The sequence below is a fragment of the Limanda limanda genome, chromosome 18, assembly GCF_963576545.1.
Source record: "Limanda limanda chromosome 18, fLimLim1.1, whole genome shotgun sequence".
NCBI classification, from domain to species: Eukaryota; Metazoa; Chordata; class Actinopteri; order Pleuronectiformes; family Pleuronectidae; genus Limanda; species Limanda limanda.
Window position 1 is genome coordinate 5,604,036 of NC_083653.1, and position 101,508 is coordinate 5,705,543.

The 101,508-nt window shown below is 43.2% G+C and overlaps 1 protein-coding gene across 1 annotated transcript; it reads left to right on the forward strand.

Annotated features, from left to right (window-relative positions):
- Positions 1 to 1,904: 1,904 nt before the first annotated feature.
- Positions 1,905 to 95,789, forward strand: ptprk (protein tyrosine phosphatase receptor type K). Its single transcript, XM_061092108.1, has 36 exons — positions 1,905 to 2,229; positions 42,791 to 42,913; positions 50,947 to 51,107; positions 51,877 to 51,928; positions 52,017 to 52,075; positions 55,580 to 55,661; positions 57,254 to 57,369; positions 57,856 to 58,030; positions 63,649 to 63,761; positions 64,939 to 65,119; positions 72,222 to 72,404; positions 72,862 to 72,981; positions 73,243 to 73,352; positions 73,448 to 73,649; positions 73,739 to 73,844; positions 74,153 to 74,225; positions 74,468 to 74,590; positions 74,855 to 74,929; positions 75,035 to 75,071; positions 78,739 to 78,874; positions 84,021 to 84,181; positions 86,791 to 86,978; positions 87,343 to 87,430; positions 87,557 to 87,633; positions 89,598 to 89,634; positions 89,734 to 89,831; positions 89,969 to 90,085; positions 90,179 to 90,333; positions 90,443 to 90,578; positions 91,418 to 91,567; positions 92,354 to 92,527; positions 93,919 to 94,050; positions 94,414 to 94,539; positions 94,704 to 94,867; positions 94,955 to 95,090; positions 95,381 to 95,789. Exons 1-36 carry the CDS (start codon positions 2,136 to 2,138, stop codon positions 95,432 to 95,434), a joined length of 4,314 nt encoding a protein of 1,437 aa, XP_060948091.1. The 5' UTR covers positions 1,905 to 2,135; the 3' UTR covers positions 95,435 to 95,789.
- The last annotated feature ends 5,719 nt before the right edge of the window (positions 95,790 to 101,508 follow it).

The window sequence follows — 101,508 nt, forward strand, 5'->3', positions numbered from 1 at the left end:
TGAGTGAAAATGGAAAATCGGTGTTTATAGCTGCTTTCAGGCCTTGAGCTTCGGAGATCATCAGGACATTCTCCTCAGAGGCTGTATGTGTGAATGCAAATATCCTAGTGAGAGCCTCCATACCTTCTCTGTCTGCCCCCCCGAGTATAAAGACTGCAGAAACTCCGGAGGAGCCCATGTGAGAACACAGCAGGATCCTCCACAGGAGTCACCACGAGCTAGAGGGGGTGTTGATGACCCTTCTAATACGTAACAGATGTAAAAAACAGAAAGAAACCAAATATCTCTGGATGACAAAGCGGAGCCTTGTATGTGGAGGCCACCAACGGAAATGTCAACAGAGCGCCGGTGTCCATGTGTTGTAAACAAAACCCAACGTTACACGGAAGGAAAAGCTACATGTAGAACTTTTAAAGGTTCGGTGTGTAGAATTTAATGACATCTAGTGGTGAGGCTTCATGTTGCAGCTGAATACCCCTCACCTCACCCTTAAGGCTCCATTATGCTACTACGAATCCGTTACGGACGGACGAACGGACAGAATCGGACGGACACTTTTCATTTGTACTTCTCCGTGTTGAAAACAATTCACCGCCGGAACAGTAGGTGGCGCAACGGAAGACAAGCTTGGAGAAGCCTACCTCACGAGTAATCAGAAGAAGTCCACGGTGTTTATTTACTTACTCCCCACTTACACAGTGTAGGCTACGATGGTAACTAAATAAAATAAAGTGACACCCAGCAGGTCAAAATGCTGATGTAATCGTTTCTTACCGCAGCGGTTCCCCGGTCTTGTTTCCGAACTGTGTTGCTAATTCCACAGCTAGCTCCCCTCCCAGCTAGCTTCAACCCCAGCTTCCACACACAGTCAGCAGGACTCCTGACACTATTTACTACCCATTGTTTGCTTCTAACCTGGCGGTATTATAGAAACAGTGTCATGATAGAAGTGGAATTAAAGTCGTGACGGCGGGTTTTTGCACTGTTACCACCGCCGTTTTGAAAGCTTGTTATAACCGTATGTGACCGTGCACACATGCCGTCAGTGCTCTAACAAGCCACCGGTAGCCGGACAACTCCGCTGGCTTAACACACACGTCACATTAATCGTAGAATCGTAGTTGTGTTTATTGTGAAGCAGTAAGTTTGAGGTCCGGAAATGTGAAATCCGGAAATTACGTTGAGGGGAAATTATGTCGTTCGCGGACCAATCACAGCCAAGGGCTGTCCGTGGGGTCTCCGAAATAAACACTGACAGTTAGAAAAATCAGAGGTGCAGGAAAAGCTGTCCGAGGCGCTCGGAGAGGGCGTTCCACGGCGGATAGGGCGGTCTTATCTGTCCGTATCCGAAAAAACGGACAAGTATAAAGGAGCCTTTACTCTTCCAAACAAGAAATAGAACCTGTGGTAGCCTTAAGTTGTTATAGAAACTCAAAAGGTGTTTACTTTGTCCAGTTTGGACTTGTTCTATGGTAAAGAGAAAAAACAATCATAGAGTTAAAATGAAACAGACTATTGTTTTATTATTTTAGATCCCACCCCTCAATCGGCAAAGCGATGAGGAGATGATGAGTGAAATTATATTTTTGGGTGAACTATCCCCTTATAAGTCTTAAGAGAAGAGAGAACTTTCATTTTTTGGGTGAACTATTCCTTTGATTCGTTGATTTCTACTGTTCTTTATTACTTTGATGTGAAATAAAGTGACTTTGAAGAAGTAAATTTATATCACCAGAAAAACGCACAAACCGGTCAAAACAACGAATCCTCGCCTCGAGACCCGTTGTTCCTTTTAATCTGGTTTCTGAAGCGGACTCCTGCCTCGTGACGTCACACACACACCTCCCTCTCTCTCCCCGTCTCTCTCTCTCTCTCGTTCTCGTGCCCGCGCTCCCTCACTCGGGTCCGCGGGAGCCCGCAAGGAAGCGAGAGAAAAAAAAACAGAAGCGTTCGAGAAAGGAGAGAATGGAGCGTCCGACTCCACGGGAGGAATAACAAGAAGAAGAGGAAGAGCGAGAGAGAAAAAGACCCGTGAAGGAGGAAGAGGAGTGAAGAGCAAACTTTTTTTTTTTACTTGTTCGATTCCCCGGACAGGGGGGGGGGGACTGTCACGGACTCGGGCCACGTTTGAAAACATGGATACACTTTCCCGTGAACGTCTGGGACTTCTTCTTCACCTTCATCTTCTTCTTCTTCACCTCTCCTCGGTGTCCACGCAGATCCCGACAGGTACGACAACACGCAGAGTCCCGCAATGTTTCACACGCACGGGGTTTGAAGTTGTGCTTCCTCTCTGCTCACGCATTCCTCACAGGTGTGTTGAGGTGCGGGAGGAAATCCAGGAAAAAGTAGCAATCGTACAATTGTAGCCTTTTGCGCACTTTCTCTGCGTGGTAGATTCGATTCTGTTACTTTGTTGCAATTACAAAAAGGAGAATGTGTCTCTCTCCTTTCCGAGCCTGTGTTCGGTGCTCGGCACTCGACCCGGTGACTGACACGGGGCTGGTGGAGCAGACTGCCAACTTTGTTATATTCATAAAGGTTTAAAACTTTCTCATCGCAAGACTCTGTGTCAAATCGTTAAAAAAAACAGCTGATCTGAGTTTAAAAATCCCTCAAAACAACCCGAACGATCCGAGGTGCATTCACTTGCAGCCGCGATCACACACAACACTCGTCTCATCTCTTGTATATCGTCATGCTATAATAACATTTATTATAAGAAGACACAAGAGGAGTGTTAACATCGTCCACTTCTGATCCGTGCAGTGCGTGGATGGAGAAAAAAGTTGCCTGTGTGCACGACCGCTGCGTAAAATCCACAAAACACATGTACACGTCCCATGGATGATCTGAATCAATCGTGTTTATTCTAACGATCCTGCACTTTGAGGTGTTTTCCTCTCCGCGATCCTCTCATGTTGCTGAGTCAGAGAAGAGTTCATTCCGACCTTTATTCTCCTTTTAAATGCACATGCAGCCACTCGTCATTTATATACTTAATTATATATAATGATTGTGGTGTAGTGAGAGGTGACTGGAGGAGTGTTGCTCTGGTGTGTGAGCTCCTCGCTCTCTGCGAACCGAACGATCCGTGCTCCAACTTTTATCTGCGCTTTTACGCACTAAAACCTAATGGTTGGGAACATAGCGTGCACGCAGGATCGCCTGTTGGAGGAAAAGCGAGAGCGGTCAGTTTATTCCCAAAGTGTAAATCGAGGGAATCTGCGGAGATCCGGGGTGCTGGGTCTTCAGAATGCGTGAAATGACCGCTGCGTGAACGCTGCAGAACTCGGGAGGTTTTTAAAAAAATCCTTGCGTCCAGTCTGCAGAAACACGCACGGTGCACGCAGAAAAAACCCTGCAGCGGGGCGTGCGTGTGCCCCTGTGCTGTGCCGGGGACCGTGCGTGTGCAAAGGTCCGATAAAGGAAATTTGCAGAGGAAGTTACCACGTAGAGGAAAAGACAACACAAGACGTGTCTCCCTGCAAGTCACGCAAACTCTTTCTATACCTGTGTGTCTGCGTGGCTGCGGTTTTATTTCCGTATTCAGCTGTTGTTTGAACTCCACACACGCACACGCACACGCACACACGGCTGTTTTCCAAGTTGACCTCCAAAAGCTCGCACCCAGTCCACGTCGGGATGTAATAAAGGACACATCACGCTCCATTTAAGTGCTGGAAATCACCAGAAACTGTGTAACCATGCGTTTTCTGCTCCACTGTTCTCCAGCTCCGGCCTGTCAATGATTTGCATAGAAATTACACATTAATTACCAATTCATCTGCCTCTACATACCCCATGTGTAACTACCCCACCTACCCCCCTCCTCCCTTGCAGCCATTTGGTCCTGTGGGTAACAAATGTGTGGAATTCCTTCTTGGAGGCCTCTCTGGGAATTAGAGTGCTGTTCATTTGCAAGTAAATGCTAGTGGCTTGATGCTGCATTAACATAGAGTGGGAGGAGGGTGGTCATTAGTGTGGGGACGGGGGTAAAAAGAGTTGTTTTTCCTCTTGCAGAATAAAACAAATATAAATATATCAAATTTGTTTCAAGAAGCAAGCAGCAGTGAAGCAATTTAGGGGGAAATGTTTTGTTTAATTGCAATGAAAGGAAGCAGTTTATAGGAATAAATGGCCTCGTGCTGTGAATCCAAGAAGATCTTGGTGCAGAGCAGGGGGGGGGTGATTTCTGTGGATCGGTCATTTCTTTTATCCAATCATTTCACCACGATGTGTGTAAGTGATGAGGCTGACGGGGTTAATGGGCTGAGATCAATAACGCAGCCAACGTGACCCCTTGCTGAGAAAAAAATGGCAATTATTAAGTTGCCGATGAGAGGAAATCACTGGGGAATCAAACGTGTGTCTTCACGCCTCACCAGCTCCTGTTTCACCGACAGGATCATGCGTGAGCAGCAGGAATGTGAAAGTCTGCGTTAACACGTCGTCTCTGGATCTGCCTCATTTCTGTCGTTCTCCTCTAATTCCCCATTTACAAAGGGAAACTGTAAATTATGGCATTTATGTAAATATGTCTGTCTCACTCTCATCTCTTGTTACTGTGCCGTTTCTGAGGCTGTTGGGTTTCGGCTTTATCGCTGAGGAAGTAATGAATGTGAACTTGTCTCTTGCGAAGTCGACGACTGACTTGGTGATAATTTGACAACTTTCTAAATGTGCCTCCTCTCTGATCGAGTTGTGACACAGATTCCCGGCGTCTGTAATCTAAATGAAGTGAAATAATTGTTTTCCATTAGCGTCTCCAGACGAATTAGAAGGAGGCCGCTGCCGCCGCTACTGAGCCGGTTTAATTATAATCGTGAATTATTTTAGTATTTTCGAGCATTAGAACCAAGTTGGTTTAATTATAATTACTTTCCTGCTCCATTTGGAAGCTGACAAAAAAAAAAAATTGTCTGTTTTCCCAGAGAAAGGCGAGAGGAAGAGAGTGATGGTGTGAAAGAGGAGAAGAAGAGGAGAGGGAGAAACATAACAAGAAGTGCAACCATTGGTTTTTGGCCGTGGGCATCTCCTCCACTCAAGAGACTGTGAAAACGGCAGGAGGGAGTGTCAGTGTGTGTCAGTGTGTGTTTCTCTGTCATGCCTCTTGTGTGTGTGTGTGTGTGTGTGAGAATGTGTGTTGCTGTCATTTAAAGAGGAAGAGGGAGGCCGATGCTTTGAAGCCCCGCGGAGTACAGTGGTAACACAGACGAGCATGTGAAATGTTCGCCTCTCATTTGGACTTTTTAGAAAGATGCCTCACTCTACTCATGCCATGTTAAAATGGCGCCAAATCAAAGGCCTGTTTTTATTTATTTGCTCGTTAAAAGTAATTCCTCTCGCAGCCATCCCTCAGATCCATCTTAATGTCTTCTTCTTCAAATAAAACGCCACTTTGCCCAGAGCCAATCTGTTTCTACGGATTTTCAATTTAGTGATAGATTTAAAAAAGAAAATTGGGGAGAGGAAAAAAAAACACAAACCCATCTCTTTGAAAAGTACTGGCTCATTTCTTCTGCCGTTTGGGGATGAAGTCTGAGCGCACACAAGCAATGTAATTAATCTGTTGAGAGAATTCATTAGCTAATCCCCCATTAGCATGTGTGTGTGTGTGTGTGTGTGTGTGTAGTTGGAGGGGGTTGAGAAGTGCATTAGCGACACACAGCGACTTAGGTTAAGTTGTCAGAGAGTTTCGAAGACGGTGCATGATTGACACCCGGACCTGTCAGGAGAACATCTCCACCACACAGCAGGGGGTCATGCTAGCCACTGGATATGTTTTCTTTTTAAACACGCGGTTTTTTTTGCGAATCTTTGGAGTTCTGGCGTGAACCAGCGCCTCGTTATTCAAGAGAACGCGAAAAGATCCCACAATTAACCGAACACCAGCGATGCTCGTAAATCACCGAGTTTCCTTGTCGACTTTTTCTGCTTCGCAACATTGCTTCGCTTCTGCTTTGCTGCATCTGGTGAAGAACATTTTGAGTTGTGTAAAAAAAACTCCTCTTTTTCCCCCCGATTCAGTAAAGTTTAAAAGAAGTCATTAATTGTGCTGTGAGTCTCTGGGTTATTTGGGCTCAGCACATGGTAAAAGAAAAATGTCCCTTTGTTTTGCACGCTGATGTAACGGCTGCTTCCTAAATGCGATGACTGTTAATTAATTTATCTTGTCTATGCTGAGATACAAGTACCCTGTGGTGTTGTATATCAGCAATTATGGCAAAAGAGTAGGAGAAACAAGAGTCTCGGCCTGGACTTCAACCAGAGATGTTTTATTCTTTAATATTTTGGGGCTTTCTGGTGGAGAAGAGACTTAATTGGCTGCTTCTAGACGTGCGCTGAACTCTTAATCTCCCGAAATTATCCAGATGGACCGAATGTGGGAACGAGAAAGTACGAGTCAGTTGCTCCAAACATTTCCCAGAACTTTTCCTTCCCTTTTATTGCCTTCTCTCCGTCGTATATGACAACTGTACCCCCTCAGTTAAGCCAATATGCAACATTTCCACTTGCACAAATGACATAAAAAGAGATAAAATGTGAACATCCTGACTGTTGTGGCCAGGATTAACCTTTATACACTGGTAGATGATGGATGTAAATCATCAGTCATCCAGCAGGAAGTGAAGCAAGAAGGTGGCAGAGTCCCAGTGGAAATGAAGGAGGCAGCACATCCCAAACAAATCCAGAATCCCTGAAATATCACATCCCTGATGAATGATGGTATTAGTCCAATATCATCAATCTCCGCTCTGCCCTGTTTGGCTCTGGTCACAGCTGTCGGTACAAGGAGGGGGCTCGAAACACACTGCTACCACACACACACACACACACACACACACACACACACACACACACACACACACACACACACACACACACTCTCTCTCACTCTCGCTTACACACACTTACACACACGGCTGGCTAATGACAGATTAAGTAATCAACACTCTCAGCTGATTAATTACATTACAGTGCGCACACACACTCATTGACTCACACTCACACAGATGTGAGCGGCCTCAGCACCAGTTGTGTAGTTTTGTGTGTGCTGATAATAGTATATATAATGGAGGCATGGCTTGTGTGTGTGTGTGTGTGTGAGAGAGATTAACAGATGCAGGCAGGTGACGACAGTCTTGGGAAAACCATTATTTTTTTTGTCCACCACAGGGGTCAGGTGAAAGGTTGAGGTCGGACATGTGTGGGTCAAAGGTTAAAGTTACAGTTGTCCACACAAACAACTTTTTTTAAATACTTAATTTGTGCTAAACGAGAGGTTGTACATTTACTGTGAGGTGTTTACTTTTATTGCAGATTATTTCTGGGGCCCCTGGTCCCGTTTCTCCCTCTTAAACTGCATGTACATTAAAACTTGGCAATTTCTGCAAGGATATTTACAGCTTTTATTTTTTACAAGATCCCCCTTTTTCTTTTAAGGAGAAGCCAGACTTCTCACATGTTGCAGTAAAGACGATAGGACAGTAAAACCCTTTCCAAGAGGGTTGAATGCCTTTTTATACGCACTGTGTTTTATGACAACATGGCTTCCTACTAAAGCAGTGAGTTTTTTTCCCACTGCGTGTGTGTTGTTGCTAATGACCTGCCGAAAACTTTAAAAACACTCTTTGTACTTCAGCCTTCTGACAGTTTCTCCGTAAACTTTATTGTTAATCATGGTTTGGAAAATCTGGCTGCTTGATTTATTTACACGGCATGTGCCTGTAATCATGGAAAACCTTGTGCTTGGACAGCAGATTGCGTCCAGGACTTTTCTCTAATGTGCATGTGTTGACCTGTGCATGCCTTCCAATCTAATTCTGTCTTCTTATTCTCTGCTTTGCTTCTACCGGACGCAGCTCACATGGGGCGTGCTGAGAAGGGTGAGTTATGACCGGCCGGCCACGAGCTGAGCTTCACCTGTCATCTTCATCGTCATAGTCATAGTCATCGTCATACGTGTTGTCATACGTAACCCTGAGTCTATGCCTTAACATCCCTTCATTTCAATGTGTAGAAAGTGTTCCCTAATCCCTAATTGTTAGTTTTGTCAACCGTACTCCTGCCATGTTTTAGCTGTTGTGTCTTCACTAACCATTGCATTTTTGGACTTAAAGCTCATTTACATGTATAGTGGTTTCTGTGCGTCTCTTAGAAGCCGTTATTTACTCTGCAGTCACATGCTCCTCAGAATGTCCAACTCCGGTGTGTTCATGTGCTTTGAAGACGAATGTTGGGAAAGAACCTGGACGCTGTAAAACACAATGTGTTTGTGTTTATGTGTCGGGAGGGATTAAACAACTCATCACAATATTTATATATTAACAAAGGAACTAAGGGAACATCTGACAACTTCACAATACTAACTACTATTCCGAGCTGTGGAGCAATTTGGCAACTTACGAGTCGTTCGGAATTTTCAGAGTCTGTAACTAATTTGTCAGATTATTTCAACACAAACACAAAAACGCACAACTCAGCCTTGTACACAGAGATATTTTAACAAACACATCGCAGCCGATTCGATGTTGAGACAGTTTTTGGTTCTTTCAGGTCACGCCTGCAGCTTCTTCCGTTCCTTGGAAATAATTTCTACAAAGTCCAACTTGCATTGAATCAATGAAAACATTTGAAGCGTCGAGGCTGTGTGTCGTCGCCGCTCTGCCAGCTCGGCTGTCAGTTAATCCATTTGCCATTCGTCTGCGTGTTTCCCTTCCTGTCGCTGTCTGTCTGTGTGAAGTCCGACAGCTGTTGGGAGTCTTGAAGTTTTCAGGTGCTGTTTGTTTTTAGCTGAGGCTGGTCTTTAATAAAAAAGAGCTCCGACTAACTTCAGTAGCCGAATACACCTCTTTTCATCTTTTCTCTTCTCTTCTGTCATCTTCTCTTCTGTCTTCTTCTCTTCTCTTCTCTGTCTCCCTCTCTTTCACACAAACACACTCATGGCGGTGGGTTGTTAATGAGGGACTGTTTTTTTTTTTTTCTCGGGAAAGTGACAGGTTAGTAAAATACACCACAGACTCCTCACACAGCAGGGACAGACAGAGAGATCGCTGTGTCACTGCGGAGTTTGGTGGATGTGGCATCCAACAAGGCTTTGCTGTGCCAAAAAAACTGAGCAATTATAAACTTTATGTACAAAATTCAAGGAAATAAAAAGCCAAATTCATTTTTACACTGTCAAACTTTGCACAAGGTATTATTCTGCTTAGTCCAGAGAGAGAGAGAAGCTCAGTGTGTGCGTAGGGAAGTGCTCCGCTTGAAAACACAAATTATTTAATACAGAAATAATGGCGAGCTAATGGTCGGCCGTTGAGGCAGAAATCCTGTCGGTTCCCATTAAGCAGGACAGGTTCTTGAAAATGGATTTGACAGCTTCTGCATCTGCGCCCATTGATCTCAGGAGATTTCCCTTAACTCCCCCTCTGAGACGAAATGTGTTTGATGCTCTTCTGGTTCAGAGGTGATAGTTTGCAGAGACTAACACAGGTGTAGTATTCAAAAGGTTAAGGTCAGATTTATCAAGTTTACAGTCGAGAGTCTAACTTGAACTGAAACCTCTCTGCAGGCCAAATCTGTAATTATCTTGTTTTGCTGTGAATCATTCATGACTCAATAAAAAGGGTGGAGATCCCCCAACTTGTTTTGATGGTTTGTGAACAGACTCCACATCAAACCCTCGTATCCATCAAGTTTTCATTTTCCACCCGGGAGTTAAGACCCACGAAGCTTCACCCAGAAACACTCAACATGTGTAAATCTCCAACCTGGCTTCCTTCCTTCATTTACACTATCATACATTACAGCTCTATATCATTTTTGTTCCACTTATCAGACTTTTAATGAATTCTGCTGACTCAGTTGCTGATGTGAAACCAAAAATCAAAACCAAAAACAGATCTGTTCCCAGACACGTCTCTTGTTTTTTCCTCCACCCTTCATCCTCGTCTTCCTCTCCTTTCAACTTCCAAACAAAGGCGAAATGCCTAAAATAATCTATAAAGAAGAATTTCAATGAGGAGATGATCCAAAGTTTGACTTTTCGGAGGCTCGTGCTGTTGCTGTTTTTGTCCTCCCGAGTCACGAAAAGTGTATTTACAGTGACAGGTAATATCAGGATTCAGAAACTTTACATAACAGATGCTCTGTGTTTTATTTACTTTAGACAATGGTTTTATCTACATTGAGTTAATGTGACGGTCGATCTCTCTCTCTCTCTCTCTCTCTGTGTGTGTGTGTGTGTGTTTGTTTTCAGCCTCTTTGTATTTGCCTTCAGGTGGACTGGATCTACAGTGTACATGTCCAACAAGCTCTTGTGTGTGTCTGTGTGTGTGTAGCTCTGGGCAGTGGCTGAAGTGGTTTACATTAGTACAGTTAAGAAGACATCTGTCATGAACACACACACACACACACACACACACACACACACACACACACACACACACACACACACACACAGACGCACATCAGGAACAAGACTTTCTCTGGTTTACTGATCCTGGATTGCTCATGGCTACGTGTGTGTGTGTGTGTGTGTGTGTGTGTGTGTGTGTGTGTGTGTGTGTGTGTGTGTGTGTGTGTGTGTGTGTGTGTGTGTGTGTGTGTGTGTGTGTGTGTGTGTGTGTGTGTGTGTGTGTGTGTGTGTGTGTGTGTGTGTGTGTGTGTGTGTGTGTGCTCGTGATAAACTCCCAGAGGACATTGTGCTGCCGTCACTTTCAGCCTCGTACAGTATGTGTACACGGATATCAAAAAGACAGGGACACTATTTTTACTCTTCTTACATTCCTTGCTGATAACTCTCCGCTGCTCCGCTCTTTAAGCTGATTTCACGTCAAGAGCGGTATAAAGCTTTCCAGATATATAAACCCTCGGTTGTATGTGTGTGTGTGTGAACCAGGAGCTTACAGACAGATGACCGGTCCATTAAGATTATCATCTCCATCCCTGACTATGTATCTTCACATCACCACAGCGCTGGTCCTCGGTCTGTCTGTGTGAGCCGAGATTTAAATCTTGCGGCAGATATTTTCCTGAGCTGTCTTTTCCCTCTAAATGGTGTTTCGCCGAGTTCTTTTATCTGTCTGTCTGACGTCCTAATCTGTGTCTGTCTGTCTGCCAGCCACTCGTCCTGTGTGTGTGTGTGTGTCCCTCCTGTCTGTAGGTGAATAGATGACTGCAGACACATGGTCAGTCTGACAGCGATGGCGTGTGTGGGAGTCGGGAGACGGACATTTAAATGTTGAACATCTGTCCGTCCCTCAGACTCCTGGCTGGTTCGTCTCGGCCGTGGAAGTTCAATCCAGTCGCATGTTTTACATTACTTCCCGTGGGAGAGCTTTCAGAATATATAAATATCGTGTCGTATCTAATGTCTTCATTATTAATTCCAAAACAAGCTTCATTTGTATGAATATGTAAGGAGCTGGATTCTTAAGCTTTGATGTGTGTAATCATAATTCAGTAGCGCCCCCCCCCCCCTAAAAAAAAATCGTCCCTTTAACATTGATTCATTAACGTATTGAAGGATTTAATTAATTACTTCAAATTTGGTGATCTAGAATGACTAAGTATCTATGGTCGTCTTGCTCTGGGAAATGGTGATGGACATTTTTCACAGTTTCTCACTGACAGTTAATAGACTGATAACTGTTATTGTAAAAATATTAATTATAGGTTCACTTATTTTCAGGCCTGTCTTAAAGCAACACAATGTTGTTTTTTAACGTAAAAGTAACATCTTTAAAATCATATTGAGATCTTGAAATAGCCACAGAACTCCCAGAACGCCTGGTTTGCTTTACGGGAAACATCGTACACCAATACGCAGGGGCGGAGTCAGCAGCTAGCTATAAGAAAAAGCTACCTGGGGATTCTCAGTATGGATATCAGTCCCTGTTTTTGTGCTAAAAGTCTAAAAAAGTTATTCGGACCAAACAATCTTTTACAAAGTTAAAGTCCTTTTTATTATAAAATGCCTGTTTTGTGGTATTACACTTCACCCTGGCTGAGCCAAGAATACGTGTTTATTGAAAATAAAGGGACTTCATACCCACTCCATTTGTCTAACTCACACTGCGGCAGCACACGTTGCTTTACCTTCGGCTCTCAAATGCATTTTCTGCCCAGAACAAGGACTGTAGATCTAGTATCTTATCTCTTCCACTGGGAATGGATCTTCACGGCCAGTACGAAGAGGAGTTATGGTTTCAACAACCAAAAAGTCTTTAGTGCATAAACTTTTTTTAAAACGATCGTGAAAAATGTTCTGTGAATGTTTTTCTTGTAGAATTGAAGATTATTTCCGAGATGGAAAAAACACATATATCTATACGATCTTACTTCTTCGTGTCGTGAAGGTCGTCTCTTTTGAACTATGGGCTACACTGCCCCCCGATGATTCCCGGTGGTACTGCTCCGTCTCCTCTGTATCCGTTAGCATTCAGAAGACGTGCGCACATACGGACAAAATGAGCTGAGAGTATGGATAGAAGGCTCCGACAGTTTCCGCGTCTAACGGTTGAGCGTAAATGAGCCTTGACTGGCCTACATTAAAATTAAAATATGCAGCACCACCAACAGCTTCAACTGAGGTTGTTAAAGCTCTGGGCTGCCTGCTGATCTGTGACCTTACACCTCCAAACACTCTCTCCTTTCACTTCTACCTCTACGCATTCATGCAACCAAACAATAGTTTTTCCACGCTTTCCAGAGATGGTAGCTCTACAGCACCTACTGGGACCATAACTCCCAGAGGCACTCGTGCTTTTAAGTGGGCGCCGCGCTGAGCAAATGCTCGTGGGAAACCCTGACCGTGAGTTCTGCTGCTCCGATTAGTGAACTGCAGAGTTGTTTGAACGGTGCAAACAGTGTTTCCTTTCCCCTGGAAGTGATAAGAAAACAGTGCAGTGAAAAAATTCCCCAACGGACTCGGGTCTGCGGAGCAACATGTGAACCAAGAAAAACACCAAAATAGGACATGTGATGCTTTCGTTGGGAGGTAGCCCTGGGATTCTTAATGTGGAGGTGTATTTTATAAAGCTGATACTCGCTACACACACACACTCACACACACTCACACACACACACTCACACACACACACTCACACACACACACACACACACACACACACACACACACACACACACACACACACACACACACACACACACACACACACACACACACACACACACACACACACACACTCTCACTCACTCCCCTGGGATGTTGATATTACGCAGACGGCACCGTGTCTGGTGGAGTGAAGCAAAATCCGTCAGTTTAGTCAAACAAACTCTCCTCTCCTCTTTTCCTCCTCTCCTCTCCTCTCCAAATATGACTTCACTCACTCCTTTTCTGCTGTCCCAGCTTCTCCTAACGGTTATTTTATCCCACTCCCCTGCCCCCCCCCCTTCCCATTCCTTCCTACCCTTGGAATTTATGGCCCACTAACCTAAACAAAGCAACACGGCGTTTATCGAACCCTCCCCCCCCTTCTCATGTACTCGCCATTCCCTCTCTGACCCCCTCGTTCTCCCCTCTTGTCCTTCTCCCTCCCTGCATATACACTACCTCTTCCCCCCCCTCTCCTCCCTCCCTCCCTCCCTCCCACCTCCTCTCCGCTCTGTTTCTCCAGTTTCCATGTTTCTCCCCACAACAAGAGCAAGGGTTCATGTTTCCAGACAGTTTAAGGTGGAAATAATTGTAAAGAGAGGTTTTATGCAGAACAACAGATGGTCATACAAGTAGTTTGACTCAATAACTGATATAGAAGTTTGGATTTTTGCATTACATTTACTCAGATCACAGTTTTTTTTTAAATGTCTAAGAACTGACAGTTCAATTTATCAATCATTCAACTTCTGAGTGTCTAATACTTATTTTAAACTTGGTTTACTGGCTTAATAAATGGGATCGACACCTTTCCCATTGCCATCAGAGGAGTCTTTCCAATGCAGCATCTTGCAAAGAAGAACTTGCTGTTGCACAATGTTCCCAAGATGTAAAACAAACAATAAGAACACAATTGTTCTAGGCTATTTACATAGCAATGCCCGGAGGTTCAATGTGCATCACCGTGCCACAACATGTGCGGCAGGAGACTGCCAAAATACAAAAAAGAAATTAGCACGTTCCTCCGGGTGTCATATTTCCATAACTGCCAAACGCAGCCGAGACAAACCTGTGTCCACCGCAGAGTCATTTGACTCGGGAGGGAAAGTCGATTGTATCTGTTCCCATTGTAGATAAAAGCCAGATGTTACTGGGTGTTAGTGGGGGATAGGAAAGAGCGAGGATAGAAATACATGAACTCATCTTTAGAAAGTCTTTCATTCTGCAAATAATGTCTCTTTCCATCATTGATTTATTTTTAAAAAGGCTGAAAAGCTCCGAAACCCCAAAGCAGCATCTCCAGATGGTTTGTTTCAACCTGAAAGGAAAAATGTTGGGTTTATTATGATAAAAGTGAGAATGTTACCGGCCAAAAGTTAGGAAATACTTTTAGGTCAAATGATCAGTGTCACACCGGGACAGACACTCTCCCCCCCCCCTCCTGACGTCAAGGTCTGGCTCTGTCTCTCTCTCTCTCTGTCCTTGGTTTCCACTGTGTCACTACCTCTCTCACCCACTTTCTGGAATGCTTTTGTTGGTGTTTTCGCTCTTCTCTGTTTTCAATTCAGCCAGATTTACTCTGACTCACACACACACACACACACACACACACACACACACACCGCTGCCCCCCTGATATAAGTCTTTGTAGAAGAAACTGTCTCTTTGTATTAAGTGGCTAGGTTAACTGTCACTATGTCTATATCGGGCCAAAGGTAAATGAAGTGTCTGTGTGCATCTCGTTTGTGTGTGTGTGTGTGTCTTTGTGTCTTGGTGTGTGTGTGTTTGTGTGTGAGCCAAGCGAGCTGTCTTGTCGAAGTAGCGGTTAGCAGATACAGCGCTACCTCCCCATGACACAAACTGTCTCTTGCACTCAACCTCACGCACACACACACACTTACACACACTCGCACACAGAACTACCTTAACACACAGCGTCGTTCTGTCTTGACGGGTTAGTCCCTCATTACAACGTGAGCGATATGAAGTTAAGTGCAGGTTTGGAACTGAACTTCTGTCGTCTTTGTTCCCGTTTGTTCTCTCACTCAGAGCTAGAGAAAGAAATAATAAAAAAATGTGAAAGGCCACGGTCATATCTACACTGGGGATTAATATTACTGCTGAACGAGGGACATTTACTGTCCTGGGTGCAGAGGCGCTCCATCCTCGATGGTTCTTGGCAATCGCATCCTCGTTAAAAATTTATTTAGGAATTACAGCAATATTTATATCAGCTCCAGCACATGATTAAAAACATGAAACCCAGGTACTTGACAAGCAAATTTAGTTTTTAATTTCACACATTTACCCACTGAAGCGTCTCAATCCACCCCTTAGACGTGAGGGAACCTTTTTACCAGTCTGAAAAACACATGTCTGTAGAGGACACAGATGATGATATGCAATTGGAAAGTCGAGATCCGAGAGCTTGTTGCCAGACTCTAGTTTTGAAGTGCCGTAAACAAAAACATGTGATTTCCTCTCGGTGGAATTTCCACGTCATGTTACGCCTCCTGTATCTCTACCCAGGCGAACCTTCCGAGCCTGAATGATCCAGAGTTATTCCTGTTACACGGACAATCTCCAATGTCTGTACCCAATTTTCCGGATATTTTCTGGAGTTCACGTCTGAAAAACGGCTATGTATTTATCACAAGGAAACCTCTTAGATTATAGAGTCAAACTAGAGGGGATGTAAAAAAGTAGAGATTGATGCAAACATTGAAAACGTGTGTGTTCTGTGTCCTATTTAACACATAAAGTTGCTCCACTAAGTACTATTTTTAGTATTAACAACTCTAACCTTGAGCAAAGCACCTAACTGGACTTGACTGATCTGGCGGCGGCACTGCGGCGGCCACCAGCAGAAGACGCTGGTTACAGTAGAGCAGCTCCCGTGTGGACACACAGCGACACGGCAGCTTGTCTGCTCAACACGGCCGTTCCCCGGATAAATAAAGGTTAAAGTCAAGCCATGAGCTCACTCGGCTTCTCCCTCCGCCGCTTGCCCCATATCACACCTCCCCCTCGCACACACACACACACACACACACACTCACAGACGCACACATCAACACACACTCCAGAGGCTCACACATACCTCAGGATCGAGAGCGAGCGAGTCAGCCACATGTGGTTTCGGTTAGCCACACTTTCCCCTCACACTGGCCCCAAACAAACCACTTCTACTTTACCATGGTCAAGTACATGTGTACAGTATATCTTCCATTCAGTGTGTGCCGCAGTGTATTTTCTTGTAAATGTGTCTGTCTGTACATGTCTGTGCGAGTGTGTGTGAGTCCCACTGTGTCCGTGTGTTTGTTTCCCAGTGTGTGTGTGTGTGTGTGAGTGTGTGTGCATGCATGTGCCAGCCCGAGGCAGAACGGAGGAGAACAGTGAATCAAGGTTAGTGGTCCAAAGAGAGCAGGAGAGATTGAAAGAGTGGGAGAGAGGAGACTTTAATCGAGGCAGCAGCAGTGACGGAGGGAGTGAGAGAGGAGACAAGTGAGAGTGACTTCACTTCAGGTTTTAGTGAATTCGATTCCAACTGAACTGTGGGTGCCAGCGGAACACATAATTATATTAATCCAACGGGTGCTAATGTTGACGTGAAAGCCCGTGAACGTGGATAAAAACAGGTCACGGTGGAGTGTTTATTTCTTGAAAGCTTAGAGCAGAAATAATCTGCTGTTAGTGGGTTTATCCATCTGTAGTGTTGCTAATAATAGGATATTGTCTATTCTACACTTTTCACCCCATTGGACTGTCCTCTCAGGAAGTAGATCCGAGTGGTTCCTCCTGTTCTCGCGGTATAAGACACATCTATAAGTGGTGATGTTAATGATAGATGCTTGGTAAAAATAAACCACATGTTCCTAAACAAAGTTGACATCACACTTGTCAGGACAACAATAAGAATTTGCCGTTAGCAGTGTTTTCAATAGCCTCATTTTCAATTTCGAAATTCCATGGGGCGTTATCTGGACACAGTCGGACAGACGTTTGATTAAAAAACGCTGTGTGGGCAGAATGTATTCTGTCAAGTTTATTTAAAGGAGACCTATTCTGTTCATATTCAGGTTTATCATTTTGATTTGTGTTATTACTTGAACAGGTTTACTTGTTCCAATGTTGAGAAAACCTGACAAAAAACATCCCTCAGACTGTCCATTGCTGCAGCTCCTCTTTTCAGCCTCTGTCTGAAACACTTGGTTGTAGCTCCTGTCTCTTTAAGGCCATAAAGACACTCGGTATAAGCAGGACTACTGAGAAAACTTCAATGGCGCTCCTCTCTCGGTCATCGTATCACACCCTATTGTAGATATGTGGTTGAGACAGACAGACATTCATTTACTGTTTATCCCCAAACTGTCTCAACATGGATAAACGAAAATGTCTGAACGAATGATAACACACGAGCACCCTGATTGGACCGGTGTCTGTTATTTGGAAATACTTGTGCGTTTATGCCCAAAGCTTTGTCAAGGGCACAGATAAGACTGAATATTCCTCTTCCTATTTATCAGCAGCTCGGCTGACACAGAAAGCAGACACTTATCTTTGTTCTTTGGTTTGTTATTTCACTTCACTTCACTCACTCAAAGATGCCAGATTTCATTAGTCCCACTGAGTGCCTGTTTTTAAGTTCAAACAGACAAACCTAATCATATTTTTGTCTTGACTTTCTGCACTAAAATGCTTTGAAGAGCTTTTGGTGACTGTACGGATAAAAACAAAACACATACAAAGATGTAGAACATTTAGTTGTCTTAAGTTTATTGAATATTAAAGTGGAAATCACAAAAGTTTCAAAGATAACAAAATGTCAGGCGTAAAATGGGGAAATCCATGAGATACATAAAAGTATTCAGAAGACATGTAGAATATTTCTCTTTGACACACTAGTTGGTATCAGGACGACAGTTACTGTTTAACTGGATCCTCTACTTTGTCAACTTATAATAAATTGTTAATGTGCTCAACATGTAGCTCTGTCTCCTGGGATTCCCAAATAAATCTTTTATTAAAACCAGAGAAGAATCAACAGCCTTCTAACACATCCCAGAAAACTGTTAAAACCTTCACCTACCACTGAGAACAATGAAGGAAACCGAACTCTCTCCAAATGAACAAAGAGTGGGTTTGGCAGAAGACAGGTTTTTTTTTTTTTAGTATTATTATAAGCAGAGTCTGTGATTTCTCAAGTGAATTGTAAATCACTGTTTTTCTTGGCTGCTGTGATATCAATTTGTTGTATTATTACAATGTAATGAAGTATAGTCCAACAGAGTCCAGTGTAATTTATCTTGGGACCACGACTGCATTTCTTTCTTGAGGCTTTTTCAATATGATAAATTAGAAAGTTGATTTTTTTTTACATGGGGGTAATTTGTAGGCTGGAAAAATGACCTCATGATGTTTGTTTTAAACAACAGTGAACACCGAGCACAGTGTGTGGACAGGGGTGAAATGAATTCATCTCTATATTGGAGTGTGGCAGTTAAATTCCTGTTGCCGTGTATTAAACCCGTGAGCCCTGTGCATGGGAATTGAATCCTGTGATGAGGTGTCTGTTGAACCCGGCTGCTAACAACCAGGACTGTACTGGTACCAGTCTCTTTTCATGGATGTTAGCTCCGCAAAAGTTGCAATTTCTGACCGTTTTTTCCATCTCGTTTGAAAGCCGGCACGGCAGCAGATGTACAGAGATACGCTGGAAGGGATCAAAACAAGTTCTGCTCCGTTATTGTCGTCGTTATGTTGTGTAACTTACTTTCAGCCGAAGTGGATATGAAAGCAGTTTGTTTTGTAAAAATTGTCGATCGGGCTCACAAGCGCGATAAGCAGCTATTTAGATGTGTTGCGTTACAGGGCTCCGAATCTGAGTGACACAGACTTTGCTCCATAATCCTTTTTCACGAAACGGACGGGGGAGAATGAAATGGGATGAGAACGAAATGATACGGGATAGAAGTGGGACGAGAAAAGTGTGTGGGAGCGAGAGCTGTTTCAAGTGTGATAAGGAACTACGCAGGAACAGCTCAGACCGGAGCGGACTGACACAACAAACACTTGCAGCTGCACTCTTTCATTCCTTACCTCCTCCGTATCTGCTGATAACAACAGAGGAGCGAGACAGAGGGAGGGAGTGAAAGTTATGCCGGCTTGATAGGATGCAGGGCTCGGATTTTTCTTTGTCAGATCTCGCTCTGTAAGGCAAGGGTTTTCATTCTTCTTTCCCTCCTCATAAATCTGCGCCCGGTTCGAGTTTTAATGCTCGAACACACTCAGTGGAAAAAGCGACTATTTGCTTTTCCCCCTTTGCAGCTAAACTTGCGCTCAACTTTGACCTCACCCAGGAGGAAAGGAACTACAAGTTGTTAACCTGCGCTCAACCACATGGAGACTTTGTCCTTTGTTCCCGTGCGTGTTTACTTTGTTAACTGGCTGGATTCCCGTGCAGAGATTCGTCGGTTCATGCTCCGAAATCAGTCTGTTTGTCTTTCGGGGGGTGGGGGGGCTGGTTCTGTTTCACATTCTTCAGCTTTTGGCTGGAGCCGTTGAAGATTTAACCAGGAAGATGGAGTGAGGGATTAAAATGGTATCAGTCATTTTGATCAGTCGAGGTTTAGTTTTTCAACCTTTTAAACCCGACACAAATCGTACAAATCCAAATGCAAGGTTTGTTCCAGTTGTGAGGAGTTGTCAGAGCCTGAGGGAATCCTCAAAAGTTCAATATTGGCCTCATCCATTCAATGTCGGCCTTTAGTGATCATATTTTTAACTTTAGATGCTTTACTTTCTAGATTTTCATCATCACTCTCCCTGACTTATTATTTATGAGTTGTCCCGTCACAAATCACATATCCAGAAACATGAAACCTCACGTGTAGAGACTCAGGCGGCCTATACATGTGTAATCAAACGTTATGCTAAAGAATTTAATACATGATCCTCCTCTTCTTTCCTGCACATCTCATCTTCCTCTTTCTTCTACTCCTGTCTGCCCCCCCCCATCCTGTATGTACTGCTGCTCATTACGCCGATCACTCAACTTCCACTGACACGCACGAGTTACACCTCATTACTGACCCTACGCACACACACACACACACACACACACACACACACACACACACACACACACACACGCACACACACATGAATACACACACACAGCTTTCAGTCAGTGAACCCACATTACTGTTTAATGTGCTGTGGACGGATGTGGACGCTCGCTCGTTTCACCGTGAAAGAGAGAGAGAGCCACTGGCCGAAACACGGTTTTAATGTTGTTTAGCTAACTGGACGACATGTATTAGCAGTCCATCATCATCAAAGGCAATTTTATAGATTTAATCATCCTCAGCGGTGGTGCAGAAACTGAGTGCATCAAGTAGGCGTACTGTGTTCGAGTGCAAATTTCAGGTACTTGTAGTTTACTCGAGGTTTTAAGTACACACTCCACTGCATTTCTGAAGTATTTTATTGTAAATGAGGATTTTACTTTTAGCTATTTATACTTTATGATGTTTTTTCATAATAACTGCTAATGCAGGGATTATTTTCAACTATGAATTTATGTCATATTTATATAATATCATATAGGCCAAAAAAAGAAAAGCACATTTCACAAAATTATTCAAAGTTTATCGATTATTAAAGTTAAACCTGGTTATTTTTCTTTCATTTCTCTTAATATACGTATATATTATTTTTTCAAAACAACACTCAAACCTCAGTAAATGAACTGAAGTGGTCTCACTTTAGAATGTTGTGCATAGCAAACACTTTACACAACTTCAAGCACATTTCTGATTAAATATCTGATGAGCAAGGAAACGGAAATGAATCCAATAAAATGAGTAAGTCTCCATAAGGGTTCAAGTGTGTGTGTGTAAGTGTGTGTGTGTGTGTGTGTGTGTGTGTGTGTGTGTGTGTGTGTGTGTGTGTGTGTGTGTGTGTGTGTGTGTGTGTGTGTGTGTGTGTGTGTGTGTGTGTGTGTGTGTGTGTGTGTGTGTGTGTGTGTGTGTGTGTGTGTGTGTGTGTGTGTGACTAATGGCTGGGGAGTCGTGTTGAGTAATGCACTGAGTATGCTGATGTGATACCTACTGGCAGTTACAGTAACTTGCAGCGTGTGTGTGTGTGTGTGTGCGTTTATTATAGAAACTTAATGACATGAGTGTGTTTGTCCATGTGTAGACGCTTCCACACGTGCACGGTGACCACAGGCCTGACAGGCAGGTCTTAATTAGTTGCCACGGTTACCAGTGATGTGTCCTGACAGTAACTGTGGCGATGACAGAATCTCCTGCCTCGGAGCAGAGAGGCACGCTGGGATGGACACAGGGTCCACTCCGTCACCATGCTGTGTGTGTGTCTGTCTGTGTGTGTGTGTGTGTGCCTGTGTGTGACTAAATGATTGACTGACTAACAAAGAACTAAGTGGCAAACTGTCTCATTTCTTCAGTCTAAACTTTTACTCTCACACACACACACGTACTTTATGTGTGGTGAGCACAGGGAATCCAGGAAATTGCCTGGTGATTTCCAGTCCGTAGGTGTGAAGAATAAATGACTTCGGTCATCACTTTATTATTCCCTCTCCTCTCCCCCCCCCCCCCTTCCCTCTATCTGCAACTCTATTTTCCTTTATTCATCCTTGGAGGCCGCAGGACGCCAGCGAACATTATGAAATGTTTGGACGACGTGTCACAGCAGATCCACGGAGAGACGGCCGCCTGCACAGAAAAGTGATTCATGCAGGAATTACAAAACACGCCGTTCGCCTCTCGCTGAAATCACTTAGCAAAACTGGAATTTTAAAAAACCAAAAGCGCCGAGATGAGGGAGCTTGTTGTGATCCCCCGGTGTAGTGCCATGATTACTGCATTCATTATGCATTCAGAGGTTTGAATTGGCCTAAACGACAGGGGAGAGACCAACAGGAGAGGAAAGACAATTGCTGCACTCTGACAGAGCCGCCGCACTCGTGCGATTCCGTGCGAGTGCGTGGGAGGTTTTCACCGTTTGCTGGTAGTGAACTCAGAGATGAATCTTAATGACCATCGTTTAACCTCTCACCTCACACACTCGCACACACACACACACGCAGCTAGTTTACCAGATGAGGGATGGAGGGGTGAGTCAAACGCTGAGGATATTAAGTGGAATGTGTGTTTGTGTGTGTGTGTGTGTTTGTATGTTTGGGAGTTTCTGTGTTGAGAGTGAGATGCTGATCGGGGTCAATAGACACAATTTGCCCGTGAGAGCTTTGCAGGATTCGCTCTTCACATAAAGTGGATGATGTACAAAGTCTGAATTTAGGTATTCATTAGTAACAAGTTGACAACAACCAGTAGAGAATCGGTATCATCAAGCTATTGGGAAGATAAAAGATGGATCTCAACATCTCTAATAACCAGTGGAGCTACATATTTGCTGGTTTTCTTCATCTTCTAAGATAGTAAATTAAATATTTTAGGGGTTTGGTTCTTTGTTTTGCTCGACGATCAATTTGAGCACCTCATCAGGGGCTGTAGGATATTGCAGTTGGCATTTTTTAATACTTCCTGCTAATTGAGGCCCTGCTGCAGTAAATCTCTCAAAGTAATCATACTCCATCACCGCAGCCCCTTCTTAAAATCCAAAATGAAATTAACATGCAATAAAACGGCGCTGCATCAATCTGCATGGGATGAGGACATTAGTGCGAGTCGCTCTTCTGGCCACGTCCCAGCCTGCGTTGTTACAGTCGGTGTTTCCCCGTCTGCGATCAAAGGCAGAACACCTGTTATCGATGTACAGGTGCACCGCAACATAATGTCTGTGAAGATTAAAACCAGTGAAGTGGGCGTCTCGCCAGGCGGGAGGTGGCAGGTTTCCTCCCAGCGCTCCCCATCACAGACAATGGGTTTGTGCACAAGCTCCACGAGGAAGCAACGGCGCTCGACTCCCGTGTTCTTAAGAGAAGTGTAAAAAGGAAATGCTTCAGTTCACCACGAAACTGTGGCGGGACAAATGAGAAGCGGCAGCCCGCCAGAGTCTTGGTAATTAATGGGAAACACTGCTCACGAGAACAGTTTGGCCCCATTTAATTCAAAGAGCAAGAGCAGGGAAAAAGAGACGAGATTTAACTTTGTTGTGTTTTTACAGAATTGGACGGAATAATCCTCTCGTTTCGGTTTCTCGTGCCAAACCCTCGTCGGCTGGTATATGCGAGTGAGAACAGAAAGTGAGAAGCGTGTGTGTGTGTGGAGGAGCGTGCACGCAGGAGAGCCGCTGAGTTGTGGCTACATGATGCCATTTGGTGGAATCTGTAATTTGTGTTTGTGAGTCTGTGTATGTCCATCTGGTATGACCCCCTGTTCAACTCCTCCAGCACTAATGCCCATATGGACCGTCCACACACACACACACACAGACACACACACGTACACAAGGGAACAGCTGAGGGAAACTGCCCATCCTCCGACCTCCTCCATTTCTCCCCTCCTCCCCGCGGAGCCTCAGGACTCATCCAGGTGTCCACACTCCTCCTCCGGCTCCTTTTCCTCCTCATTCTCTTCTTTTCTGTCCTTTTGTTTTGTCTCCGTCCTGTTGTAAAACATTGGATCGGTGACAGGTCGCTCACAGGTGATACCTAGTCAGGGCAGAGTTAATTTTATGCTGCTTTCCTACATTGTACTGATTTCTGGATTTTTCTCCTGAAATGGCCTGGATGAGAGAAGCTGAACATTCAAGTCGGTTCCTGCGGACGTTCTCTGGAAATTCTTCCTGCCAGCCCCCGATTTTAAAAGTCAGAGTCAGCCCATGTGAGGAAACAGCAGTGAAATGTGGAAGACATTCTTCATATGCAGAAGTAGTGATGTCTTTTCTGACCACTTCATAAAAGAGTCATAAAAGCCGGAGAAAAGCATCTGAGAAGCTGCAATCAGTGGATTTTCAGCATTCCTTCATTTGAAACGTGACTGAAACAAATTGTTGATAATTATAAGTAATTAAGGCCAGATCAATTTAGCAATTAACTGATTCACCCCCATTTGTGTTAAATGTAGACATGTAGCTCCATAGGGAGCCTGTAGATACTGGTTAGTTCATTAAGTCCCTTACTCCTCTGGTTAATAGCTTCAGCTCCACTGATGGTCACCGACTGATTCACTGGTCTAAATCTTCTTCCTCAATTCATCAACTCACATCGGGTCCCTCAGGTTCTTCTAAAGAATGAAAGAGCGAGAGGAAGTGAGGGTCAAGCAAAGAAATGAATTGGGGCAGTAAGGAGAGATATTAATAAAAAACAGCACAGCATTTCGAATTGAATAAAATGAGGGGGAAAGGGAAAAGGGAAACAAAGGAAAGAAGAAGGTGGAAGAGAGGGAATGATAGAAAGAAATAAAGAAAGGACTGAAGGAAGGAAAGAGGCTCCGGCTTTGTGCAGGAGTGCAGTTTCAGCTTCTATAAACCCAGGAGCTCTGAATACAGCTTATTAAGCAGGGGCCGTGTGTGTGTCTGTGTGTGTGTGTGTGTGTGTGTGTGTGACAGGGTGATATATTGAAACACACCTCTGTGGAACAGCTGCAATGATGAGACAGAGAGTAGGGAGTAAGAGGTGTCGTCTACCTTCCACACACACACGCACACAACACACACACAGACACACACTTTCATGCATACAGACGCACAGAGCTGAGCCAAGTCCTTTATTGTATTACTGAGGCCAGCTTGTATCGGAGGGAGCGAGGGAAAGAAAGAAAGGAGAGAGAGAGAGAGAGAGAGAGAGATGAATTTGTTGTGACTGCTCTGGTGGACTCAGCTTTTTAACGCAGCACTTCTTTTTTTTCAGTTTTCCCCCTGGTACCTCTCTTCTTTCTCATCTCCTCTTTCTTCTCTTCTCTTCTCTTCTCTTCTCTTCTCTTCTCTTCTCTTCTCTTCTCTTCTCTTCTCTTCTCTTCTCTTCTCTTCTCTTCTCTTCTCTCCTCTCCTCTCCTCTCCTCTCCGTGTGCGTACTTATTACATTACACAGACGAGACCGATACAGGGAATGACAGAAATTGAGAAAGACAGACAAGACTAAGGAAAAGCAAAAGCGAAGGCTCGAGAAAGAAAAAGGGGGGAGGAGAGAAAGCTGGAATTGGGGAGTGGAAATAAAAACACACAGAGGGGGAAGAAAGGGGGAGAAATGGAATGGGACCGACAGATAGAAGGAAAGAGAGATTGAATAGATGAACCTGATTTATCTATAATGAAATCAGCCTCCGTGTGTATAGAGGAATATACGCCATTCAGCTTTTTCTGCTGTTACAGAAAGATTCACCCGTTTAATATTCCACAGATCAGTGAGAGGAGATACACAGAGCTGCTGCTAACTGGGCCTGAGACACTTTGAATGCAAAGTTAACACTTATTGTTTAAAACGCTATCACGGTAACAAGCCACAAAATTACACAAAGCACCTTCAACTTTATTCTTCTCCAAACTCGTCCAGAGAACAGTTTAGTGCAAACGATTTATCCTCACAACCTCAAATTTCGTTTTTCTGTTTTTCATCTTTACTTATTGAACACACACTAGAAATAGTATGTTTAAATAAACAGCTGCTTTTGCCCCAATTTATTTGAACAATTGAAATGATGATGAAGAAAAAACCTCAAAATAGATCCATTTGTTGTTTAAAAAATCTCCCACAAAAACCCTGATAGAAGTCCAGAGGGATGAAATATGAATAATCCTCCATCGTCAGCTGGAACATACTGAAGAACTCGGCTTCACTCTTCACAGCGATGATGAGTGTTTGTGCGTCTGTGTCCTCTCGACTGAAAAGAGATGGTGGCTGTTTGTTCACGCATTCATACATGAGTCCTATGTCAAAAGGCTTTCTCCTGTTTGTAGTATGTGTGTGTGTGTGTGTGTGTGTGTGTGTGTGTGTGTGTGTGTGTGTGTGTGTGTGTGTGTGTGTGTGTGTGTGTGTGTGTGTGTGTGTGTGTGTGTGTGTGTGTGTGTGTGTGTGTGTGTGTGTGTGTGTGTGTGTGTGTGTGTGTGTGTGTGTGTGTGTGGGCATGCTCTCTCTTTCTACCTTTCATGTCCATCCAGGCATGAAGCTATCCACTCCTCACTCACTCGCGCTGCCTCAGGCCACACACACACACACACACACACACCCACACACCCACGTATACTTCGCCACATTTCCCAGGGCTACATATTCAGTCCAAGGAAGCTGCTTTAATACACTTCAAGTTGTTTGTTTGAGTGGATTCTACACAACGCCCTCGGCACAACACTCACACACACACCCATGCATTCAAAGAGACATGTGGGAACACACACGCACGTTTTTTCGGCCTGATTGTACGGACTTCTGCTCCGCTGGGCATGGCACACACACACACACACACACACACACACACACACACACACACACACAGACTCGTATACATCTTTGTGGCTGCATCTTTTTCCTATTGAAGCGGAAGCCACGATTAGAGACGCCGTCCAAAAAGCAGGCGCCAGATTGGAGCAGCTCACCTGCCAGGAACGCTGCGCCGGCCAATTACTCTGTAAATGTGCGTGTTTTCTCAAATTGCATCTCCTGTTGCGGCACAACCTTTAAGAGCGGCTTCCGCCCGTGTCTCTGATGGACGTGGATCCGCGGTGAATCAAAGGATGGAGCCGAGTCCGTGTGCTGTAGCTGGTGCTTTTAGTGGTAATACCGTGCCGTGATTTGGGGAAATTACAGTCCATCTCCGGAGTCTCACAGAGAGCCGGGTACGGCAGATGACTCGTCCGGGGGGATCTGTTTATTCTGAAAGGAAACGAAAAATGCAGCGATCCCAGTTATGGGACAGAATGGGCTGCTAATGTCAGGAAAGTGGGAAACTGGTTTGGATCTCGTCTTTCATCACGTCCGTCCGTCCTCTCTCTCCTCCGCCCGTGTCACTATCAGTTCCCCCCCGACTCCTCTCCCACGTCCCCGTCTCTCCCTTCCCCCCCGCCTGCAGGACAGGAGGCAGAGAGGACCGGACAGTTAGAGGAGATGATCCCCCTCTCTCTCTCTCTCTCTCTCTCTCTCCCCCTCTCTCCCCCTTGTCCACTTTGATTACTTACATTAACATGAGCAAGAAAAAGACTGTGCTCTGGATTCGCCTGTGTGTGCGCGCTTCAGAGAAAGTGTGTGTGTCTGTGTGTGTGTGTTCGGCCCAGACACAAGTCAACAACCAAACAGAGCAGTGATTGTTGTGTCGTTGCGCAACAACCAATGGTTTCCTTGTACGACAAACCAGAGAGGAACCAGCATTTTCTGCCTGGCCGGCGTGAACGATGGCACTGACATGGAGGGAGGAGGTGGAGGAGGAAAGCGATGGAGTGAGTGTGTGTGTGTGTGTGTTTAGTGGGAGGGATGAGTGATCAAGAGGAGGTGGATGGGAGGATGGATGGATGGATGGATGGAAAGATGGAAAGATGGACATGAGATGGGATAAATGAAAAATCCGGGCCGGTCTGTACTTGTTTTCCATTATCAAGATTCCAAACTGTTCACAGAACAAACACAAACAGCGTTAATTACTTGGCACACACTGCGGCGTACGTGCCACAATGGGACTGAAAGCTCGTGATTGTGTGCGCATGTATACAACACAAGAGGATGACAGCTCGTATGTGACGGAGACGAGGGGAGAAAGGAAAAACGCTGTGGGAAAGTTTAGAAGCTGTGGGACAATCCTCCTGAGGGGGGGGGGGGGGGGGGGGGGGGTCATCGGCAGCTCCTGAACTCTGCTCCAGTGGTCTTCAATCGCTTGTTCTCACCTCGTAAGAGAAGAACCGTGTTCATGGTCTGGACAAACGCTCCCATGTAAAGTCAACTGGCTCAAGTGATGATTGCTTTTCAAGTCACCGGGATTTGATTAGTTTCACAGGCTCTCCACTCAGCCAATGGGGAAATAACTTCTCCAGGTGAATTAGATACGTGTGACCCAACCTCTCACATAAAACACAATGTTCTTTATCATTCGCAGGCAACAAACCAGACTAGATTTCAATAAAAGCAATGTTTTATTTGGAGGTTTGTGCAGTTTTGTACCGATCAAAACCCTTCACACCAGCCCAGGCCTTTTATGGTCCTACATTTTACGCCTGCTGCCTGCTCCAGAATCTGCGAGAACCTAAATAAGAGAAGTTATTGTCTGAAAACTCCATACTCCATTGCATGGACGAGCGAAAACTGAGACGTTAAGAGCGGACGACAAGGTCCTGATTGGTTCTAATCCATCACCAGTTCACTACCAGCAGTGAGACTGGCACCATTACAGCATTAGAATAGATTAAAGAATTGTTAAGTAATTAAATGGCATCAATTTGCAGTAAGTGACCCACTTCTTACGAATCAATATGATGCTGAATCTAGAGAAAGACTTTTATTTTTTAAAGTGTCTGCTTCTTGTTGGTGATCGTCACGACTCCCTGAGGGCTTCCACTCTGGCAGCACGTCATCCTTAATATCATTTTTCCTGCACACAAACACTTTGAGCCTGAATAACAAGATTATATTTGTTTCTTGGAGACAAATGGATATTTTGGGGTTGGGTCGTGTTCCTCTGCAATCCTCAGTAACATGTAGCACTGCTGACATGTCTCAGAAACAATAATTCTTCACCGGCTCCAGGCAGCGTGTTCAGCATCATATCCTGACCTCTGCTCCTCCCCCCCGACGGGCGCACGCAAAAATAAATGTACCCATAAGGGTCAACAAAGTAAAAATATTACTCCCCTGACTATTTGTTTTTTAGTTATAGAACAAATTTGCAGGAGAAAATGTCCCTGTCGCACCTCTTTTAATTTCAGCTGGGCCAGAACAGGACACGCATGCAGCTCTGAGCTGGCAGTGGGACCGTGTGTGAGGGAACTGAAGGGGTTTTTGTGCTGCGTACATGAAATGTTATGGAAGTAATCAGTGCTGGTATGAGGAGAACACAGTGAGCTGACTTGCAGTACTCGCTTTGTGCAGCCTCTGCTGTGTTCGTGTCCAGGTCCCGGGTCACGGGTGCGGCCCGTGTATACATTAGTGTTGCCCTCCTCGGCATCTCTTCCCATGACGTTGACGTTAAAGGGTCCAGCGCAGTATGGGTCGCATGCTTGAGAAAACAGGGTCTGATGCCCTGGAGCAATAGGCCACAGCCCCTCAAAACGTGGCCACACACTCTACCCTGGAAACGGACATTTCAGGGTCAGCGACATGGCTGCAGTCCTCGGAGGAAGGGTTTACTTTATCTAGGAATTTATTCAAACTGTATTTTGTTTCAAGTGTGTTGGGACAATTAAAGCTACAGTCATCATAATATGGGAACCATTAATACAGTTTTGCATTGATACACTTTACAAACTTCGCAGTACACACGAGTCGAGGCAGAATCCTTGCATCGCAGAAGGTTACCGACTTGTAAAAAACTAAAAGCCATTGTGTTTTTGACATTTCCAACAAGCACTTCCAGAAAGCTGCTCATTCGTGCATCGCTGTCCCCAAATCAACATTCAGACTTTCTGTCAAGGTCAGGAAACATTCTGTGCTTACAGGAGACCGTGTTTGCTGTCAGCCGGAGTAAAAGTCACCGTATCTGTTTCGGTGCTGACGAGACACAAGTGCATCCGCTACACTTTCCTGTGAGTCGCAGCTTGACAATTGGTTTCACATGACGGGGACGTTGTTTCCACAATATTTCATGGGAATTGTTTCAGTAGGTTTTTCATAATTCTACCAACAGAGAGACAAACAAACAAATGCCGATGAAAACATCGCCTCCTTGACGGAGGTGAGTAATGGCAAATTAATCAATAATTTAAACCATCTACAACTGCAGCTCTATTTGCAAGAGCATTAAAATCAATGGTGTTGTGCAGGAAGATATATAAATACAGGTAGTAGAAGTATTTATTTAAATAATTTAATAATTCTTGCAGTCACAGGAACATTTTCACCAAAATGGCTCTGTTGATACATTTCATTTTTTGGGGATAGACAAACCCTTTTATAGTCGATGTTGACTTCATCCACAGTGACGACTTTCGGTCTCTACAACTATCTGTAATAAGCGTAATGCCGACTGTGACTTTGCTTCAGATCCTGAGCTCTGAGGAAGGAGACTGTGCTCGAGCTGTGTTTCTCTGACAGCCGCAGAGAGAAGACACGGCTCCGCTCTGACATCCGAGGCCTCCTGAGTTCCTCCTCCAGAAAGACTGACACGGTCCCAGTGACCCCGGGTCCCCGCTGCTCACTCAACACCACTCACAAGAGACGGCCACTCATTACTGCCTGGCGCTGGGTGTTTGTGTGTTGGGATTTCAACCAGCAACCCTCCAGTCATGTCTCTGACCGTTAAAGGCAGCCCAGACCAGACCAGCCCCAATCCACTTCTCTATTGACCTCAATATGAGCAGACTGGAGATAAAGAATCCAGAGAATGGACAAGTTCAACAATGGTGTCTGGTGTCTCGTGTGTTTGTGTGTGTGAGCCCGAGGCAAAGCTCTGTAACCTGAATGTGAGTCAGAAACTGGTTCCACTCATTTCCTGCTTCCAGCTTTGTCACTTAACAATGGACTAGAACACACACACACACACACACACACACACACACACACACACACACACACACACACACACACACACACACACACACACACACACACACACACAACAGTATTTCTATTAAGAGACCACTCCTACTCCCCTGTAGGTAAGCGGCCTCTCCCTCCCATGAGCCACTCCTTAGCTCCAAGACACACATTTTAACACACACACACACACACACACACACACTGAAACATGATCGCTGCTGTAACTAGACATGAGTGTATTGAATCAAGGTGAATTAATATCAGTTGCCAAATTGCCTCCTTTTCCAAACGAGTCCCATCGAAAACATCTTTAATTTTCCATATCATTAAACTCACACAAGGACACAAGAACATGACCACAGCGTTTCTCCATTTCTTTCTTTGACGCTCACACACTCTCTGTCACACACACATACACCCTCATATGAAGTATTTCCCTGTTGTAAAGTGTAATAACAGCTGTCCTCGGGCCAGTTACAGCCATCGTAAAGAGACGTCAACTCCCCGAACTCATTTACCACACACACACACACACACACACACACCGTGTCGTGGACCTGGAGGGAGAAAAGAGTGGAGGTCCCGGTCGCATTTATTTTGCCCTTTCCTTTCTCTGTCCCCCTCTCTCTCTCTCTCTCTCGCTCTCTTTCCGCCTCGCATCGTTCTCTTTTTCGGCCCCATAAGTGACGTTTGACCACACTTTACAGCTGAAGGTGACAACGTACACACAGATATTCATGCACACGCCGCAGCAGGCGCTCCCTCCAGTCTCCAGGCCGTTGTGTGACTGATGGTGTGTGTTTGTGAAGGAGAGAGGAGAACAGAGACGGAGGAGAAAGTCAAAGTGTCTTTGCATTCCTGTAGTTTCCCTTTTCTGCTACGCTTCGAGGAATGGCCGTTAAAATTTAAACGTTTAAAGCAACATGCGTAAAAATTCTGGTTTATCAGGTCTGGGAATTTGCTTTGACTGTTTTTGGTGATTATTTCTGTCTATAGTGACTTAAACAGGGGAACTTATTTCCAGTACTTAGATACAGACGTTTCTCTCAGGAACTTAAACGACATCTGTGATTTGTTTTTTGTGACTATTCAGTTAAAGCATAGACTTTATATTAAGGTGGACGATGCATGAAACACAAAACCTCAGCCAGTTATTATTCCAAAAGGCCTAGTTGCATTAAATGTAAAATTCAGATCCGTCTGTAGACTGGTGACTGTTTTGCAGCAATGAGTTCGGTTCACATCTTCAGTGTTTGTTCTCTCTTACAAATAAGTTGATCTAACCTGTAGTTTTTGTATAAACATCTGCACGATCGTGTGTCTCACCACTGTCAGATTTATCCCGTCTGTCCAGATGTTAGCAATAAACCTGATGAGATGAAAACACAACATGCAGGTTGTATAAAACATTAACCTTTTTAATAAACACCTGTCGTCTCAGGTGTAAACAGACTAACTCCAGTATTAGCGTAGCTGTAAATATTTGTTTTAAGTTGTTTCTACACACGCGGTCTTTGCTCCGGTGACGTACAGTTTTGGGTCTTTTATTTAAACACTTGTCGTCATTGCAGATATACAAGTCTTTATCCTCCGCTCACAGAAACATGTAATCTATGTTCCTGTGCAGACAGCCTCAGACCGACTGGGAGCTCTGGTAGCTGTCTGGCCTGCTCGCATGTTATTCCCACTTGAATGCTGTTCCCTTTGTTTGGGTGTCTATGATTTCCACTGCTGTGTAATATTGCCTCTTTCTGTGAAAAGTATATTTCCTCCAGGACAGTAAATGCTATCATTAGGTATCTTTTGTTGTTCGACAGAACTGTGTTACAACCACAGATAAAAGAGCTTCTTTGACACATTATTCTTCTCTACCCTCAGATATATATATTTGATTTTTTTATTGGTTTCAGAAGTCCCAGAAACATTTTCCAGTTGTTATTTTCGGCACCTTCTCTCCTTTTGAAGTTAGATATTTTAGAGGCGCTTTTCCTTTTTTCTGTGTGTTTATTTGTTTCCCTCTCTCCTCTCTCCCTCTCTCTCTCTCTCTGTCTCTGTCGGTCTCTCCAGTATTAGTGCTGTTTCAGGTTGTTTCTTTGTGTGTCGGCGTGGAGAAGCGCTTTTTTTTTTTGTCCGACAGGCCGAACAACTGAAGTGCTTCTGCTGCACAAACACAGACTAAATCCAACCCGCCAGTCGCTCAGTCATTAAATCAGTCCGCCAGCCTTTGAACCGGCGTGCTGGACAATCGGACGAGTCAGTCAGGCAGTTCAGTGAGCCACCAGCCCCTGTGCTGACTTGCTAAGCTAGCTGCTTCAGATTTAACCTGCTTATGGCTCTCGGACGGGATTTCTTTCTGAACTCACACTTGGGTTTCCTCCTCTTCTCCCTTTGCCACTTTCCTTTATCCTCCCTTTTTTAAAGTCACTCTACTTTGCCTTTTGTTTTGCCTCAATGTTCCTCTTCTCTTCTCCATCTGGCCTTACTTACCTTGTGTGTCTGTTGGAGTGTGTGTGTGTGTGTGTGTGTCTGTGGGGGTTGCTGTTGAATGTGTGTTTGTTCTGCTCTTATCTCGTCCACACCAGACCTGCCTTTGAGTCCAAAAACCTCAGCTGTGCCCCAATTGGCTCAGAAACAAACTTGCCTCCTGTCTACCCTGTGATTGGCCCGTTTAAATCCTTCAGTCCTCCCATTTGATTGTATTATTCCTGTTGTGTGTGTGGTTTTTTAAACAATGACTCAGCAATCAGAGAACACGATGTGTATGGTTAAGGGTCGGTCTGTGTTACCGGTGTGACACGTTGTTCTGGCTCATTCCACACCGCCTCTTTGATTTTCTATAAACATAGAAACCAGTTTGGTTCATTTTTGTGCGTCAGTGGTAACGCCCATGTCACCAGTTATCAATACATGCAGCCCACCGACCACCAGCGATCACTTTGACCCCACCCGTCCCGTATCGACCCTTTTACAGTCCGGCATCTCTTGGAATCAGTCAGTGGGTCAGACATCGAGCCGTACAGTGAAACCCAGCAGGGTTATTGCTTACATCTTATGAATTACACATCACTCGCATCATCTTTAGATGCTTGGCGAGGAGATCGTCAATTAAATATTAACGACCTCCCCGGTTTTCCCCCTCTTTGAGTCATATCTCGGTTAAAGTTTACACAGCCTGAGTGTCTGCAGTTAGTCAGCCAGTCAGCATTTCTGAGGTCAAGTGAGCGGTGAAGGATGGAGCGAGAGGAAGCCAGTCGAGACTTGTTGTTCGGGGATTGTACTTGAAAGAGAAATACCAGCTGTGCTCTGAGTTCTGAGCCGAGTGCCGTCCCGGGGCTCAGTAATTACTCCCCTCTGACTCATTGAGAAGAGACACACTGTCATGGGTTCAGATGGTTTATGGGTTAGGATTTCAGTGACGTTACAGGACACCAATGCCCGGAGTCCCATTAAGACCCAATCGCAGCCGGGAAACTTTTTTATTTTCCTGTCGGTTTCGGCTCTCGTTCCAGTGGAAGAGGAAAGGAGAAGTTGTCATGTTTTGCCACAAAGATGAAGTGTGTGAGTGATTGCGAAAGCTCTGTGTTTAATTGTGAAATTGTTAAATAGACGCCTACAGTACCAAACTTTATCCCACAGGGACAGAAAGAGAGGGAGACGGTAAACAGAGGAGTGGGTGTGGGGAAAAGGTAAATGGGTGAACAAACACACACAATAAAAAAAAGGAGGGGACGGTTCAGCTTCCCTGAGAACGAGTGAAATCCGACTCCCTCCGGGGGCTTATGAGCTGGTTCACAGACAGGGAGGCGTGAAGGAGGGGGAGGGAGGTAAGAGGAGGTGAGGAGGATTTTCCCAATTTTCTCTGTGAACGACAAGCGCTCCTCTCCGACTCTCTATCGTCCCCTCACCTCCTTCCCCTGTCCCCCTGTCCCCCGTTCCCCCGGCCTTATCTGCGAGCCAGTCGTCAGTCAGTCGGCATGTGAAGTTGCTTTAAATGTCAGCATTTGAATAGCAATAGAGATTAATGATGGAGAGATAGACAGGGGGAGCGAGAGAAGCGGCACAGAAGAGAGGTGAATGTCATAAAGATAGAGCCGCTGGAAGGCTGCGACCCCTGGTAACAGCTGGACACACACAAACACACACAGACACACAAACACACACTGACAAATAGAAAAAATAAAGAGAAGATAATGGAGAAAGCAGACGCTGCTTCGGAGGAGGTGTGGTGCATTTAGGGTTGAGGTGCCATGTTGACTGTCTGCAGCTCATTCATGTAGTTTAATTGTCACCAGCATGAGGAATTGGAGCCTTAATGGGAAACTTCACATGCGAGTGAAGAGGAAATTGGTCTTTGACTTTGGAAATTGGTCATTAGTTTTCAGCAAAAACCCTACAAGCATTTTCTTGTTTCGTTTGTATGGTTTAATTGATAAATGCGATGATAGATAAATCATTTCTGTCAAGCGAATGAAGAAAATTATGAAAATTAAATTTATGAAAGTAAAATTAATAATAATAATAATTTAAATTAGTGTTACATATTTTCTGCATTGTTTCTTCTGTTCCTGCAAACATAAACTCTGATACTAATATATCTGTAAGAGGCTCGTGTGGGCCAGAGTTTTATCAGCCAATTAATAAATCTCAATTCATCTAATTTGTCAATAAAAAATGCCAAATATTCATTTATATATATATATAAACATTGTTTTATTTATTGTTGATTCTGACAAAACCTTCAGTTTGGAGGTGCTTTGTTTTGCCTACGGTGACGTCAATAATTCAGCCTCGCACCAGCACACACTCTCAGAGCTGACGTCTATTTATCACAGTGAATATGCAGCAGCAACATCACATTTCCTTCACATCCCCGTGACTTTCCCCTTTCAGATGGAACCTTTTAATGATAAGGTTGCCACGTGAAAGAGAAGAGTTTGCTCAAAAGGTGCCGTGGCATCAATAGATGGCTCCTCACAGCTCGGTTCCCCACCTATTGTGCTCGGGGACAGTGATACGGTGATGGCAGGTCATTAGGAAGGCGTTCATGCCTCATTGTGCGCTGATGGTGCTTTCTGTTTGCGCCTGTCCAAGCAGAGATCACAACAGCAAGCGTCCATGCAAAGGTCAGAGCAACACACAGTTTCTTCGATCTTTCTCAAAGTCAAGTTTGAAGAAATCGCAACCGTTGGCTTCGTAAAATGAAGGTTTTTCATCAAAAACTCCATCGGGACTCGCCGGTCGGTGAAATGCCGGCGTGCAGAGATGGAGGTCATGGCCGGCTCCGACAAGCCGCCGCTACAAAAATCATCGGTTTGTGGAGAACAGCGCGGCACTTGAAAAGCGCTTGAGGTTGAGTTTGAATTGAAAAGCTGCATTAACCGCAAGAGAGGAGTGGGGTGAGATTGTCAGGGATGGAAGGACAAAAAGGCTCCTCACATAGGGAAAACACACATTCTGTTTTACTGATACTGTCAATGGAAACTCCTGAATCAGCTGAACACACACACACACACACACATGCACGCGCACACACACACACACACACACACACAATCACACACACGCCTCAGATTCAATTACAACATCGTGAGATGAAGGAGAAATTCTTCAGCCTTCAGCACTTCCAATTAAACTACCGCTCTGAGTGTGTGTTTGTGTGTCTGTGAGTGTCTGTGTGTGCATGCATTGGGTGTCGGTGTGTGTTTGTGCGTTGCTGTGCAAGTCGTGTGTATTTGGGTGTGTGATTGCGCTTGCCAGTGTGTATGCTTAACAGGCGCGGTGTGTGTATATGGGTCTTGGCTTTGATGGCGTCGCGCTGCGCTGCAAGGGCCACTGAGGCGTGACGAGTGTGTGTGTGTCTGTGTGTGTGTGTGTCTGTGTGTGTGTGTGTGTGTGTGTGTGTGTGTGTGTGTGTGTGTGTGTGCGTGTTTGTCAGCCTCTCTGATGTCACCTTGTATCATTTCAGGCTAATTTCACCTATTCTCAGAGAGCAAGAGAGAGAACCACAGGCAGGGAGGGAACAAAAAAGGGCGACAGAGAAAGTAAATGATAAGGTACAACTTTATTAGTGTCCTTGAGGCGGTCGACATCGGGGCCACTCCGTGCTACACATGCACTTGGAATACAAACAACAAACAGGAAGTAGCCCTAGGAGAGCAAAGTGTAATACACCTCTACTCGGAGAAAGATCAGACGGGCGATAGTGAAGTTAGTATAATTGTTATTGCACACCATTGTCCTTTTCATTAATTCCTTCCTCTCATTTCCGTCTCTTCTCCTTTTAAACCTCCTTCGTTTGTCTGAGCCCAAAACTTGTATTGATGCTCGGGTGAGAAAACGTAACACAAAACCACAAAGACACATTCCATCACAAATCCGGGGTCGAGCGAACACTATTCTTAACTGGACTCCGCTAAATTGGAATGATTGAGAGGGAAACAGGATTACTGGTGGTCGGAATTGGATGTTAATGATGTAAATGTAATTATTGTCCTTGAAATGATATTTCCGTTCGCAAATTGGAGCGTCTCGTCTTTCCCTCCCCCCCCCCCTTCTCGTTATTAATGCAGCAAATAATAAAGGGACATGAATGGAAAGACTAAAGGCGACTGAAGACAGATCTTTTTCATGTATTCGTGTTTACTGTATCATGTCTTTAATCAACAGGCTTATTATGATCTCCCCAAAATTACTTTGCCCGTTTTCTCTTTCTGCCAATCTCAGTTTCTTTCCCCCCCCCGCCTCCTCTCTCTTTCCGTTCTGTTTCATCCTCTCTCGCTCATCCCGTCTTATCTCCTCTCTGGTGATAATATCTCTGCCTGCAGACTGAGCTCGGCTGAGAAATACTAGACAGATAGGGGCGAGCGAGACAGAGAAGCACAGAACTGTGTGAGGTTTTGGGGGGGTGTAAGTTATGTTGCTTATGTCGAGTTTTCACGCCACAGGATTTTTAGCCACATTTTTAGAAGTCGCTGACAAGAGATCGGAGCAAAATCGGCGTTCGATCGGGAGCGTGAAACTTGTCAAAGATTCAAGAGGCTATATATGTCCTTGGTATTTATTTTTCATACGTCTTTTATACCGAAATTCACAGGTATACGCAGGTTTAGAGGAGTTTTACTCTCCGAAAGTTCTGCACCAAATGCCCTTAAGTTACCGGTGCAGCATCAGCGTCTCAACTGTCAAAATAGAGAAGAAGAAATTAGTTTGTTCAGTGAGAAAGTCTTGTGAAAGTTTCCTTCTGCAGACTTGTACGTCGCTGACATTACTTTACTTTATATCTTTTACATCTGACATTACCTGAATCTCCTGCCTGCAGAGCTCCGTGTATTTGCTCCCGAACCTTATTGCCGTATCATAATTTCACAGTTCACAGAGCCGCCGCCCTCAGCCGTTATCCGTACATTAACTCGTCTTCTCGTGAATGAAATGCAAGTTTTGAGTATTTGTGGAGGCAAGTTCTGTCTGAGGGCTCGGCAGCATCTACTGTCGAATCCCCATCAAACCTTTATGTGATTTAACAGCAGGATTCAGTGGAACAAAAATGCGACTTAAAACATTAATGGTAGAAAATAAGACAGGAGGCCGACAATGTACAAGCATTGTTTTAATTTATTCTATTGAATTGAGGCAATGCACAGCGATTTGTTTTAAGCGATTTTGCAACGTCAAGGCCGCGCTGCTGCTGTGAGCGAGTTCATTTCCCAAGAAAACAACATTAGACAGTCTCACTGGAGGAATGTTTCACACAAGGGCACCAGTATTGATTTAACTTTCTCAGATTTGATAATCTGCTTCTTTGTCATAATAGATTTTCTGGAATTGTCTAGAGAAAGAAGAAGAAGAAGAAGATGGAAAAAAAGCCCACCTCAGACCTTCATTTGATTTAAACGCGTCCCTGGAACGTCTCTGTGAGCCGACTCCGGCTGTTAGATCAGATTTAATTCTGCCTGTGCTGCAGATCGCTGAGATCACATCGGAGCGAGGGAAAGTTAATCAAACTGGCTTTTGTTACACGTCCTCCTCGTGTTGCCGGCTAATAATCTTGATGTAAGCTAATAACTGACGAATGGACATCGTCCTCGCCGCCCGCCCCCCCCCCACCCGAGGCCCCTGTGCACCCGGGTTTTTTCGGTTACAGTTTCAGTGAGACCACTTTTGTTCCACTCACCTCCCAGGGGTGGGGGGGTGGGGTGGGGGGGGTCAATGCACCAAATGATTTTGAGTGGCGGTGGCAGATGTTGTGTCTGATGCCATTCAACAATCTCTCCCAAAAGACTGCGGCTGTCCTGTGTCACCGTCTGTGTGTGTGTGTGTGTGTGTGTGTGTGTGTGTGTGTGTGTGTGTGTGTGTGTGTGTGTGTGTGTGTGTGTGTGTGTGTGTGTGTGTGTGTGTGTGTGTGTGTGTGTGTGTGTGTGTGTGTGTGTGTGTGTGTGTGTGTGTGTGTGTGTGTGTGTGTGTGTGTGTGTGTGTGTGTGTGGTTTCCTCTCTGTGCCCTTGAGCCTTTATCAAGTCTCTCTAATTATTTTATTATGTAAATGAGTCGCCATTATTTCATTAGCGAGGCAGCCAATCACAGAAGCTGATTAGGAAGTGATTAGCATGCAGTCGGGTTCTCTGTGTGTCCTTGTGAGCGGAGGGGACGGCGGACAGTAATGACCCATCTGGACACACACATTCGTGCGTTTGGTTTGAAAACAATTGTAGGGATTTGTTAAATCGTATTACACAGTTCACACACATGCGGCCACACAGCACAAATACACACATACAGTACATGTGCAACATTTAAAGCGACAATAATCAGCACTTTTCAACCAAGCTGTCCCATTTCCAAGGCTCCCTCACGGACTGGTTGGATGCTGGTTGGTCCAACCTCTCCCAGCATTCATTGCTTGGAACATAGTGCAACACAATTCTTTAGGGGCAGACACACAACTCCACAATTGAATACTACGTACAATTAAGAACTTTTGATTCATGACGTGTAGGTTTAAACATCCGAAACAGATATACGATCCAGAAATAGACTGATGTGAATTCCATACAACATTTGGGGAGTCTTTTCTCAGCAGAGGTAAAATAAGTGTTTGTGGTCTGTTCTTTTCAGTATTGGCAACAAGGATTTACAGTCAGATACATGTTTCTGTTGATGTGTGTGCGTGTGTGTGTGTGAGTGGGGGGGGGGGGGGGTTTAAGTTGGCAGGACATTGAGGAAAGTGTTAACTGAGAACTTGAGCGAGTTAGCATGTGGTTTTTGTGTGTTTGTGCGTCTGTGCAGATAGTTTCACTCTTATTTCAGTTTCCGTAAGCCCCCCCTTTCCAGCACACGTACACACACAGGAGCACACATTGGTTTTGCTTCAGCCGCTGAGAGTGAAGGTCTGTCAGAGGTGTTTAGATGAAAGGAGAGGAATGCTCTCCAATTGAGAAAAGGTTCTTTTAAAACCAGTCGGTAAAGCGGAATTTAAAACAAGGACATGTTTTTCTTCACCGCTAAGCCAAGGCGAAATACCTCCTCTACTGCGAGCTGAGTGAAACACTGTGTGTGTGTGTGTGTGTGCACTGTTAAACGCCTGCAGCATATATTTTAAACATTGTGGGTTTCAATCCAATTTTGCCGTTCACTGTATCCTGCTTTCAGGGGCAGAAATTGCATTTAAAAAGCTTGGAAACTAAATAGAGCTTCTGTATGTTCTCTGAACCGTCGGCAAGGTGAAGCAAGGCCAAACAAATGTTTTGGTAGGTAAACTAAGGATAAGTGGTTCTGCAATTCACAGCTTCTGATTTTTACCTCGAAAACATTCAAAGCCAGGTTTTATACTCAGGATTTATACCAAACTTTTCCACCATAGACCTAAAACACACACTTAAACTGAATTAAATGTGAATTTGCATTTAAAACAACCTGTTTTTATGTCAGTGCAACTTCTAGGTGATATTTAATACTTATATAGTGATATATAATAGTTTGTTTTCTGTTTTAAAACATATATCAGGTTTGTAGATGCAGCACATTTCTATTCACATGAACACACACTGGAACTAACTCTTGGGGAACCACGCAGAGAGAGAGCAACCTGACGGCAAGATGGAAACTGACACACACACTGTTGGAGACAGGAAGTCATGGAGTTTTTACACAGACACACACACACACACAGACACACACACGCACACACACACACACACACAGACACAGACACACACACACACAAACACACACAGGACCATTTGTTAGACAGCAGTGGAATTAGATTGTGTGCGTCCAAGTTTGGTTTACAATATAATAGTGTAAAAACTCAGGTTGTGCTCCTCCTCGTGCCCCCCCCCCCACACACAGTTTCTGCGTTACGACTTGAGGTAAACCTGCTGTGACGGAGAGACTTAATTGAATTGAATGGGGGAGCGAAGTGAAATGCACGAGGAGAGAGAGGCTGGTTTGATGCCACGAGGAACGTGATCCGGTGCGTCTCGGAGGCGGTGAGTCACAGCCAGCCGTGCAGCCGGCAGCCCAAGACAGTCACTTAGTTTGATGTTAACTTGTTTCTCCTCCGGTGGTGGCTGTCACCTCTTGGTATCCCTCTGTAGCAGGAGCTCAGATCAGTGGGGTATCTGAGGGCCTGTCGTTCTGTTCTCCATCACAGCCGCCGCAGCAGCTCCGGGACAAACGGAGCAGAGCTGGAGCACTCACTGAACGCTGGGAGATTTATGTTGCTGCAGAGCCGGGGCGCTGTTAGTGTTTCCATTGGGTGGTTTCCTTCTTGTATATCTTCTTTTTTTTTGTGTGTGTTTTTTTTTGTCAGTGACTCTTCAGAAAAGTAGAGTAGCTACAAAGAACAAAGAAATAAAACTTCTGGTCTATAGTTGTCAGTTTTGTGTAGTTTTTAATCCTTGTGGTCAAAACATTGAGTATATAATGTTTATTTGACATAAGGAGTTAGATAATCTATCTGTTCCTTTGCCAATTTAATTAGTCTAACAACTTCAGCACTTAAACAAATATATATATTTTCTTTTTTTCATTGTTGAGGATGAATTGGATTTAATTAGAACGGCTCTTTTGTTGACTGCTCAACAGTTTTCAGTCATTTTTTAAAGCAAAACCATCAAAAGAATCACTGAACTTCACCAGTTTTCTCATCCCTCTGATATAATAAATATAATATCTTTGTTTTCAAATACTGGATTTTTTTTTTACCATTTTATTAACCGTATAATTAATTAATCAAGGAAATAACTGACAGATCAAAGGACAGTGAAGGTAATTGATATTTGAAATAAATATTCCTGAACAGGGGATTTACCTGTTTGGTTTTCATATTTACATGAAATGATATGACATGAAAAGTGTTTCCTCAAGCACCGACAGCCATCCAAACGTTTTTAAGAGAGTTTTTCTATGTATTCGTGTGCAGTACAAGTGTCATGATATATATCACTATCATACTATTGTACATAGAAGATGTTATCTCAGTCACCCCCCCTACAGAAGGGCACAGAGGACACAATGACCACTAACTCCCAGTGACTTGAATCAGATGCCACTCTGGCTTTTCTTCGCCGTATCGCTCCTTTTAGCCATTTTACTAACACAGCTACACACGACACTACAGGGTCAATGAATCAGCCGGCTAACATGCTATTCCTATAAGCAATATCGCCGGCACCAGCCACATATCATTGCGAGTTGATTGGTTTAGCTCGCCGCCGGGGACAAGTGGCGTCTCTCTGTATTAGTGCGACTTCCTGTTTGGGCGGATCCACGGGCGGCCAGCTCACACATGCCTGTCCCGGGGGGGGGGGGAGGCGATGGGCTCAGATGATCAGCTGAAGGGCCCTGGTGGTTGAGTCAGAGGTGATCCTGACTGGCCCTGAGTGATGACTGTCGGAGCTCAGACTCCTGGTGCTTCATTAATGAGCCGAGACAAACGCACGCTCACGCACACAACTGACAGCAGAAGTTTCACCGGATCAGACCAGAGAGGAAGTTGTGTGGCATTGAAAATATACATAAAAATCATTGTTTTTATGAGGTGAACTAAATCTTTTGTTGTTTCTCTTTGCAGGAAGTTGCACATTTGATGAGGGCTTCACTCAGTGTGATTACCAGCAAGATCCCTATGATGACTTCGACTGGACCCACATCAACACCCAGGAGGTTCCGTACGTCTCACCGGACCTGCCACACGGTAAAGATTCATCCTTTCCTCTTCATCCTCTAACCAACCAAACCTTCCAAACATTTCCTCTCTTAAAATCCTTAAAACTTAGAATCCAAACAAGTATTTAAGACCAAAGGTTTCACAAGATTATAGAAATAGTACATTTTTGTGATTTGACTTTGTGTTTTTTCTTCTTTTGTACGCCCTTAATCATCTGCGCCCCTCCAAATTAATGTCATGACACTTTGGAGGTGACCACTGGATTTAAAATATAAAATAATGACACAATCAATTCATGATTATATGGTAAAGTTAAAACAACCTCTACTTTAGCCAACGCAGCAATAAAATGCTTCATCCAAGTTGTTTTCTCTGTATTAACAATGTAAGTATGTAACATGTTATACATCGGTCAAAGAACAGTACATATATATATATATATATGTTGGTGTAAATGTTCTTTACCTCCTCCTCCTCTCGTCTTCTCTTCCTCTCCTCTTTAATCAGTTGTTTTTTCCCTCCTCCGTGATGATGATGAAGGGGAAATTAAATCTTTCTGCCTGAGGGCTGGGGTCTAATTAACAGAATATGAGGTCGTTAATCAATGGCAGTGAACAGGGGAAGGTTGCCTACTTTACAGTGTTAAAAGCAAACTGTTATAAGAACCAGCAGCTCTGCGGTGTTGGGATCGTTCAGCCTGTTCTTACAAAAACCTAAATACCACAGGGTAGAAATGTCCACTGCTGTCCGAGCAATGACGCTGACCATTAAAAAGTCTTTCAGGAGTTTCTTCTCCACCTCTCTCGTGTCCTCTCCTCCCTTCTTTTTCTGTCATCTCCTCCGCCCCCCTTCCATCCCTCCGCTTCTCTCATCCTTTCATTTTGTCTCCTCTTGCCTTCTCCTCTCCTTTAATTCCCCCTTTCCCCCTTTTTTGTCTCCTCTTCCTCTCCTCTCTCCTCATTTCCGTTTCTTTCCCGTCCTTTTGTCTCCTCTCCTCCTCGTCTGTTGTGGAAGATTATGTCTTTGTTACCATGACAATGTAATGCCGTTATTTATCTCTCACGCTTATCATCATGACAACCCAGGCTCGCTGACATTTAGAGAAAGGTTCGGTTCAACACCAGCCTCTTTACGGTTTTCACACACACACACATATTTCCTAACAAAATGTGTGCAGCTCTCTTGCACATGTGGTCCCGCATATATTTGAGCGATGACACAAGCGTCGGGTGCCTTGCCCAGTGGTACAAGGCCAAACTCTTGCATTTGCTGCTATTAATACCAAGAGGTGACGCTTTGCAGAGAGGGCAGAGTTGGCAGCTTGAACAGGTTAAATACCTTGCCCAAGAGCGCCTGGCATTAGCACAGCAGCGGCGCCGGCCTGCAGAAGCTTTCGTGGGATGAGTGGGGGCACGAGGTTGGCACAGCAGGTTAATGATTTGGAGACGTCCCTTGCTGTGGGGGGGTGGGGGGTTCAGAGCCTTTTGCCTAAAGGTGTGGGAGCGTGAACTGACATTTGATGTGTTAATAGAGCCGGCAGGGAGAGCCTAGCACTGGATGGAAAACAACATGGCTGCAGGGGATTGCAGATACAACACTTGGCTAGATTTTGTATTTGGACGCACTTATAGGAAATGGGTTGGGGCTGAGTTGCTAGCTGATATGCCTTGCCCAGGGACACGGGGGTAACGGCCATTATTAGTATTGTTATTTTCTCTGGCAATCATAGCCACCAGTAATTTAGAAGTACTCTGGCCTGGCTGGCTGCTGAGTCCCTGAGGGCCTGACATGATTTAGAGGAGATAGTAGCACTAAACCTTTTTAGCTTTTGACCCCTGAAAACAAAGAGATACCGACGCCCTTTATTAAGGGGGGTTGTTAAGAGCGTTTGGCTTCTGAAAGACCTGAGGGAGGGAGTTTATTTTGCTGATTAGTAGTTCACAGGGTCATATATTGTCAAAGGTATTGGCAGAAGTAGAGGAGTCATCTCGTGGCTTCACGCCCAATCATCGGGTAGTAGAGCCAACAATTATACTTTTGTTCCTTATAACCTCCATCGATTCGTCCCAGTTGCTAATCGCCATTTGTGCTTGAGGCAGTATCGAGTGTGCAGGGATGGTTTGGCAGTTTTTTGTTATGGAGATAAAACTCTTCTGTGTAATTTCTCTGAGGGTTGATGCTGGCACTCGGCGCCGTGGCATTGTGCGTCGTGCCAGTCGAACATTCATGGGCTGTGGTGCAGTGGCTCAGGGGACTAAAGCAGATACACTTGACTCATAATGTTGTCAGCCAGTACCACTCTAAACCTATTTGGCATGCCTTGCTCCCCGCGCCTCCCTCTGTCCTCTTGTTTGTCACTGTGTTCGCTCTGGTGAAGAAAGAGAATAAAGGCATTTAAACTGCTGCAGAGCTGCTTCCTTGTACACTGGGTGTTTTAGTAATGATCAAATAATGATGGACACAGCAGCTCAAACAGTGTCAAATTCAAATCTCTTTGACACAAGTCTCTGCAAGACCTGGACATTAAGCTCCCGGTTGCATTGGGTTGTATTATATCCACTCTGTTATTTCAGTTAAATCAAAATAAGACTTAAAAAGTTGAATTTATTTGTGTAGCAATGTGATAGAAAATAATTGTTATTTTCATTTTCAAGTCCAAATACCAAGAATTCTCTGATTGCACCTTCTCAAATGCTTTTTGTTTGTCTTGCATAATAATTGGATGATTGGTTGGCAAAAATAAGAGTTTTCATCACTTTTCTTTTGACACTGGGAGGTCGTGGTTTTAATTATCTCGTAATTTTCATTCATTATAGAGCAACTGTTGGCTTTTCTAAATCATTAAAATCAGAAATGAATCATGCCATCATAATAACATTCATCCAAATAAATCCTAAAAGGAACAAGGGGATGAAAGGGTGGAAGTTTGAAGGTCAAATTATTCCAACACTCGAAAAAAAATACTTGATCATCGTAGAACTTTGACGTGGACACATGGGACGAAAAGCAGTGATTGGTCCGTAAATCTGAGAGGTCTCTGCAGTAAATCTGGCTCAAGCATGATGCATAAAAGACAAATCGTCTCATGCATGCTTCCTTCTTGGTGTCGGCAGGGAAAGTGCATTTCTGCATTTTGAAGGAGCTGCTTTTGGCTGTTATTAGTGTTCTGTGGTGGAAATTGACTCCTCGAGGTCGTTAGCTTAATTGCATCACCAAAAATTGGTCGGCGTCCTAAAAGACTGAAGGTATAGCTCTGATGTTAGCAAGCTCTTGCAGCAGAACCGTGTCCTCTTCCTGCCACACTGCTGTTGTTCTGTATGTGACAAACTGTATCTGGGTCTTAAGGCTGTCAACAGCGTTTTTTTATTTATTTAGCGTCGTCGTTATCTTGTGTTGCCGTTCGAGTGGTGGCCATTTTAGACGTTGGCAGTTCAGAGACATCAGCCATTTTAGAAACTGGCAGACTTCGGGTGTCAGATGTTCTTGGCATCACCAGGTCTGCTTCTATCAGTTTCATGTACTGTCAATCTTAATTAGTCATATTTCCCAGCGTTGTATTTTCGTCTCAGAAGAGGTGTTATTAATGTTCAGTTCCCTCGCTGATACTGAAGCATTTTGATGATTTGTAGATTTGACAGCCCTCTACTCTTCCCAAATATCATCCACCTATTTCCACCTATTGCTAATCCACTTGTTGTTGTGATTTTGCAGCTTGCAGTGTTAAGATTATCTGAAGTGCTAAAGGTTATATTTTTGCCATGTTGTTGTGTCTTAATATGACATATCTAGGGCCCACAGCCTGTTGGGAGTATTTTTAGCTGGCACACCATCTTGGCAGCCATCTTCAAGACACTTTTCTCATGTCACCATCTTGGCATCAGTGCCTGACATAAAGGAATAGGAGTGACATCCATCGTGTGTTCATTTCAGATGGATGTAGATTGAGGGAGAGAGAGAGAGAGAGAGAGAGTGGTGATAGCCTCGTCTTGTTTCTGGCCTGTTTGGCTGAAGTCCCGTTTGGACAGAGGCTTGTTAGTGACATTCAGAACCAGGAAGTAGGATTATTATAATACTTCAATGGTCGGGGGTAGAAATGTGTGTTGCTGTGGAGGTGGGGGTTGGGTGGTGGAAACGACAGGAGGAGGAGAGAGGAGAAGTGCCAAACCAATAACTGGGATACATGTTTGATACTGAAAGGCTGTGTGTGTGTGTGTGCACCAGTTGAAAACCTGTTATGTTCTGCTCTATGCTGCAGAGAACAGTGTTTTTTCACAGTAGATTAGCTAAACAATAACTGATAATCACCATTGTTCTGCAGCCTATTGTGAAGCGCATATTGTTTATGTTATAATTTGAAAATAGAATTACCCAGAAGTGCTGCGTTTCTTGTATTGGCGCACAGACATCATGTTTTATTATATTGTCAGTGTTTTATTTTCAATTAATTCTATTCAATTGTATTTAATTTGGTCCTGCTCAGTTCTTCTTTGTTCGACTTCATTATGTTCCGTTTATTTATTATTTTTGTGATTGTGCACTGTTCTCTTCTGTTTGTCTTCTAACAACGTATTATTTTTGATTATTTCACTTTTCAAGCCAAAACATTGAAACAATGGGGTAGAAAAGTCTGATCCCTCCCTCTTAATTGAGACCATTTCATGCTTTTCTTTGTCATATTGCAAATTCAAATTTTTTAATTTTTCTGGACTTTTGGCCAAATGAAACATTCATAAAACATTTAGCAACAAAGTTTAGTTCTTTTTTTATTTTATGAACTAAACAATCTATTAATCGAAAAAACTAAATCAGCAGATTTGTGGATAATGGAAAATAGTCACTAGTTGCATCCTCTGTTAGTTTTTATTTATTTGTATCAGTTCTATTTTGTTCAGTTTAGGGTTTTTACTACTAAGTCAATGGAGTAAATTCTCTGATCTGAGAAGCTGGAGACATCTTCTGTTTTGCTTGAGGAATGATTAATCACTTGTCAAATACTGTCAATCCATCAATGTATGATAGTGGCTCTATTTATCCACCTCAATTGTTCAAACAGAAAAAATCACTACAGAGTTTTCCATTAATTATCTTGACAGTGGCAGCCAGACATCGTCTAATTCGTCTCACCACGGTTTTACATAACACACCTTTGCATAACAACATGTAAAGTCTCTAATTTAAAGTATTGAACTGTTGCGTTATTGTAGAGCTCTGTTTCTCTCTATGACCCCCATGTCATAGTCCGACTACGTAGGTGGGCCTTCAAAGCATCCATAAAGTTTTTACTGTCCTCAGCAGGCAGGGAGAACTTGTATTAACACAGTTTAAACCCGTCCTGTCCCTGGGACAGGCGTGTAGTTGTCTGCAGTCAGACCTCAACACAACACTAGCCTGCCTCTGTGTACCTGTCATTCAGCATAATGCAATCAACCCTCATCATTCACAGCTACTACCACAGTCAACAATCTAATTTGAGGGATTAGCCGACACTACCGTGGCTACTCTCTTTCAGGCCACATCACTTTTGTCAGTTCACACGTGTGATAGTTTAAACAGATTATTTCTGAAAATGTGAACGATCTCCATCCAGTGTCAGCGTGGACGTTCTCCTAGTTTGTGAGTTAATGCGAGATTAAACATCAGGTAGGAAAAATATCACATTTCATCCTATTTTCCCCCTGAGCGACATCTGGTTGAGCATTACGTTGAGCTTCATTTTCTGCTCTTATACTGTAGGTTCAAGGTATAGCACTGGAAAAAGAAGGAACCCTGTTAGCATAACAAAGCTAACTGATTTATATCTGAGTTCAGCAGAGAAGGTAGGAACATAATGCGAACAAAATAAGCAAAGCAGAAAAGCACAGCCTCGGGGCCCCTCTGTGAAAATGCAACTAATAATGTTTCACTGCTGGCTACTCGCAGGTAGTAATATGTTGCAGACTGTGGAAAACGAGTGCAGTTAACGGGCCTGGGCAAATTGCGTGGACTGGTTTCAACATGCCTTTTTGGCTGCAAGCTGATCATTATACATGATTCTGATGAAGCTTCACTGATATTCATTTTGTTGATCTGCTTCTCTCACACATTTACATTTACCTCGAGACCGCACCATTTTTTTTACAGAAATGAACGGATAGACGACAAAAAGAAAAAAGCAAAATGTTTTCATAAGAACATGAAAAGAGGATTTTTCTCTTCTCTGTTTATTTGTTTTCTACGAGTGAAGAAACAGCCCCACAATCATAAAGGAGAAACAAACGACACAGTCATAGGAACGACGGTTTGTTTTATGTGTCGGTGGGGGGGGAGGGGGACGATTCTTCGAAAAAAGCCCAAAAGGAATGAAAGCAGAGAGACAACGTGCAAACATGAAAAGGGTGGAATCAAAGCTTTTTTGCTTCCATTACATTAAAACTCACGGTTAGAAAACGTTAGCTAAGGAGTGAAGGCCAAACCGGTGGGAAGGTACAGCAGAGAACAGGGATTCCACAGAAATCTGGTGGCAAAGGTTAAATTCCCAGGACTCACAATGTTTTAACCATAGTGTGTGTCAATGGACGACTTGACGATTGATTTGTGGTCTAAGGGGGATTGAACAGGGTTATTGAGGTCTAGCTGTATTCAACCAATCAGGAGATAGTTCTCAGCTGTCAATCCCAACGTTTCACTCAATTTAATATTATCAAATAACGAATTAAAAGCAAACTTAGCAGAAATATGAACAGCCTTAAATGTCTGGGTTTCTTTGCTGAGTTAACAAGGGGACAGAGGGAAGTATCCGATGCAGTGGGGGGGGGGGGGGGGAGGTGGCGATGGAGTTGAATTTGAAGAATGCCACCCCCGTCTGTGACATGACACGACAACGTTCCGAGGTCTCACTCTGCTGGATTTATTGGAGCTGCAGAGACACTTGTCAGTGTAGCGTGATGTTACAGAGTGGTGGTTCTCCTCTCACAAACAATCTTTGACAAGCACTGACAGGCGTGTGCAGAGAGCAGACACACCGACAGCAGACAAGTGGAATTTTAAAACTATTATCAAGGTAATTACCAGCAGCTTATTCGACCACAAGCCGGCAGGAGCACGTTCGATATTTTAATATTCGGCACCAGATAAAAATGAGAAATGTTTTTTAATTGTTATTAGCATCTGACCGTAGTAAACCTGTCCACTGGGCCATCCATCCATCCTATATACCATCCATTTGACAGATTCCACTTCTAATTCAGATTCAAGGATTTTTATTTGTCAGCAAGTGCAGTGAATTGAGAAGTGACAAGCATCGCACAAATGTGGAAGAGACACCAAAACCCACTAAAGGAATAATCTCAACAAAAACACAACACACAACTTTTAAGTTTAAAAAAAGTTCTCTGTAACCTTAAAGTTAATTCACTGACCCGACAAGTGGTCCCAACATATGAAGATATAGGAAAAAGGAAAAACAAGAGAGAAAGTAGATCCAAAACTTAAGTGTATAACTTTTTAAAACACATTTATTCCCTCACTTCATACACACAGAAGCACATTTAGTACTACACACTGTGTCTGTTCACTAACGTCTCAAAACAGATTGAGGTAATTCCGGAGACTCAGAAAACTGCATGGACTATGAAAATATAGTAATCAGTACAGTCTGTACGCTCGTCAGTAATCATTTCATTTCAGGAGCACAGTTTGAAAAAATGTTTTCTTGAAACTTAAAAAAATTAGAAAGTGGTGCCTCTGATACTTTGGGTTTCATAAAATGTTTTTCTATATGATGATTTTGACTAACTCACTTTTCACCAACAAGCATCAGAAAGATCCCAAACAGCTTTTAAAGGATTGAAGGGATTAATTTGTAATTGTTGACTCTGAATTACAGGATTATTCAACACACAACAACTGCGCACTAAACAAACTCCATTTAAAACAAGAGGGTGTCTAGACGATGACAGGAGTTTTTGACATTACTAAATCAGCTGATGGAAATATCACAATTTTATGCAACAAAAAATGATCTTCAGATTGTGTGGGTGTCTCTTTCAATCTTTTGACCGTGTCTTTGTCTCCGTGTGCAGGTTCCTTCATGTACGTGGACGTCTCTCAGTACGACGTCGGTGAAAAGGCTCGATTCCAGCTGCCGGTCATGAAGGAGAACGACACCCACTGCATCGACTTCAACTATCTGCTCACCAGCCCTGACGGCTCCAGCCCTGGCACCCTGAACGTCCTGGTGAAGGTACGAAACACACACAGAACAGAACAGAGTAAAGAGATAGTGGTTTGTTTGTTTTAATGTGAGGCTCGTTCGATTTCATGATACACACTGAAGTTCAAATGCAGAGTCAAAGCTTTTACTGTTGGTCAAAGTCTTCAGTTAAAACTAAAGAAAACTGTGGTCTGGATTTTAATAAATGTTACTGATTGTTTTGACTTAACCAAGACTAATTTATGACTTTTAAAAACAGCATACATCTTCTTTTACATCTTTGACCATGTTTAAATCACAATGTTTAGATGAAATGTTTGGATTGACGACAAGATTATTTTAAAATAAGGAAAAATTTATCAGATTCGACAAATCATCGTCTGTCATCTCCTCCTCCTGGAAATTTGTGGAAGTTGTTTAAAAAAAGCAAATTTTCTTGTAAAGGTTAACAGGAGATTGCAGTTTTTTATTGGTTTTACCATTTATTGGCTCTGGCTGCCTATAAATATGATAAATATGCAGATTATTTTCTGCAAACATGTTCTCTGCTGAAGTGTCCTTGAGAGAGATAATGTGTGGTTTACTCAGAAGATCCGCTCTGACCTCTGACCTTCTTGTTTGGGGACAAGGGACAAGCAAGAAACAGACTTATAGAGTTTTCACATATCATATATTAAATTATGAACACATTTTATTGGAAAAAACATACATTGGTTGGACTTTAGTTAGAAACATTTAAATAATTGTGTGAAATATTTCATCTTTGTCTTGTGTGTCTCTCGTGTGTCTCTCTCTCTAGGTGAACAAGGGTCCTTTGGCCAACCCCATATGGAATGTGACGTCCTACACTGGTAAAGAACATCTCACATTCCACCTCATTCATTCATATTCTGACACGATTCTGATTTTGATTCACTTGACTCTGGCGTTGTCGTCCAGGTAAAGACTGGCTGAGGGCTGAACTGGCTGTTTCCACCTTTTGGCCAAATGAATATCAGGTAACTCCCTCAAATTACAACAAACGGTGGTGTCATGTTGTGTTAACGCATGATTCCTTTGTCATGCATGTACTGCTTTATTTCCAGTTGTGTTCATGTGACTACACTCACTCGATATACACACAAACACGCAAACTCATTCACTTGCTGTGAGGCAGGCAGCTGATTTATTTGTGTTGACTGCGGCTCAGGAGGTGACGACGAGGCTAGAAAAGGCACTGAGGGAAAACTGGGTGTGTGTATTTTTGTGCGTGTGTGTCAGTGTAGTTTTACGTGTTTTTAATAATAATAAACACAAAAAATATAAGCTTCACAGAGGTAACACGAATCGCAGGACAGTTGCAATTAATTTGATTATTGTCTGTTTCTTCTTCATACTTAATTAATGTCAGTCAACTTGATCTCTCTCTCTTTGTGTGTGCATGTGTGTGTGTGTGCACTTTGTCGGGTGGCTTGTTCTCGCAGGCATACACACACACACTGATTATGTTTACACACACAGCCTGGGGACCATATAATATTACTTTAAGGCAAAGTGAGAAAGTATCCTCCAAATGGCCCATCTGGTGCCCCCCCCAACCCCCCCCTGGTGACTACGGGAGCAGATCACCGTCCTGAAACTCGTGTGTCAACATGTTTTAATTGAACATAATCATCCGGGTTTGCTGAGGCTTATGTAGGTTTTTCAGGCTATGAAACAGGTTATTAGATTTGTGGTTATGAAGCTATTTCCTATCACGTTGGAACATGTTTCTGTGTTAGCACTTTGGCTTGAGTTGTAATGAGACTGGTTCCACCGCAGGGAAGACTCGGCACATGCAGACATGTGTAGACGCGTGTGCTTGACACACACACACAAGCATACACACACACACGCACACACACACAGCTCTGTTTAAGTAGACCTTGTTATTACCCTTTATCTCTTTGATTTGATCACATGAGGTGAATGAGGATTCCTCAACAATCACGAGTTAACCAAACCCAGATTAAAATTCCTACTGTATCAAGAGCTGCTGTGTTTATTCTGTTAATCGATAAGTCAGTAATTTATTAGTTATAGAATATACTAAAATTTGCTGGTTGAAAAATAGGAAGCGGCGAAGAAGAAGTTATTTACGGTTAAAGAAATTAGTCGCTTTAAAAACGTGGTGTCAGATACCTACGATACTTATTTGCCGATACCCGACTGCTTTTGGACTTTATATAACTACTACTCGACTGGTTTTAAGGTTTTTTGACATTTCATACTTTTATTTCCAGTGAATTTCTGGCAAGGTTGTCTTTCATTTACATCTCTGTTCCAAAATCCAACTGCTGTTTTTCATCCCCCCCGGTTTAACATATATTTCCTCAAGTAAATACAAGTCCGTGTTTGGAGACAGGTGGCGCCTCGCCCCAGCTGCCATATCTGAGGATTCAGGCTCTAACAGGCCCCTCCCTGCAGGTTTAAGCATTTTTGATTCAGCGCCCATACTTGCATACATCAAAAATGATATATGTGATTGTTTGATAAGAGGATGCTTGCCGTTACCCAGCCCGACTTCTGGAGTGATGATGTGTCAGAGCTCAGCCTTCAGCGTTTCACAGCCGCGTTGCCCACGTGAGAAGTTGCCAACACAAGCTCTCAGTAACCATCGTCTCAGTTCAAATGAATTTTAATTGTACCGCACCAGTTATTAACATGTAACCATTATCTCTCAGACACGTTCCTGAGGTTCGAAACCGCACAGTGGTGACATGAGACTTGACCTAATCACGCCCCTGCTTATTTACACTGAAGTAGATTTAGAAAGAAGAGAAAGTTTTAACGTGTGTAGGCGAAGGAGACGTTAGATTTTTCGTGGCGGCTTCCAAAACAAACGTGCGCATAATGACAAGCGATGATCGGCACAGTGAGGAGAGGGAGAGACGGGCGGGCGAGCGAGCCGGTCGTCACACAGACAGAGACGGAGGTATTAAAAGTCAACTGATGACTTTCTGCCGAGCTCCGCGCTGAGCGATGAGTGAAAGATGATGGGAGCGAGAGACAAGACAGATTGGTGGAGGAGGGAGGCATAGAGGGGGTGGGGTGGGTGGGTGGGTTGGGGGGAGTGTGTGACAAGCAGGGGGGTGATAAGCTATGGGTAAACAGTTCACGGCAGATTTCCTTTTACAGGTGATGAATGACAACAACGGCTCACCCCCTCGCTCTCTCTCTTTCTCTCTCTCTCTCTCTCTCTCTCTCTCTCTCCCTCTGTCTCTCTTCTGAGAGCGACTCCCGCTCCCTCCTCCTTCTCCTCCTCCTCCTCCTCCTCCTCCTCCTCCTCCTCCTCCTCCTCCTCCTCCTCCTCCTCCTCCTCCTCCTGCTCCTCTGTTCATTACAGTGCTCCTTTCTGAGTAAACACTCTTGGAAAACAGAGGAGATGGAAAAAGAGAGAAATTAGGGGCTGAGAAATGTTTATAAAAGGGGAGGACGACGAGCAGAGGGAGTAGGAGGGCGAACACATGGGCGAGGAGGAGTGAGAGGGGGGGGGTGAGTTGGTTGAGATGGATGAGGATGAGGAGAATCTTCTTTATTCAGACCAGGAGTTGATGAACTGAGATGGTGGCGAGCTGAAGCACCTGTTGAATGCAGAATTTACACAGGATTTAGAGAAGCAGGTTAGCAAAGGAATCTTAGTGATGGTGTTGATAGATGGAGATCGTGAAGTTTTACATCTCGGCTCCGACAGAATCCCTCAATAGCGAGGGAGAGCGTTCCACACTCCGGTTCAGAAGATTAGAAATCCATTAAATCTTTGTGTATTTGCTCTCCCACGTTTTTAAACAATCGGTCAAAGTTGAAAAATCCTCCAGTGTGCAGCAGCCCTTAGAGAACAAAGTACGATATGGGGATCATTGTAGTTGTGGAGATATTTCAAACAACTATTTTGACAAATGAAAGTAAAGAAATTAATGTATATGTGTTATTTTTGCCAGTGAAGAAGCAGATTTAGCAAAACAAGTCGCGTACAGATAAAACAAAGCTGAAAAGGACAGAATGGGAGGATAATGAAAAACAAATAGAAGGGCTCTCACATTTTATTCTCCACCTCACCACATCGGCTTTCACTACTTATTATCATTTCTTTGGCAGCCATGTTGTGTGTACCAAAGGAGATTACTGTGATCCAGCAGAAAGTACCTCATTTATCCTTTTCCTGATTTGTTGGCCAGATTTTGTAAATCCAGCTGCAGTCAGGACGGCAGCTTTGTATTTATCCAGTTTTATGCACAACGCTGGTGTTCTGTGGTGATTCCGAGTGGATCCATCACCCATGCTTCTCAAACTGCGGTTCAGAGGCACAGTTTATGATTTGGTTTGTGATTTGCAAGCAGAGCATTTGTTGTATTTTGTTGTTTTTCGTACACTTTGAATGTTCCCACTGCTCTGACGGGTGATTTCCTTCTTTTAGTTATGTGCTCTTTGCAAAGATGTGTTGTGTAAATACAAATAAATACAGATACCCTCTCTTTCCACAGGTCATATTTGAAGCCGAGGTGTCGGACAGCAAAGCCGGCTTCATCGCCATCGACGACATTCAGGTGCTCAGCTACCCGTGCGGTGAGTCATTAGCATGCCAGCAATTAGTCCTAGCTCGCTGAGTAGCCGCTGATAGCTTTGGCCACTAATTAGACTGTACCTGGGATGGTTTCTGTTGCAGCTGAATGGGCAGATAAGTGGGAAGGTGACACCGGGAGAGGAGGGATGTGCGAAGGCAAGTCGTGGAGAGAAATGAGAGGAATAGAATAAAAAGAAAGAGGAGAGCAAGAGATTGTGAGAGGGAGAGAAAGAGGGAACAGGAGAGAGTGAAGCGGGAAATGAGACAGTATTAGGGCAATCATGGAGAGAGAAGATTTTGACCACTCAGCACTTTCTCTCTCTCTCTCTCTCTCAAACACACACACACACACACACACACACACACACACACACACACACACACACACACACACACACACACACACACACACACACACACACACACAGAGAGCGAACAGTAGCTGTCTTGTCTGACGCTGACAGGAAAGAGATGAGGGCTGCGATCCATTTTAAATTCTCACTCTGTGTCGAGTCTTCTTCTTCTCTCCTTTGCTTGAGTGTTTCCTTGCGGCTCGAGGCCCCCCCCCCCAATCAAGGAACAGACTTGTGACGATGAACTATATCTGTTAACAGACACGTGTGTTAATTCAAAGCCAGGGGCCGGTTCCTGGAGGGTCCCTATGTTTTTTTGAAAGGAAGCAATTACAACTCCTTTTGGTCATCTGTCTCGTGGCGGCACCGAAATCTGTGACGACAATTTTGTTTCTTAATAGATTCTATTGATTATAAGTCAGAGAGATAAACTGTCTCAGTGCAGTTTCTGATGTCCCGGTATCACTGCTGCACTCGTCTCTGTCAGACCTCGTCGATATTTCCTCTGAAAGAAATATCTGCACATTAATTTTGCCTCTGAAGCAAAGCGAGATCTGAGTAATTATAAAAAAGAAGCGCCTCAGTCTTTTCAGGTCAGAGGAGCAGCACTCCTAATAGGAAGGAGCTCGTATTTGAAAAGGAATTAGTACTTAGTCTCCACAGTGGAAGCATTCATTCTCACAGCTGCATTTCTGGACACACAGGTTTGTGTGTGCATGAATGCATGTGTGCAAGCTTGTGTGTGTGTGTGTGTGTGTGTGTGGATGGGTGTGTGTGTTTTTCATTCACCAGGGGAGCTGCTATGTATGATTGCAATCACCTCCCCGGAATAAAAATGTCATAGCCGAACTGCGTCTTCGGGGTTTAAAGCCTCATCTCATATTTTAGCGTAGTGTTTAAGAACTGGAGGCTATGTGAATTACACACACTGGATGTGACATTGATGTTTCCTCCCAGTGGCAACGCAGCGCCGTGTTTGGGTTTCATCTGACTCTCCGGTAAAATCTAATCGCAGTAATAATGAACACACTCCTCAGGGATATAAAAAGGCCCGTAAATGTGTACGTGTGTCCGTGATAAGCCAACCTGTTTGTATCTATAGCTCCCTGTGGCGCCGTCGCCTCATTTCCATTTAGCCGACTCAATGAAATGAAACTGAAAAACATTTTGAAACACAGCATAATGCAACCTTTGCTGTGAACTTATTCTAATAACCCTGCTTGACCATTTTTTCCCTGCAGATAAATCCCCTCATTTTCTGCGTCTCGGGGACGTGGAGGTGAACGCCGGACAGAACGCCACTTTCCAGTGTATCGCCACGGGACGAGAAACGTCCAACAACAAACTCTGGCTGCAGGTAAAGCTACACACACAAGTGCACACCTTGTTTACCAATAAGGGAGTGTGTGTGGAAAGAGGTTGTACAGTTCAGTTCCCATGAAGGTTTGGTTTTGTTTGAGATTCGAGTGTTTTAGATATCTGCTATTCTCACAGTGTTCATCTCACACACACACACACACACACACACACACATATACACACACACTCACACTCATATACACACACACACACACACACACGGCTCCAGGCCATACATCCTAGCAGCTAACATGATTAAGACTTTAATAGCTCCTGATTTCATTATGGCTCTATTGTAGTCATGACCTTCAAACCTGCTGTCAGTTAGGCAGAAGGGGGGGAGTGTGAGTGAGTGAGTGTGTGTGTGTGTATGTGAGTGTGTGGTCCAGTGCTGCCTTGTGACCTTGAGCAAGGCAGTTAACCGTTCACGACCCCTGCGGCACCTGATCTATCTGTCTGTGTCTTTGTCCCGTCTGTATTTCAGAGGAGAAACGGAGAAGATATTCCCGTGGCTCTGACCAAGAACATCAACCACAGACGCTTTGCCGCCTCCTTCCACCTCAAGGAAGTCACCGGTCAGGATCAGGACTTGTACCGCTGCGTCACCCAATCGGAGCGCGGCTCGGGGGTGTCCAACTTCGCAGGCCTCATCGTCAGAGGTGAGCATTTTATTTGCGATACTTTGTTTCTTGACGTTGTGTTTGTTTTTCCGGGAGCTAAAATGTGACACCACATGTTTTTTTTGTGAGAAACCTCGACTGTGGCTCAGCCAAACATTGGACAGTTGCTATTTGTTGGAGGGTTTATTTAAATCATGACCCTGTTTGTTGACCACATTTGTGTGTTGTTGTTTTTTTTTGTACATATTTTGTGCCATGACAAACTTTGCACTGCAACTTTTAGAATGTCAAACATCTTTCCAATCAGATGCACATTCACTGTGTCTGGCTAATGAGGAGAGCTGGTGTGTGTGTGTGTGTGTAGATGCCTTGCATTTTGTACTGTGTGTGTGTCTGTGTTTGCCTGCTGCAGTTGTGAAAATGTGCACATGTTGTGTGTGAATGGAAACTGTGTGTGTGTGTGTGTGTGTGTGTGTGTGTGTGTGTGTGTGTGTGTGTGTGTGTGTGTGTGTGTGTGTGTGTGTGTGTGTGTGTGTGTGTGTGTGTGTGTGTGTGTGTGTGCGAATGTGTGTGTGTGTGTGTGTGTGTGCGAATGTGTGTGCTCCAGCTGTCATATGCAGCTGACATGTGGTTAATAAGGTGTCACCAGTGTGTGTTTGAGACGGGATGCTTTATTCATTCACATCCAATAGCTTACATATTCGATTCATCTCCCAGAGAGAGGGGGAGGGGGAGGGCAAAGAGAGAGAGAGAGAGGGTAAAGGCAAAAAGAGATTCAGAAAGAATGATACCGGAGTGACAGAACGGAGGGAGGGAGGGAGGGAGGAGGGGGGGTGGGGATGCAAACAGAGGAAGTGGAGATGGTGAGAAAAAGTTAAATGTAAATAGTCAGCTCATTATCCCCGAGAATATCCATATCAGAATCAGGAATCTGTCTGAATATGTGAACAGCTGAGTGGAGACGTGTTTATTATTCTGCATAAGAGATGGCAGAGGAGAATGAAATGAGAAATCAAAGCAGGAGCGAGCGCCATGAATATGAATATTATCCGGTGTGACTCAGATTAAGGCGCTCGCACGCTGTCCGGTGGTGGAGGCGTGGTGAGGTCCGAGCAGGACGCCAACACGGCCGGGGCGGGCGTTCAAATCCACACCGGGAAGGAAAAGGTTAAGATCTGGAGGAGTTCTACAGATTCACTCTCTCTGCAGGACCTTGCTGATTTAGTAAGAATACATAAGTGGCTAATGTTTATTTATTGTGAGGCTCTTTCTTCGAAATATGAGAAGGCGAAGATGATAGAGATGAGGAATCTGCACAGCGGGAGATATGTGTATAAACATGAATAGGACCAATCTACATATATGAAAATAGATTCAGGTTCAATAAGATGCATGGAGTGAGCAGGGCAGCGCTTCATGGCCGGGGCGATGAAAAGCTGCAACTTTTCGCAATCTGTGAAAAGATGCTTTTGGAGCTCTGAGGGATATTGGTGATTATGAATATTGATCCGGAGTCTGGTTGTTAGAGAGATATCACAATAAAGGGGAGAACGAGTCCTGCATGTATAACTGCGGAAGGAGAGGAGCCTCATGTTTATTTATTAGCAATATCAGATGGGAGATGAGAGCCGGAGAGAAATCAAAGAAAACAGGGAATGTGTTTATTTCGCTTCTTGAAAAGTGTGCTAGTCGGAGATTCGCAGCTTCCTGCAGGACATTGACGACCGCGGATGTGGACGGAGTTAAACTGCATTGCTAATGTTTTTTTACTCTGAATATTTAAATATTTATCTATAACATGAGGGGGGGGTGAAAGATCAGGCTGCTGGGAAGTTACTGTAGGATTCTGGAGAACAAGAAAAAGAGGGAGAAGGAATCGACTGCCAGAATACGACTTTTGTACATTTGAGATGTTTGGCAGCAACCAGGGTTTCATCTTCAAAGCTGGAAAGTGGTCCGCTGGGGGGGGGGGGGCAGATTGCCTCGGTGCAGGTACACACAGGCCCGGTCGCTCTATTGATATTTATAACATGCAGATGACAGAGATGGTGCGAATAGCTTCTCCCTCCGTGTCCGGGAGCTGTCGAGATCACAGAGGAGAAGCACATCTTTCTAGACAGAGGTGCATCATGGGAGCAGGAGCGGGGGGGGACATGGGAATCCCAGATCACACTTGGAGATATTGTTTCCCCCCCAGGAAGCAAAGATGTGTCAAAAAATACACTTATCAGTAGAATGTCAATCTATTGGTATGAATGTGTATGTAAATGTGTGTATGTGTATTTGTATGTGTGTCTACTGTATGTATATATGTATGTATGTAAATATGTGTATATGTAAGACTACGTTTGTGAACACAACTGCATTTGAATGTGTGTGTCTGTATATGCATGCGTGTTTATGGATATGTCAGCTTGAGTGTGTTTGTGCGTGTATGTGTGTGTGTGTGTGTGTGTGTTTGTGTTTGTGTGTGTCATCAGTGATTTGGTCAGAGCCGAGCTCTAATAAAGCCGTGCCCTCTGGTTCCTACGGTGACACAGCGCATCATCACGCCAGCTCGTATCTCGCACAGGCACAAACACACACAGGCACAAACACACACACACACACACACACACCGATACCCAATACATCACCATGCCAGCTTGCATTACACACAACTCATGGCCTAAAAAGCTCGGCAGCATTTCTGTCACACACATGCATGCACACAAACACACACGTATTAACTTAAGCGGACAAACAACTGACTTGAATTTAGACAACTGTCTTAAACCTGTAATGGTCGACTTCTAAAATGTCATTTTCTTCCTTTTAACCTATCACACACACAAACGCACACACACGCAAACGCACACACACTTCCTCTCACTCTAAGCGATGGTGACAGGTGGAGCTCGAGGCGTTACAGAACTACAGGAAACCTGCGAACCACTGGTGGCTGTCGATCCGACTGAAACACACACACACACACACACACACACACACACACACACACACACACACACACACACACACACACACACTTACTCATCCACGGCCTCCTCTGGTCCTGGAGGTCAGACGTCCTCCAGTGAGAACCCCAGTGATGTCAGCAGCACTCTGTGAAAGCTAAACTTTATTGACAAGGTTGCTGACGATGGACAACAAAAAGAGAACATGCCTAGTGGGCAGCGATGAAATATATTTCTCCTCTTTCTCTCTTTTTTCTTGTTTATTCACTTCATCTTAAATCATCCACCAAGGCCTCAGGAGATCTCTTTTTATTAATGTTAATACCATTGAAGAAAGTGAAAACAAATGAATCAAGGAGACGAGTGCGGTCAGAAACAATAAGCACACTTTTTGACGTTTTCCCGATGTTGATTTGTTTTGTTATTATCATTTAAGATTTGGCCTAAAAAGTGACAAATGATGAGAGGGTTCACACGTGATTAATAATAAAAAAGATGCTGACAACAAACCCATCTCAAAAACAACACCATTGATGATTTGTTATGTTTTTAGTTTTTTAGGTCAACCGTTCAAATGACAAGTGATGAGAATAATAAAAGACAAATGAAAAGCACGAGCCCGTTCCAGCTCAATCTCTGGAGTCACATAATGACCCACTTAAATTCTTTACTGTTTCATTCTTATGTCTATTATTCATCTTTTAGATATTCAATAGATTTTTTAAAAGTAGAACACAAACATGTATTCAGGTTAACACACATGCTGCGAGCGGGCGAACCCACTGTTTTGTTGGTTTGAATAAATCTTAGTGAGTTTTATTTCTTTATTTGTTTATTAATCATCAAGTTGTTTACTTTGTGTATTTGATGGCGTCGGGAGCTGACATAGTGTTGACGTTGTTGGTTTTCTGAAGTCACTTCAGCATTCATTATGAGAATTTGACTGTGTGTGTGTCTGTGTGTGTGCTTGCGTTGTGTTGCATGTGCTGTCAACCTTGTGTTTCATCTTTTGCTATAAAAACACTTCCCTGTCTGCACCTCTCTGACAGCCACACACACACACACACACACACACACACACACACACACACACACACACACACACACACACACACACACACACACACACACACACACACACACACACACACACACACACACACACACACACACACACACACACACACACACACACACAAGTATACACAAACACTCGCATCCAGAGAAAAAAGAGACAACAGCAATGCAAAATATAACTGTTATGGAACCAATTGCACGGTAACACGCACACACACACACACACACACAATTTGGTTAACGCTCACTTTGATATGATTTGATAGATGCTGGTTTGCAAAAATAATTCACACACATTTCCCTCTATCTTCTTGCCGATTGCACAGCAGTGTGTTTGTGCCTGAAAGATCAAATCTGGATAATTTACTGTATGTGAGACAATTCACAGTGTGTGTGTTTGTGTGTGTGTGTGAGATTAATGCCTGTGTTGATCTGTGTGTGTAAAGTATGTGAACCTTTGATGCAACGTGTCTTAAGGTTGTGTGTGTGTGTCACTTGTTGGACTTGTCAATCACAGACGTGTGACAGTTTGCTCTGATAAACTCAAGTACAAACACACACAGTATTATGTTTTCACAACACATGTTCGGGTTGGGTACGGAGGTAAAGTGGAAAGCACTCACAGCAAAGTGGTGCCGGTTCAACTCCCAGGTGATTTCTGTCTCTGCGTGGGTTTTCTACACGAGTCGGAGAGAAAACAATTGGTGAAATTGGTTTTACATTGGAAGAGGTAGAGAACGTGGACGTCCGCGGTCAGAAGCTGCAGCAGAAGAGCGCAGGAAGAATCCAGACGTATTTATATTGCCGTTATCGAGCAATTACTCTTCACAGCCCCTCTCAGACAGGCACCTCATTACTGAAGTGCAATGTTAATCTCATGTCTGAATGAGCACACCAGTCACTTTAACATAAAAGTCACGACGGCCGTCTGCCTGGGTCGGACCACACTGACATTTTCACGTCTCTCTCTCTCAACACGAGAGTCTGAATTGAATGCCACGAGATACACGATAAGGTTGCAGCAGGTAGAGGATGATAAGGAAATCCAAAAAAAAAAGCATTGTGAAGATCCAATTTTAGGTTTGTGCGTAGAGGGGGTGCGAGAGGTTAACTCAGCGTTTGTCATCCTCTCCGCCTGTGCACCGACGGACTTCATTATCAGGATCCTGTGTGTAATAACAATAAATGAGGAAACCTATGAGAGGATTTATTGGACGAGGACGAGCAGGAGCAGGCGAGCATCTCCTGCTCCTGGTCATTAATTATGGTTTCAACAGAAACAGTTTTAGAATCCATCACTCCTGAGCCTGTAATCACTCTTCTTCTCCTTCTTCTTTCAAACCATTAATTCTTAAACTCATCACGGCTCCTCATCGGTGCCACCTCTTCCTCATCAACCACCAAATAATCCAAATCAATCATTCAGTGTCGATGCCATTATTTATGTGTTTGCTTCAGATATTTGTTTGAGTTCTGACGTTTCCCATCCGTGACACCGATGAGGCTTCTTGCTTCTTCTTGTCGCCTCATCCCTCCTCTGTTATAGTGTGACCTCCTTTCAGTGTCTTTCATTCATCTCTGTGAAACCACCATTCACGACCCCGTTCATTTGTTTTCTCTCCCCAGAGCCTCCGCACCCCATCGCCCCCCCTCAGCTGCTGGGCGTCGGCCCGACCTACCTCCTGATTCAACTCAACGCCAACTCCATATTTGGAGACGGACCTATTATCCTGAAAGAGGTTTGTTTCTCTAAGAGATAATACAACAGTTTTTTAAACAATAACCTGTATGTAACAACACCCGTTTAATCCTGCAAAGAAAATACAATATAAATCCACAAGGATGTGACCTTACCACAGTTCACTTGATTCTCTCACTGAGTCGTGTGGTTTGTAGGGAGCAGGGAAATAAAACATAAAACAAATAAAACATCATCCAAAGTGACTGCACATACAGATTAAAAACAAAATCCAACATTGTTATCGTGATATTTTGCGCCCGCGATTATATCGATACTGTAGCACAAAGTATTGCAATATTTAAATTTTTTTTTTTTTTTTTTTTTAAATATTTATTTACAATTATATATGTAACAGCCCCTGGCTGGCAAAGCATGAGGAGGAGAGTTTCAGAGTTTAAAGGATACCTAGTGTGTATGCGGAAAGGATGTTCTCCACTGCAGGAGATATAGTAACGGCCCAGAGGAGCACTTTAACATCTGAGCATGTTGACCAACTCCTTTTTCTGAACAAAAATCCCAATATTCCCAAATGAATTTAACATTTTGGGTCATGACCTTGCAGGTCTCAATTTGATTGAAGCTCTAGGTTACTCTTATTTATATGATTGAGCTCAGTGTTCATGTGAGAGGTCTCCTATTCAGAAAATAATCACAAAGGTCCTGTGTCCTGAATGTTCAAGGACAAAGTTTTTGCACTACCCTTTCTTAGTTTATGCACTTCAGTTAATGTGTAGAAGACAATGTTGTTCACAGAATTAAATGTGACATTTGAAGTGAGTGGGGGACATGAATCGCAATATATCGCAGAATCGAATCGCAATACTTGCAGTATCGCAATATATCGCAGAATCGCAATACTATTGAATCGTGGCCCAAATATCGTAATACTATTGAATCTTCACATTTTTGCAAATTCCCACCCCTAATTGTTATATGACTTCATAACTTATAGGTAATGGTTCCACCTCATCAGTCCAAGAAGCGAAATCCTCTCTTTCTGACATGTAGCAAAATGGCAAGTTAGGACTGAGATAGTTTAATTTTATAACAAAAATAACAGATTAGTGCCGCTCTTTTCGTTTTAGTTTCCTCAAGAAACCCAACATCAACACTCAAGTTCTGATTAATACTGAGCAGCCATAACAAGAAATACTTGATCTCTGCTCCCCCTTCAGGTCGAGTACCGTATGACATCCGGCAGCTGGATCGAGACTCACGCCGTCAACTCTCCCAACTACAAGCTGTGGCATCTGGACCCGGACACGGAGTACGAGATCCGAGTGTTGCTGACCAGACCCGGAGAGGGAGGGACGGGCAAATCGGGACCACCGCTCATCACCAGGACCAAATGTGCAGGTAGGCCCGACATGACACATTGTGGAGGAACATGGAGAAATGCATCAGTTGTGCACTGAGCTAAACAGATGAATAAATCAAGTGAAGCGAAGATGAATAAAATCGATATCAGCTGTAGATATAATATGGGATTTAAACACTATTTGCTATGATATATTTTGTAAAAGTGGGTTTTAAAAATCGATGTCCACCCAAATCACGATAAACTGGATTCTGTTGGAAACTTAGAGGGAGTTATGTCTTCTTGTGCACACAGCTTCTTTCTTCTGTGTGAGTCTATCAGTCTGTTCTTCTTTATTTGTGTATCTATATTTTAGTTGGGGGAGTGATATTTGTGCTGTGAGCAGGCAGTGAGAGGAGAGGAGGGATGTGTTGAGGGATACAAGTGGAGAAGGAAGGAGGGGAGAGTCGGGCCCTGATCTGAGAGAGCGAGTGATTAAAATACTGGCTGCTCTCTCCACCTCCCTCATTTTTTATCCTGCTCTTTTTATTATTTCTTCTCCTCTCACCTCGTTCCCCTTCTTTTCTCTCATTTCTCCCATTCCTCCCCTCTGCATGTCTCTGCTTTCTACTTCGTTCCCTGTCGCTGCCTTTCCCCTCTTTCTCTCCCTCCCTCTCTCTGTGGATCAATAGACGGAGGGCAGAAACACTGTCTGACATTTGTAGAAATAAACGACTGAAATATAAACACAGCTAGCCTGAGGGAGAGAGACAGGGCGAGGGAGCGAGGGAGCGAGGGAGGGCGGGTTGATGCCAGAAAGAAAGAGACAGAAAGAGAAACAATGAGCTTGAATGAGAAACAGAAAAGGGGAGCGATGGAGAGATGATGAAAAACAATAAGGCTGGAAAAGAAAGAGCGCTGGAGAAAGATGAAACTGAAGAAAAACTCATAACCACAGGGCCTGACTGATGTCTGCCAACATGTGTGTGTGTGTGTGTGTGTGTGTGTGTGTGTGTGTGTGTGTGTGTGTGTGTGTGTGTGTGTGTGTGTGTGTGTGTGTGTGTGTGTGTGTGTGTCTGTGTGTGTGTGTTTATTGAGGAAGTCATAGTCTTGTTCAGGCGACTCGTGTATTGAACAGTTTCCTGTTTGACAGGAAGAGGAAATTAATCGTGTCCTCCCTCACGCAGGAGCACGTTTGTGTTAAAGCCGTTAACGTCATTGTAATAATCTGCTGATTATCAGACCAAAGCAGTTGAATGGGAGGTTTTTTGAGTTGAGAGAATCAAATCATCCGGTGCATCTGAATAGTTTCTGTCTACTGACGAGAAAATAATCAAGTTTACGAGACATGATCAGAAACATTTCATCGTGTTCAGAGCGATTTCTGCTCTGATGCGTTTACTGACACTGAAGCAAATGTCCTCGTGCTGACATCAACTAGCTTCCTGTTCAGTTTATGAAAGGATCTTTTTAAAATGACACTTGTGAGTGAAACTATTCCACAGTTTAGGATAGTTTCTCAAAACAAGGCTGAACTTTATAGGAAATACCCTCAATCTCTTATCTGCAGTGTTTATCCTGTAAAATACAAGTTTTCATATCGACACACTGATGCAAGGTTCATATCAGATATGTGGAATCGAGCTCTCGTCATTTCTTGGGGGGGTTGTGAGGCCCCGTGGTTTCCAGTGTGATAGTGCCTGGACAAATCTGGGTCAGTGTGCATCACAGTGCCGTCCACTCCAAACCCCCCCCCCCCACATCCCAGCTCCATGCCCAGTGGCTTAGGTTAGTGGCAGAGACAATAGCCAACCAAGAAATAGCACATAACCTCCCGCTGCTCCCCTCAGATAAATCCCCAATGTGAAGTTTCAACACTTCCACACAGATTAAACAAACAGGATATAATGTGCACATGGTTCTACAATAAAGCAAAAGCACAAAACACTATAAAAAAATAACAAATTAGGATATGGCAGTCTGCCCCAGTCTGGGTAATTCATGGGAAACTCTGGTGTTAGCTGGTGAGCTTTGAAGCTGGTGGATTCCATTTCAGTTTTTTCCCAGGATATGAGAGTAGTATTGATCAAGAGGTCAATAATAAATATTAAAGTGTATTTATATTACGCTTTTTCAGTCTTATCCAGTACCAGTGGAATATTCACCCATCCATTCATATATTACTTCTATATGCAGAACTTTTTCTATTACAAACCACTTTCGGCCCAAGGGTAAATGTGGGGTTCAGTATTTTTCCTATGGACTGGAGGAGCCGGGCATCGAACCACCAACCCTCTGACTAATGAACAACCCCCTCTACCTTTGAACCACACAGCTAGATATTATTACTTTCTGTATAAATTCATTTGATATACAGTTTTCATATCCACATCAAGATAACTAAATAGTTCAGTCTTACACACACATACCCGGAGTTCAGTGTTTTGAGCGACAGGCACACGCAGGTTAGAAATGTTATTTAAATGCTAATGATTCCTTTGCTCCTCCTGTGTGGTTTGCTCTGTCTGATCCCACCACCTGTAGTTTTACTGAATATTTAGTCCAAAACAATGTAATGAAGACGTGCGCGCTCAGCAACGCGATGAAACACGCACACAGACACCAGACGTGGACCCGATCTATCACCACGCTAAACACTGCTTAATTAAAAACCAATAAAGTTTGATCAAATGCAGGAATCGCACACAGCAGAGCAGTTAGCGTGACGCCAGGCAGCGTTTCATCTCCTCACTTCTCTTCTACACTCGTCTTTTTTGATTTCTTTTCTATCTCTGCTTCTTTCTCGTGCTCCCCTCGACTCTCCCACTCCTCTCGATTTTCCTTCGGTGGTGATTTATTGCTCTTGTCTAAAGGGTGAAAAATAATCAACTTGAAGTGAAGAGTTCGTGAGAGTGTGCACATACTGAGTGTGTGTGTGTGTGTGTGTTTGAATGTGTGTGTGTGTGACACAGAGGAAGGTGATGAAGTAGCTTTTAATCCAAATCCTGAATTTTCTGCTGAAAACCTCTTGGTCATGGCAGGTTAGACACACACACACACACACACACACACACACACACACACACACACACACACACACACACACACACACACAGACACACACTAAAGCCATATTTACACGGGCATGGGCACTCACAGAAGAGAGATGCACTAAGAAGTATAGAAGTGCACAGACACACACAGACACACACACACAGTTCAGAGGAGTCACAGTATTTCTCCTGTGTTGCACGAACTCAGCATCACTTGGATTAATGGAAGAATGGAATCACAAAACGCACATTTTCAGACCCACAAGCACAGAGGTTGTCGGAATCACACACAATATATCAAGTGTTCCTCTTCATACATGTGAAAACTCACACGTACGACGTCAGCAGGACGATGCTTTAAGGGTCGGGCCCTTCATTTCACGGAAATTGTGTTTTGGCGTAACAGTAATAACAAAGAAATTATGATGAAAACATGACCTCATTGACGAAGGTAATGAAGTAACACACATTAATATAGAATGTTGTTGCCTTTGGTTGTGTGCATCATTTATAGTTCAGCTTCCTCCTTAGAATAGAGTTTAATTTCTCCTCTTTACCTCTCTTTGTTAATATAGATGTCTTGAAAGGTCATTTTTATTCACTAGCATTTCTCTTTCATCATCAATCACCAGTTAGAATTGGTTTTCTCGCTCCGAACGTCCTCATTTCAAACAATTCCCCGGCCTGCACGGAATCGGCTTTTTTTCTCATAATTAACCTCGTCGTCGACCGATCAGCGTCCACGAGGCTTGAAAGTGCAAATTGAAAAACATGGTCCAGCTGAAATGTGCATCTTTTTCATGTTTTAAATCTGGTCCGGGGAGACGGAGACAATGAGAACGAATGAGCGGAGTTTCATTTGTCTTCCTCATGACAGTGGAAGGATTACCAGGAACTAATTGGACAGATTAACTTGGATTTGGCTGCGTCTCCTGTCACCCCGTTCTCCTCCTCACCCGCTCCCTCCCTCTGTTCTCCAGGCTCCTCTCTCTTTCCTCCTCTTTTCTTTACTCTATATTTCTTGGCTCTTCCCAATGGTTCATCATGCAGGAGACTTATTTTTTTGTTTGTTGTGGCCCCTCAGCGTAGTTCTATTTAATTTAGTTTTATTTCCTCTCTCCTTTTGTTGTGCGCTCTTTAATTCCAACCTCTGGATTGTGCTGATATGAAGCTTGCCGTGCTCGGTGTTATTGTTGGTGTTTACTGGTATTGTTATTGTTTTCAAAGCTCCATCTGTGGAGAACAAAGCCTTTTAGTTCCAACATGAATCCAGCCGTTTGTCTGTCGACCGGAGGAGGAGAGGACAAGGAAGCCTCTGTGGTTTACCGTTGGACCGGGTCCCGCTTCGCCCTGGCCGCGTTCCAAACTAGTTATCGTCTTTTCCCATTCCCCCTCTCTCTCTCTCTCTCGGTCTCTCTCTCGTTCCCTCTTTCCCTCTGTCATCTTCTCCTCCCTTTATCTGTCCCTCACTCCCTCCAGACCCACTTTCATTTTTACATGCACGGCTTTGTTTTTACTCTCTCTCTCTTTCTTTCTTTCTTATTTGTCTTTCTTTCTTTCTTTCTTTCTTTTTTTCTTTCTTTCTTTCTTTCTTTCTTTCTTTCTTTCTTTCTTTCTTTCTTTCTTTCTTTCTTTCTTTCTTTCTTTCTGTGTTTGCGTGTTTGTCGGGAAGGCAGTGAGTCATATATTTTGTTTTAATTCCACGTTGAGGACCATCAGTGTGAAGCACTGTTAGCATCAAGAGACCATGAAATCAATACAATTTATTAGACTGCCCTGCACTCCCACAGTCTCGCTCAAGTGCGTGTGTGTGTGTGTGTGCGTGTGTGTGTGTGTGTCTGTGTGTGTGCTTGTGTGTGCGTGTGATAGCCAGGTTTATGATGAGGATCACAAGTATTGATTTGAGCATGGAGAGAAAGCGAGAGAGAGAGAAAGAGAGGGAGGGATGGATGGAGGAAGAGAGAGAGAGGAGACGGTGGTGGAGAGACAGGCAGAGAATACAGCAGGTCTCCCTCTCACTCTATTTAAATGTCAACCATCTAATAACAGGTTGAGACTAAAATGAAATGCTCCGACCCCTCAGCTATTAACACACGCACACACACACACACACACACCGCTGAGCAATAATATTTGTGCAGCAGCTCGGCAGACAATTACCTGTCCGTCCGAGTATCTCCACGACCTCCATCCCTCTCTCTGTGTTCCTTCTCTTTCGGTTTTCTCTCACTTGTCTATATGTCTCTTTATTAGTGAGCGATTAACATCTAAATGACTTAGCAAACCTCAAATCTGTATTCCGCCCCCAGCTCTGTGAGTGAGTGCACGTTTGACCTTGACAATGCATTCTTATTGACAGAAGTTGTATTAAGACCTGCACACACACACACACACACACACACACACACACACACACACAGGCTCATACGCGCACACACACACATGCACACGCACATAAATAAACCTTTACATGCTCGGCTCAGATTTAATCTTGATTCGGTCACAACCCGAAGCCTCTCTGTGTGTTTGGCCGTGCATGTGAGTTTCTGTGCATTTGTGTGTGTGTGTGTGTGTTTGTGTGTGTGTGAGTGACAGGCAGATAATGGGCTGTCAGAACAAGCGACAAGTTTGTGTCCTTGTGTTGTCTCCCCCGAGAGAGGAAGACCCAGGGAAAATCAGAAAATGAGAGGAGACGGGGGTTGTGGACAGACTTGCATCTGTATTTAAAATGAGATTTTCATATATGGGAAGGACGACGGGAGCAGGAGGGCGACAGCGAGGCAGAGATAGAACATCACCAGGTGATCAAAATGATTATCACCGTGAATTAAATCTTGTCAGTTCATTACAAGGATCAGTAAACACAACTTTTAATTAAATTTGTTTTGGTCGCCCATGGTTGTCCAGAGCCAATCTCAAAGATCAGTATCAGAGTTAATCAAGGCATATTTATAATTGGCTCTTATTGATCAAAAATACATTGTCTGTTATTTCTGGGTTTTTTTGCGACAATAACCTAATGCCCCAATTAACAAAACAAAAAAAAAAAATCTAAAAATGTCTTAAAACATAGATAAATCTCTGGATATTATCCTGAGGTTTTCTGGAGGGGCTGCATGTGAGAACAAACATATCAGAGGCACTTGCTCAGGACGTTCTCCCGATTTTTCCTGCCCAATATTAAACCAACACCAGTTTCGATGTGTTGTAAACACAAACAGAAAACCACACTTTTCAAGCCCCAAAGTTTGGCTCCACTTAATTGAATACATGTCAGACGTCACACACTCGCACACAGATGTGTACGCTGCACTTTAACTCTTGTGGATCAAGTGGTAACCGCTGTGTGATTAGTAGAAGGAGCAGTTTGTCCTGTGGAGTAATGGCAGCCTCTTTGATTGAGAGATATCTTTTTCCAGCCGGAGAAGTGGTTCCCTCCACTCGAGAAATCGCTCTTCTGCAACGATTGATGGCTGCTGAAGATAATGGCTTTCCTACCGAGAAGGGCAGGTCCTCCATGCAGATGGGGAGCCTCAGAAGTAGCTCCTCTGCGTGAGGGGGTCCACGCTCACTGTTGAATAGCTGAGGAAACCACCAGTGGTGCGAGGATGTACGGCCATTTACATCTCAATGCCAGGCTGTGTGGCCTGGAGTCGCTCGGCTGGTGGGATGTGGACGGGAGGGGGGGGGGGGGGTTATTGATCCAGTTAAATGAGCCAGTTAAGGTAATTAAAGCCCCAGGCCGGCGGGAGAGGAGATTATATTGACTATAACAGTCCTGATTACACATAAAAGATGGAAATCAGAGACGTGCCTCGTAGAAGTTATTGCATTTGAGGAGCAGTTGAATGGCAGCGAGGAGCCGGAAGAGATGTTAGTAAAACCCTGGTTTTATAGAGGGAAACAGTTGACTCAGCGCGCTTGGGCTTTTTTGTTGGCAAGACCAAGTACATTTGCAAGTACCGTGCACATTAATTACAAACCTTCTACAGTTTATTGAAGTCTCTTTGCGTGTGGATTCATCAAAAAAATGGTTGAATGTTTCCCGTAAGGCCGCTGCTCCTCGGCATGGTGGCTGACCTTCCCTCTGTGTTCCCTCTTCCTGCAGAACCCATGAGAACCCCCAAGAGGCTGAAGATCGCCGAGACCAGGTCCCGTATGATCGCCGTGGACTGGGAGTCGCTGGGCTACAACATCACCCGCTGTCACACCTTCAACGTCACCATCTGTTACCATTACATGACGTCCAGCAACCGCAGCAAGGCCGACTGCCTGGACATGGACCCGAAAGGTACGACCCAACATCTTAATGCAGTTTTACTCATTGCTATTTTATGTTATACAACAAAACCTGGGAGGATTTTTAAGTAAATATATTTTTCATTCATTAATTATTGATTGAATGCCAATTTAAAGTCTGATTAATAAGAAAACACCTTATTTATGGATTGTTGATTCTCAGTGGGAATCATTGATTCTATGTTAATTTCAGATTTATTTTCTTTTTTACATTTTTCAAAAGCACAATTTCATGGATATTCAGTCCTTGAAAACTAGTTACCGAAATATTGTTGGAAATGTTATCCATCTATGCTAAGAACAACCTTTATCAGCAAGAGCAGTATTGATGTAGTTTGTGCTAAAACAATTCATTGATGATTAATTATAACTTTATATTGTTCTAAATGGAATATCTTTGGTCAAGTCAATAATAAATAATCGTTAAACATGTTTTTTTTCCTTCTCAGCACCACGCCACCTGGTGGGAAACCTGCCGCCCTACACCAACGTCAGCCTGAAGATGATCCTCACCAATCCAGAGGGACGGAAAGAGAGCGACGAGACCGTCATTCAAACTGATGAAGATGGTAAATGCCTGTTTTATCCGTAGAGCATGTTTACAGGTATTTTCACAGGTTAGGTAACAGATGCTGTGGAATAAAGTACAAAAAAGAGTTGTAAATTACCACAGCATCATATGGCTGATTAAATAGGAAAGTTATAACTTTAAAGAACACGTTTTAAGATTCACTGTTGTGTGTATTCCTGTCGTTGGTGGATCTCTTTCATTTTGGGGACAGTAGCCCATTTCCATAATTGAATAATTGTCTCTGTGTGTACGTCAACAGTTCCAGGTGCAGTTCCCAGTCAGTCGCTGAGAGCAACTCCGTATGAAGACAGAATTCTTCTCTACTGGAAGGAACCGACTGAACCCAATGGAATCATCATACAATACGAGGTACTGACGGTCGCGGCAGTAGAAGGAGCTGGTGAAAGAGCCACATGTTTGGAAAAATATTAAAAACTTGTTTCTGTCTTTCTGCACCGCCTCAGATCAGCTACATCAGCATTCGTTCCTTCGACCCCTCGGTGCCTCTGCAGCGGCCGGGACTCACGGCGTCTCTTCCCTCGAACGCCACCAACCACCTGTTCCCCCAGCTCCACCCGGGCGTCACCTATCATCTCTCTATACGAGCGTCCACCTCCAAAGGATTCGGTCCCGCAACCACGCTCAACGTGACAACCAACATCTCAGGTAGATAATGAGATTTGATGCCTGATGTTTTATTATCACGTTTAGATAGAAAGCAAAGTGACGTGAACGCTCTGGTGCTTGTTTTTCAGCCCCGACAATCGACGAGTACGACGGGTCAGAGGCTTTTCTGAATGAAACTGCAACAACCATCACGGTCCTGCTAAAACCTGCACAGGCCAAGGGAGCTCCTATAAGGTATGTGTGTAGTTAGAATTCATATTTTCTATCTTTGGCATTAGGTTGGGTTGCATATTGTCCAGTGGGGGGGATAATCCTTAATGGAAAGCAACAATTAAAGCATAAAGGAAAACAAAAACAAATACGCTGCACTTGTTATTTTCTAGGATTAGCATGGGATCAGATTACCACATAAACATGTAACTACTGAGCTTGTTTTTGAAATTAGAGTTGAGTGATATCTCATTTTTCATTCTATTGTCTTGTGTATATGAGTGTTTTGAAATAATTAAAATAATGAAAACATTGTCTACCTGTGTCTACAGTGCGTACCAGATTGTGGTGGAGGAGGTGAATCCTCAGCGGACTCGACGCCAAGCTTCCTCCGACTGTTACGAGGTGATTATTAATCTGTTTCTACAGTAGATGTAAGAAGCCAGGCCATCGCAGCTTTTCTATGTAAAGCTTTTCTTTGTGTTTATTGGCAAATATACTTCTCCACTGCTAAAAAAATTTGATTTTAGAGTAGAGTTACTTTTATTTTCAGGAAAAACTTGTCTGTTGAGCTATAATTTCATTGATGTCGTTTTATTTACGTCAGATTTATTAACATGTTGTTGTTGATAAATCATCTTTCCCAGGTCCCAGTTTCCTACCACAGTGCGTCCAGTGGTGGATCTCCGTATTATTATGCCGCCCAGCTTTCCCCCAGCAGCCTGCCTGAGCCGCTCCCCTTCACTGTGGGCGACAACAAGACCTATCAGGCAAGCTAGAAGCAATAAATCATAGTTAAATCATGAGATATGATACAGAGGGAAGCACTGTGCAGCAAACTCACAATAAAGAAGGAAACAAACCCGTAACCATGGATTTTCTGCAGTTTACATGAACATGACAAAAATATGCACATCAAACGAAAGGGACAGAAAGTGTTTTCTCTGTAGAAGACTCATTAATTAACAGGTGAAATCAGTGCCTGTGTTTTACTTTATATAAAGTCGATAATCCCTTTATGTTTTTATCTCCAGGGTTTCTTGAATCCTCCGCTGGCTCCAAGGAAGAACTACAACATCTACTTTCAGGCTGTTAGCAGCACAGAGCGGGTAAATAAACACGTGACTACTCTTATCATATAAGTCACATTCTCTTCTCATGCTTCACTGTGTTTGTTTGTGGACTTATTGGTCTTAATGTGTCTTTTTCTTCAGGAAACTAAAACCCAGTGTCTGAGGCTGGCGACTAAAGGTGAGAGCACAAATCTCTTTCAAGATCAAATGCTTAAAAAATGTCCAGAGTTTTAAATATTTTCATGTCTCTGGTTTGGTCGATGTTTATTTGGTTGGATTCCTCAGTGACAGATTGTTTGATGCAGTGAGTGTTCATAATCTTATCAGTCCCTTACTTCTGAATGGAGTGGTGTTTGGCAGAGATGAGTCTGTATTAAGAGTATTAGAGATGATAACATCATATTTGTGCTATCTAGAGAGTAAAAACATGTTAGCATCATGTATGTCTATCTGCACTTTTAACCTGACTTGGAGTTTAACATTTGATGCTTCTCCGAGTAGCCATATGTTTATAGATTATCAGACTGGCTTTAAATGGTGCGGAGTTAATCCCTGGGGCCAACCTCGCACAACTACACACATGCACAGAACACACACACATGTGCACAAACAATGTTTTCAGGAAAGATGTTTAGAAATGTGGCTGACGGATCAGAGTTTAGCCGCGCGGAGTAAAGACGAGGATAAACAGGAAAACACATTAACATGTTTTCATTGGAATTGATGTGTACAGATGTGTGGTTGTGAAGTGGAGAGCTTTTAACAGTGGGGACAATTTAATGTTGACGTGGCTCGTAATGACGAACAAAAACGGTAACGTCTGTCTGTCTGTCTGTCAAACAACAATCAACTTAGGCTGCGAATTTTGATTATTTTCAAGATCAATTTAACCGCCAATCTTTTGATAGTTGCTATTGAAAATGGTTTTATCAACACAAAAATAAATATATAATTAATTATATATATATATAATATTATTTGAAAATGAGAAATCCCCATGTTTTATGAGATGGACCTTTTTGGCATTTTGGCTAGAAAATTATAATAAATTATAAATGAGACAATTCATTTTATCAGCCAAGGAATTGATTAATCAAGAAAATAAAAGTTATTTCGGGTAAAACCAGCAGAGAGTAGCAGCGTCATCATCATCACTACCATCTGACATCAGGGGCCTGACCATAGAGAAGCAGTTACTGGTGCATGTGTAGTAGTTACTGGAACAGGTGGTTTCTTCACCATAAATCTGCGAGAGAGAGAGGCTGCTATGGTCTCTGGTCTCTGTGGCCTGAGGGCGTCTGAGTGAAGCTCAAAGACTTTAGAGAGGATTCTAGATTTTTTTTTAATAACTGGGAGAAAGACGCTCTAATGGACAGAGAGGTCGGACGACTGTCCCTTCTTTTTTCTCTGTCCCTGTGTGTGTGTGTATATGTGTGTGTGTGAGTGTGTGCGCTCAACCGTGCGTCCGGGATGGAGGATTAAGTGATGATGGTCCTATTAGGTCATCTGGAGTATTGTGTATTGTCATTGCTGCCTCAGGGTGTTTTGTTTCGGTGTGTGTCGGTGTGTGTGTGTGTGTCGGTGTGTTACTTGTTGTTATGATTGTTAGTGTGCTGACCTGGATAATTTCTGCAGACATTAAGAGCTACCGCCGACATTATGAGGTCAGACTCAGAACCCTGTGAAGTTAGTTTTTCCTTTTTTTGTTATGTTTTGTCTCGTCCCTTTTACTCATGAAATTACCAAAGGTTTCTTGGTCAGTTATAAATATGTTTAAAACAGCAAATTTGCTCCATTAAGCAAACCAGATTATTGTAACTTTGTTTAATGTACAACTATTATTTATTGGTGACTAAATATTCAAGATAAATTTACCAAGATATTATATTTTTCAGGCCAATACTGTTGCTGATATTTAAAAATATTTTTTTATTATATTTGTTCACAAACTCATACATAGAAATTAATAAGTATATTTTGAGTTTGTTTATTTTGTATTGTGACCATGAAATAAACAAACAAAGGAGGAATTTAATGAAAAATTCATTTTGTGAATATAAACTAAAAGAATACATAATAATGATCTAATAAAAGCAATTTTTTTTCGCCAGACATTATTGCTCATACTTCATCCATCAATCTCTAGCCTACACTAAAAAGTGTGCCGGGTTAATATTGTTGCATAATAACTTTGGAGCAAGGACGAGACTTTAGTGCCAGAAAAACATTATAACTCCACAATATGTTAAGGTCACAAATATTGAGAGATATAAAGAGACAGAGGCAGATTATTTTTTATCTTGTTGCTATTCAGCTTTTTAGAAGTGGATTATTATTTGATAGACGTATTGCATTATGTTGAGTTTTCTGCACGTCTTTGTGTTGGATTATCATAATGCATGATAATGTTCTTACGTCGCAGTATGAACTGCTCTGGCGTTATGAGATCAGATCACTAAGTAGAGCTCAGAAGCATGAAAACAGATGCTCTCTCGCTCTCTCTCGCTCTCGCTCTATGATCAACAGGCTTTAACCTCAGTCTGCCTAAAAAAAAATTTTTTCCAAACAGAAAAAATGTAGAGAGTTGAATCAGGAACCGAAATGAGTTTGAGTTCATGTCCTACACAGAGACATTTGCGCTGTTGGACATCTACGGTTAAATCACATTTTCAAATGAGTGCATAACGCTAAGGATAATCTGAAATACACTGAAAATATGAAGTTCCAGACACACAATCAAATAACAGCATTTATTTATGTTTACAAACATTGTCTGTTGTTATTTGTTTGTGTGTCTGCAGCTGGGAGGAGGAGGACGAGTAGGTGTTCAGAGTTCACTGCTTAGTACAACAGCTACATTTACTGTTAATGTCAATATTTCCATCTAGGAGTCAAACAAGCCGCTCAAACAAACCCTCTCACTTTATTTGCATCGTGACGTTTTCCGTGACATTTGTCTGACTTTGCTTTACACTGAATATCTAGAGTCTTGATATTTACCTGATCTCCAGCACAGGCCGGATTAAACCTCCCAGATTAAATGGCTCATCAGGACTGGCTCCACATCACGCTCACTACTTTCCCGATGTGAGGGCATTTAGTTAAAGACGTCTTCGGGAGAGATCGTCCCTGAGGCCTGTCTGAGGCAGTGTTTGCCAGGTGCCAGCTGGAGGTGACGCCGGGTTGTGTAAATACTTCAGAATAGAGCCAAGATCTGACATTATTTGTGTTATTGGCTCACAGACTGTGCCATGTGAGGGAAAATTCAGAAATGCGGAGACAGTTTACTGAGCTAAAGCTTCAGGGCTCCTGGAAAGTTTATTTTACTGGTGGGTTTGGTTTTTATTTGAACTGAGACAGAAGGTTTGTGTGATTAGAAACATTTTTCACTTTTTCTTCTTATATCACAAACTCACTCAGCTACAGGAAAACTGAGATGCTGAAGCCTGTGAAACTGATTTAAAATGTTTGATTTTTCAGATTTTTCTTTCAGTTCATTAAAATCATTAGTTTTTAGATTATTAATCATGAATTCAGTTGTGGACAAGGTTACTTTTTCAACCCTGTCCATTTGTTGGATTGTTTGTGAGCAAGAACGGTGAAACTGTGAAATTTGGTGAATATTCGATTGAATGTAAGGGAACAGTTTGGCCTTTGTGGAGGTATGGGCTTTACTGAATGCCATTCAAGTTCATGGATGTTTTTCTTTTTAAATCTAGGATGATGATGTGCAATGACGAGCAGATAAAATAATTAAAATCATAAAAAAATTATGTTTTTAGTTCAGTTTGCTGATGACACATTAGAAGCTCAGGCTTGATGTTTTCCTTACTGTCCCTCCCTAGGTGCTACAGAGGAGCCAGAAGTCATCCCCGACCCGGCTAAGCAGACGGACCGGGTGGTAAAGATCGCTGGGATCAGTGCGGGGGTTCTCGTCTTTGTTCTGCTGGTGTTGGTAGCCATCCTATTGGTCAAGAAGAGGTGAGTGATATGACATCACCGCGACCTTATGAGGAGTTTGACAAAGTTCCCGTGAACAGTGCTCCACGTGCACACCAACACGCATGCAGACGCAAGAACACGTGGACGCCGGCGTGCACCTGAATCCATTTCTCTTGTTGTGTGTTGGTCCAGTATTTGATGTAGTAACGCCATCTTCCATCCATCCACCATTAACGTTGATCTCCCCTCAGAACCGGTTTCATCACTCACATGTCCCAAAGGCTGAAGGTTTATTTTCCACCAGATCCACACAGAAATATATTATCTAAAATCAGGAACTGCTGCTTCGCTGTTGTGTGATTTAGATCTGAGGTTTATTCTTTTTATTTATTTATTGTACACTACAGCTTATGAAACAAACGAGACTAAACAACCGGTCAGAGCAGCTGGTGAAATCAATCCTCAAGCAGAAGATGTCCAGTCACTTCACCAGAGTAATGGATTATGGAAACAAGACATAAAAACGTCCGATAGAAAACTAGAAGTAATTATTTGCAGCCCGTAGAGCACACAGCAGTTCTTTCTCATTCAGTGTAATAAAGTGCAGGTATAATTAAGCCTTGTTCAGAGAAAAAGAAAAGACAGAAATAAGTGAACATTAATGCTGAAAGAATATTTAGAAACCTCAGTGTCTCCTCGTTCTTCATCACCGAAGCATCTCGAGGTGTCGGAGTCGGTTCTGGTTTCTGTTGTGTTCATTTGGTTCAGAGCTCCCCCATGTGGTGGACGGACAGAATCACAGCATAAGCACCACACACAAGCTGAATCACACAGGTCCTTTTTTCAGCAAAGCACAAGATGAGCGTGAAAACAACCTGCTGTTATCTCTGTGTTTTATCAGAATGTTTCTCAGAAAGTAGTAAGAAGGTGATGATTAGAATTATTATCCTATTTCTACAATAAAACAGTTTCACTACTGATTGTTCACGAAGCACCAGCAGTTGTTTGGTGTCATCAGAAGCTGTTTACATGAGAGCAGCTCCAAATGTTTTGCAGAACTTTAGCTGCTAACCAATAAGATGTCAGAGTGAGCCCATGTTAGAATCTTATATAGTCTATGGTTAGAATACAGTAGGAAAATATCTGCAAAATTCAAATGTCCACACCCCAATTTTCTGGATTATTGGCTCTAGGATGAAAACAGAGAGTTTTCAGTGTCAACCTGAGTGACTGAGGTCAGATGAGGTTGAATTTGTGCACAAACACATTTAATACTGAAGTGTGTTTGTTTGCAGTAATTAACTCTCCCTTAACATGGTCGCTCTTCTCGTGACCGTTAAACTAAAAGCTGTTGTCAAGGGAAACTAAGTGCCTCATTAAAATGAGAGTAATTAGCAATTTAATTCAACAGATACATTCATGTCAAGTCTTTTTTATTTCATATTATTACGAAAAGTTATTGTAGAGATTAAAGTTAAATAAAAATAACTTAATTGGACATTATAAAAACGTCAATATTAATCATGATCAATTTAGGAAGACGTCTCTTTCAGGAAACTCTGGATCACAGGATTTGGTTTGAATAGTGAAGTATCACATAGAACAACCAGGAAAACTCTCTCTCAACCACCAGTCCCAATCTCACTCAGCAAAACCTAAAAACAATTAGACGATAAATTACAGTCAGAACTGAACTCTGGTCACTGCACTTATCTGCTCCTGCAGCTCCTGACGCGCGTATTTTCATTCTAATGCTCGTAATGAATTCATGTGATCCGGCTCACGCAGCTCAGGTGTCAAAGTGTAATTGTCAGCGTTAAAGTGAGGCCCTGAGCTTAAAGTGTAGCTTATAAATACTGTATTTATTGAGGAAGCCGTCCAGTATTTGAAGTACGAGACATATTATCGCTTGTGTTTGATCCTCAGTTTGCGCTCAGTGGCCTAATAACCTGTTTGACTGAACACTATCCGTCCCTGGAGGATTTAAGGCCTTTTGATAGTAGTAAGTTGGTCCAAATTTAGAGATAATGCATTTTCAGGATGTAACTGTTTAATGCAACGCCTGAAGGAACCGAGTTCAGTGTCTGTTGTTGTTCTCAACCAAAGTGAAATAAGCTTGTTATATAATAGACAAGTTGATTTTTGACAGGTTGATCTATCTACTCACTTAAAAAGGAATATTACTGTTGGAAATATAATTATTTTGTGTAATTTACGAGGATATATTCGATTGTGCTGCGGCAAACATTCATCAACATATAACAGATGTTTCCAGATGAAATAACAGATGAAAGTTAATGAGACAGAAACTGACCTTTGAGTAACTTAAAACCAGTTCTTGAAACGTTCTGGTCACATTTTGAGTTTGTTTTCAGCCGCATTAGGTACATTCAGACATTTCTATATTGATTTATGACAAAATTGTGAAGCACTCATAAAATGTAATGAAAGCATTTGTGATTCTCACGTCACCCTCATGAGCACAAAGTGAAGCTGTTCAGTCGTTCTCTCTTTTCCACGAAGGTTTCTGGGGAGATCAATCGTCATCGTCATTGAACCTTTACAACTTTGAACAATACTGCATCTTTAAAATAGTGGGACATGATGACATCACTATGACATCATGCTTGCTTTACAGGAAGCGAGCTGCTCGCTGTTACAGCTCCGACAGCTCAGTTTTCAGCTTTGACCAAATGTTAGGGTTCAGTGAGAGTGATTTGGGCTAAATCTGTAATTAGGTTTGATGAAGCAGATTTGAAAATATTGCATGAATACTTTAAATACAACACCCGAAAAGGAGAGGAAGCATGCTGAGAGGTTAACCCTAATAGTTTGTTGTTATTGTAGTGATACTTTTAGCTTGTTTTATAGTATTTATTCAGCATTAAATTTGAGTTTTCATTATCCCCTAAAGAAATAGGGCCCGTAGTTATTACAACAACCCCTTGCATGACCTTCAAGTTGTAGCAATCGAAAGGTGTTTTCTTCTGTTTCTGTTGTTGCTGGTTGGGACAGGACAAGTATTGTCCTTATTTGCCTATTCATGACCCTTGTGTCTCATTCTTTGCTTTCTGATTGGCTCACAACCCCCAGGAGGACCTACTATTCATACTCTTATTACCTGTAAGTAAACAAACAATCAGCTCACCCAGCCGCTGGTACCTTATTGGGCGAACTCTTAGTGGCTAGTTGTTGTTATTCTTTTAAAGATGCAGTATACTTTTTTCAAGACAAAACACATTTTCAGCTCTGACCAACCAACCAGCCAAAGCCATCCTCATTGATGCCTCGCCAGGGTGGGGGTCAATTCACTCTCATGTCAGTCAGTTCAACACTTTAATATAAACACATTTTAGACTACACCCTTAAAGTATCCAGAATGTTTTTGGAATGCGAATGATGATGTTTTACCGTCATAAAAATCCCATGAAACAAACTAATATGGACTCATCAGCTGATGAAATGTCGTCTTTCACCAAAGGGACTGAACTGACAGTGAATTGGCCTCAGGCCCGGTGTCCTCTACATGCTCCAAAGTTGCTCTGAAGCAGGCTCATGAAGGCCAAAGTGGGCCACAAACCAGACCCAAGCAGGCCAGAGTGGGACGACACGGGCCTTTTGCGTGTTATTTGAAAAAAGAATGCTGCACTTGTGACTTGTAGCTCTTTGTGTGCATGTAGTCATGTGATCATCCATCCGCCCATCAAGTCACAGGTATCGTGGTAAAACTCTGCTGCACGTGCACAGTGCGTCTCTTCACTGTCGGTGGAAACCAGGCGGCTCCTCCACGTCGGGACTCACGGTGTCTGGTGTTGTGTCGGTAGCTCTGAGGCTCTTCTTGTGTTTTGGGGACATCCTGCTCTTCTCTGTCTCTCTGTGACCAAAATAGATCCACAAAACCTGCACTGACTTTAAAAAGAGGTGGAGAAATGTTCCATAATTAATGAAGCAAAAGAAGCACAGCCACACATATAAAGTAATTATTATTGATTCATCTGGTCCGTTTTTATATCTTGTAGTTAGTTTGAAACCCCCGTAAGTTAATGTCAGATACTATTACTGGTAGTTTAATCATTAATAATGAATTATTAATGAAACCCCCGCCCCCGAACTAGTTCTGGTCACATCCATTTCTTTATATCTCTTTCTTTGTCTCCGTCCTCTACAGTTTGTACAGTTGACAGTAAACGGTGGTGCATAATTCAAACTCTCCTTCTCGCTGCTTTTCATGTTTTCTGTGAGACGACCAATAACACAAACAGCTACACGTGGCCAGTGGTTAAATCTATGTTTTCTGCTGAGTGTCTGTGTCTGTGTGTGTGTGTGAGTGCGGTCTTGGAGGTGGAGTTGGTGTATTATGGGGTCAAGAGGTAAAAAAAATACACAACAAACCCACACAGCATGCATCCTGTGTGGGAAGAAGTCAGAGCCGTATATTGTATCAGCTTGGCAACGACCAAAATCTTTTTTTTATCCATCCTCTGCTTACGTTCATTAGCTGCAGCCATTTTGTTTCCCAGCTGTCGAGATTTTCTTTCAAAATTTGCGTTTGGACTCAAATTGCACTTCAAGTGAGACACTAGCTTTTTTCGAGCACAACACGTGCTCCTGGAACCAAACCAAATTTTATTTTCCCATTTTTGTGCCTTTCTTATATTTTATATTTGCTTTGTTATGAAGTTTGGAATCAGATACACCTTGTGAAATTTTTCTAAATGAGGATTTTCGGACGACTAGAAATAGATTTCATAATGAAATTTGTGTAAATATGGAATTCCTCTGACAGCTTGTCTCTAGCACCGAGGTTGATAACAGGTTTTCCCTTTGCTTCTTGACCGTAGGTTTTAAGTCATTTCCCTAGATGCTGTTTTCCCTTTGTTCCTATAGCCTGTTTAATGCTGCCATTTATAAACAAGCCTCTCCTCTACTTTCCTTGCTTGATCTCTTCCTCTCTTCTACTCTTCTCCTTCCCTTCTTCTTCTCTAATCTCTGCATCTTGAATCAGAAGCCTGCAGCCCCCAGCTAAGCTAGTGTTACCAAAAATAAAAAACATAACGATGTCAATATCACACAATACATGAAGATCTGCACATTTACACCCAGTTAGGCTGTGTTCTGCAGGCTGGCTGATGTTTGTGTTTCTGTCTGTGAGATGCCTGACTGTGTCTATCCCCCCCCCCGACAGGAAACTGGCCAAAAAACGTAAGGACGCCATCGGAACCACGCGGCAGGAAATGACACACATGGTGAACGCCATGGATCGCAGCTACGCCGACCAGAGCACTCTGCACGGAGAAGACCCGATGGCCGTCACGTTCATGGACTCGCACAACTACAACAACAGATGTAGGTTCATAAGCAACGCTGCTATTAACCTTTGAACTTATAAAGTGGCAACTGTGGCATCTGAATTTGTAGAAAGTGTAAATATTCTGGTCTGATATGTGAGAGAGAGAAGAGTGCATCATCTGCAAAGAAATTAAATGATTGCTTAAGAATTCATGGCTTTACCGGACCACACAGAGCCAAGATTGTGGATTGGTTTTGCTAATAAAGGTATAAGATGTTGTATTGGAGAATATCTAGTGCAACAGGCACCGTACATTACTCCCTTGGTTCTTTGGGAAGCATCTAAATCGCCCCCCCCCCCCCCACCTTTCTGGTCCTCCTCTGTGTTTGAGTTCTGCTGAAATTGAAAGCGTCTCCTCACCATGTTTCCTTCTACAGTGCCCAACGACCCCCTGGTTCCTACTGCTGTGTTAGGTGAGAGCTCTAGCATGGTTGGACAAATCCCATTCATCACCAGAAACGCCCTGTAGCGATCACCCATCAGTGCCATGAAGCCCCCCCCCCGTGCTTGTAGCCCCTGTCCTGTGTGTCCCTCTGCGTCATTCCATAAGTCCCACTGTGGCTGTCGGACCTGGTCTGATCCTCCATTACATCCTGTCGTGACTCGTGCTTCGACATTCATGCTTGTGCAGGTGGACAGTTTGGCTCGTTTGAAGTATCTGTACGTTGCATTTAATCTACAATTTAAAGTGTTTAAGTAAATTCACTGCAGTATTACCACAAATTAAGAGGACACACAGCAAGTTTCTAAGATTTGTCTCAAAGGAAATAAGTCCAATGGATTTGGATATCTAAGGGGAAGCTAAACTGTGTGTTCGTCTTTTATCTAGTTTATTTCTGCCTCCCACTGCCAACTTGTCTGTGTAAAACATGGCCAGTACAAAACCTCCAGCAGCCAAGCACTTCATCTGTCGTCCTGTGGTTTGCCGGGGTTCAATCACTCCGAGCTCCATCCATGGATTCTGTCTCCTACCGAGCGTTATTGATATTCACAGTAATCACCCCCGTTCTCCCTTAGCGACCTCATTATCTCCACAGCGCCGCGTTGTTTTAAGGCACGCCATCATCTCCTGTCCCAAATAGCGACAGAAACTGACGCTTGAAAGGCGCAGGGCAAATTTTCACGTTGGCGCCACCGATTAAAATCTGTGACATCAAGTGACGGCGAACAACTTTGTGCCTGCAGCTCTGCGTCTTTGTTTTTTTTTAAATTTCCAATGCGATGGATCGAGACGTCTGCCTGAGCCTGAGCCATCTGTGTCAGTCCCCAGGCTGGTTTTGTTGCCCCAGTCTGAATATCTGAACCGTGAAACCTGTCGTTTTTTGCCAAGTTGGGATACTTCTCCGGCTCGACTGCAATGTGTTTATCTGTCGTTCGCTCTGGCGTCGATGTGGAGTTCCAACGTGTCCTCGAGGCATCTGCAATCCACCATGCCACCAAACCGTGTTAATTAACTGTTTCATAGCTTCTAATACAAAATGAAGGCTGCAGTTACAATCTGTCCCGGCCAATCACGTCACATCGGGGGTGGGGGGGTACTAGCAGGAAGTAGCGAATTAACAGGCGGTGTCGGGTCAAGTTTACCGTTAATTGGCCTGATGAGGGCTTAACAAACCTTTAACAATCCGTAATGAGCTGCCGTGTCCTTGGAGCGGAGGGAAGCCTCAGCTGGATTAAATAAACAGTGTCAGTTAATGAACTGTGGTGTTGATGGAATCAGTCGGTTGTGCTGCACCCCCCCGAGCTGCTCCATTATACAACCTGTCAGTCTTTACATTGCCACTGTCACCTCGCGTTACCTCCCGCAGGCAGCACGGAGACGGTGGAAGTCCCACAAGAAATTTGACCCTTGAATGACCTCTAACTCTCAAACTGTTTTTCTCATTTCTCTGAGTTCATTATGTCAAAACTCTGAACTCAGAATTAAATTTGTAACTTTCTGTACAATATAAGAAATAGTTTTATTATCTGTGGTTTGAATTCAACCAAACCTCCATGATTACGAAGCTTTTGGCAGAAATTTAGCGACGTGGCGAGATGGTTTCTGACCATGTTTCTGATCCATTTAAGGGGGTCTTCATAAATTATAATTGCTTTGGACCTAACATAATCAGCGGTTCTTGGGGGCCCCTTTCAGTTTGGGACCCCCCTGGCTTTTCCTGTCCCGTAGTGAAGCCCCTGGTCCTGCTGTTTATCGTCTCTTATGTTGTTAGAGAGGTTGTTTTACTGCTCCAACGCATTTTATGTTTGTTGATACATGTGTTTGCACATTTCCCATTGTTTTCCATCATTTTCCATCATAAATGTACCCTTGCACTCTGTGAAGCTGGAGTAAAGTGGTCAAACTAAACCTGGAGCTATAACTAAATCCTCACAAACCCCTTTTTCCTCCTTTCTTTTTCTGCTGCTTTGACTTGTAGTTCCGATCACAGGTGAGTACAAAGGGAAAGAAACAGACTGACAAAGCGTTTGTTTGGTTTGTGGGGAAATGCAGAACATTCTGATGGTTTTAGGTCAGAGACAAACGTTTTTAACTGATGTGGGGAAGAGAGCAAAGCAGCTTTTGGTAAATAATAATTTAACCTGAACCTGTTTCCTCTTGTAGATGAGAACCACAGCGCCCCTGGAGCAGAGAACAGTCGGCTCCTGGATGTTCCTCGGTATCACTGCGAAGGCACCGAGTCTCCTTATCAGACGGGGCAGCTCCACCCGGCCATCCGAGTGGCCGACCTCCTGCAGCACATCAACCTGATGAAAACCTCTGACAGCTACGGCTTTAAGGAGGAGTATGAAGTAAGATTATTATGATCAGGGCTTTTCTTTACACCAGAGCCTGGAGCCGTAACAGAAGTGTTATTGGCTGCTTGGTTATTATCTCAAGTACAAACCCTGACACATGTTTCCAGTGTCAGAGCAACACATTAGGCTTTTATTGTTTTGTATTTTATCTTTAATGCTTTGCAATAAATCATAAATGAAGGTTATGATTAAATTGCCTTTAATTGAGGTTGTTTTCTGCCTTATTAAAAGTCAAGAGCCACCAGAGCAGAACCGTCATTCAGGCCCCTCTATCCCCCTCAGCGCGGGGGGGGTATGTTTAAGGATCCATGACGTGTAATTTTCCTTCCCATGTTCTTGTGCGTTGTTGGTGATACAGAGCTTCTTCGAGGGCCAGTCGGCCTCCTGGGACGTCGCCAAGAAGGAGCAGAACCGCACCAAGAACCGCTACGGGAACATAATAGCATGTAAGCAAACAAAACCAGAGCAGAGGGGCTTTATGGGAGAAATTAAAATTAAAAGGGAACCACTCATTCGCTGCTCTGTCACCTCTCTCACCGTCTCTCTCTCTCCCCCCCTGTGTGTTTCTGTAGATGACCACTCGAGGGTTATTCTTCAGCCCATCGAAGACGACCCCTCCTCCGACTACATCAACGCCAACTACATCGATGTAAGTGGAAACGCATCGAATGCTACTATTGGCTCCCAACGAAACCAACGAAACCACACTCCCTCGCTCGTATGTCAGGCCTCTATACCTTTATTGCGTCTTCTAGTCATCCCATCGTCACCATTTACGCATCAAGCCCACGCATCCGTCCATGCAGCACGTGTCCTTCTCCTCCTCCTCCCAAGTCCATTCACTCACCCTTTCATCCTGAGGTTATACGTTCTTATTCTTCCAGATGATTTAAACCACTTTTAAGCAGATTTGTAGATAATCATGATTTTGAATTAAGCACAGTTTTAAAGAATTTGAAGTGTCAACTACAGCCAGCAACTAGACAGGCACCATTCAATCCAGCCACAACAAATTACCCACACTTATAGATATCAGTCCTGATGATTCCTTAAGAATTTACTAAATCTTGCCTTGTAAAAGAAAAGAAAATCATGCATCATCCTTCCAAGTGTTCTGGTTATACGTCCTGGACTTTTACCATAATCCTGCTAACATGATTTTACATGTTAAATATGAGTTTAGGTTCATTGTAGGTGGATTTTCTGTTCCTCCTTGTTTCCAGTCTTTAGGTTAAGCTAAGATAAATGGCTAATGGCTGTAGCTTCATAATTCACCAACTGCATTTCTGATTCAAGGGTTTAATCTCAAGTGCATCCATCTTTTAACTGGACTGTCCATCTATTAATTTTGTCTAAACACCAGTAATCATCCTTTTTAATTCATCATGTGTTCATTTATCATCGGAAACCCGTCTCTCCATCTCTCCATCTCTCCATCTTACATCTTTCATCTTTCATCCTTCATCCTTCATCCTTCATCCTTCATCACCTCCACTTGACTGTCACCTTCACAACAATCATCTGCATGTTGGTCTTTCACGTTGTGCTTTTTTTTAATGCTGTTATGCTTATCGCATGCTCTTCTATGGTATCATCAACTTCCATTATAGCTGGTGCAGGCATGGTGCTGCTCAGAATCAGAATGAATAGACAGGGCCCCACGACGCATCCAGTCAATACTTAACTGGGACTAAACTTGGACTATACTGGGAATAGATTTAATCTGCACCAGTAGTGTTTAGTGAGGTGGTGACACTACGTCCGGATGTGCCCTTTATATTCATTCTGATTCTAGAGATCATGTTTTATTTTCTGCATGGCCTGATCAAACTCTCATTACATCAATATAGCTTTTCTTTTTTCTGATTGACACTCACTGACATTGTTGTGCTTTCTTTCTTTCTTTCCTCCTTCCTTCCTTCCTTCCTTCCTTCCTTCCTTCCTTTCCTCCTTCCTTTCCTCCACTCGTTCTTTCTGCCTGTGGCTTGGGCTGTAGATTTGGCTGTACAGGGATGTAAGTATCACTGAGGATTCTTTGCATTCATGCCGCTTTTCTTTTCTTGACACATCCCTCCATGCACTCTCACCTTCACGTGCATCGAGTCACGGTGAATGTACGTTTTGAGTTGCTGGGGCCTCGGCTGCATGAGCTGTTCCTCCACACCTCGACCTCTCACCAGCGTTTCTTACTTCTCACTGGGAGCTGTAAAAGTTGCTTTTGCTTAGTCGCCATTTTTTGCCTTATTACCCTCAGGAAAACCCGCTCAGTGGTTGTCATCGCTCGTTGCTCTTCGGAAGGTGACAGGCAGCGATGCAGAGTCATCGGTAGATTCTGGATCGTAAATATTTTGCAGCTTGGTTTTTGAAAGTTCAGAAATGTCAAGTAAAAGTCAAATCGCAGGACCACGAAACGACCATCTCTCCTAATGCAGTTTTGAATAAAGCTATTTACTCTTAACTTTACCTCAAACATCTTGTAGATGCTTCGTAATGTCTCTCTCTCTACTGATGTGAAAGCAAGATTCGTTTTGACAGATGAAATCTTGCACTGCAGATGTTAAATATCTATTTGTGATGCATATTGAGTTGTTTTTGGTTGTGCTGTGTTTTCAGGGCTACCAGAGGCCAAGTCACTACATCGCTACTCAAGGTGAAACACCACAACACACTTGAACCCATGCTGCCACACACAGGGTGCAAGTCATAGAAATTGCTGAAGATATATGTGTGTGTGTGTATCTTTGTGCAGGTCCTGTTCATGAGACCGTGTACGACTTCTGGAGGATGGTGTGGCAGGAGCAGTCCGCCTGCATCGTCATGGTGACCAATCTGGTGGAGGTTGGAAGGGTGAGTTGTGCCCACTCCCATCATACATATATAAGATGTCGCAAGTCTATATATCAGTCAGAGAAGAACATGTTTTTTTATGATAGTTACACTGAATTTGATTAAATATTTAATCCTGCATTCTCTCTTTTTAACAGGTCAAGTGCTATAAGTATTGGCCCGATGATGCCGAGGTGTTTGGAGACTTCAAGGTGACGTTCGTGGAGGTTGAGCCTCTCGCTGAGTATGTGGTTCGCACCTTTACACTGGAGAGGGTGAGTGGTTTTCTGCTACTTTACGTTTTGAATCATGTGATAAACTGTCTTCATGTGTAATTTAACTTTAAAACGTATTTTGTGTTCATTCAGCGTGGGTTCAATGAGGTCCGTGAAGTCAAGCAGTTCCACTTCACAGGCTGGCCTGATCACGGAGTTCCATATCACGCCACGGGACTACTTTCCTTCATCCGCAGGGTTAAAATCTCCAACCCACCATCTGCTGGTCCGATTGTGGTCCACTGCAGGTATGAACACACTGTATAATACCACATTCTGTATAATTAATATTACCATTACTTTTATAAATAGACGTACACAGATCAATTAAAAACGTCCCTCTCCCTCTGTCTTTAGTGCTGGAGCAGGGCGGACCGGCTGCTTCATAGTCATCGACATCATGTTGGACATGGCGGAGAGAGAGGGCGTGGTCGACATCTACAACTGTGTGAAGGCGCTTCGCTCCAGGAGGATCAACATGGTACAGACTGAGGTGACTGCATTACCCATCCTCCATCCACATGTCCATCTTAAGAGTATTCTCACTGTGAGGCCCGGCCCTCTGCATGGTGCAGGTGACACCGCGTCCATTTCATAAACACACACCATCCCTCCACAGAAACCACACAATGTTGTTCTGACCCGGACAAAGGTGAAAAAAAATCATTGTCACTCATCAAGTTGCTTTTTGCAGGGATTTGAAAATGTGGTACTTTGGCACCATCCAGTGGTCAGATAAAGAATTACACCGTGACGGCTCCATTTGCCATAGTTTCAGCAAATATAACTTTAGGGCTTTAACATGTCAGATAATAACATTTTCACATCAGGCGAAAATTAATATCATGATTAAGCACTATTTCTTTACTTTAAAGACTTCAAGATTTGTGTTTAGGTTGTGCTTTAAACTCTCTATGGCGACAACAATTTATAAAGAACGATTTAATGAGAAGCTTATCAAATAATGAATTATTATTGACATAATAAGAATAACTTAACTATTATCAATACATTTTAAGAATACATTTATGCCTCAAGAACATTCACACCCACAGCTTGAAAAAAACTAAAATGACACTTTCCCACACAGACTAACTCATAAGTGAATGAACTCACACACAGTCATCATCTCACCTCATGACTCCATCTCCCATCAGCCACCTCTCACTCACAGCGTCTGCCTGCTCACTTCCATGTGGTTTCACAGCTGTCTGTGTTTTCCACCTTGTCACAGGATGTGTTTGTGTGTGTGTTTTTTAATTGTTTGCCAATATCTAAGTGTAATGTGTGTGTGGATGATTTTACATTGTGTTTTGAATTACCTGTCTCCAGGAGCAGTACATATTCATCCATGATGCCATACTAGAGGCGTGTCTATGTGGAGAAACAGCCATCCCAGTGTGCGAGTTCAAAGCTGCTTTTTATGAGCTGATCCGCATCGACTCCCAGACCAACTCGTCACATATAAAGGACGAATTCCAGGTAAGATCGGATCATAATCTCTGTTCTCAGACATTTAAGTGACACAAATCCATTTTTCTGGGTATCGCATATTCAGCCGCTGTGTTTGAAGCAGTAAAAGTGTAAAGACAGGTGAGTATGTCAGTAGAGCTGAATATCACAGCACATTACAAACATCAAAATGTCAGTAGGAACTTCTGGAGCTGCTCCTGCAGAATAATCCACTTCTCTGCTGCTCGTCTCCGGGCTCAGTGTGTTCGGCAAACAATTATATCTTCAGAACGCCTAAATCCAGTGTTCAGTGTGTTTATCCTTCAGCTTCATCCCACAAGCATCAGTCAAAACAACTCAGACGCTACATGAAGGCTCATCTGTGCAGCTGCAGCACAGAAGTTTTATCAACACTAATTATCTAACATAATCTTAGAGCATGTGCTTGTCTTCTTGGGACTCACTTTTGAACCCAAACACACATGCGGATATTTTTGTACATATTTTCTAGCTAAGCAGTGGAGGAAGCACCCAAAACATTTTACACTGGTAAAAGTACAAATATGTTCACAAAAATGTATTCTTTAAAACACAAAAAATGTGCACATTTAACGCAATGTATTGTAAAAATGAAGATATTTTGCTGATATATGCAGTAAAAGTGAAAAGTACTCAAACATAAATCTTAAGTAAGTAACTACTTAAGTAAAGTACAGATGTATGATAAATATATAGTAACTAAGTTAATGTACTTTCTAACATCCCCCCACTCATGTGTGATTATGTCTCTTTGTCCGTCCGTCTCTTTTCCTCCAGACTTTGAACTCGGTGACTCCGCAGCCGCAGCCTGAAGACTGCAGCATCGCCTTGTTGCCTAGGAACCAAGACAAGAACCGCTTCATGGACGGCCTCCCCCCCGACAGGTGCCTCCCCTTCCTCATCACGATAGACGGAGAAAGCAGCAACTACATCAACGCCGCGCTCATGGATGTAAGTCTCCCACGCACTCGCTCACGTGCACACAAAAGCAAGGTCGTGTTATTTTCAACACTTAGAAGAAGAGTGGTTTGGGACATTTCATTTCGTGGGTCAGTGGGGGATATTTTCGGGCAATGAAATGTGAAAGAAATTATAAAAAATTGTCTGTGGTCCCAAACTACAGTGACACATTTGTTGAAAATGATACAGACTTTAAAGAGGTTAAACTTATGAAGAAAAACACATGTTCATGTAACACACACACACACACACACACACACACACACACACACACACGCAGACTCCCCTCCCTGTTTGTGTGATGCTGTGTTTGTGGTTTTTTGCAGCAGAAGGCTAGAGACAAATCCAGGTTCTGAAAAGACCAGTAGCTTCTCTGGCCGCCACCCAAACATTGAACCAGCTGGTTCTGTCTCGACGTGTTGCCTTGTTACCGTGGGGAGAAATATCAACTTGTGATTATCACTGATAGTGACCGGCTATCTCACCTTAAATATCAGGATGGCAGGTTACTGTCAGTGATAATCAGAAGTTAATGTTCATTAGCCGTTCTGTTTTTTATTGAGAAATATGCATTGGAGAGGGAGGAGAAGTCAGTGCGGGGGGGTCAGTTTCATACTTATGTTTGAAATAAGACGTGTAATAAGTGCATGTTGTGGAATGAGACCTGGCTTCTCTCCAACAAAGACGTTGGAGGACGAAAATAGAAAGAAAAATACTGCAAAACGTTTTGAGTCTCGCGAAGTCAAACTTACCTTTGGCCTCTTCTCTAACCAAGCTGTCAGAAGAGTTCCAGGTAATGCGATTATGTGTCAAATCTCCAATACTGGATTTGTTTCATGGCTTCAGTGTCGTTCCGCCACCAGGTTCATGTTACTGTACACCCCCCCTAACCACCACCACCCCCCACCCCCCCGTCATTCACACCCATGTCACATATTTGGCTGCACATGTTCATCCAGGAGGAGGCGGACCTTCAGTTCAGTCAGTTCATCACGTCGACAGAAACTTAAAAAAACCCATGGGTGGATTTTTCACTTTTACACGTTTTACTTTGGACTTTGACCGACTTGAACTGACGGAACGAGAAGGAAACCGACCCCAGTAGATGTAGACGTGTTTTTTTGTAATGCATGCTCCTCCCCCTCACCTCCGATAGGCCCACTGCATGATCACGTGACCACACATCCCCCCTGTGTTAGAAGAATGCTCGCTGTGTCGTGTTCCACAAACTGTGTCACTCCTCCCTGTTGTTTGTGTGAATGTATGAGAGATGTAAACAAGTAAAAGCATTTAAAGAATATTCAGCTTAGTTGTCAAACTGACTACTTCTGGATTTAAGAGAAGAATGAAGGAGCTGATTTGAGTTTCTCTGATTCCCGCAGAGCTACCGGCAGCCGGCTGCGTTCATCGTTACCCAGCATCCTCTGCCCAACACCGTCAAGGACTTCTGGCGTCTGGTTTACGACTATGGATGTACCAGCCTGGTGATGCTGAACGAGATCGACCTGGCTCAGGTAACTCACCACACTAATGTCTTATTATTATTTTTAGGGCTGGGCAAGTTAACTCCTTTAATCGAGTTAACTCAAGTGATGAGTTAACTCGATTAATTATTTTATCTCGCATTAACTCAGGTTTGATTATTTATTGTTTTATTGTGAAAGTCAGGCTTTTATTTTGTGAAAGTCTGTTGCTGACTGCTGCAGAACAGGAAAAACTAAAATAATTGGCGGATAAACAATTGAGTTAACTCATCACTTGAGTTAACTCGATTAAAACGAGTTAACTTGCCCAGCCCTAATTATTTTAAATAAAAGACATGTTGCTGTTTATTCCTGTTTTCTCCGAAGCTGACGTTTGAGAGTCTCTGTTCCCAGGGTTGTCCTCAGTACTGGCCGGAGGAGGGCATGCTGCGCTACGGGCCCGTCCAGGTGGAATGTATGTCCTGCTCCATGGACTGTGACATCATCAGCCGCCTCTTCAGAGTCTGCAACCTCACCAGGGTTCGTAGATTTACTCTGTCTCCATTTTCCTGCTCTCATGTGGTCGATATATAAAGTTATTGTGCTAAATATTGAATATAATGCTAAACTTCCTAGTTTGGATATGAATTCTGGAGTAAGGTTGAGATGTGTCAGCTCCTCTGATTGTGATTTTGTCTCTTCAGCCTCAGGAAGGCTACCTGATGGTCCGCCAGTTCCAGTACCTGGGGTGGGCGGGGCACAGAGAAGTCCCCGCCTCCAAGCGCTCCTTCCTGAAACTGATCCTGCAGGTGGACCAGTGGCAGCGCGAGGGAGAGGAGGGGGAGGGAAGAACCATCGTGCACTGCCTGTGAGTAAAAACCAGATATATAAACACCTTCTTTCTCCACGTAGCAAAGGGGTGTGTTTCTAAAAAGCGGCTTTTCTCTGAGCGTAGAAACGGAGGCGGGCGCAGCGGCGTGTTCTGTGCCAGCAGCATCGTGTGTGAGATGGCGAAGAGGCAGAGCGTGGTGGACGTCTTCCACGCCGTGAAGACGCTGAGGAACAGCAAACCCAACATGGTGGACACTCCGGTGAGTTGTGGACACGGATTCAAAAGATAGAAACACCTAAATGACTGATTTGATTATAGATAATATCTGAATTGGACGTAATTCGTGAACGATAAATTCCTGGACTTATTTCAGTTTGTACCTCCATCATATTTACAGACTGGAAACAATATATGATTATTTATTTCTTCTTTATTTTTAGCTTCATTATTAAGTTTATAGTTTATATGTTTCAGGAGGAAGTTGTAAATCTGTCTGTGATCATGTGACCATTCAAACATTGAGTCCAGTGCGTCTGTGTTGATTTGCAGGAGCAGTATCGGTTCAGCTACGACCTGGCGCTGGAGTTCATCGAGTCGTCCTAAACGAGAGAGAGATGAGGAGGAGGAGGAGAAGAGAACCTCCCTATACCCCTCTCTCTCTCTCTCTCTCTCTCTCTCTCTCTCTCTCTCTCTCCCTCTGTGTGTGGTGGCCGTTCATTTACATCCATCCTACAAACGGCCGAAGAGAAACCGGCTCCTTGTCCAGTGTTGGTAAACAAAGGGAAACAGGAGGAGGAGCAGCAGCGGAGGAGGAGGAGGCGACCTCCCTCCTTTTTACTCCTTCATGCTTATTGTACAGCTTTTTTGAGTGCCAGCGGGGCCCCTGTATGTTTGGGGCTCCATTTAAATGTTAAGCGTTTCACCACGACTGCCCCCCCCCAACCCCCCAGCCCCCACCCCTCCTCGCATGGACTCGATGCCTCATGCCGTTTCAGCTGCAGTACTCCTTTTGTCCTGTAGACGTCTCCCCCTTCTCCCCAGGCAAGAGGCCTCCACAGCTTTTGAAATAACTGCAACTTTCCAGCGGCTGATTTCTGGCGTCTCGTCACGATGATGTTTTGTAAAAGAACGGCCAAATTTCAAGTTTGTGTTTTCTGCTCCATTCAGCCGCAGCTTCATCGTCACCTCATGTTACGTTTCTGCTCCGAATATTATTATGTGTTTGAGTATTTAACAGCCACTTTGTACCCGTTTTGCTTTGGTTACACGCAGATACACACAAAAAGAGACAAAATATCATATACTTTTGCCTTTTCAATAAAGAAGAAACGAGACTGACGACAGATCAAAAAATAACAGGTTTACATGAGTATTAGGCTGTTAGATTTTTTTTTTTTATTTGACAATATCATGAAGTGGCAACTTGAAAAATGTAGGATCTTCACTAAAATGTATAAAAAAGAAAGTGTGATATGTATCATTGTTTTCCGTTGATTGCTTTTTATATTATCATTTATCGATCTACAGGATGGAAGCGTCCAAGTCGTCTTTGTTCCCCCAAAATGTCCGAATCAGAAAACTTGAGATTGTTTTGATCATGTTAGTTTCAGGGCTGGGCCCAATGCACTTTCAATTCAGCCAATTCACAAATGGGATCATTTTTTCAGAAACGCAAAAATAAAGATGAGAAACGTGAGACTGAGGATTACTTTTCCATTTATGATTTGAAGAGAATTACAAGTGACCCCAGGCTTCATTCGTTTTGTGCACTGGTGGCCAACACTTAGTATTTTTTTTTGTTATGTTTTACTTTGCAGCTGATGTTTATTCATAAGCCAAAGACTTTGTGTAAATATGTCTATATGGATAAAGCACATTGTTTGTATTTATTGTTTGTTTACTTGCATTGCTTGTAAGAACAATCATTCTTCATTCCATGTTTACTCTACCAGCAGCGTTTCTTGAACCCGAGGGTCACGACCCAAACTGAGCTGCGGGTCTCTTTCCTCCGGCGCCTAAATGTGATTTAACGGTTCCCCGAGGTTCGAGGCGACTTCCGCTCAATTTGCGTCCGTGAAGAAGAGTTTAAGAGCCGCTGATCGAAGCTGTATATTCAAGCATAGAAGTAGTTTTTCAGTATTTAGGTGGAGTTCAGTAGTATTGTCTTGTTTTCACTTATTGAATCTCTGTGACGTTGCCGTGGTTTCTTTGTGTAAAAAGCCCATCGCTCTGTTCGTGGTCAGTAGAACATCAGAGTATTTTGGATAACAGCTGCGATCCCTCTTAACGTGTTAGTCGGGATCAGCTGTTTATCTTCACCCTTGTATCCCGCTCACCGTCATTCTCCCTGGATACACACTGACTCGGTGATGCAACACAGGCTGAGTGAGCGAAACGTGCAGGACTGTGAAACAAAAAGAGAGTAAAAAAAAAATACATTATTGTGCCTGATCATTTGAATTTCCTTGTTGAAACAAGCATTTTACCAGCCGGGGCTTCGCCGAACGCGTTGTCATGGACGATCATTGTTTGACCTTTTTCCTCAGTGTGTTTTATTCATCCGATTTAATTCTTTGTGAGGCTCACTGAATACCAGATGTGTTTCTGTTTTGTTTTGCGACATGATACAGACGGTAAAAAAAAGAAAACTTTATTGTAAATAACAAATGTTAGACGTTCCGCTCGGTTGGAACCAGAGAAGCTCTGCTCGCACGGATGTTATTGTAAATAGAGATTCACCAGGACTCTAAAAGGCTCCATTGTTTAGAGATATAGACGATGGATGCAATGTCAGGACTTTTGTTCTGTTGTAGATAAAAAAAAGAAAAACGTCAGAGATTGTACTCCTGGAGGATTCAGCTTAAAAAAAAAACTAACTTTGACAGATGTTTAAAACTTTATCCTGTTGGTAGAACATCCACTTTCTGTTTGATTTTGTTTTTTTATTTCCTCCAGATTTCTGATCTGACCCAAAGAAGGGAAAGAAAAATGTAGAGGCCATAACATTACGTTGCTACAGTTGTACGTTGCCTTCAGTGGTTGAGCAGTGTGGACAAAGCTGATGTCCGTCTTTATCGCATGCAGAGAGAAAAGCGAAGCCGCCGTCAGTGACAAGAAATCAAACAGTAAAAAGGGAAAAGTGAGGATTAGAACAGACGATTCCTCCTCAGTAAAACATGAGGTCATGGCCCCGGGAGGAGACGTCACCGGATGAGAGGCCAGTCTGAGTGTAAAAGTGATATTCATGGTTCATAATTATTCTTGTCTGTAATGTTTGGCTTCTTTGCTGTAATAAAGACCACTTCTTTAATTAAAAGACACTGTCGGGACTCGTCTGTTGTTACAAGAAACATTCACATCGAGTATCCTCAAGAGGTTAGAGGCCGATTTTAGTTATCAAAACCTAAGATTCCACAGCCACACTGTGTTAATGACAACATGTATATTTATATATATAATTATTTTATTTTAGCATGTTGATAAATCACATTATAATTGATTCAATGTTATTTCAATTGTTTTTTTCCAACTTTTTCCAATAAATAAGACAGCAATGCATCACCATGGATACAAGCTGCTGTTAAACCAAGAAGAACAAGGAGGAGGTGGAGGAGAAGAATAAGAATAGAGTAAGAGAAGAACTAAAACAGGAAGGAGGAGGAGGAAAAAAACAGGAAGACGGAGATAGAGGAGGAGAAGAAGAAATACAGGAAGAAGGAAGAGAAGAAGAAGAAGGAGGAGGTTAGAGGAAGAAGCACAGAAAGAAGGAGACAGAGGAGTAGAAGAAGAAGAAGAAGAAGTACCTATAAGGGCCTCTCCAGTTATTGGCCTCCATCTTGTTCTTTGTCACATGTGTATAAAGGTTAAATATCTACAGGAGATTCTATATAGACTGAATGTCTGTGGTTTGGTGAACGACACAGTTCAGAGAAACTTCAGTTTGGAGGATCCCAAAGCCTTTTTTTACATTGTTCCCCTGTAAAATACAATGTGAATTTTGTTGTATTTGATGCATCAGCTTAATCCTGAAAAACAAGTCCTGGTGCTTATAAAGAAAAATGAAATTCTCTCTCACAACCGTGCAGTTTTCTTCAAAAAGTTTAATTTGCATAATTATTTACAACATGGTAGATAACAGAACTTCAGAAGAGGCAAAATATACTGAACCACGCTGATAAAGCAGGGAAATAATAGAATGATTTAAATTTGGCGAAACCATGTCAGAATCCTGCATTTAGAAAACAAAAGAAAGTTTCACAACTCGATCAAAGAAAAAAATCTAGAAATGAAATATTCAGCTTAAATAAATCTTACAAACACAAACTGATTCGTAGAATGCTGTAATACTGAACAGCAATGAAACACTAAAGAATACATTCATTTTCACTATCCCGCATGCTATCTGAAGATCTTATAAAATAATGTTGACAAAGGAACGGTAAACAACAAAAACATGGTCAAGAGCGGAAAATAGTTCCATTTAAATTAGGCATATATTATATATTTATATATGTATATTTCTGTACAAATACTGAATATTTGGCATTATATTTATCCTCATTATTGAGATATCTAACAATTGAAAATAGTTTTAAGCTAACCACAAACCTTTTATGCTATCAAATGTTTCTCGTATCACATTCCAGAGCCCAGGAGAGGCCTCTTGTTATTTCTACCCACAGCCACAACACAAGACGTTTCTCCACCAGAGGCAAACTAATTTGTGACTGCTCTCTCCCCTCATAAAGCACAGACACACAAACAGCACACAAACACTGCTCCTCCCGGTGGTTTTAATAGAAGCTCACGATCCAAAAACAATATGTGGACAACGTACGTCTGTATATTGTGGTTTCACTGGGATTGTGTTTCCAGAAATTGGAAGTAAAATAGATGAATAATAATAATTGGAATGTAAAATAGTGTAACTGCCCTGTGTTCTGTTGTTTATTACACTGGTCAGGCTCGTAACTAAAATCATGAAAATATTAATAATAAAACTATTACAGAAATCAAGCGTGAGGAAAAAATATTACATGTGTGCATCTGCAATGCCTTTAAAAAATAATCTCATCTAACATCAGCTAAAGAGAAATATTTGACTGCTTCAATATAAATAATTTGTAATTTGGGGAAATATATTTGCTTAGCATAGAGACTGGGGGCGTGGATTAGCATAGTACTGGGGGCGTGGCTCTAGGTCTGAGCTGTGGTGTCATTGATTCTCATACTCGACTCATCGCCATCAGTCTCAGCTGCCAATCATGACTTTTCACCATGTTTTTCATGGCATAAAAGAACTAATTAAATCCAAACTAACTGGAAATATAAGCACTTGAACAAATCTGTGTGATAAGAACGATCTAAAGTCCCAGAAACCATTTTGACCTTTTTAACTTTCACCTATAGCAGATTATAGCACTACCCACTAGGGGGCGATCCAGATGATTTGGTTTCACTGTCTCCTCGTCTATCTTATGCAGTCTGTGGTATTTCCCCAAATTTCAAACCACTTTTTAAACAGCTTTTAAACAATAAAGCAGTTTAAGGTAAGATAAGGTTTGAAACACCGACTGAAATATCTAAATCAGGCTTATTGCTTGAGGAGCAAATCCACTCGTACAGCCCAGTGGTGATGGAAGCGTGACATCCAACATGGCCCATGACGACTCACTCGACTGCTGTTTGAACAAAACCTGACGATCCACAGCACAAAGTCAGAACTCAGGTCATTTATGAGAAGAGAGAGCAAACAGTAGAAAGACATCTTTGCAACCCAACTGTATCAGAATCCAGGAGAAAAGCTTTCAATGAAAATCGAACGGAGTCTCAGTGTAAAGAAATCCTCAAGATGTGAATATGAGGGAAACTCAGGGCGCCATCTTGAGGACATCACACCGCTGCTGCAGTGTGTGTGTTTGTGTGTGTGTGTGTGTTTGATGTGTGCTGATTGTCAGAATAAAGCCAAAAGAAGAAGAAAATGTAAAAGTACAATGAGAGAAGTAGTTTGATTCAGCACCTGTACAGACTTCTCTGAGGTTTAACTCCAGGACGACTATGAACGTGACTAATTTTCGAGTATTACTGAAAGTAAGCTGACCCTTTTCTTTCCAGTACATATTTTTTTATATCAGCTTAAAGCAAATAGGATAATTCTATAGGATTTAGGAATTGGATGACAATGACAGCACACATGTTTGCTCCTGCAGTGTAAAGCACGGTGAACACGGTGCTTTTCAGTGCTCGGTGAATGAAAGGTGAAGTGCACCAGGGCCTGCACGGCTCTGCAGCCCCACAGAAGTACTGCTGCATAGTACACAGGCAGGACAAATACTTCCTGTGGAGATTACAACTACTCCTAATATACCATGTTTCTCTAAAATGCGTATCTATGAGGTAAATAGCTGTAGGTGAGCCTGCCTGCCATTGTATGAAAACACTATTGCACTTTTTGGCTGGTCAAGTTTTGTCAGTCTCCAGATTCTGCCGATGTTGATGCCGAAAAAAGGCAAAAAACATCACGAGATTACAATATCACAGCAAGAAGGAAAAAATATAGACCTTTTTAAATAAATTATCTTTTTTTAGATTTGCAGAAATGGACGTGACTTCGACGCCTTGTTTCCACCGAGCTCTGTGTCGGTGTGTGAGTCAGACAGAAGTGTATTTTTAGGTTT

Excerpts from the sequence above, each read along its gene's own strand:
- ptprk (XM_061092108.1), top strand. The coding sequence starts at position 2,136 with ATGGATACACTTTCCCGTGAACGTCTGGGACTTCTTCTTCACCTTCAT. Across the intron at positions 78,875-84,020 it reads ATCCTATTGGTCAAGAAGAG|GAAACTGGCCAAAAAACGTA; the intron begins GTGAGTGATATG and ends CCCCCCCGACAG. Across the intron at positions 90,334-90,442 it reads CCGATTGTGGTCCACTGCAG|TGCTGGAGCAGGGCGGACCG; the intron begins GTATGAACACAC and ends CTCTGTCTTTAG.